Source organism: Mustela erminea, chromosome 4 (genome assembly GCF_009829155.1).
Source record: "Mustela erminea isolate mMusErm1 chromosome 4, mMusErm1.Pri, whole genome shotgun sequence".
Classification (NCBI taxonomy): Eukaryota; Metazoa; Chordata; class Mammalia; order Carnivora; family Mustelidae; genus Mustela; species Mustela erminea.
The window spans coordinates 118,392,676-118,534,111 of record NC_045617.1 but is presented as its reverse complement, the minus strand read 5'-3'; the positions used below and the strand labels follow the sequence as shown (position 1 = coordinate 118,534,111).

At 42.5% G+C, this 141,436-nt stretch overlaps 2 protein-coding genes and 1 non-coding gene across 5 annotated transcripts; all 3 read right to left on the bottom strand.

Annotated features, from left to right (window-relative positions):
- Window positions 1-517: 517 nt before the first annotated feature.
- On the bottom strand, window positions 518-5,288 carry SMIM29 (small integral membrane protein 29). 3 transcript variants are annotated; one of them, XM_032340590.1, is made up of 4 exons: window positions 1,538-1,646; window positions 1,269-1,294; window positions 872-977; window positions 518-697 (listed from the first exon to the last, which is right to left on the bottom strand). In XM_032340590.1, exons 1-4 carry the CDS (start codon window positions 1,586-1,588, stop codon window positions 632-634), a joined length of 249 nt encoding a protein of 82 aa, XP_032196481.1. In that variant the 5' UTR covers window positions 1,589-1,646; the 3' UTR covers window positions 518-631. The 3 variants fall into 3 exon arrangements, with proteins under 3 accessions (XP_032196481.1, XP_032196480.1, XP_032196479.1); XM_032340589.1 differs by having other exon boundaries at window positions 1,478-1,617; XM_032340588.1 differs by lacking the exons at window positions 518-697; window positions 1,269-1,294 and adding exons at window positions 2,444-2,512; window positions 2,714-5,288 and having other exon boundaries at window positions 882-977; window positions 1,538-1,661.
- Window positions 5,289-9,783: 4,495 nt separating this feature from the next.
- On the bottom strand, window positions 9,784-9,890 carry LOC116589543. The gene has a single exon (XR_004285317.1). It is a non-coding gene; the product is annotated as a U6 spliceosomal RNA (small nuclear RNA).
- An 18,644-nt stretch (window positions 9,891-28,534) lies between these two features.
- LOC116588891 (diphosphoinositol polyphosphate phosphohydrolase 1) lies at window positions 28,535-140,898 on the bottom strand. The gene is made up of 5 exons (XM_032340591.1): window positions 140,476-140,898; window positions 79,041-79,151; window positions 38,400-38,444; window positions 33,403-33,487; window positions 28,535-30,420 (listed from the first exon to the last, which is right to left on the bottom strand). The coding sequence occupies exons 1-5, from the start codon at window positions 140,572-140,574 to the stop codon at window positions 30,242-30,244; spliced, it is 519 nt and encodes a 172-aa protein (XP_032196482.1). The 5' UTR covers window positions 140,575-140,898; the 3' UTR covers window positions 28,535-30,241.
- Window positions 140,899-141,436: the final 538 nt, after the last annotated feature.

Below are 141,436 nucleotides of genomic sequence, written 5' to 3'. Positions count from 1 at the left end.
GCCGGGGAGGAGGTGGCCATTATTTGTCCCAGCCTGGGGCCCCCCCCATCTTGGTTTCCTATTTGCAGTTACTTGAATAAAAAAATATCCTTTTCTGGATTGGAATCCTTCTGTGGTGGGCACCTGGGGTAGGTAAGAGTGGAAGCCAAGGACAGAGTTGGTGGGGGTGGATCTCCGGGGAGGGGGCGGGGAAAGCCTTAGTTCCAGGGAAGGTAACAAGCCTCTCTCAAAAAAAAAAAAGGCACCACACCCCTAGCCACAAAACAGTTTATTTACAAAATATATATACTGAATACTATACATTAGGCCCTGTCACCATGGAAACAAATCCAAAGCCAGGTTGGGGAGGGCTCAAGAGAAAGGTGGGGCCTAGGAAGAAAGTCTCCCGACCACCCTTCCAACCAGGCAGGAAAAACTTGGATTAGCCTGGTGGAGGTGGGAGTGGTGGAAAGCTCAGCCCACCAAGGATTGAAGGCCTGGGCAGGGGGGTGGAGGTGCAGCCTGGATGGATGAGAGGAGACCCAGTTCCCAGCAGGGGGAACTGGATGAGTGCAAGTGGGGAAGGACACCGCAGGCCCCCCAGCACTCCCAAGTGCCATGGTTCTGGAGAGCGGTGGGGGTGGGGGTGAGGTCAGGTCTTGACGTCCAGCAGGGGCATCCGCTTGTGCTGGTAGCCACTCTGCCAGCCGTGTACCACCTGTGGGGGCAGAGACGGGGCCACAGGGCTGGGGTCCAGGGCAGAAGCTGTGGCACCCCTGGCAGGAGGGCAGCCCACCAGCCCTGGTCCACATAGGGAGGTCTGAGGACAGAACCTGGCTCTGGGGAAGACGACCGCCAACTGTTCTGCACCCACCCACCCCCCAGCACTTACCTTGGGGTCCCCCACATCCGAGAGCAGCTCCTGCTCAGCCTCATGCAGCTCCTCTGCGGGGTCGTAGCTGTACATGGGGAGCAGGTGATGGCGAAGCCGGTCCACTCTAGGGAGCAGGGGAGGGCACTCAGCCCAGGGGAATCCCACTCCCAACACCTAAGGCCCTGGGGGCCTCTGGGGGCACACTACGGTTCTGAGAATACATGCCCAGTTCTAGAAGGGGCCCCTCTTCAGTGGGTTCCAAGCCCAGTTTGGGCAGGAAACCCTCACAGCGGGGTGTAGGGAATTTTGGGCTGGTATAAGGAAAGCCCAAGGGCATCTGTAGAGAACCAAGCCTATGGGAAGAAACTTGTGAGCCAAATGCAGGGGAAGTAACACTGGGGACAGGGACACTCACCGCTTTTTCTTCTGGACATACATTACCTGTAACAGAGACACAGCGCTGTGCAGGGTGCTGAGCCCAGGACGGCCCATGAGAGACCCACCTCTACCCCTTCACCCATCACAGCAGGACAGCGGAGATGAGCGGTGCAGGTTCACCAGCCCCACCACCCCCACTCCCAGCCGAAGTGTGGGTGTGTATGTGTGTCCGTGGGGGCTCCTTACCACAACCACCACCACCCCGACCAGGGTGATGAGGAAGAAAGGCCCCAACACGTAGCCCACCATGGAGTCGCTGTTGGCCTGGGGGGCATTGGGCACTGTAGTGTTACTCATGACATCGGCAGCCGGAGGGCTGGGTCGTCAGCATGGGCAGTGGGGCCTCGGGAGGGCGCCTCCACAGGGCTCCCTGCGGAGGAGAAAGGGAGGTGATTCGTTTGACCCAGGGTGCCACCCAAGCTCTGGATCCCTTTCCCAGAGCTGGTAATGTATCAAAATTTAGGTCAGGCCCTGGGACGAGGGATCCTCCAGGTCAGTGTGCTGGGCTTAACCCTCCAGTGACTCCAGGGAAATCCTGGGTGTGGAGGGCACCAAGGGGAGGCCGAGTGCTGCCCGGTTCCTGTCCCCAAGCCAGGGTGGGGCCCAGCTCAGGTGCTGGCCAAACACTGGCACCATCTCCTGGGAAAAGCTTAGATCTACGTTTGGAGCTCCTATTCTGACCTCTGGGGACACTGGGCAGCCAGCACCTGTCCAGTGGAGCAAAAGGGGGAGATTTGACAGATATATGAGGGTCCTGCGCTGTAGGGCCTCCGTGTGAGGCAGGAGCATCAGAAGGAGCCTGCCCCAATCCTGGTCCAATACCCCCACTTAGGCTACAGGCCTTCTCTGTGCCCTCCTTGTCCCTGGTGTGAGTGCGGACATACAACCAGGACAGCCTCTCCTCCACTGTGATCGTGCCAGGGCGGACACGAGTGGGCAGGTATCTGCGAGGTGATGTCACCTCCCTCTGGTCCCCAGCCGGGGCTCCGCCCAGGTCCCTCCCCTCTTTAGCGTGGGCTGACAGGCGGAGGTGAGAGGGTCACCTCCCATTGACAGATGCAAGGAGATTGCCGAGGGGCTCCTGTACGCAGACCCCAAGGTCCCCGACCCCGCTTCGCTTGGGTCTCCACTGGGGGACAAGGTATGAACTACCTGTCCCGGTGTCCGTGGGGGCACCGAGCTTGCACGGTCGCATGCACGCCGTCCCACGGTCGAAGGGACCTGCCGAGGTGGGGCGGATGTCGGGCCGCTCCCAGGATGCGGACCAGCATCGGCGAGTGGGAGGTATAGTTCCCACGACGCTGGGCGCCTCAGGCCGGGGAAGGGAGTTTGGGGGGCTGCAGGTAGAGCCCGGACATCCCGGAATCGAGACGTGGACCCGCGCCGGCGCTCTGCAGCCCATCCAACCCGAGCATGCCTTACCTCCCGCCGCTGCAGCCCGGACAGGAACGCCCTCGGTTGGCTCCCAGGCCCCGGAAGAGCCGGCCGGCGCGTGATCAAAGGACCCGGGGAAATGGGCGGGGCCTCAGCCCCGGGGTGCAGCCAATCCAGTGGCGGAAGGCTACTGGCCCGGAGACTTCTGGAGCGGCCAATCCGGAGCTGGGGGGTGCGCGGGGCGAAGGCGGGGAGGGCCGGGGTTGCAGGGCCCACCCCGCGGCAGTAGGGGGCAGGCGAGCGCCGCGCAGCGGGGGGAGAAGAGCGCGGGGAGGGGCGGGGCAGCTTCCCGGCGTTCCCCGGGGCGGACACCGGCCGGGCGCCCGCGCAGGGGAGCTCTGGTTGCAGACTGCGGCCCGGCGTTGCTTCCTCGTCCTCGCGGGTGGAACCAGGTGTAGGGCCAGGCCACACCCTGAAGCTTAGTTCCGGCGTGCGGCGACTAGCCGCTCCCTCCGCCGCTGGGACCCTGCTCGGGGCCTCCACGGACTCCATTAGTGTTTGCCGAGCCTTCCAAGCCTCCTAGTGCCCCCAGGGGCCCACGGGGCTGTGCTCAGAGGGTAGATAGAGTAGGCAGCCTGAGTTAGCTCCTACCAGACCCACTCACCCTCCACCCTTCTCCGCACCTCAGTCTTAACGTCTATGAAACAGGCGCTGGTGAGGATTAAGCGATCACGTGGATGAGGAGTCCAGAAGATACTAGGCCCTGTTAAAATCCCTCGCTAACCTCCGTCCTGTTTGCAGGGGCACTGATGGAGTAGCGGGGTGCAGTACCCCCGGCCACAAGCAACTTAAGTAGGTAAATTTAGTGGTCTAGCATTACAGTGGCACACACCATAGATGGACTGATGGATTGTACCAATGTTCGCATCCTGGTTGTGATACCCCGCTATGTCAGCATTGGGGGAAGCTAGGCAAAGCGCAAAGGGGGTGTCTTATTTCTTACAACTGCATGTGAATCTACAATTACTTCAAGTACGTGTGTGTAGCTTTGTACCCAGACCTTCCCACCTTTCCCCCCAAATCTCACACGGTTATCAAAGCTCCAGACTGGCAGGTGATGGAAGCCACCCAGAAATATAAAAGATGTGGGACCTGAACCAGGCTGAGGCGCTCCAGGGTCCTTGGGTGCTACTGGAGATAGAGGGATAACCTAGATCACCTCATTCTTGCCAGAAATAACCAATGGCTTGGACATGGTTGAGCCACTTGGTCTGGTCTGGTCTGTTTCCTTGGGCCCTTCCAAAAGGAGGTTGGATGCAGAGATGACCCAGCCTAGAACCAGAGGGCTGTTGGGAACTCTGGCCTCTTGCCTTCAGACACCATCATCTGACAGGTAGGAAATCAGAGATAAGGGGAAAGGAATGACAGAAATGCCTGGATCTGGAGGCTACGGGTGGATTCCCTGCTGTTCTCAGACTTTTGAGCCTGAAGATTAAGGAAACCACTCATCCCAGGCTTCCATCAGAACTGAGGCAGAGGGAAGGGGCCACCTTCCCTGGTGGAGCCTACCCTGCAAGGAGGTTAGAATCAAATGATAGGTCCTCTGTCCTCTTCTTTACAATCTCTGACCACATAACTTGAGGGCCTTCTAGGAGGGGTCTTAGCAGTCAGTTGGCTAAGGCAGTGTGTAGAAAGGAGTGGGGTGTCAGTTTCAGAAACTCAGCATGTTTTTACTTCTCTGACTCCTAGGACAATTTCAGTATATGTGCTGCAGAAATGAGCACACCTTACTCCCCGGACAGAACACTCTTCTGAGCTAGGCAGAGCAGGTGGGGTCACCCCGATTTACAAATGAGTAAGCTGAGTTCCTGAGCAGTGTGATGACATCCCAAGGCCCTTGATGTGATTGGCAAGGGTGAAGCAGAGTGGAATGATGGGTGGGACCCTCTTCCTGGACAGCTCTGTGCCAGCAGCTGCTCTGTGTCTATATTTGAAGCCTAGTTTGTTTCTGTGATAAGGTTTCAGATCCCATGAGGGTACCCCCAAGCTTACCCAGGGAATAGTCCAGCCTTTCCTGCTCTCTTCATGCTGCTGCTACTACCTCAGGAAGGGGAGATAGAGGGCAGAGGTGAGGCTGCACTCCGCCACCCTGATCGAGTTTTAACTGTCCCCTTAGCCGTGTTGCTATGGTTTAGTACCTGGGCTTATATATCCACTTTCACTAATGCCATGCTTGTCTTTATGTCCTCCTGCTCTGACTTAGCTAACAAATCATAAAAGCAACACTTAGGAAGATCAAATTGTTGACTGAGTAATGTATGAGTAATGAGTAATGTAAACTCATTACACAACAGAGCTCAAGATTTATAGGAATGCAGCTATCTAGCCCTCAGTAAGATCACATTCATAATGTATGGCACCCATTAAAAAAATGGATCCATAAATACTTAGACATGCAAAGAGGCAGGAAAACAGTCTATAATCAAATGAAACTGACCTAGAACTGAAAGAAGTTGGGCCTAAGGAGGACATTAAAACAGTTATAACTGTATTTCTTATGTTCAAAAAGTTGAGAGAAGGAAGATATAAAAAAAGCCTCAAATTGGGATACCTGGGTAGCTCAGTCGGTTACGTGGCTGCCTTCTACTCAGGTCATGATCTTTGAGTCCTGGGATCAAGTCCTGTGTTGGGTTCCTTGCTAAACAGGGGAGCCTGCTTCTCAGTCTGTCTGCCACTCCATTTGTGTTCTCTCTCTGACAAACAGACGGATAAAATCTTTAAAAAAAAAAAAAGTAGCCTCAAATTGAAATTTCTGATGTGAAATCTGCAATGTCCAAGGATGAAAAATACATGGGATGAGATTTATGGCAGATTAGATATTGCAGAAGAAAAGATATGTGAACATAAAGGCATTAGAATAGAAATTATCCAAAATGAAAGAGACAAAAAAGAATCTAAAACAATTACAAGAACATCAGTCAGTTATGGGACAATTTCAAATGGTCTAATATTTGAGTAATTAGAGACCCAGAAGAAGAGAAAAAAAGGGGACAAAAATGTTTGAAGAAATAATTACTGAAATGTTTCCAAATTTAATGAAGACCATACACCCACCAATCCAGGAAACATAATAAACCCCAAGCACATGAAACATGAAAAAAAGTTATATGAAGTCACATTATAATCAAATTGCTTAAAATGAGTAAAAAGAGAAAATCTTAAGAGATGGAATGTACAGAGAAACAAAGTTAAGGGTGACATCAGGTTTTCACCCAAAACAATCTGTGTAAGAAGATAGTGAAACAATATCTTTAAAGTATTGAAAGAAAACCTCCCAATGCAGAACATTAGGCAAAAATATCTTTCAAAAACATACAATAGCCAAATTATAGAAGCAGCCCAAGGGCCCACTGATAGATGAATGGATAAAGATGTGGTATAGAGGCACCTGGGTGGCTCAGTGGGTTAAGACCTCTGCCTTCGGCTTGGGTCATGATATCGGGGTCCTGGGATAGAGCCCCGAGTCAGGCCCTCTGCTCATCAGGGAGCCTGCTTCCCTTTCTCTCTCTCTCTGCCTGCCTCTCTACCTACTTGTGATCTCTGTCTATCAAATAAATAAATAAAATCTTTTTAAAAAAAAAAAAGATGTGGTATAACATATGATGGAATATTTTTCAGCCATAAAAAAAGATGAAATCTTGCCATTTGCAACAACATGGTTGGAGCTAGAGAGTGTAATTCTAAGCAAAGTAACAAAGAGAAAGACAAATATTTCACTCATGTGGAATTTGAGAAACAATTTGAGAAACAAACAAAAAGGGGGCAAAGGAAAAGAGAAAGGCACACACAAACCAAGAAAGAGAATCTTAATGACAGGGGCTGCCTGGATGGCTCAGTTGCTTAAGCAACTGCCTTTGGCTCAGATTTTGATCCTGGAATCCCAGGATCGAGTCCCACATCGGGCTCCCAGCTCCATGGGGAGTCTGCTTCCCCCTCTGACCTTCTCGTCTTTCATACTCTCTCTCTCAAATAAATAAATAAAATCTTAAAAAAAAAAAAAAAAAGAATCTTAATGACAGAGAACAAACTGATGGTGACCAGAGGGGAGGTGGGTGTGGGTGTAGGGTGGGCGGGGATGGCTAAAACAGGTGATAGGGATTAAGGAGAGCACATGTTGTGATGAGCACAGGGTGGTGTATGAAGTGTTGAATCACTATATTGCACACCTGAAACTAACGTAACACTGTGTGTTAGCTGTACTGAAATTCAAACTTCATAAAAAGTATCTTCCAGAAACAAAGACATCTTTTTTTTTTTTTTAAGATTTTATTTATTTATGTGTGAGAGAGAGAATGAGAGACAGAGAGAGAGCATGAGATGGGAGAAGGCCAGAGGGAGAAGCAGAGTTCCTGCTGAGCAGGGAGTCTGATGTGGGACTCCATCTGGGGACTCCAGGATCAAGACCTGACCCGAAGGGAGTTGCTTAACCAACTGAGCCACCCAGGTGCCCCCAAAGACATCTTCAGATACATATAAATTGAAAGAATTCATCACTAACAGACCTGCACTACAAAAAATGTTAAAGGAAGGTCTTTAGGCAAAAAGAAAATTGTACCAAGTAAAAATAGGGGTCTATCCAAAGGAATGAAGAACTCTGGCCATGGTAACTACCTCAGTAAGTATATGTTGCTTGTTTTCTTATTACATCTTTTAAAAAATAATTGTGTTTAAAAAATAATCATGTAGGGGTGCCTGGGTGGCTCAGTAGGTTAAAGCCTCTGCTTTCAGCTCAGGTCATGATCCTGGGGTCCTGGGATGGAGCTCTCTGCATGGAGCTCTGCATGGGGCTCTCTGTTCGGCAGGGAGCCTGCTCCCCCCCACCCCACACGCCGCCTGCCTCTCTGCCTGCTTGTGATCTCTGCCTGTCAAATAAATAAATAAAAGCTTCAAAAAATAATAATAATGTATGGTGGGGTTTGTGCACTGAGAACATTTACCAAAATAGACTATATCTGGGCCATAAAACAAGTCTCAAACTTAAAAGGATTCAAGTTAACATATGTAAAAGTAAAATGTTTTATGCGCCAGCGTGGCTCAATTGGTTAATGTCTGAATCTTTTTTTTTTTTTTTAAGACTTTATTTATTTATTTGACACACAGAGATCACAAGTAGGCAGAGAGGCAGGCAGAGGGGAGGGGAAAGCAGGCTCCCTGCTGAGCAGAGAGCCCGATATGGGGCTTGATCCCAACACCCTGGGGCTCCATCCCAAGACCCTGGGATCATGACCTGAGCTGAAGGCAGAGACTTTAACCCACTGAGCCACCCAGGTGCCCCAAGCATCTGACTCTTGATTTTGGCTCAGGTTGTGATCTCAGGGTTATGAGATTGAACCCTGTATTGGGCTTGCATGAGTGTAGAACCTGCTTAACATTCTCTCGCTCCCCCTCAGTCAGTCTCACTCTCAAACTCTAAAGAAGGAAAGAAAAAATAAACAAATAACAGAAAGATCCTTGGACCATCCCCAAATGTTTGGAAAATGAGTAACACACCTTTAGATAAAAAAAATAACTACGGAGATGCGAGGCTGGTTCAGTAGGGAGAGCATGTGACTCTTGATCACAGGGTTGTAAGGTCAAGCCCCATGTTGAGTATAGAGATTACTTAAAATAAATTTTTAAAAATAATAATTAGGACATATTTTGAACTGGATGAAAATGAAAACACAACATAGCATTTGTGGGGCACCTCTATTAGGGAAATTTATTGCACTAAATGCTTTTTTTGTTTGTTTGTTTTGTGGGTTTTTTGTTTGTTTGTTTGTTTTGTTTTGTTTTAAAAAAGATCTCATGTAGGGGTGCCTGGGTGGCTCAGTTGCTAAGTGTCTGTCTTTGGCTCAGGTCATGGTCCCTGGGTCCTGGGATAGAACCCCACACTGGGCTCCCTGCTCAGCAGGAAGCCTGCTTCTCCATCTCCCATTCCCCTTGCTTGTGCTCCCTCTCTCACTGTGTCTTTCTCTGTCAAATAAATAAATAAAATCTTTTAAACAAAAAGAAGAAGAAAAAAAGAAGAAGAAAGATCTCATGTCAATGACCTCAGCTTTCACCTGAAACTGAAGTATGCAGAAGAAAATAACAAAGACCAATGCAAAGATCTTTGAAACAGAAAACAGAAAAATAAAGAAAAATCAATGAAGCCAAAAGCTGCTTAAAATCAACAAAATAGATAAACCTCTAGCCACAATGATCAGGGAAAAAAAATACAAATCACCAATTATCAGGAATGAGAGAGGTGACATCACAATAATTTTTACAGATAATAAAAGAATAATAAGGGAATATTAGGAACAAATTTATGCCAATAAATTCAACAACTTAGTTGAAATGGAAAACACATAGAAAGACACAAATTACCTAAGTTCACTTAAGAAGAAATAGATAAATTTATAACAATCTAGGTTGAATTGATACCATCTTGGTTTTAATAGCATACATTAATGCCTTCTGTCCAATTCCATACCCCCTTCATCTTTATACAGTGTGTACATGTGAACATAGATTTATGATTATTGTTTTATGCATATTTTATATCATATAAGAAATGGCAAAAATATGGCAAAAATAAAATAATACTTGTTTTTAAAATATTTACCATGTGTTACCTTTACCAGTGGTCTTTATTTCTTTATGTGGCTTTGAATTATCATCTAGTGCCTTTTTGTTTCACTCTGATGGACTCCCTCTAACATATTTTTTAAAAAGACTTTATTTATTTGACAGGCATAGATCACAAGTAGGGGCAGGTGGAGAGAGAGGAAGGGAAGCAGGCTCCCCGCTGAGCAGAGAGCCCGATGTGGGGCTCAATCCCAGGACCCCGGGATCATGACATAAGCCAAAGGCAGAGGCTTTAACCCACGGAACCACTCAGGCACCCTTCCCTCTAACATTTCTTGTAGGGTAGGTCTACTAGCAACAAATCCCATGAGTTTTTGTTTATCCGGGAATGCCTTAACATCTTCGTTTTTGAAGGACAGTTTTTCTAGATATAGAACTCTTGGTTGACAGTTCTCCCCCTTTTCCTGTTAGTACTTTATTTTAATTTTTTTGGTAAGCATAACTTAAAAAATATGGAATGCCCCATGAATTTGCATGCCATCCTCATGCAGGGGCCATGCTAATCTTCTCTGTATTATTCCAATTTTCATATATATGCTGCTGAAATGAGCACCCTATCCATACTTTAAATATATCATCCTACTTCTTTCTGGCCTTCATGGTGTCTGATGAAAAAATAGCTATTAACCTTAGGATGTTAATTTTACAATTATGGTAACCACTAAGAAAACAAGGAGGAAATATACAGAAAAGAAAATGAAGAAGAAACCAAAATGGTACACTAGGAAAAAAAAAAGTCAAACACGAAAAAAGGCAGTATTGAAAGGATTGAGAAACAAAAAAGATCACATCTAGAAAGGAACACTTGCAAAAATAAATCCTTTAATATCAGTAATCACTTTATTTTGTATTATTATTATTTTTTAAAGTAATCTCTACACCCAACGTGGGGCTTTGAACTCAAGACCTGGAGATGGAGTCCTGTGCTCTACCAACTGAGCCAGACAGGCTCCCCATTAATGACTTTAAATGTAAATGGATTAAGCTCACCAATGAAAAGACAGAGCTTGGTGAAGATGGTACGATATTATGAATGTACTTAATACCACTGAATTGTATACTTAATGGTAACTTTCATGTATATTTTACTATACACAAAAGAAGACAGATTCGCAGAATGGATTTAAAAATGATCTAACTGCTCCCTGATATGAGGAAGTTGAGAGGCAACATGGAGGAGTTCGGGGTAGGACAAGTATAAATGAAACAAGATGGGATCAGGAGGGAGACCAACCATAAGAGACGCTTTCTCACAAAACAAACTGAGGGTTGCTGGGGGGAGGGGGTAAGGAGAGGGTGGTGGGTTATGGACAGTGGGGAGGGTATGTGCTATGGTGAGTGCTGTGAAGTGTATAAGCCTGACGATTCACAGACCTGTACCCCTGGGGCTAATAATACATTATATGTTAATAAAAAATAAAAAAATTATTTAAAAAAATGATCTAACTGAAATAAGTGAATACAAATGATCTCCCTGGAATTGAATGGATGTTTCTCCAAAGAACCTAACAAATGGCCAGTAAGTACATGAAAAGATGCTCAACATCACTAATTAGGGAAATGCAAATCAAAACCACAAGATGCCACTTCACACACAAACATGCCATTCACACACACACAACAAAACATAAAATAAGCGAATGTTGGTGAGGAGGTAGAGAAACTGGAACTCTTGTGCACTGCTGGTGAGAATGTAGAAAGTACAGGTACTATAGAAAAGTGTATGGCAGTTCCTCAAAAAGCTAAAAATAGTATTACTGTATGATCCAGCAACTCTACCCAAGTATTCTACGCAATTCTACGCAAAAGAATTGAAAGGAGGGATTCGGCCAGATATTTGTACATTTGTGTTCTAGCGGTGTTATTCACGGTAGGCAAAACATGGAAGCACCCAAGCACCCATGGACAGATAAATTGATAAAGAAAATATGGTACATATAATACAATGGAATATTATTCCTCCTTAAAAAAGAGTGCAATTTTGACATATCTACAACATTCCGAACCTTGAAGACATTAGGCTATGTGGGGAAAAAAAAAAAAGTTACAAAGGACAGACAGATGCTTATGATTTCACTTCCATGAGATACCTAGTATTTTACATACTCTAGTGATAAATTCAGAGACAGAAAGTAGAATGGTGGTTGCCGGGCGCTGATGGGGCAGGGGAAATGGAGAATTATTATTTAATGGGTAAGGAGTTTCAGTTTGGGGAGATGAAGAAAAGATCTGGAGGGGTGCCTGGGTGGCTCAGTGTGTTAAAGCCTCTGCCTTCGGCTCAGATCATGATCCCATGGTTCTGGGATTGAGCTCCCTGCTCAGTGGGGAGCCGGCTTCTCCCTCTCTTTCTGCCTGCTTCTCTGCCTACTTGTGATCTCGGCCTGTCAAATAAATAAATAAAATCTTTAAAAAAAAAAAAAAAAGGGAAAAGATCTGGAGATGGATTGTGGTGTTGTGTACAACACTTATTGTGTAAGTACAATAATGTACTTACTGCGGGGTGCCTGGGTGGCTCAGTGGGTTAAAGCCTCTGCCTTCGGCTCGGGTCATGATCCCAGGGTCCTGGGATTAGGGCCCAGCATCAGGCTCTCTGATCAGCAGGGAGCCTGCTTCCCCCTCTCTCTCTGCCTGCCTCTCCGCCTACTTGTGATCTCTGTCTGTCAAATAAATAATAAATAAAATCTTTTAAAAAAATGTACTTACTGCCACCGAATGGTACACTTTAAAATGGTCAAAAATATTTTCCAAAAATCCAAGTATCTATTGATTACAAGAGACTCACTTAATTTTTTTTTTTAAGATTTTATTTATTTACTTGACAGACAGAGATCACGAGTAGGCAGAGAAGCAGGCAGAGAGAGAGGAGGAAGCAGGCTCCTCGCGGAGCAGAGAGCCCGATGTGGGGCTTGATCCCAGGACTCTGGGATCATGACCTGAGCCGAAGGCAGAGGCTTTAACCCACTGAGCCACCCAGGTGCCCCAGACTCGCTTAATTTTTAAAAAAATTTTTTGAAGATTTTACTTGTCAGAGAAACAGAGAGAGTGTGCACACAAACAGGGGGAGCAGCAGGCAGATGGAGGACCAGGCTCCCCACTGAGCAAGGAGCCTGACGCAAGACTTGATCCCAGGATCCCAGGATCATGACCTGAGCTGAAGGCAGATGCCCAACAGACTGAGCCAACCAGGCATCCCTATTTATTTATTTTTTTAAAAAACAATTTTATTTATTTATTTGTCAGAGAGAGAGAGTACAAGGGAGGCAGGCAGAGGGAAAGGGAGAAGCAGGCTCCCCGCTGAGGAGGGAGCCCGATGCGGACTTGATCTGGGACCCCGGGATCATGACCTGAACTGAAAGCAGACACATAACCCACTGAGCCACCCAGGTGTCCCAAGAGATTCGGTTTAGGGAGACACAAATAAGCTGAAAGTGAAAGGATGGGAAAACATATTCCATGCAGAGCCAGGGTGGCTCTGCTAATACTATACAAAATTTATTTTATTTTATTTGTTTTGAAGGACTTATTTAAGTCATCTGAACACTCAACATGAGGTTCGAACTCATGACCCCCAGATCAAGAGTCACGTGCTCTGCTGATTGAGCCAGCCAGGCGCCCCTCAACAAAACAGATGTTGAATCAAAAACTGTTACAAGAGACAAAGGAGGACATTATATACTGATAAAAGGGTCAGTTCACAAAAGAGCTGTATGACGCAAACAATGAAAGAACTGAGGGAGAAACAGACACATCTACAAGAAGAGTTAGAGACATCAGGACCCTCTTTTCAATAATGCACAGAATAGCCTTTACAGAAGGAAACAGACGACGTAAAAAACACTAGAAACCAACTGGCCCTAAAAGACAGAGACATACAGAACACTCCTCCAATGACAGAATATACACCCAACATTCTCCAGGACAGACCATATGTTAAATCTTAATAAATTTAAATACCTCTTAACAAACAAAAGTCCCCCGGATGGCTTTACTTGTAAAGTCTACCAAAAATCAAAAAGAGAATTAACACCAACATTTCTCAGACTCTTCCAAAAAAAAAAAAAAAGAGGAGGGGAATACTTTTTAACATGTTCTATGAGGCCAGCATTATCTCGATGCCAAAGCCAGAGAAGGTTCTGTAAGAAAACTCTAGACCAATACTCCTTACGAATATAGATAAGAAATTCTCAACAAAATACTAGTAAATCACATTCAATGGCCCATTAATAATGATTATGCATCGTAACCAAGTGGGATTTATCTTAGGAATGCAAGGGTGAATTCCTAGCAAAATCAACGCCAGCACATTTATAGGGCAAAGGAAAACAACCACATGATCATCTTCATAGATGCAGAAAAGCATCTGACAAAAACTCAGCATCCTTTCATGATAAAAATACTAAGCAAACTAAAAATAGGACAGCCTTTTCAGCAAATGGTGCTGGAACAATTGGATATCTGTATGCAAAAATTATCAACTAGAATCTATACTTTGCAACACATAAAAAATTTATGATGTGTGATTATATTTCTATAAAACTAGAAAATGCAAACTAATTGGGAGTGACAGAAAGCAGATTCATGTTTGCTTGGGGATAGAGGCATGATGGTTACGAGAGAGGGATCATGGAGGCATAAAGAAACTTCTGGGGGTGACGATCAGATCATTGATTTGGTTGTGACTGTTTTATTTGAGCACATATGTTAAGATTTATCCAAGTGTACACCTTGAATATGTATAATTTATTATATGTTAATTATGCCTCAGTAAAGCTTCAAAATATATAAATAAAGAATGCCTTAAAAAATAAGGGAATGCCCAGTGGGTTATCAGTGCATATTTATTTTATAAATGATTTTTTAAAAAGAATTTTTATGGGTGCCTGGGTGGCTCAGTGGGTTAGGCCTCTGCCTTCGGCTCAGGTCCTGATCTCAGGGTCCTGGGATCGAGTCCTGCATCAGGCTCTCTGCTCTGCAGGTAGCCTGCTTCCTCCTCTCTCTCTCTCTCTGCCTGCTTCTCTGCCTATTTGTGATCTCTCTGTCAAATAAATAAATAAAAATCTGTTTTAAAAAAAGAATTTTTATTTATTTATTTGACAGAGAGAGATCACAAGCAGGCAGAGAAGCAGGCAGAGAGAGAGAGAGAGAGGAGGAAGCAGGCTCCCCGCCGAGCAGAGAGCCAGATGCAGGGCTGGAACCCAGGACCCTGAGATCATGACCTGAGTCAAAGGCAAAGGCTTAACCCACTGAGCTACCCAGGTGCCCCTATTTTATAAATGATTTATTGGATGTAATGATGTGACTCAATGAACCGAATCCTGGGGTTTGGGAAGGGCAAGACACAGAGAGAAAGAGGAACGAAGAACTGCAGCAGAATCTTATTGGCCACCATCATGTTGCTCACGTTCAGCCTCCCCAGCCGGGCTCAAAGTCCCTTGACCCCACTGCTCGCTGCCACTTTGTGCCTTTCAGTTAGTCGTTCGACACCATGGGATCTCAGAGTACCTAACTCCAAAATTAACTAATAATATCCACCTCACAAATAGGATTACTGTTTCTTGGGGCACCTGGGTGGCTCAGTGGGTTAAAGCCTCTGCTTTCGGCTCAGACCATGAACCCAGGGTCCTGGGATCGAGCCCCGCATCGGGCTCTCTGCTCGGCGGGGAGCCTGCTTCCTCCTCTCTCTCTCTCTGCCTGCCTCTCTGCCTACTTGTGATCTCCATCTGTCAAATAAATAAGTAAAATCTAAAAGAAAAACAAAAAGATTACTGTTGTTGAGAGAAATAACATAAAAGGACTAAATATTAGGTAAATAATAAAAGCCTCCCTATGTGTAAGGGACTTATTTCCTTTTTTTCTTTTCTTTCCTCTTTTTTTAAAAAAAATAATGATAGTGCATTTCTTTTTTGTTTGTTTGTTTTTTAGATTCATTTATTTATTTTAGAGAAAGAGCAAGTGTATGAGCATAGGGAGGGACAGAGGAAGAGGAAGAGAGAATCCCCAGAGGACTCCACGCTGAGTATGGAGCCCAACACAGGGCTTGATCTCACCACTCTAAGATCATGACCTGAGTTGAAAACTAGAGTCTGACTCTCAGCTGACCGAGCCAGTAAAGCACCTATTTCCTTCCTGATTGAAAAAAAAAAAAAATTAGTATCAACAGTTGGAGAATATATGATGTAAAAAAGAAGGAAATAAAATGACTCATAATCCCAACTTCAGAGGATACTTCCTTCTAGACTTTTGCTCACACTGGCTCACTTGTGTGAAGCTGCTTGGTGTGTGGCCTGCAGGCCTTGTGCTTTCCCACCCCCAGGCCTTGCACCAGCTGGGGTCCACCTCTTTCAGAAGCCCAGGGGTCTCTCTCGGCGGGTGCAGCAGGAGTGAGGAGGAGTGGAGGAAGAGCTTTGGAGAAGACCATGGCCGGGGGTCAGCCTTGGCCCCCAGCCCATTCTGGGATAAAGGCCAGAGGGATTGAGACACAGAGGGTCCCCATAGTCCCTGCTCCTGCCACTGTCCTATCCCTGGTGGTCTGAGGAGCTGAGGCGTGGGGCCTTGGAGCAAGGCCATCTCTTGTTGTTTTGGGGGCTCCCTCCACAGGGGGGTCCCCACAGGTGCTGGGAGAAGTTCCAGCAGGACGGCCTGTCCCAGCCTGGCAACCGGCCTCCGTCCAGTCCTGGGCTTGCCTTGACTGCCCAGGTTCCTCTGTGGCCATTCCACCCCAGGCCCCCAAAATGCAGAAGTCCCCTTCACATGGGTAATTTCTCTTTGGAAATTTCTCTTTGGAAGGAGACTCACCCTCCCTCCAAAGGCCAGTAGGTGGAGGCCCAGCAGGTGGTCCCCACTGGAGCTTCGTATCTTTTTTTTTTTTAAATATTTTATTTATTCATTTGACAGGCAGAGATCACAAGTAGGCTGAGAGGCAGGCAGAGAGAGAGGAGGAAGCAGGCTCCCCACTGAGCAGAGAGCCCCATGTGGGGCTTGATCCCAGGATCCTGGGATCATGACCCGAGCAGAAGGCAGAGGCTTTAATCCACTGAGCCACCCAGGCGCCCCTGGAGCATCATATCTTGAAGGGATAAGGGAGGAGGGACTCAGTGGGTCCTAAGGTGCATCAGAAGGAAGGAGCGGCTGGAGGGAACTTCTGACTGGCCAGCCCCTGACAGCACCAGAGGCCTGACTTGCAAGGTGTTTGCTTCCCTCCAGCTAGCTGTCCTTCACCTTCTGAATCTGACCCACCTCCCTATTTTTCCTTTGTGCTCGGCGGCTCCAGGCTCCAGCTCCCTCAACAACGAGGTGGGGACCAAAGTGCCTGCATCTCAGGGTCTCTGTGAAGGTCAGGGCCCTGCTCGATTATTAGGCAGTGAAGTATTCCAGGAATCGTTTGAACTGATGGGAGAGTACTTTGTGAACTGCTCAAATAATATGAGCTGTTCTAATGCTCAACTTTCTCAGACCAAGTTCCCTAAAGTAATTACTCTTGACTCCACCCCTCCACCTGCACATCCCCGTGACTGTCCTACCCTTCTCGGTCTCAAACCCAGCTTGGCTTCCCTTGCTAGTCTCGGACACAGGTCCCACAGAAGGGACCAGATTTCCATTAGGTCCTGCCCTAGGTCTGGGAAAGTTCACAGAATCCTGGGCTGAGAGAGAAGGGAAATAGCAGGAATTGCAGGTCTCCAACCCCAAAGAAGCACCTTCCCCGATTCCCCCCTCTAACTCACAAACTTCAGGCAGGAAGAGAAAGGTGAGAGACTGCTATGGTGCTCCTCCTCCCCCTGCTCCGAATTTCTCCTTCTAGATCCCTGAGAGCAGGTCCACACTGGCTTCCTTCCCAGTTTGGGGGAAAGTGAAGGGGCGTATGTGCGCACAGCTGGTATGGCTGTCCAAAGCCAAGGTGACATAAAGGATACATTTCCTTGTGCTGGGCACATTCCTCAAATACCATCTGGCCCTTTGCTTCCTCTAACTCACATTTCCTAGGTAGCTGCTTTGACCACCCAGCTGGACAACTAGAACAGAGAGATAAGATAGTCTCCCTGCCTCAGAGAATGCCTTCGGAACAAGGGCATGTACAGGAGTTCCACAACCTGGCCAAGGGGAGAGAATCTCCCAGATCTTTCCCAAAGGAGGGCATGGCCTATGTGAGCTGTGGACTAGCTGATGGTGTGTGATGTATTTAGAGAACTGCAAGAAGCTCGAGGAGATCAGGGGTAAAGGGCAAAGTCGGGGGCAGGAAAAGGGTCTGCAGAGGTGGGCAGGGGCCAAATCACAAAAGATATTGGGATCTCAGCTAAGGATTTGGAACTCTAGTCTGAAAGCTCTGAGGAGGAGGACAATCAGAAGAATGGCCTGGGACAACAATGTGAGAAGGGAGGGGTCAGATGAGAAGTGAGATGAAAAGAAAAGTGGCCTTTGGGGTTTCCAATGTGGCAGTCACTGGCCGTGGATGGGTCGCACTGGGGGCTCAGTGGAGGGGAGGCATGAGCCCATGGTATCTGGTTTTCTCTGGGCAGTTACAGCTCTTGCAAAGTGGTGTACAGGAAGGAATAGACTCACTGGGGGATGGAATTAATTCTGTAGGGAGGCTGCAGGGGAAGAACATGCAGCCCAGAAAGATGGGAGTAAATAATGGTGTGGAAGTGAGTAATGAAGTGATGACAGGTTAGACCTGCCACTGGCTGGATAGCGTTCGGTGGCCAAAGCAGGATAATGATTTATTTTAAAAAAGGTATCTTCAGGGCATCTGGGTGGCTCAGTCAGTAAAGCCTGCAACTCTTGATTTCCGGGAGGTGAGCATGTGACCCTGAGATCAAGACCCAAGTCAAAATCAAGAGTCGGCCCCTTAAGGGACTGTGCCACCCAAGGCGCCCCAAGATTTTATTCTGAAGTCATCTCTACACCCAGTGCAGGCAGGGGTCTAAAGGGACCAGGACAGAGTACTGCCAAGTGGGTTAGAGGCCAAGGTCTGACACCAGACCCCTCAGGTTCAATGACATACTGTTTCTTTACCTATTACCTGTGTGACCTCAGATACATTACTTAACTTCTGTATTTTATTTTTTTAATAAATATTTTTATTTATTTATGTATTTGACAGATCACAAGTAGGCAGAGAGGCAGACACAGAGAGAGAGGAGGAAGCAGGCTCCCTGTTGAGCAGAGAGCCCGATATGGGACTCGATCCCAGGACCCTGAGATCATGACCTGAGCTGAAGGCAGAGGCTTTAACCCGCTGAGCCACCCAGGCGCCCCTTAACTTCTGTATTTTATTCTTAAAGTTTTAGGACTCATTTTACACATTTGTGAACTTAATTTCACATATGTTGTGACGTAAGGGGCTAATTTTGTTTTCCAACACCATTTACCGAGGAACCCAGTCTTTCCCCACTCCAGTGCACATTTCCTCTGGCTCTTAACATTTTCCCACATGCACATGGGTCTGCTCCTTGATCCCCTGTCCCATTTCATTTCTCTATCACTTTGTTTTAATGACTCTTCTTATGAAGTCTTTTATGGCACCTGATTTCTTTTTCTTTCAGGTCAGGTTTGTTTACTTATTGACGTCATCTCTACACCCAGCATGGGGCTCGAACTCATGACTCCGGGGTCAAGATGCATACTCTTCAGATTGAGTCAGCCGGGCATCCCCAATATTAAGTCTTGATGCTGATAGAACACAGGACTTCCCTTGTAGTCCCCCTGTATTTTCCCTTGAAGTGTTTCAAAATTATCTTTAGACATCCTTGGCACTTGACCCTACGATTTTTTTCGAATTAGTGTGTCCAGTTCCTTTCGAAAGTGGTCTGCTTCCTGAAGCCTCCGTTCTCGTTACCAGACATTGGTAGGGATCACAGGTCTTTCCCTGTGCACTGCAGGGAAGCAGAGACTAAATGTAAAGTCGTGAACACATTGCTTGGTACAAAGGCCTGGAACACGGGCTCAGCAGATGGTGGTATCGTCTTCCTCAAATGTCCAACCCAATGCAGTCACTGCTCTGTTTTAAAACCTTTGTTGGCTTCCCAGTCACGCAGAGTAAAGTTCAAACAGCCTGCCAAGGCACCTGACCCCGGCTGATCTTCCTGTGGCCCCTCCTACCTCTCTCTCCTCCCTGTCCACTCTCCGTATTGTGTTCCAGCCCGGGCAAACTTGCTGTCACACGAGCACACTGCTGTGCCCTAGCCTGGCAATGCTGTTCCCTTTGCTGAGAACTCCTACACCCCTCCTGCATCCTCTGGGAAGGAGGCAGTCCCTCCCTCAGCCTTCTTTGGATCACACTTGTCACTCTGCACTGTGATTATTTGTTTCTGTTGTGACTTAGTGAACCCAGAACAGCCCCTGGCCATCTCTGAGCAGGTGTCCGCTCCCAGCTACCACTGAGTGATCACACAGCAATTTGGACGTCTCACACATTCTTCCACTTATTTAATGCTCACAGCAAGCACAAGTGGACTTCTCCACCACTGAACAGGAGGGAATGGGGATGGTACCTTGTCCAAAATCCAAGAGCCTGGCACACAGCTGAGCTGAGACCCGAACTGGGGTCTAATTGTGATGCTCACACCTTCCATTCTGGCAGGCAGCCTCTCAACATAGGACAGTCCTTCCTCCCTCTTCCTGCTCCCTTACTCTTTCCCATGCTCCTATGGTCCTCCTGCTTGAGCTCTCTCCCTTGTCCCCTCTCGCCCCACCCCTGGTGGCTTACATCCCCAGGCTGTCATCTCTCCTATTTCGTGCCATCTGTCACCCAAGCAGGTGCCTCTGTGAGGACTGCGTGTCCTGGGTTTAGCACATTGCTGGTATTCGGGACACAGAACATGGGGCCACACGGTTGCGCCCTCAGAGGCTGAGATGTTAGTCAGGTATCACAAGACCTAGGAGAGAAAATAAACCTTTCACACCCCAAATACTTCTGAAACCAGAAAGCAAACAAGGCCATGGTTTCTAACACCAGTGATTAGGTCTTTAGTGGGGACGGGGGCCAGCCTGAGTGGGGGATGAGCAAGAATTGTGCCTACTTCGTCTGGCTTGGGTGCTCAGAGCTGCCATCCAGGCTAACAAAGGGAGTAGGCATCGCGAGGAGCCTTCCAGCAGTGTCATAGCTGCACGGGGGCCTCTGGGCTCATTTCTTCTCCCCACCCATACTCCAAATTTTGGGAACTCTTTAGACCTCTCTCTCTGTGGCCACAAGCCTGGGCTGCAGCCAAGATAATCCTAGAGCCTGCAGTTACCCTGAGTTCAATGGGGGAACCAGCAACACGTAAAGCTGTGAAGTGATGGGGACGGGACCCCTACACAACGGCCTGTCCTCATTGGACACGGCAAGTGGAGAGTTCCACGAACCCCAGATCCCAGTTACAGATGGCCATCTGGTAGTTTCCGAAGTATAGCCCATCACTTGTGTCAGTATTTATAAGCTCATGGCCTCATTATGCACACTGAATCTGGCAAAAGAAAGAATCCTTTGATGGGGGGGGGATCATCGCAGGATGGACAAAGGAGGCCCGCAGAATCTGAGTTCAGAGGGAAAGGGCGTCCGACCAGCTGGTAGGGCACCCGCCTTGAGGTGGAATGAAGTCATCGGGTTACTATTGTTTAGCAACCCACTTCCTGCCTATTTTTGGCTACTCACACAGATAGCCTGTACACTAGCCCGGTGAACTTGGTCTGACATTTGCCATTGTACAAGAGAGCCAACTGTCATCCAGGCACGTCCATCTGAGTCTCATGAGTTAGATTCGTGGCAGTCTCGTCCTGGTTGTGACCCTCTGGGTACACGGCCACTGGTGATGCCAGCAGAATCCCAGGAAGGCCAGCCTACCTCAGTGGATGGACATGCTTATTTGATTGTGATACAGTGTTTACTCCCCCTTCTCTATTCCTGTCTTCATCCCCGGGTTCATTCACCCCAAGTCCGGATCAGCTCAGGCACAAGGCAATCACGAGCTTCCAATCTGCTCCCCTTCAATCTTTCCTGCTGCCTCCTCCTCAAACACGTTTGCTATTACAGGGCTATCCTTATCTTGTTCAAGAACGTGTCATGAGTATGAAGCTCCACTCCCTGGCCTGGCTTCGGTAGTCTTCCAAAATTTAGCCTCACCATGCTTTATTTTTCACAACAGCTCAACGTGTTCTCCATCTGTCTCTAGGTCACTCAGTGCCACTCTCCCAACGATGGTGGTCCTCCTGTTGTCCTCTGCCCGCAAGTCCTACCACTACATACCTTCAAAACACGGCTCCTGCCCATCAGCAGCCCCGATCAAAGTCACTGGAAAGGATGGGACATAAGACTTCCCAACCTGACCATGCCCAGCTCCTGCTCCCATGCAGGAAAGCAACGTCTGGCTGTGCTTTCATGTTGTCTTCGATGTGGCTCACCTCTCTGTCCCTTTTGTGTCCTCTGGGCTCTGAGGAAGCACTTACTGGCTTAGGGGACAGACCGTCTCAGCCCTGGGCGCTGGCAGTCCACCTGGGTCTCCCTGGGGCCCTGGCAGCCGAGTCTCTCATGGCCTGCTGTGGGGCTTCTCCAATTTACTTCTCACTTGAATTTCCTGAACATCAGACCGTCCATAGGGCCACCTGTGACCTACCTTGAGGGCAACTCTAAAGACCTCAGCAGAGAGTGGCGGAAAAAAATCAAAGCAAGACTGATGTGAAGAATTCACGGAAAATCTCAAGAAAGAAGAGACCAGACACTAAGCAGGGACGTGTGTGAAATACTGGTTTTTATTGGTTGGCACAAGATTACAACCTACAATTCCAATGCCCTTCCCTCCCACACAGCTCCAATGGAAGGAAACTGATTAACACACAGAAAGGAATAGCACGCTCACAGGATTAAGCATTTGTTTTTACAAAAAGGAGTGGGCTATGGGGATGATGGAACTTTAGGGAAAGTACTGAAGCTCTATCCAGACTACAGGGGAGGGGTCTGTCTGTCCTCTGTTGCGGGCACCACAGAAGCAGACACCTTAGTAAAGGAGAATCGTTACGTATGACTGGCCTGCTATTGAAGGGGGGGAAAGTGAGACTCACATCAGCTGGACACCTGTCTCGGACCCAAACCGGACTGGCTGGACCCCGTTTCCTTTTCTTTTCAGCTCTCCCTCCCAACCCGACTGTACCCACAGGAAACAGAGGCATGAAGAAAAACTAAAAACACCCTCCTTAAGAAGAGGTAACAAGAAAATTCCGTTTCTGCTGCTTTATCTGGACCAAGTTCCACTCCCCTGCTCCAAAGGGCACTGCACAGATCTTCCTACGAGTGCTGTAAAGATACTGGGGAAGGGGCCAGGCCTGGCCAGGTGGCCCCAAGTGGGTAGGAAGGAAAACTGGAACTTTCCATGCAATACCAAGCAAGGCTGTTTTGGAAACAAAAAATGGAAAGACCATGCACCCATGGGTTGGGAGCTCCGAAGTCCCAGAGTGCATTTGGGTTGGGGTAAGTGTGATATTATTTCAAAGCCCAGTTTACTGCAGCATCAGGTCCCAAGAGGTAAAAGGACCCAAACCAACTCATCTTTCTGTACAATTGAGGTTCTTCGGTTTCCTGTTTTGTTGCACTCACTGGAGTTATTCCTGACAACCTCTCCAAGGGTGTGAGTACTCAGGCCGCTGGACATTCCACTTTCTACCCTTTCTGCAAGCAGGAGGCACACTACCCATGCAGGTGGTACACACATTCAGTCTGTAGACTGGTCACCGAAGGACTCGGTGACCTAATGACAGGAAGCCCAAGTTGTTTGCTTTCTGGGGAATATGGGGGACCCTGATGGGTGGGGACAGCAGCAGACTTCTGGTGGGATCAGAACAGTCTAGGTTGAGCATGAGATCCCCCAGGGGACTAGTTCCTCGGGGCATGGGCCCCTAGCTTTTGTCTCATTATTGGACTTGATCTTTTAAGTAATGGAGACATTACTGGACTTGATCTTTTAAGACTCGGCTAAAATGTCTGTGCACATGGGAGAAGGGACAAAGACTCTGCCTTCTGGGGGAAAAACTCAAAACATCTTGGCTACTTGCCTCAGTTTAAGGGGTTCCCTGGAAATACTTGTCCAACTTGGCCAAAGGGAGATTGCATCTGGACAATACACTTGCAAAAGGGGAGGCAGCACATCTAGTTCATCCATTTTACAACTGGAATGGTCCCGGGGAATTCACCTTGTCGGATGCTGATGGTAGGTGAGTGATGTGGAGGGAATCATGGTGAGGAAGCACCTTAAAAAAACCTATTGTTTGGAGGCCACATCCTGCAGCTGAGCAAACAGGAGGCAGAGCCTCGCTGCCTCCTTAGGCGTCATCCCTCCCAAGATCACTGGAGAGGACAAGAAGTAAGGTCCTTGCAACGAAGGCGGGGCTGGCCAGAGCCGATTTCCAGAGGCTACTAATAGGCCTCCACGCCCTCTCTCTGATACACTTGGGTATGCCAGAGCCACTTGCTTTAATTTTACAACAGCTCCCAATATCCTCAAATGCTCCTGACTCCTTAAGCACCCAGCAAACCGACAGCAATCTTTCCTAAGACAGAAGTACCAACTGAAGGTTTCTTAGTCTAACCATCTGCCTTTTCTTGGAGGGTAAGGTTGGAGCTTGAAGGTTTTCAGACCACGAAACAATAAAAACAGACCCGACGTGTATGAAACTGCACCACACACTGTTAACAGAGTGGACCGACTTTTTTTCTGACCACTAAACACCACACTGTGCTGCTGGGCCCTGGACTCGCACATCTGTGCCTGGAGCAACAAACACAGTTCTGTCCACCCACAGGTGGGAGAGAAAGGGGGAGGTTGTTGAAGGCTAACCAAAACACCTGAAGCCAGTGAGATTTTGGAGGAGGGTCCCCTTGGATTCTGAGCAAAGCATGCACGAGCCATGTGAGAAGCGGCAAAAGGGATGGTTTGAGTCTGTGCGCTGTGACTTCACTGTCTGCCATAGCCTTTGGAGCTCCTCCATGTTCCTGGGAGGAACAAAAGCCACCCGGCTGCGGAGCAAAGGCCCCTGAAGTCCTCTCTGCATTTCAGCACTTTGGAGGTTCTCCCAAACCTGACTTCAGATCTGTCCCCGGTGGAAGCTCCTTTCTGGTGTGGGGGTGTCCTGGTGCGGAAAGTAGAGTCCATCAGGCTCTACTTTCCCAGCCATAAGTCACATGTTATGCCAGTGTACTTGGGAAATCAAAACTAGAGTCTCCTTTAGATCATCTGTTAGTGACTCATCTCCTCCACAACAAACAGAGGTTAAAGACCAGGGTTTAACCCTGAAAAGCTTTTAACCCCCCAAATATGGGACAATAAAGAGGGGGACAGAGGCTATGGGGTCAGGGCTACTTTAGCTTACCATTTTCAAGTTGGCATAAAAATGCTCAGAAAAACAGGTTTACATGGGTATTCCTCCCCAAGGGACTTACAGGCAATCTCACTGGAAAAATGATTTCCTGCAGGTGCCACCTGACCCCATACTAGGCAGAGGGGAGTATGGTCTCAAGGCCCAGCACTGGGATTTAGGTGACTTGCTTTTTCCCCAAGGAGCCCCAAAGACTTCCAGTTTTGATCTAAATGCCTGTTTGGGCCCGTGAGCCCATAAGAATTTTACTATACCATTGAAATGTTCTCTGAAAGGTACACCCTACAGATAACTTCCACAGGCAGTAAGCAATTTAGCAGGTAATTGTTCCAGAACCAGAACTGAGGTTCCTCAAGTCAATGGATCCAGTCTTCACATCTGAGCTGGCTGCAGAGTGTGAAAGGACGAGCAGCATGTCAAAATGGCGAGGAACCTGGAAAATGACAATGCGGCTGCTTTTGGGTCTTTTAAAGCCAATCTCCAGAGTTTTAGATGCCTTTTTTGGTATGTTCTAGGGACTTCTGTATGGGGTTCAGAACTGAGAATGTAAACCAAAGGAAACCGAGAGTTAATTATTAAACAACTGGTTGCTGGAGGAACAGAAGCAATGTTTGTCCACCTTCTAGATATTAATCTTGCTTTTTTGGCCAAAGGCACTTTCTTCTGTAGCAGAATCCCTCCTGGCGTGAATTCTGAGTTGATGTGGCTTCCCTGTGGAGCTCCCCTTCAAGTGGACCATCTCATTTTTTCAGAGACTAAAGCTCACCAAATCTTCACTATAAATAAAGCTTCCGGGGAGAGACATGCCTTTTTGACTCAGAAAGCTTCATACTGCAGACACAGAATCACGGGACTACCCGCCTCAGCTCAAGCAGTGCATCCACACCCTCACCAAACAGCATCCTTTCTTTTTCTTTTTATTTATTCATTTTTAAGGGGACTAGGAGGGCGAACTATTTCATGAATCTGAGAGTGAGAGGTATCATTTGCTCGGATGTTCTGATCAGGCTTCTCACATCCCCGAAAGGTCATCAGCTACGGCAAAAATGTGGTCAAAGAGTGAAGCTGCCTCTGTCGAGGTGGAAGCAGAAAGGCTGCTGGCCTCCAGATTAGAGTCTGCCTCACATCCCCAGGTTTCCAGGGCCTCTGGTCACCTCAAGTTACCTAATCAACAGACAACAGTGGCTTTCATGGATTGTAGCCAGTGCTTCCCAATTTACTCCCTGAAAATCTCCAATGTCTGCTTTATGAGTGACCGTCTAAAACGACAATGGAACCCAGCTCTTCCAGGACAGTGAAGTCTCTGTTGCAGGGCTCACCCCAGAGAACCTAGGCTGACCATGGGCTGCTTTCTCACCTACTCTGAGTGAGATGGGTGCCCGGATGGAGCAAGGCTGAGGTCACAAACATCGGCAGCTACCCAGCCTGGAAGCCACCCCCCCATGGCCTTGGGAAACAGGTTCCATCCCAGCAGGGCTCAGAAGGAATGGCTGTCACCTCGGCAGGGCAGTACGACCTGTGTCGCTTCGGGTCTGACTTCTTTCAGAGTTTTGAGAACAAGAACCACAAGAGCCCTTGCCTTGTATAATCACCATTAGATAATCTCCTCACCCCAGAGCCTCTTGAGCTAACAGGTTTCCTATTTGTTATAAACATGGGTGTTCTGAAATGCAGAAAGGACCAGGATGAGGCTGGAGTATAAACAAGAGCTAATCCTCATTTCCCTTAAAACCAAAATTGAGCCCATTGTGACAACTTCTCTAGGTATTTCTTCTAATTCCAAATTTCCTCTCAACTAGGCTGGATTCGAGAACACTTCAGAAATACTAAAAATCACACAGTCGTGGCAAAGATCGCACTGTGGTTATTAAATCCTTTTTAAGGAACCAAAAGAAATGCGGCTCAGGCTAAGCTGTTTTAAAAAAAGGTCAGGTGGGGAGACCAACAGAGGCACTCGCCCAGCACTAGGTGGAAACGACAAGCACATACAGTACAATGTGAGATGCATTGCCAGGTCCGGTGAGAGTTGGCTTGCTTCTCTGATTACATATGTTCTCGGGGGAAAGGGAGGCCTCCAACAAGAACTGTGTGTGGGCAAGAGAAAGGGGAAGAAGGAGGAAGAACACTTCTGCGTGGACATTTTATTCCGCTTTTTGCAACAAAAGGTGAATTTTTTTTTCTTCTAAGCAAGTCTAAAAGACCTTACATGGACTGACTCCTAATGTCATAACAGAAATTATGTGTCACGAAGGAACTTGACTGTGTAGCAATGCGTTTACAAAACTGCTGCAGAAGCCTCCCGGGAGCAGTGACCCGCTCTGTTCCCCAGAGGCCCCGAGAGGCAAGGCCTCCCGGCTCTATGGCGCTATACCGCGCCAGGCGGAAGGCGGAAATCCTGCACCTTCGAGGCCTTCCTCGGCCTCACGGGGGGTGCTCCTCCCACACACTTTGATCCCTCCAGATGGCCTCAGCTCAGACTCAGCATCGCAGGAGCCCTCTCCACGCAGGGCAGATGGGGCAGCGGACACTTGTAAAAACAAAACTGTCAATTCGTTAACTTTTCCATCCTGCCAGGTTTGCTACGAGAAAGATCAGGACTCTTGTTTCATGGGCCACGTCATTCTACAAGGCTACAAACAAATCGGATACAGCCGACTCCTGGTAGCCCTTCTCTCTCTCTCTCTCTCTCTCTCTCTCTCTCACACACACACACACACACACACACACCGCCCTAGTCCAAAAAGATGGCATGACCTCACTGATGCTTCCCTAGTGGCTGCAAAACGATAAACTGAAAACGAAGTGAACAAAGTGAAATCCCCAGTGCTTTCTCCATCCGGCGCACGGTGGACTGTGATGGACGCCCTAGTAATAAACCAGCAACCTGAAGGGCAAACTCACTGTGAGACTGCGTCTGCGCCACACACAGCAACCTGTTTGTGTCAAGCTCGAATGAGGTGCGTACCTGCAGAGTTCACGGCAAAGCGGTGTCCAAGAAAGCCTCTGCGAGTGGGATCACTTGTGTGCGTTCTTCTGTTTCTCCTTGCTTTCTCTGGGGAAGAGTAACGGCCACCGCGACCATGGGTCTGAGTCATCTATCACAGAAGGGCTATGACTACACAGCTGTGAAGATAGCCATGCCGTTAACGGTGCCAGGGAGGGAGGAACACCAATCCTCGCTCATCAGGATCCCAGTGTAACAGAAAATAGCACCAGTTTCCACAATTCTGACGTTGGACAAAGCTTCTTTTTGTCCGTTAAGAAAGCATCAGCACAATCTCCCCAGTTAATTGCATTAATAGGACCCATTCATATCACTGAAAAACACATCTGGGCACAGTTCACTCTCCTGACCCAAAGATGCCAACATCAGTCCACACTGGACTTGGTAGGGTCCTGTGTTGTGACACCGGCCCAGTAAAAACATCTTTAGATCATGAAAAAACACACAAATTACTAGCAACGCTGCAGTTCTCTTTTTAGGAGTCCTGCTTGTTTTCCTGCAGAGTACTTTTAGTCCATCTCGTAAAGGCAGAATTTAGTTGGAAGAACGTCTTTTGGATTCCACTTAGTGCTTGGTTGAACCTATTACATTTTCTCCTTTGCTTACATGGGCAGCAGCTCAGACTGCTCTTCATTGGGCAACAAGGGGCAGTCGGTTCGTTTTGGAGCAAGAAATGCGAACAGCGAGTTGGTATTTAAACTCAGATCCCGTGGTGCGGTTTGTCCACTGGGACCGTTTAGGGACAGGATGCCTTTCCCAGAGGTAGGACGGTATTCTAGGGAAACTGTGGGCACCCTTTGGTGGTTCTGTGTCTCAAGACTTGGAAAGAAGATACAAACTGAGAGACACACAGCGAAATTTAAAGTTCTTCGAAAGATGTCCCCTCAAAATGTTGAACACTGAATGACACAGGCCTACATCTTTATATATATATGTATACATACATCTCTTTTAGTGGGAGGGAAGAGCAAAAGCTTTTCAAAGTTTGAGTATTTATTAGAATTTTTAAATAAAGAAAACTACGATTTTCATTTCACATCCTGTCTACATGTTGACAAAGGAAGATGCCACTAACGACATGTCCTAAGCCAGGGACTGACAGTGTCCGCTCTCCTAGACTCACCACTCCATCTCAAGACCCTGTTCTGCTTACTTCCCAACTAAATGACACAACTGGCAAACGAAGCCAGCACAAAGCCTGTATCAAAAACCAACACGAGTCTGCAGCGGGCTTATGCGCGATGTCGTTCTAGTCAACCACCCAGCGTTCTCCCATGCCACTTCTCAGCAGAAGATGGACCTTTCACATCTCAGGAGGAGACACACTGACTATTTCTGAGCATGCTCCATGGTGCAATTCCAAGTGCTGTCACATCGCAAAGATAAGCACACACCTGGATCATCCTCCCGTGTAATTTTCGGGAACTTAAACATGGTCACCCAAGGAGGGGATGGGACCATACGCCTGCACTGGCCCGGGCCAGCGGATGATTCTGCACAAGGACAATGTCCAGTTCAGCACGGTGTAAGGCATGGATGCACGAGGAGAGAAGCCACTGTTGGCGGTTAAGTAGCATAATGGAAAAAATTCCAACCCGCAGGACAGAAACAGTGCTTGATGCTCTAGATTTTTAGATAGTGATCCCAAGAATCCAGTTCAAATCCCTACTGTCAACATGTACAGAGGACTCCAATCTCTATCATTGTTTCTCCAGGTCTGAGCAGAGGCCATTTGCTCCCGGGTTGGTAATAGAAAAGAAAATTGGTTTCTTTCTATGTCTTTCTTGGCAATGGAAACACAACTTTGAGAAGGCCATGAGTTCTGGGAGTGCTACAAAGGTAGCTAAACTCTTTCCGTACCCTATGTAACTACAGTCAGTGACTGGGGAAAAGAGAGGGGACAGGGACACTTACCTAGCCACTAGCATCAAAAAACAAAAAGGGAAATTAACTGCGAGGCTCTCCATTTCAGAAACACCCCGAATTTAAAAAACGAAACAAAACCTTGAAAAATTAAACAGTTAAATTCCTCTTCTAAAAGTCATTTATTTACATATTATATGCCCAGTATATAATGTGTAGATAAATGTACCCTGCCGGGGGAAGTGACCAACCTCCTGGACTGAACAGCTCATTAGAGGACAAATTCTTGAAAGGTTTCATCTCATACTGGTATCTTTTAATTAAAAAAAAATTAAAAATCAAAGAAAAAAAAGTCTGGCCAGGGCTGGGGTGAGACAAACAGGAACACTTCAGAATCCAAGGCTGAGGGAAGGCTGTCTGTCTCTCTAGACAATCGTAGGGGTGTGAAAGGGAGGGACCGATCATGCACAAAAGTACTTACAAATTACACACCCACCCCCCACCCCCTCCATAAAAAGAGAAGAAAAAGCCCATCACTTAACACCAAATAGCAACACCATCAAGAACCCCTTTCTCTGCTGCCCATCATGCCTTATTTGGAGAGGAGGCCTGTGAGGAGAGGTGAAAAGAGCAAGGGAGGGAAGATCTGCGCCCCAGTCTAGTTTCCAATTTCCATTCCTCTTACGCGAAGTCTTCAGTCATCTGACGCCTGGCCTGGAGCTCTGGGAAGAAACCGAGTACGTGGTGGCCAAGACCGGGGTGCCGTTGTTGGCCGAGTAGCCTTGCCTCAACGTCTCAAAATACGACGCCTGCACCGGCTTGTGGTACTGCAGCACTTTGACAGCGTCTTCTATTTTAAACCATTCTCTCTTCCTTCCTGTGGGGGCAGACAGAAGAAGAAATGAGGACAAAAGGGAAGCGACCGCAGGCTTCTGATCTTCAGCTTGGGAGCAAGGGTCGATGAAAAGAGAAAAGCAGTATTATCAAGACTTTAAAACCGGGCATTACGAAGATGTTTTTCCTCCCTTTCTTTCCCTACAAGAGTATATGCTTCAAATACCATACAGATGTCTGATGCAGAAGATAGGGAAGACATCTGAGAAGCAGACTGTGTGAAACCCGCCCTCCTGGTCTCCTCTCACGTTCCGGGGCCTCTGGGCCTTGCCCGGCTCGCAGGTAGACACCTGAAGCCCAGCCAGCACCCCCATCTTCTGTACAAATCAGCACGAACGTCCGCTTCCAGAATTATGGGGCTGCCTGCCTTATAATCAGTTATTTATTTCAGAATTTAAAGAGTTATATATCCATATATCATAAAATATTTTTAAAAGTAACCATCCCTACTAACTTCTCAGTCTGTTTTCTTCCTTTTTTCTCAAATTTGTTTTGAAAATCCTTTATTTTTTTCTCTTATAATAAAAGATCATTGCTTAACATTAGGAAAATGGAAGAAAGTATAAAGAATACAATTACCTACAACACGAGAAACCACAAATGACTACCCTCGGTATCTTCGTGTCTTTGCTTTTCTTTCATTGTATCTGAAAAAGAGGCTGCCCTGAACAACTATAACTGGGATCATGCTTTCAGATGCTTGGAGTCCCAAACAGCTCTAAGAAGAGTGTTGTGGTTAGAACCCCCGACGCTGGAGCTAACATGCTGGGCTCCAATAACATCACTGGCTCTAATGAACGGTCAGTTCGTGGCAAGTTACTGAACTAGGTACTGAGCTCTGCCCCCACCTTCTTCATTTGTAGAGGTAATAACTAGTACCCATCTCATAAGTCTGTTGTGAGGATTTTTTTTTTTTAAAGATTTCATCTATTTGACAGAGAAATAGCGAGAGAGGGAACACAAGCAGGGGGAACCAGAGAGAAGCAGGCTTCCCGCTGAGTAGGGAGCCCGATACGGGACTCCATCCCAGGACCCTGAGATCATGACCTGAGCTGCAGATAGACGCTTAACTGACTGAGCCACCCCGGTGCCCTAGTTGTGAGGATTAATATGTAAGATACCTGGCACACAGTATATATTATAAGAGTTTGCTTATTAGTACTTTTATTGTTATTGCTTCTTTTTTTATTGCACACTCTTTCTTACTTACTTGTCTACGTTATAAAAAAAAATATGTGCAGCGCCTGGATGGCTCAGGCAGTAGAGCGTCTGAATCTTGATTTTGGCTCAGGTCACAATCTCAGGGTTGTGAGATGGAGCCCATGTCCGGGTTCTGTGCTGGGCGTGGATCCTGCTTAGGATTCTCTCTCTTCCCCTCTCCCTCAGCCCCCAGCACTCTTGCTCTTCAAAAATAACAACAAAAAAACCCTTTATCTGTTTTTTTCTTTCTTTTAACCTCCCAGAAGAGGCCTAGAACTGAGATCTTAAGAATAAAACATGTGGACTCTAAAGGCCTCGTGTTCTGTAACGCCAAATTGCTTTCCAGCAGGGCCATCCCACTCCCCAGCCCTGCCTGTGTGTGCCACATGTCATTCTCACCACCGCCCCGCTCAGCAATGCTACCTTTCCCTCTGTCACTGCCTTATTCTTTAGGTGAAAACCAGAACCTCATTTTTGTTTTCATTTCACATTCCTATTTTAATGTAGCTCTAATTAGTGTATATATAAGTTTATACCCTGCTTTTTTCATTCACCAACAATGATTCACAAGCCCTCTGCCATGGTCTCAGAAGCCCGTGTTTAACAGCTGTGCGACATTCCATCAGACGAATGTACCTCAGCTCACTTATCCTTCACTGAGGTGTACATTTAAAAGCCAATTTCCACCCGAAAAAGGCTCATCTGAAGGACAGCTCACAGGCTTATTCTCCATATTTTAGACTATTTCGGTATTTCAATTCTCGCAAGTAGTACAAGGTGAAAGTCCTGTTGGATATTAATAGAGCAATGGTACCTTGACAATTCATATCACTAGTGTGTGACTCCTGCCTGACAGAATGCTCTGAGGACAGGGCCATGCCACACTCATCTCTGTCTCCTTTTTAAGCCCTAGCACTGGCTGTCAAGGAGGCTATTTTTAATAACCCCCTACTGAATTCATTTACTTGAGCATATTGCATTCTTACCAGATACAAAGCCGTTGAAAGCCGAAAGGCCACAAAACACCCACATCAGCAGTGTGAGGGGCACGGTGGCAAAGCCCACACGCACCATAAAGGGAGAGGTTTCAGCAACTGGATTCTATCCGTTTGCTGATTTATAACCGGTTTTTAAATTAATATTACACTTTCCTAGAATATACTTTCCTTCAGAGGCAAAAGATTAAACCATGATCCAACCATTAAATCAACTAAGTTTTTAGTTCCAAAGACACACACCCACTAGTGATCTGAGCGATCAGAGAATGGCTCCTCAGGAGAAAAGGAGGGGCATCCGAAGGCGAATATGGGTAAAACCGGAAACTGCTCCCACTGCTCTGCTTCTACCACACAACTCTGGAGGAAGCGGCTCCCCCCACCAAACCAGCAGCTTTCTCCAACAGTATGAATAAGCATCACAAGGAACAGCCAAGGTCCTGCTCCCAGCTGGGGTTTCTGGCCAGCGGTGGCCCCAGCATTGTGGACGAGGGTCACTATCTGCTATGGGCGGACCAGTTTGGTGTTAGAAACCACATTTCTTATTTTTTAGGCACCATGTTTCTATTGGTTGACCAGGTACCCACCTTCACCTTTCTTTTGAATATTTCAAAACACTACTTTTCATCAAAACGAACATGCTTGTTCCAATAAACATATTCTTCTATGGCTTCTTTCATCAGGCTTGTTTCTAGGTCTGGATCATGACCTGTGGTGTGGCAAGGGCCCGTGGTGGGGAGCATTCTGAAAGCTATCTGGGGACAACTTACCAATGTTAACGGAATCTTCCCAGTCTTCCAGCACTTCTGTGACAATAAGCACATACACATACGTTCTGTGCTTCCTCTCCTGGTTCTGAAGGGCAAAGAGAAAAGGACAGAGGAAGAGCTTTCCCTCAGAGAGCTGACATTACTTAAGTGAAACACACTCTTAGCCATATGTCCAGAGAACTCAGACACAAGCATTCCTTTTACTTTTAATCATCCTACAGTCATAAAGGGAATAGCGCCAGATGGCCTATTTAAAAGATGCCGCACTTGCATTTACGGCTGTGCTCTTTGGCTGGCCTTCTAAAGCCCAAGCTTTAATCTCTTTTTTTTGTTCCCCTTCCCCTAAGTACAACTTCCCAGGAAGGCTGTGAGAAGAAGTTTGTGACCCCTTGAGAAAAGTAACTTGCAAGAACACAAGGAAGAGAAGAGGCTGTGGGTGGGTGGGGCTTCCATGAGCGCAAACAAGCTGACATCTGGCATGTCTCCCCTTCTCCTACTAACTTTACTCATCTTTATTTCCCCACTTCTCACTTCCTTCCACCTTCCTCCAAACCTCTACCCAGCCTCTTAGCTTGTTCCTTCCACCTTTGCTATATAGTTACTTTATCTTCTTTTTCCTTCAGTGTTCTCTATACTTTATGTCCCTTCCTTGTATCTCGGAGAAGAGGAAGAGAGGTAGGGACAGGATAAACCATATTAGGCATACCTTGTTTGTGCGTCACAGACACTGCCTCTGCTATAAATGGAAGGTCTGTGGCAATATGGTGTCAAGCAAGTCTACTGATGTCTTCTTCCTAATGGCATTTACTCACTTTGTGTCTGTCAGTTTGGTAATTCTCACAGTACTTCAGACTTTTTCGTTATTATTTTAAGTGTTATGGCGATCCGTGATCAATAACTGTTGATGTTGCTATTGTAATTGTTTTAGGGTCCCACAAAGGATGCCCCTAGAAGATAGTGAACTCAAGCAATAAATCCCACTGACTGGTCATTCCTGTCTCTCTGTCCTTCTCCCTATTCCCTGAGACACAACAAAATTAAGATTAGGCCAATGAGGAGTGCCTGTGTAGCCCCACTGGTTAAGCATCTGCCTTTGGCTCAGGTCATGATCCCAGGGTCCTGGGATTGAGCCCCGTATTGGACTCCCTGCTCAGCGAGGAGTCTGCTTCTCTCCCCCTCTGCCAGCTGCTCCCCCTGCTTGTGCTCTTCTCTCTCAAATAAATAAATGAACTCTAAAAACAAAACAAAACAAAATAAAACAACAACTTTAAGACAAGATTAACCAATTAATAACCCTACAGTGACTTCTAAATGTTCAAGTGAGAAAAAAAGTTGCATAGCTCTACTCTCCCTTTAAATCAGAAGCTCACAATGATTAAGCTTGGTGAGGAAGGCACGCTGAAAGCCAAGACAGGCTGAAAGCTAGGCCCCTCGCACCAGTTAGCCAAGGTGTGAATGCAAAGGAAAAGTTCTGGAAGGAAATTAAAAGTTCTACTGCAGTGAACGCATGCATGACAAGAAAGCGAAACAGCCTTACCACTGATATGGAGAAGGTTTGAATGTTCTGGATGGAAGATCAACCCAGTCACAACCGTCCCTTAAGACAAAGCCTGACCCAGAGCAAGGCCCTCGCTCTCTTCAGTTCTGTGAAGGCTGAGAGAGGTGGGGAGGCCAAAGGAGAAAAGTCTGAAGCTAGCAGAGGTGGCTTCATGCGGGTTAAACCAGAAAGAAGCTGTCTCCGTAACACAAAAGTGCAAGGTGAAGCAGCAGGTGCTGGTGGAGAAGCTGGAGCGAGTTCTCCAGGAGACCTAGCTCTGATCATCCATGACGGGGCTACACTAGACAACAGCTTTTCAGTGTAGATGAAACGGCCTTCTATCGGAAGAAGATGTCATCTAGGACTTTCATGGTTAGGGAGGTCAATGCCTGGCTGCAAAGCTTCAAAGGACGGAGTGACTCTCTGGTCAGGGGCAGCTGGTAACTTCAAGTTGAAGCCAGGGCTCAAGGATCATTCCAAATATCCTAGGGTCCTCAAAAATTAAGCGAAATCGACTCTGCCGTGCTCTTATAAATGGAACAAAGCCTGGAGGACAACACACCTGTTTCCAACATGGTTTACTGAATACTTAAAGCCCACTGTTGAGAACTCCTGCTCAGAAAAAAAGATTCCTTTCAAAACAAATAATACATTATATGCTACTAAGAATAAATAGCCAAAAAAAAAAAAAAAAAGATTGCTCATTGACAGTGTCCCTGGTCAGCCAAGTGCTGTGATGGAGATGGACAAGATGAATGTTTCCATGCCTGCTAGCACAACATCCATTCCACAGACCATGGATCAAGGAGTCATTTCAACTTGTAAGTCCTTCTATTTAAGAAATACACTTCATAAGGCTAGAGCTGCTAGAGAGTGAGTGATCCCTCTGATGGATCTGGGCAAAGTAAACTGGAAACCTTCTGGAAAGGACTCACCATCTAGATGTCATAAAGAACAATGGTGATTCATGGAAAAAGGTAAAAAATATCAACACAAACAGTTTGGAAGAAGCTGATTGCAATCCTCATGAAGGACTTTGAGAGATTCAAGACTTGAGTGGATGAAGAAACTGCAGATGTGGTAGAAAGAGCAAGAGAACTAGAGTAAGTGGAGTCTGCAGTCAGTTAAGCGTCCAACTCTTTTTTTTTTTTTTTTTAAGATTTTATTTATTTATTTGAGAGAGAGAGAGAGCGCATGAGAGGGGGAGGGCCAAAGGGAGAAGCAGGCTCCCTGCTCAGCAGGGAGCCTGATGCGGGACTCAATCCTGGAACTCCAGGATCATGACCTGAGCCAAAGGCAGTCGCCCAACCACCTGAGCCACCCAGGGACCCAAAGCGTCCAACTCTTGGTTTCAGCTCAGGTCATGATCTCAGAGTCGTGAAATGGAGCCCTGCACTGGGTTCTGTGTTCAGCAGAGAGTCTGCTTAAAACTCTCTCTCTTTCCTTCTCTCCTTCCAACTGCCCTGTGCTTATGCTCTCTATCAAAAAAGATAGGAAGGAAGGAAGGAAGGAAGGAAGGAAGGAAGGAAGGGAGGAAGTGGAACCTGAAAATGGGACTGAATTGCTGCAATCTCATAGTAAAACCTGAAGACACGAGAAGCTGCTGCTTACGGACAAGCACAGAAAGTGGTTTCTTGAGATGGAGTCTACCCCTGGTGAAAATTGTGTGAAGACTGTTGAAGTGACAACAGAAGATTTAGAATATTCCATAAACGTAGTTGATAAAGCAGCAGTAGGTTTGAGAAGACAGACTCCCATTTTGAAAGAAGTTGTACTGTGTATAAACAGCATAGTCTGCTACAGAAAAAATATATACAAAAGGGAGAGTCAACTGGTGCAACAAACTATTTTTTTTTTAAAGATTTTATTTATTTATTTGACAGACAGAGACCCAGTGAGAGAGGGAACACAAGCAGAGGGAGTGGGAAAGGGAAAGCAGTCTTCCCGCTAAGCAGGGAGCCCGAGGAGGGGTTTGATCCCAGGACCCCGGGGCCACGAGCTAAGCTGAAGGCAGATGCCTAATGGCTGAGCCACCCAGGCTCCCTGCAAACTTCGTATTTTAAGAAACTGCCACAGCCAACCCAATTCTTAGCAACCATGACCCTGATCAGTCAGCAGCTATCAACACAGAGGCAATCCCCTCGCCCAGCAAAAAGACTGTAACTTACTGAAAGCTCATGATGATTAGCATTTTTTAGCAATAAAGTATTTTTAAATTAAGGCATACACATTGATATAGACATTGTAAGTGTATATATACACTTCATAGACTATAATATAGTACAAATATAACTTTCATATGCGCTGACAAAAATCAAATATTTGACTTGCTTTATTGCAATAAATGCTCTATTGCAGTGGTCTGGAACTGAACCGACAGTATCTCTGAGGCTACGCCTGTACTTTGAAATAATTCTATTTGTCTGGAGGGGACTATGGGATTTTGAAAAAGAAAGTAAACTATTCTCTTGGTGCTGCTTTGTTTTGAAAACACAGCAAAACAAAGATGGCGTCTACCCTAGACTCGGACCTCAAGGGACTAGATGTTTTTGTCCCCCCCTGATTAGGATGTTGAAATCCTAACTCCCAATGGGTTAATATTAGGAGGTAGTATTAGGAGCTCCCAATCTGGCAGCAGATTGGGTTGAGAAGGGCTGACTCTTGGGATAAAAGATGCCCCAGTGAGCAACCATCCCCCTTTCACTGTGTGAAAACAGAGAAATGGCTACAAGAACCCCCTGCTTTTCAAAAATTCTAGGTAAGCCACTTCAGTTTCACTTTTATGAAAGACCTACATCAGTACCCGCTTTTGCTAACTGAAAGAAATCTGAAGAGGAATTTGCATTTATTTAAAAAAAAAAATGAAAAGCAAAAGAAGCATTCAGCATTTCCATTGTAGCAAGCTATCAGAAGCAGTGGCCACCTGGAGCCGTGAGAGAGGAGAGGGTGGTCAGCCGGGCTCCTTCCCTGGGAACTACACTCAGCACTCCCTTACTGAGCTGCCAGAGCTGTGGACTGGGGCTCTGCACACCTGTGCGTTAGCTTGACTTATTTTATGTAACCGTTAACAACATGGATCCTGAAGTATCAGAAAAGCCTCAGAGAGACTGTTTTTTGGTTTCGGAAGTGCTAAAAAAAAATCACCATATAAATTAATTGCTTCTTCACTTTCTACCATTTTGACTTACAAAAGGCTTCCTATGAACATGATACTTTTTGATAGCAGGAGAAACTAGTAACTATGAACCAGGAAGTGGGTCCTCACCAGACAGTGAGTCCGCTGGGGCCTTGATTTTGGACTTTCTAGCCTCCAGAACTGTGAGAAACCCATTTCTATTGTTTACAGGACATTCAGTTTTGTTATAGCAGCCTGAAAGGACGAAGACAAAGAAATACATATATCCATATTACATGGTTACTAACATGATACCAATTGCACCAAAGATTTTAACAGGCTTACCTCAAAAATTCCAACTAATCTTCCCAATGTCCCTTTTACTCCAGCCTGAAAAGTGAAGAAGAATTAACACATTAATATTGTTTATATTGCTGGTCTCATTCTGAATCAAAACCCAAGGATGACTAGGTCTATGGAGGTCACACCAGTATTTTCTGAGTGTCACAGAAACACTAACAGCACAACAGTAACAGCAGGGTGTGCTCTAGGGAGGGAGGATTCCTCTCATATCCTCCCCACTCCTCTCCCCACTGCCATGCCGGCCAAACACAGCAGGTAATCAAGGCTATGAAGCCACACGGAAGATACTTTGAGGTATTAATTACTTCACTCACTCACTCATTCATTCATTCAACAAATACATTGACTGCCTAATACGTGTCAGAGATACAGTGATGAATAGGCTAGAACACAGGATCCAAGAACACAGGATCCTTATCTGACTCATTCTTGGCTGTCTGCATACAATATGTCTGAAAAACAGGGTTCAGCACCTTGTAGAAGCAGCTCAGGAAGGCGTAAGTTAACAAGTACATAAACCTGGTGATTCTGCTAGTGACAGGAATTGACAGAGATGCACAGAATGATATGATGGACAGAGTGACAGGGAGGTGGCAACTTCATACAGTGGTGAGGCTTTTGTGCATTATCTCCCATTGACCCTTCGGTATTTTTATTTTTTAATTTGTGTCTTTCTGATGCATCACAGGCACATTTTTCAGTTGTTTCAATTGATTAATTTTCTTTTCAGCCTATCAAAACTAGGGCTATCCCATCTCTAGGCATGTTTTTCATTTCTACCTGTTCTTTACATATCTGTTTCCATTATGTAGGCCTTTGTTTCCATGATTTTTTGTTCTTTTAAATTTAAAGCTATTTCTTCATTCACCTTTAAACAGCTTGAACATACTTAAGTTCCTTGTCAGGCCATGCCATAAAATTCATTTCATCTGAAGTGAATTCATGTTCCAGCTGGTGAAGGGCTTACTTGTGAAGCTTCTGCTCCAACGATATCCAGGGAATACTGCAGGCAGAGCCATGGAATCAGGTGTGGTTTGGCTCCATCTTTTACGGTGCATTGCTTCTGTGTCCTCTCCCTACCTAGGTGCACACCTTTCTAAAAGTCTCAGCTCCTGGTATCCTTTCCGTTGGGAACCTGGGCTCTCCTACTCCAAGGGTTCTGAACACTAGCCACCCAAGGCCTGTCAGGCTGCAGTCTTCCCATGACATTCAGGAGTTCTACCCTACTTCTACAGAGATGGTACCCACCTAACTTTTGTGCCAAGCTATGTCTTTTTAGCTTTTGGTTTTTCTATATTATATCTGTCCCTGCTAGAGGTGAGGAGAGCAAGAGAAGGATGAATCCCTGGAAGTGCCTAAGAAATGCTGTAACTTGTTTTTAATTTCCACTGCCCTGTTATTTTATAACTAAATTTGTAATAAACTAAAAATTGAGGCAAAAATACTTTCTAAAGACAAGAGGTACTCATTAAGTCTGTACAAAATGAAGAAAATTTTGAAATAAGTACTCCGGAAGTTCTTCAAAGATATTTAAAATAAAGGCCAATTTATAGGCCTAGACTCCCAGGTAAGCTATATTTTAAAATTAATTTTTGAGAATTATCTGTCAAAGAATTCTCTTCTTTCCTCTTGCCAACATGCCTGTTCATTTCCTATCCATTCTTTCCCCCATGTGGCTTTGAGGTCTACTGAAATGAAATGTTTACCTTTTCTTATTTAAACTGATTCTCTACATGTTTAAAAAATTTTTTGAATTTATTTAAGTAATCTCTACAGCCAATGTGGGGCTTGAACTAATGAAGATCAAGGGCCACACACTCCACTGACCGAGCCAGCCAGGTGCCCTTAAACTGACTCTTTACATTTTTAGAGATAATTGCACTCCACGGCAAGTTAAGACTAAGATTGTACTTTATGAATTAACCAATGTAGTTGCCTGAACAAGTGGGATGAGCTGGCAGGCCAGCCTAGACTAGAAAACCAATTCAGTACCCTCACCCCGGTAGCCTGAACACTCAGATCAACTCCTGAGACGTGACACTCGTGCTCCTGCCTGTGGTCCCCACCGACTGGGCCTAGAGCATCCGTCAGGTTGGTGGGGAGGGAGGGAGGTAAGGAGATTCACAGAGGCTCAGAGAGGGCATCATTCACATTTCTCTTCTGCAAAGTAGAGACATAGTTCTCTTTAGCAGTTTTAACTGTTCAATTAAAATTTTTTTTCCTAAAGAAACCAAAAGTTTAGAAAAGAAAATGACCTCCAATTTTTTTTTTTTTTTGGTCAGAGAGAGAGAGATAGCGCGCGAGCACAGGCAGACAGAATGGCAGGTAGAGGCAGAGGGAGAAGCAGGCTCCCTGCTGAGCAAGGAGCCCAATGTGGGACTCCATCTCAGGACACTGGGATCATGACCTGAGCCAAAGGCAGCCGCTTAACCAACTGAGCCACCCAGGCATCCCTGATCTCCAATTTTTTAAAAAAGATTTTATTTATTTATTTAAAGAGTGTATACTCATGGGGGTAGGGAGTGGAGGAGGAGGAGAGGGACAAGGGACAAGCAGACTCCTCGCTGAGCTCAGAGCCTGACACAGGGCTCAATCTCATGACCCCGAGATCATGACCTGAGCCAAAATCAAGAGTCGGACACTTAACTGCCTGAACCACCCAGGTGCCCCAATCTCCAATTCTTTTTTTTTAAGATTTTATTTGTTTCTTTTGACAGAGAGAGAGAGTTCACAAATAGGCAGAGAGGCAGCAGAGAGAGAGGGGGAAGTAGGCTCCACGCCAAACACATAGCCTGATGCGGGGCTCGATCCCAGGACCCTGAGATCATGACCTGAGCTAAAGGCAGACACTTAACCCACTGAACCATCCAGGTGCCCCCCAATCTCCAATTCTTAAGGGAGCAATTAATTTAATATTATTACAGTTCAATACAACTTATTTAAAACTTTTGTTTAATAATGGTGTTTTCTGCATCAACACATATCTGATTTACTTTAACAAAGGCAGTTGGAAAAAGCATTAAAGCATTTTTCTTTTTCTTTCTTCTTCTTCTTCTTTTTTTTTTTTGCATTTTTCTTTATCACATAGATACATTCTGGGGCACCTGAGTGGCTCAGTCGGTTGAGCATCTGCCTTTGGCTTCGGTCACAACATGGGAGTCCCAGGGCTCCCTGCTCAGTGGGGAGCCTGCTTCCCCTCTGCCCTTCACCCCACTCATGCTCTCTAATAAATAAATAAAATCTGAAAAAAATAAAATAGATGTCTTCTTACGAAGTCTAGTGTAACTTAAATAATGGCATCTGCACAAAGAAATTTTAGTGGCATTTATTTTCACTTCTAATTAAACTTCAAGTTGTGGAAATTAACAATAGCTTTATTTGTTTCAGTGTTTCAAGTTTTATACTAATATTTAGGGGATCTACTTTGGAGAACTCTATCTAAGGTGATCTTGCCAATGAGTCTATGATGAAAAGCAAAGAAATATTCTTTTATTTACCAGTTTTCTTAGGAGGAGGTGCCTCTTTCGTAAGCAAGAGTATTTCAGTTCTTGAAAGTCATAGTGCTGATCAAAAGGAAGATTCCTCAGAGGCAAAGGTCCTCCAAGACAGAGTTCACTGCAACATTTTACGTTTTCATGCTTCTCCACCGTCCAATTAGCTTTGAGCTAGCTCCCTGTCAACTGCTGCCACAAGCACCAGAAGAGAGTTATTTTTGTCGCTCACATGATTCTCGCATGTGGGCTGGGGTAGGTGTCAGGGTCACATCAGACAGAGAGTTGGCTCCAACATTTCGGGATGAGATTTGAGTCTGGGCTTATGGAAGTCTGTTCTAGGCAGGGTGCTGGGATGGACCTGTTCTTCTCCAAATCATATTAAAGCAGTTATAATTTTAATCTATATGTCAAAAACCCCAAAATCCAGAGAAGGAGACTTTATTTAAAAGCTCATTTTAGCTAGCAGTAAGAACTCCCCTTAAAAAAAAGGAAAAAGAAAGAAAAAGAAAGAAAAAGAAAAAAAAATATATTGCCCTTCATTATCCAACTACATGCAGGTAAGTGCTGCCTTGAACTTCTAAGTATAATACTTTAATTCTAGCACTTTCGGACTAGTTAACAAAAATAATTTGGGCAACTGTTTACTTTTTAAAAAGAAAAAACCCTACAAATTTCTTTTTTTTCCCCTTTTGGGATGTTTTGCTGAGACTGAAGTGCCAACTAGTGAGAGTCCCGTGATGCCGTCTTTCCTGCTAGTAAGCTCTCCCACCAAGCGCACGAGACTCAGGCGGAGGCACTGCCAATGGACCAGCCTTGGAGAATGCCCCTCCGACAATCTGCCACCATGAAGAGCCCTGGCTGTGTCGTTGTAGTCTGAGTGGGTACAAAATGGATCATCACCTTCTGAAACCTATTTTTTACTCTAAGGTGGACATTCTGGCAGACACTGACGGGTGTCTAGCGCATGGGCACTCTTCCTTCCACTGTGCTACCAGTAAGACCTGGATTCTGTTCAGGGAAGAGCTATGGCACACCTGGAATGGCGCAGGGAATTCTGCTCCCTTCTGCAGTGACAGGTTCAGGCGTGCCATCACCCAGTTCTGGACCAATGGTTTCTGGGAGGCTGTCTCTTGGGGGCTCATGGAAGGAAAAGATTTCCCACCATGATAAAGAGCTGCATAAAAAGAAACTCTACACCCTGCTTGTCAAGTGGGGACCTGAAAACTTGGAGCTGCTACAGTCACCTTGTGCTCCTAAGGGGAAGGGCAGGAGACTCAATGAGAAGCTGAACTGAAGTTGAGTCCTGAGGTGGCCGAGCTGCTGAAGCAATGACATAATGAATGTCCAACCTCTGGGCTTGCTACGTGAGATACATAATCGGTATGGTTGAAGCCGCTTCTAGGCAGGTACTCTGGTACTGTATCAGAACACTTCCTGCTACTTGCTTTGATTTAGAAGGTAGCTCTCAGAGGAAGACTTGAGTATCCCGAAACAATTATGAACATCCAAGGGAACTGTAGTGTAACAGCTTGCTCTATTAAGCCCAGATCCAAAAGGAGCTCAGGGGAGCCACTCTCATGCAAGTATGTGTATGAGGAAACCCAGGAACAAAAATATATGGTCTTCAATACACACACCTTTCTGGTACCTGGCAAACTTAAGTAACAGCAGGAAAAGAGTCACACTAAAGACAGATGAAAGTAGATGGGACGCCATCATGATTAAGTCCAGTGAAATCCCATCCCAGAAATTTTTTGTTTTTTATTTTTTTATTTTTTATTATTTTTTATTTTTTTTAAAGATTTTATTTATTTGACAGAGAGAGATCACAAGTAGACAGAGAGGCAGGCAGAGAGAGAGGGAGGGAAGCAGGCTCCCCGCTGAGCAGAGAGCCCGATGCGGGCCTCGATCCCAGGACCCTGAGATCATGACCTGAGCCGAAGGCAGCGGCTTAACCCACTGAGCCACCCAGGCGCCCGATTTTTTGTTTTTTAAACATCAGAAAAGTAAAGAAATAACAGACATTCAGGTAGTAGCCAGCTTTGTCAAATAGTGATGTACCATTTTGTGTTTTATTTTTTTTTTTAAGATTTATTTATTTGAGAGTGAGAGTGTGCGTGCACGCAAGAGTGGGGGAGAGAAAGAGCGAGAAGCAGACTCTCTGCTGAGCAGGAAGCCCAATTAGGGGCTCAATCCCATGACCCTGAGATCATGACAGACGCTTAACTGACTGAGTCACACAGGCACCCATGTATTTTTAAATTTTTTGTATAGAAATAAAACCACTGAAACCCCATGTGTACGCCCCAGCCCTCAGAGGTAACTACTCATCTGAATTTGGTGCTTATCACTCTCTTGCATGTCTTTATACTTGTACTACTTAGGTATCTAGCCATTACTCATGGTAGTATTGGTCAGTATTTTCTGTATGTTCCTCTACTCAATTAAAAAAAAGGATTATACTTTCTGCAACTCTGTCCCCTCAATTTCATGGTTCTGAGTTTTAGAGATATTGAAACATGTAGTTCAAATTAATTCATTTTGGTTGCTGAACAGTATTCTACTTTAGGAACTTACCACAATTAATTCATTTGCTTGTTGGTAGACATTTAGTTCTGCGATTATAAAAAACACTGCAAAACCCAAAACCAAAACCCAAAACCTCTCTTGTAGATATAAGCTTGTTACAACCCACCACCTGTATCAGTTTCTTTAAGATCAAATTTCTGAATCACAGGATAAAAGTACCACCAATTTCCCCACATATTATCAAGTTCCTCTATGCAGTACATCAATGGCAGAAATGACCACAATTCTCTACCTCTTCCTATCCCCATGTCCTTTGAAATGTGATTTTACAGTTCTTCCTATCAAGGGATACTCCTTTACGAGGCTGACCTTGTGACTTGGCCAAGAGAATACAGACTGACGCTGTACCAGTTCCAAGACTAGGCCTCAAGAGGTCTTGTAGCTTCCACTCTGTCTCTTGGAACTCTGCCACTGCCATGTGAGCTAGTCTCCTAAAGGATGAAAGACCTGTCTCAGCCGAGGGTAAGAGAAAGCAGCCTACAGCCGGCTGACCTCCAAACGAGAAAGCCTAGCTAAGAGGAGCAGAGCTGCCTACTCTGCCCAGAGCCGGACATAGACATCGGAGCAGTCCACTCAGTTTAGTACTGAGGAGTAGACACTGGAAGCAGACCCATGGACTTGTGAGTAACAACCAATACTTAACTAATTTAAGCCACTGAGTTTGGGGACAGCTTGTTATACAGCAGTAACTATCAGGTATATTCTCTAAGTACACAGGCAACGTACAAGTTCCCATCACTCTCGTTCCTCTTGAATATTTTTTTGTTGTCAGCCTTTTAAATTTTAAGTCAACATGAGGAGTATGAAATTACACTGCATAATTTTTCTAACAGTGTACTTTTTCCTGTTTAATGGACATTCAGATTTCTTTTGGGAATTCATACTATTTTATCTATTTTTCTTATTTGATTATTGACCATTGTAATAATCTTCTGAAATTCTGTCTTAATACTTGGCCTCTGTGATAAACATTTATGTTCTGCTCCCAGCCTGATACCTGTCTTTTATCTTCATTTTTAAAAAAAATTTTATTAAGTTTTTAAATTTTCGTTCCAGTATAGTTAACATACAGTGTTACACTGGTTTCAGGTATACAATACAGTGATTCGACAATTCTTTTTTTTTTTTTTTTAAAGATTTTATTTATTTGACAGAGATCACAAGTAGGCAGAGAGGCAGGCAGACATAGGGGGCGGGGAAGCAGGCTCCCTGCTGAGCAGAGAGCTCTATCCCAGGACCAGGGATCATGACCTGAGCTGAAGGCAGAGGCTTTAACCCACTAAGCCACCCAGGTGCCCCTGATTCGACAATTCTATATGTGGTCTTCCATAAGTGCACTCCTCAATCCCCATCACCTAGTTCACCCATTCCCCCCTGCCACCCCCCGCCAACCTTCCCTCTGGTCACCATCAGTTTTTATAGTTAACATGAGACTGTTTTGTGGTTTGTCTAACTCTCTTTTATTAATTCCATGTATGAGTGAAATGAAATGTATTTGCCTTTCTCTGACTTATGTCTTTATTTTTGATGTCCTATGCTAAACATGTTTTGTAAGATATTGCTGATTTTACTTATCTTTTCCTTTTGTCTTTTGAGTATTCCTTCAATCTCCCACACTTTTTCTAATAATTTGAAGAGTTTTATAATATGATGCATCAAAATTAATTTGGGTATTTATTCCCAAGTACCCAATGGTCCAGAGGCTCCAGAATAGATCCAGTAGGTATCATTCTGTTTTACCAATCTAGTTGTCAAATTGTATACTAATATCGTGTGGTTTGAACTAATACAGCTTTATCCTAATACCTGCAAGGGTAGTCCCCTCTCCTCTGTTCTTTTTCAAAAACTTCAAAGCCATTTTTGTACTTTTATTCTGCCATATAAATATTAAAATATCAAAAATCAGTTTTTCAGATCTCTGAAAAATCCTTTTGGGATGTTTATTTTTATTATTGAATTTTTAGGTTAATTTAAGAAATACATCTTTACAATAGTCTTATCAGGGAATAGACTGTATCTCTCTCCCTTAGGTATTTTTTGATTCCTTCAACAAACTTATTATTTTTATTGTAAACATCCTGCACTAGTCTACAGCAAAGCATTTTAGTTTTAGTTCAGTTTTGTTGCTATGAATGGTTTGTATTTTTAAAAAGTTATATATTTTCTAATCAATTACTGCTTTAAAGAAACATTGCTGGACTCTGCATATTAATCTTATGTTTGCAACCTTTCTAAATGCTCTTACTAGTTGTATCAATTTCCGTTGTGTTCGTTTTCTGAGTTAATAATTATATCATCTAAGTTAATAATTATATCATCTGCAAATAATAACAATTTTGTTTCTTCCTTTTGAATATTTACAATTTCTATTTATTTTTGTCTTACTGCAGTGGCTAGGACCCCAGTTCAGTATTAAATGGTAGCATGAGAGCAAGCGTAACTGACTTTTTCCTGTCTGTTGGGAATACCCAGAAGATTTCAAAACTATGATGTTTGTTGCCGGTTTTATTAAGACCAGCTTTCAGGTTAAGGAATTTTATTTTAGTTTGCTAACAACTTTCAAGATGGAGGGATACTGAATTTTATTTTTTAAAGATTTTTTTATTTTAAGTACAATATACCCCCAACATGGGCTCAAACTCACGACCTATGAGTCATATCAAGATGAAGAGGCACATGCTCTACTGACTGATCCAGCTAGGTGCCCCTGGATACCGAACTTAAAATAATTTTTCCTTATTTACTGAGATGATAATTTAATTTTAATCTCTTAATGAAGTAAATTACATAAACATATTTTCTGAGACTTGTATTCTGGGGATAATTTAGTTGTGTGATATTTTGAGAAAGCTGCAGATCCTATTTGCTCTTCTTTTACTTGGGATTTTTTTTTAAAAGATTTTATTTATTTATTTGATAGAGACAAAGAGTACAAGCAGGGGGAGCAGTAGACTTTCCATTGAGCAGGGAGCCCAACGCAGGGCTCTATCCAGGATCCTGGGATTATGACCTGAGCTGAAGGCAGACACTTAGCCAGCTGAGCCACCCAGGCGCCCATCCTTTCTACCTCTAATTATCAGGATCGGGGTCAGCAAACTATAAATTTGTCCTGTCATTGATTTTTGTAAATAAGCTTGCGCTGGAACATAGCCAGGCTCATTCACTGAAGTATTATGTATGGGCTCATTCATGTTATAACAGCAGAACTGAATATTTGTGACAGATACCATGTGGCTTCCAAAATCTAAGTATTTATTATCTGGCCCTTTACAGAAAAGCTTGCTGATCACTGATCAAGAGTTATACCAGCCTTAAGAGGTATAGTTCTTTTCTGAAACAGTTCTTTAAGATAAAACTATATAGGGGCGAGGGATTCCTGGGTGGCTCAGTTGGTTAAGCAGCTGCCTTTGTCATGATCCCGGGGTCCTGGGATTGAGTCCCACATCAGGCTTCCAGCTCAGCAGGCAGCCTGCTTCTCCCTCTGCCTGCTGTTCTACCTGCTTGTGCTCACTTGCTCTTTCTCTCTGACAAATAAATAAATAAAATCTTATATATATGGGCACCTGAATGGCTCAGTTGGTTCAGCATCTGCCTTTGGCTCAGGTCATGATCCCAGGGTCCTGGGACTGAACCCAGCATCAGGGCCCCTACTCCCCAGGGAGCCTGCATTTTCCTCTCCCTCTGCCAGCCGCATCCCTCTTTGTGTTTCTCTGTCAAATAAATAAATAAAATCTTGAAAAAAAAATGATAAAAACATGTATTTTTGAAATTTTGGTAAAGTTCAATTAATCTTAGTATTTTTTTGTCAGCAGGTGATTAAACACTTAATTTTGACAAACATTAACAATCTGTATACAGAATTTCTAACCTTTTTTTTTTAAAAGATTTTATTTATTTTACAGATAGAGATCACAAGTAGGCAGAGAAGCAGGTAGAGAGAGAGAGGAGGAAGCAGCCTCCCTGCGGGAGCAGAGAGCGTGATGTGGGGCTCGATCCCAGGGCCCTAGGATCATGACCGGAGCTGAGGGCTGAGGCTTTAACCACTGAGCCACCCAGGCACCCCAGGTTTTCTAACTTTTAAGACTTTATTTATTTATGTATTTAGAGTGTGAGTACGAATGAATGGGGGAGGGGAAGAGGGAGAGGGAGAGACTCTCGAGCTCATTCTGTGCTTAGCCCTTAGCCGATGTGGGGCTCAATCTCACAACCCTGAGATCACAACCTGAGCCCAAATCAAGAGTCAGTTGCTTAAGTGACTAAGGCCCCAGGTACCCTCAGGTTTTCTAATTTTTGTGTAGGTTTGGGTAGTTTTTTCTAGAACAAAAAAAAATTTTTTTAAAGATTTTATTTATTTATTTATTTATTTAAGAAAGAGAGAAAAGAGTGCACAAGTAAGAGCAGGGAAAGGGGCAGAGGGAGGGGGAGGAGCAGACTCCCCACTGAGCAGGGAGCTGAGGTGGAGCTTGATCCCAGCACCCTGGGATCATGACCCAAGCAGAAGGCCAGTGTTTAACTGACTGAGTCACCCAAGTGTCCCTTTCTGGAAAATTTTTATCAAAGTTTTCTAATTTTTTGTGTTTATGGCTCTACATAGCAGCATTCTCACAATGTAGAAAATTCTATTATATTCTATGGTTATTTCTTATTTTATTTATTTGTTACCTTTTCTCATTTCCTTTATCAATAGTCCTGCAAGAGGCTTGTCTATTTTATTAGAAAAATAAGAGTAACCCACTTTTGATTTTGTTGATCATTTATATTTTCCTGTATTAATTTTTACCATTTTCCTTGTTATTTCCATCCTTTTACATTCTTTGAGTGTATCCTGTTGTTTTTTCTAGGGTACTGGATGGATTACTTAGTTTAATGTCTATTTTGCTTTTTAATAAAAGCCTCTAAGCCTCAAAGAACTGAATGAGCTATACCCAGTAAGTTATGGTTTGAAGGGCTTTCAATTGTTCAGTTCTATTTGTTTAGTAATTTTTATTGTGATTTGTGCTTTAACTCAAGAATTATTTAGGGGGCACCTGGCTGGCTCAGTGGGTTAAGTCTCTGCCTTCTGCTCAGGTCATGATCTCAGGGTCCTGGGATGGAGCCCTGCATGGGGCTCTCTGCTCAGCAGGGAGCATGCTTCCCCTTCTCTCTCTGCCTTCCTCTCTGCCTACTTGTGATCTCTGTCAAGTAAATAAATAAAATCTTAAAAAAAAAAAAAAAAGAATTATTTAGAACAGTTTTTCTGTTTCCAAATATATATTTCTCTGTCAAGCTAACTTTATTGTTGATTTCTAATTTTACTGCATGTGTCAGAGTATATATACAGACAATCCCTGACTTACAATGGTTTGACATATGATTTTTTAACTTTATGATGGTGCAAAAGTGATACACATTCTGTAGAAACTGTACTTTGAATTTTGATCTTTTCCTGGTCTAGTGCTATGTGGTATGATACTCTCTTGTGATACCAGACAGTGGCAGTGAGCTGCATCCCCAGTCGGCCACGTGGTCACAAGGACAAACAACCAATCACACCATTCTGTACCTGTACACCTTTTTAAAAATAAAAATTAAAAAAAACCTGTAACCATCTATTTTCTTTCACTCCCCCTGCTTGTATTTCCTCTCATACTGTGTCTGTCAAATAAATAAAATCTAAAAAAAAAAAGATTAAAAAAAATTTATTTATTTGACAGAGACAAAGCACAAACAGGGGGTTGCAGCAGGAAGAGGGAGAGGGAGAAGCAGGCTACCCACTGAGCAGAGAGCCTGATGTGGGGCTTGATTCGAGGACCCTGGGATCACGACCTGGGTAAAAGGCAGACACTGAATCTACTAAGCCACCCAGGCGCCCCTATACTATCTCTTTTATTAATATTAAGTGTCCCTCTTGTCCCTCTACATGCTTTTCAACTACATTCTATTTTGCTTAATGTTATTTTTTTTTAAACTTTTTATTTTTTATACACATATATTTTTATCCCCAGGGGTACAGGTCTGTGAATCGCCAGGTTTACACACTTCACAGCACTCAATTTTGCTTAATGTTATAATTACTATCTAAATTTTCCTTTGGTTATTATTTGCCTGATATGCCTTTTTCTACCCTTTCATTCTTAGTCATTCAGTACTACTGTGTTTGAAACATATGACAAGTTATCTTTTCTTTTAAAGAATATTTTATTAATTACTTATTTTATTAATAATTTTATTAGTTAATAATTTTATTAATTTATTTGACACAGAGAGGCACAGCAGAAAGAGGAGAGGGAGAAGCAGGCTCCCCACTGAGCAGAGAGCCTGACATGGGGCTCAATCCCAGGACTGGGATCATGACCTGAGAGGAAGGCAGACACTCAACGACTGAGCCACCCAGGCGCCCCTTGTTTCCTTTTTTTTTTTTTTTAAGGATTTTATTTATTTAACAGACAGAGATCACAGGTAGGCAGAGAGGCAGGCAGAGAGAGAGGAGTAAGCAGGCTCCCTGCGGAGCAGAGAGCCCGATGTGGGGCTCGATCCCAGGACCCTGGGATTACAACCTGAGCCGAAGGCAGAGGCTTTAACCCACTGAGCCACCCAGGCGCCTCTTGTTTTCTTTTTAATACAAGTTTGTGTCTATTAATTATTTAAGTTTAAAGTGTAACCAAGTTACATTTATTGTGATAATTAACCTAGAAACGTAGCTTTTTCTGAGTCACATGGTGTCCCCTCAAGGTGAATTAGACTCAAGAGTCCTTAAATTAACTTCCTGTGCGGGAAGCTCTCTGCTAAGTGGCACCTCAGCTGGGTCCGTTAGATCTCCCCAGGTCTAGTGGTTGTCGGGTGGTTTAAAGATTATGGAGTCTCCAGAAGCAAAAACTGCATTTACTATTTGCTGAAGCCAGGGCGAATTGTATAGGAGTCAATGGAAAGTCCACTGTGGATCTACTTCCTAAGGACTAAAAATCCTTTCCTGCAATGTGGAGGTGGATAGGAAAGCAAGTACAACTGGTTTGGAAGAGTCATCTGGACTCAATTCATTTAGCAGAAGGCCTCTGGCTCCTATCCCAGCAATTCAACTTCTATTCTATTCCAACACAAACCAGCTCAAATACAGTGCTATATTCTCTAACAGAGCAGATTCTAATCTCTACACTAAGCCACTGACTTAGCTATTCATCAGTGGGTAGTATTCAATTATATGTGATAATATAAACAGATAAATTGAGTAAAGAGATTTCTTTTATTCCACTTTGTAAAAACAATGGTTGAAAAATAATTTAGTAGTTATTTGCAGTAAAAGAGAGCTGACCTTTAGGTCCTCCTAGTAAGTTTAAAATAAATAATAATAAAATTTCAATTGTGACTAAAGAATTTTTTTCTTTCTTAAAGATCTTATTTATTTACTTGACAGAGAGAGAGAGAGAGAAAGAGAGAGACAATGAGAGAATGAATACAAGCAGGGGGAGCGGGAGAGGGAGAAGCAGGCTTCCCGCTAAGTAGGGAGCCTGATATGGGGCTCAAAAACTTAGGAAAGAGTAGTTATTATCTTCAAAGAAATCTGAGAGGCTGTGGATCCTTAAAAAGAACAAAATGTACGTAAAAGCGACAAAGAATAAAAATGGTATTATAAAATTTACAAATGTGACTGTTGATATAACACATTCATTATAAGGGCAAAACCCTCAGTGAGACAATGCAAGTATAAAGCAAGAAATAAGACATTACCTATTTGTGGTTTTCCCTAGGGAATTACTTAAGCACTGTTTCTTTTCTTTCGAAGTCTTCCAGTCCTATTTTATTTTTAAACTATGGACCACACACAAAAATATTTTGATACAGTTTTAGAATTCAGGGGGAAAGGTTATCTTAAAAAAGAAACATTCTTAGATGGACAGGTCTATGCCCATGTATTTGACTCAGTGGTCTTAATTTCCTTCCTTAACAACTGACACACGTGGAACTTTGAATCTTGGCAGACAGCTGGCCTGGTAGGAATGGAGTGAATGGAAAAGCATCAAAAACAGGTGAAACCTATGAAGAAAGTAAAGGAATCTTCTACCCCAGCCCCTAACAGTCCCTGTAACCGCTCCTGACATGCACATCAGTGTCCTACTAAACTCTGCCTGTGCCGAGCAGGGAATGAGCGGTCAGCAGAGCTCTAACTCTGCAGTGGACAGGAACTCGGGCCCTGCAAGACTGATGAGTTTATAAGGAGTGAGCTTGGCAGGCTAGTGGAGTAAGGCTGATGGCTGAGGCAGGTGAGATGCAGAAAAGCAAAGACAGGCAGAAGAAAGAGACTATCCCTAAAAAAAGGGGGCCCTGGGGCGCCTGGGTGGCTCAGTAGGTTAAAGCCTCTGCCTTCGGCTCGGGTCATGATCCCGGGGTCCTGGGATTGAGCCCCACATCGGGCACTCTTCTCATCGGGGAGCCTGCTTTCTCCTCTCTCTCTGCCTGCCTCTCTGCCTACTTGTGATCTCTGTCTGTCAAATAAATAAATAAAATCTTAAAAAAAAAAAAAAGGAAACTAGAAAAAGAGAGCAAATTAAATCCAAAGAAAGTAGAAGAAAAAGAAATAATAAAATTATACGAGAAATCAGGGGCACCTGGGTGTCTCAGTCAGTTAAGTGTCCGCCTTCAGGTCCAGGGATGGATCCCTGCATCATCGGGCTCCCTGCTCAGCAGGAGTCTGCTCCTCCCTTATGTCCCCTACACCATGCTCTCTCTCTCAAAAAAAATCTTAAAAAAAGAACAGAAATCAATGAATTTCAAAACAGAAAATCAACAAAACTAAAAGCTGGTTCTTTGAAAGGATCAATAAAATCACTAAGTCACTAATCAGGCTAACTAAGGAAAAATTGAAGACATAAATTACTAATACCTGAAGTGAAAGAGAGACTACCCCTACAGATCTCATAAACATCAAAAGGATAATAAAGGAACACTATGAATCAATGAATACTATGTTCACAAATTCAATAAACTAGATGAAATGGACCAATTCCTTGAAAAACACAACCTGCCCAAACTCACAAGAACATGCAATCTAAATAATCTAAATCCAAAAATACAATTTCTAAAGAAATTGTAATGATAATTAATAATCTTCTGAAACAGAAAGCACCAAGCCCAAATGGGTTAAGTGGTGAAATCTACTAAACGTTTAAAAAGAAACCATACCAATTTTCTATATTCTCTTCCAGAAGACGGAAGCAGAGGCAATATTTCCTAACTTATTCTATGAGGCCAGCATTACCCAATAACAAAACCAGAAAGACATTATAAGAAAACTACAGTCATTCTTTCTTATGAACACTGATGTAAAAGCCTCAACAAAGTATCAGCAAATCAAATCCGACAATAAATTAAAAAAAAAAAAAAAGAATTATAAATTGCAGTGCCTGGGTGGCTCAGTTGGGTATCTGCCTTCAGCTCTGGTCATGATCCAGGGTCCTGGGACTGAGCCCCGCATCAGGCTCCCTGCTCAGCAGAGAGCCTGCTTCTCCCTCTCCCTCTCCCTCTGCTCCTCCCCCCTGCTTGTGCTTTCTCTCTCTCTGATAAATAAAATCTTTAAAAAAATAATTATAGATCAAGATGAAGTGTGATTTTCCTAAGTATGCAAAACTAGTTCATCATTTGAAAATCAATTAGCACATCAAGAGGCCCAAATAAATAAATAAATATCACAGGATCCTATCAATAGAAGCATAAAAAGCATCTGATCAGATCTGACACCTACTGTTCATGATAAAAATGCTCAGTAAACTAGGAATAGAGGGGAACTTCCTCAAACTTGATAAAGAAATCTATAAAAACCTACAGCTAATGGGGCGCCTGGGTGGCTCAGTGGTTTGGGCTGCTGCCTTCGGCTCGGGTCATGATCTCAGGGTCCTGGGATCGAGCCCCGCATCGGGCTCTCTGCTCCGCAGGAAGCCTGCTTCCCTCTTTCTCTCTCTCTCTCTCTGCCTACTTGTGATCTCTGTCTGTCAAATAAATAAATAAAATCTTAAAAAAAAAAAAAACAACCTACAGCTAACTTCATACTTAATGATGAGAAACCAGACATTTTCCCACTAAGGTCAAGTACAAGGAAAGTCCCCTCTTAACCATTCTTTTTAAACATCATACTGGAAGTTCTAGCTAATGCAATAAGACAAGAAAAGGAAATAAAAGGTATACAGATTGAAGGCAGAAATAAAACTCTGTTTGCAGATGACATGACTATAAGAAATTTTGAAAGAATTGGCCAAAAAAAAAAAAAAAAAAGAATACTTGTGGAATTAATAAGTGATTGTAGCAAGGTTGCAGGATATAAGGTTAATATATAAAAGTCAACTGCTTCCCTATATAGCAGCAAGGAAAATGTGGAATTTGATATAAAAAACACAATACTAGGGTACCTGGTTGGCTCAGTGGGTTAAGCCTCTGCCTTTGGCTCAGATCATGATCCCAGGGTCCTAGGATCCAGCCCCGCATCAGGCTCTGCTCGTCAGGGAGCATGCTTCCCCACCCCTCTCTCCGCCTGCCTCTCTGCCTACTTGTGATCTCTCTGTTAAATAAATAAATAAAATCTTAAAACAAAACAAAACAAAAACAAAAACAAAACCCCACAATACCATTTATATTAGCATGCACCCAAATGAAGTACTTATGTATAAATCTAACAAAATATGTATAAAATCTATATGAAGAAAACTATAAAACTCTATGAAAGAACTCAAAGAATTAAATAAATGGAGAGCTATTCCATGTTCATGAATAGAAAGACTCAATACTGTCAAGATGTCAGTTCTTCCCAATTTGATCTGTAAATACAATGCAATCCCGATCAAAATCCCAGCAAGTTTTTGTGGTTGATATCAATAAAGTTTCTAAACTTTAAAGTTCACACTAAGATTCTAAAGTTCACACTAAGAGGTAAAGATCCAGAATAGCCAACCACTATACTGAAGTTATATAATAAAGGACTGTTACTACCTAACTTTAAAACTTACGATAAAGTTACAGTAAACAACACGGTGTGGTTTTGAAAGAAGAGACAAATGTATTTTTTTTTTTTAAAGATTTTATTTATTTATTTGTCAGAGAGAGAGAGAGCGAGCGAGTGCGAGCACAGGCAGACAGAGTGGAAGGCAGAGGCAGAGGGAGAAGCAGGCTCCCTGCGGAGCAAGGAGCCCGATGTGGGACTCGATCCCAGGACGCTGGGATCATGACCTGAGCCGAAGGCAGCTGCTTAACCAACTGAGCCACCCAGGCGTCCCGAGACAAATGTATTAACGGAACAGAAAAGAGAGCCCCGCAACAGATCTCCATAAACATGGTCACTTATCTCTGACAAGGAGCAAAAGCAATACAACATAAAGGAGAATATTTTCAACAAAATGGTGCTGCAACAAGTGAACACCTACATGTAAAACAATGAATCTAGACACAGACCTTTCTTCCTTCACAAAAATTAACTCAAGATGGGTCAGACCTAAACATAAAATGCAAAACTTTTTTTGCAGAAGGAAACATAGCAGAACACCTAGATGCCTTGGGTATGATGATGACTTTTTAAATACCAAAGGCAAAATCCATAAAATAAAGAACTGGTGGGGGCGCCTGGGTGGCTTAGTTGGTTAAGCAGCTGCCTGCAGTTCAGACCATGATGCTGGAATCCTGGGATCGAGCCCCAGGTCGGGCTCCCTGCTCAGTGGGGAGTCTAATTCTTCCTCTCCCTCTTCCCCTCTCCCTGCTCCTTCTCTCTCTTGCTTATCCTCTCTCTCAAATAAACAAAATCTTAAAAAAAAAAAAAAAAACCCACAAACTGGTAAGCTGGACTTCACTAAAATTAAAAACTTCTGCTTTGTGAAAGATAGTGTAAAGAGAATAAGAAGATAAGTCACAAGACTGTGAAAAAATATTTGCAAGCACATATCTGATAAAAGACTGTTATTCAAACAACAAAGAACTCTCAAGACTCAACAATAAGAAAATGAACACCCTGATTTAAAAATGGGTAAAAGAGGGGCACCTGGGTGGCTCAGTGGGTTAAGCCTCTGCCTTCTGCTCAGGTCATGATCTCAGGGTCCTGGGATCAAGCCCTGCATCGGGCTCTCTGCTGGGAAGGGAGCCTGCTTCCCCCACTCTCTCTGCCTACTTGTGATCTCTCTCTGTCAAATAAATAAATAAAATCTTAAGGAAAAAAAAGAGAGTGCAAGACCTAAACACACACCTCTCCAAAGAAGATATACAGAGAGCTAATAAGCATATAAAAAGGTATTCAACCTCATACGTTAGGGAATTTCAAATTAAAAGGAGATACTATTACACCCCTATTAAATGGTCAAAATCCAGAACAGTGACAATACCCAGGGCTGAGGAGGAGGTGGAGCAAGAGGACCTCTCATTCATTGTTGGTGAGAATGTAAAACGATAGATATCTTGGAGGTACAAAGCTAAATATATTCTGCCATACAATCCATCATCATGCACCTTGACATTTACTCAAAGGAATTCAAAACTAATGTCCACACAAAACCTGCACACCAAGGTTTATAGCAGCTTTACTCATAATGACCCAAACTAGAAGCAAGCAAGGTGTCCTACAAGAGATGAATGGATAAACTGTGGTATATCCAGACAATGGATTATTCAATGCTAAAAAGAAATGAGCTATCAAGCCATGAAAAGATATGAGGGAACCTTAAATGCATATTACTAAGTGAAAGAAGCCAATCTGAAAAAGCCACATACTATATGGTTCCAACTATATGATATTCTGGAAAATGTAAAACTATAGAGACAGCAAGACCAGTGGTTGCCAGAAGTTAGGGGAGAAGGATGGATGAATGCAGGGCACAGATTTTTAGCACAGTGGAACCATTCTGTATGCTACCGTAATAGCAGATACATGTCATAGTACATTTGTCGAAACTCACAGAATATACAAGAGTGAATCCTGATATGACCTGTGGATTCTGGATGACAATGATGTGTCAATACAGGACCATCAGTTGGAACAAATGAACAACTCAGGTGGAGGGTGTTGATGGTAGGGGATCTTGCAAGTGTGTGTGGTGATTGGGGGTAAATGGGAACCCTGAACTTCCTGCTCAATTTTGCTATGAACCTAAAACTAGTCTAAAAAAATTAAATCTAGTGGCATGTGGGTGGCTCAGTTGCTCAAGTGTCCAACTCTTGGTTCTGTCTTGGGTTGTAATCTCAGGATCATGAGATGGAGCCCTGTGTTGGGCTCCTGAGTGTACAGTCTTCTTCAGAGTCTCTCTCCCCTTCTTCCTCTGAACTCCCCCAGTTCTCCTTCTCTCAAATAAATAAATAAATGGGGAAAATTAAATCTATTTTTAAAAAAGAAAGTAACCACTGCAATAGAGATAGTATATATAACTTCCATGTCACTAGAGAAGATAAAGGAAGAACAGTCAATTTAGCAAAATGTAGACTCATCGTAAGAAAGGCAGATGAGAATAACACAGTATAAAAGATGACAGGAATATATTTTTTTAAAAGTTATCATAATTAGGATGCCTAGCTGGCTCAGGCAGTGGAGCATGTCACTCTTGATCTCAGGGTTGTAAGTTTGAGCTCCATGTTGGGTGCAGAAACTACTTAAAAATAAAATCTTTAAAAACAGTTATAATTAATGTTAATAAGGCTAGATTTCATTATTCCAAAGTCAAAGACTTTCAAGCTAAGTGAAAAATGATGTACAGTCACAAGAGATATATAACTAAAACAAAATGACATAAAAAGGTAAGAAAATAAAGGGTTAAGGGATATGAGCAAAATGGCCAACTTCATCACCCCTTAAAAAGCGGAAAAGGCTAAAATTCAGAGCAAAAAGAATAAACAGGACAAAGAAACTAATTTTATTTATGGAAATAAAACAACCATTATTCTTTATATGCTGAATTGCATAAACAAAGAAAGAAAAATACAAAGCAAAATATAAGGAGAAACAAACAAAAATCACAATTACAACAAAGGATAACACCTCCAAATTTCAAAGCTTAAACCAATGGAACAACTGTGTTTGTACATATGAACAAAGACTATATAATCTTTAATTGTGTACAAAATGAAATGTTTATAAAACTTAAATATACTTGGCAAAAAAGATTTTCTTAATAAATTCCCAAGAGAATTTTATAGGCCACTTCCCCTCCTTTTCATCATGATTAATTTCTGAATCATATGAGACCGCAGTTTTGATTTTCTTTGGGACTCAAGAGTTATTTCAAGGTGTTTATTGTTTCCCAAATTAAATTTGGAAATCAGCAGAGTAAGATACAATTTCTAGCTCTCAAAGTGGCTAGGGTAAAAAAGAAAAGTACCATGCAAATACATAGGAGAAATTTGCATTTTCATGGAGATGGGCCATAAACAGGTACTCTTCCTAAAGAGCAACTGGACAATTAAACACAAAACTTAAACATTACCAACAACTTTTCCTCAAGAAATTTATCCTAAAGAAACAACTAGGCAAGTACCAAAACAACAAGAACAACAAAAACAACCAAACTGACTAGTATTCTCAATGTTGTCTAGAATAATGAAAAATTAGGCTCAAACTAAATGTTCAGCAACAAATAGTCTAAACTATGGCATATTTATAGATGAACTATTATGAGGTCTTTCAAAATAATCACTCATATATATGCCTATTACCACAAAGGGTTGTCTGTCCACAATATAAGCCAATGAAACGGCTAAATTCCAGTATTATTTTTACACACACACACACACACACACACACACACACACACACACACAAAATTTATGGATGTGCCACATGTATGAGATTACCAAAATGTCAACAAAGGTTATTTTTAGGTGATGGAAAGAGAAATGATTTTTGTTCTCAAGTACTGGTTACTTCTGTTTCAGTAACAGATAAAGATTATGTGATCAAAGCAAGTAAAGTAAAGTGCTAATGGCAGAATGCAGGTGGTGGGCATATGGGCATTTAAAATAAAATTCATTTACTAAGGCAATGGGTTTGAAAATTTTTATAATATTGGGAAAAAATGTCAATCCTAAAAATTTGCAGGAAAAAAATATTTTAGAATCTAAAAATAAGGTACTCTCCTTTCCATCTCAATCTTTCAGACTTCACAAATATGCTACAGAAGACAGCAGCATATTTTTCAATTATGTGAGCATGTTAAAAAAAAAAAAAGCTATAAAAAAATTAAATGAACCCAACACCAAAAATATAAATCCAGTTTCTCTCCTAACTATGTATTCAAAGTAACTTAAAAGGCTCATACAATTCATTAATCTGACTCGCATCCTCCTGATGAGGATAATGGGGTAGATGAGAACTGGGGAGGTAACAACCCAGTGTTTGGAAACATTCTTATATGGTCAGGTCATGTTCCACTGTGTGATTTCAGGGCAAATTACTCCTCTTTTCTAGTAATAATAGCTAACATTTGAGTTCTTACGGTCTACCTATAAAGCAAATATTACCATGGTTCCTATGTTCCAGATAAGAAAACCAATGCTTAGAGATAGATAAATAATTTGCCAATGCCGTGCCGTTAAACAGTAGCACAAGGATATGAACGTAGGAGACCAATTCCAAAGCCTGCACACATTCCAAATGTATGAATGCCCTCCCCCTCTCTGCTGCGGAGAGAATAAATCAGGACACCTTCTGGAGGGCAGGCAAGCTTATATAAATGGAACCTTCGATTGTTTTGTGAATTTACAATTACTAAAAGGGTATTATATAAACCTGCCTTCTAGACTACCTGAGAATCTGGAAAATCAGTTTGGAGGACCAGCTTTAAAAAGGTTTTCTTAACGATAACCTAATCTTTACTTTAAAGGCAGAACTGACAATTTCGGTTTGAAATGACCGCCCCCCCAAAAAAATTCAAGATTGTTAAATATCACCATAGATGATCTTGCTCTTTCATAGCATTTAATATTGCGTATTTTCAATTGGCCCAACAGAGAGGAACAGTTTATTTGAAAGCAGCAAGCTACTACGACTACCTTTCTTGCCCCGAGCCTGCTGCTAAATGGCACCATGCAGTTTTATTTTAGCTATTCTGATTTAGGCAGTGGCTATCTCGTTGTTGGATGGCATTGAAAGTCATTTTTTAAAAACTAGACATTAAAAAAAATTACTCACTTAAATAAAATAAAAGGATCAGTATCTTTTATAAATATACATTCAAAAGAGGAAAACAAAAAGAAACCTCAAGGCTTGAATGGTGAACATGTTTATTTAACTCCACTTCACCAGAAGTGCAGGTTTAAATGAGATAACCTCCTGACGTCCTTCTCAACAATGTGATTCTATGACCCTATAAAAATAATTTCTACTTAACCGCAGAGTCCCCATATAGACAGGCACACTCCCTCAGGTTTCTCAAGCCTGCGGATCTTCTCAGTGACGTCCTCATTCGGTTTTGCACCCAGAACTCTGCTGCTCACACCGCCATAAATAGCTGATCATCTTTCCCTCAGCTCTCATAAATCTCGGTGACAGTATGTCACCAAGAAGCTCTTGGTTGAAAATGATACTCTTCCCTTCTTTAACGGCCTCTCTCTTAGTACTAAATAGCCCTCTGGCACGTTTTGTTGGCGTCCTGTGAAACCAAAACCTCTCTGTTTTAGGGTCTGACTCGGAGCCCTACCAGCTCTCTCAGAACAGGCTGTTCAGATGGCATCCCGGACTGCCCACTCATGCCCTCAAGTCACTCCTCAACCCGAAAGGGGGTAAAGAAGGAAGGCAAGCAAGCCAAACGAACATTTCAGAGGTATTCAAGGGATCTTCTAACAACTGCCACCCCACTTGAAGGACAGGACTGTTGAGTGCGGCAAGATCCGGCTGAGCAAGAAAGGCAGGTAGATGAATGAAAAACAGCATTTCATTTGGCACAGATATAAATGCATGGATCTGCTACTTACAGTATGACTAGACTGTATTTGTTTTTTGAAACTGTTCAGGTCTCATTCTCAATACCATCACATTTCATCACCAATAAAAGGCAACTGCCACACATAAAAGCCATTAGGAAAAACCAGCAGGATGGTCTCTCGCCTCCAGATTCAATATCTAGGGACTGTGTCAATCCCATGATGACTGGGCAGAAGAACAGCAAGTACAAAGGGCCTGAGGGGAGGAGCAGCAAGGCGGCTGCTAGTATATGGCCGAAGCAGCTAGTATATGGCCGAAGCACGGTGAGTGAGAGAGAGGTGAGAGATGAGTCCCAGAGGAAGCCAGATCCTAGGCCATTCTAAGGGCTTCAGCTTAGAAAGTGACGTGATGTTTTGCAACCTGGTTTCTTTTAATAGGATTACTTCGCCTGCTGTGTTGAAAACAGACTGAAGGAGGTAAGAACTGAAGGAGAAGTGACTGTGACTTGGACCAAGGTGGTAGTAACAGAGATGGTGAGAAGTGATTGGCTTCTGGATATAAAAGCATTCGGAAGGTAGAGTCAACAGGATTGGCTGGCAAACTACTGAGTGTGAGAAATGAAAGAAATCAAGGATAACCCCTAGTTTTTGGATTAATCAACTGAGAGAAAGGAGTACATTTACTGAGATGGGGAAGACGGCTGGAGGAGCAAGTTTAGGAGAAGGTACTGGAATCACAGGTTTAGCTTTATATATATTAAGTTTCAGGAGCCTGCGTGGCTCAGCGGGTTGAGCATCTGCCTTCGGCTCAGGTCGTGATCTCAAGCTCCCGGGATCGAGTCCGTATCAAGCTCCCTTCTCAGCGGTGAGTCTGATTCTCCAACTCTATCCTTGCCCACTGCTCGTGATCTCTCTTTCTCAAATAAATAAATTTAAAAAAATCTTAAAACAACAACAACAAAAAAAACAAGTTTCAGCTGCCAGCTGGAGAACCAAATGGAAATACTAAATAGGCAGGTTAAGGAAAGCTATGGTTGGGGAGGAATGTGCATCTACCTACCTACCCACTAACCACCTCTCAGGTTCAAAACCTTGAGACTGGGCCAGATCACCGAGGAGGAAATGGCAGACACACAAGGAAAGAAATGAAAAAGGACACCTCTAGGACATTCAAACTTAAGGGAGGAATCAGCAAAGACACTCAGATGCAGGAGAAAGATCAAGATTTTTTTCCCCCAACAGTATCCTGCTCCTAGCCTTTGATTTTTCCAGCTAAGGCCCCAGTCATCGTGGACAAGCTGTCATGGCTGCACCCTGTCTGAATTAATGTGTCACAGAAACTGTGAGATAACATGATTACTCTAGTCTTGTTTCAGGTTTTGTGCAGCAACAATAAACGACACCGTTCCTAAAGTCATAATTGTCCGCAAAACCAACAAAAGAGTTCCCACAAACATATCTGACAGCAATAGTCTTTAGTTCTCAGGCTGATGAGCCCATGTGATGTGTTTTCATGGATCACTTCTACTCATACTCCTTTCAAGACTAATCTAGACATCTGGAAACAGCAAACTGTCTGAAAGATCTCCATATGAATAAATCCCTTTCTCAACTACCTTATCTTCACTAATCATTTTAACAAATCTAAAAAAAAAAATGTGAAGATAGCAAGATCAGGTTGCAAAGCTGAAAATAAGCTTGCATCCAAGACAAAAACAAAAACCCAACTGAAGCTCTGCTGGCTACCACCGCTGCCACCAGAGATGGCATTTTCTTGCAGGGGAAGACAATATAGAACAGAATTTCAGCAAGTCTAATTTTAACCTTTCTGAGCTGAAATATATCCCTGCAGAGTGCCATGGGGGATTGTGGCTATACTTTAAGCACTTTAAATACTGATGTTTTCACAACTGCTTGATGGCTTCACATTTCTGCCCAGACACTGGAAAGAGTGATGGGGTTGTGAGAAACAAAATCAAGAACATTTAGATAAAGCAAAATTTCCCATAGGCTTCCTAGTCCCACTTCCCTCCCCAGAGGTACTCATATGCACATACAGATATGTTTTAGGACATTTTATTTTACACAAATCAATCATACTTGCCATTTCATGTCACTAAATGTCTCTGAGAGCTCTCTATGTTGGGATATGCAGATTTCCTTTATTATATAAACTGCTGGATGGTAGTATGTAATACAAATGTGCCACAACTGAGGTAATCATCCTACGGATGAGCATTTAGCTGGTTGCCGGTTTTTGCTATTCCACATTAAAGCTGGGATGAACCTCCTGTATGTGTGTCTCTTTGTCCATGAATAAGCATTTCTCCACAGACACTTAGGAGCAAAAATGTCAGGCTCCAATATGAACTGAAAAGGTAGTCACAAGATTTGGTCACGGTTTCCAAGCCAAGAAAAGAGGAGGGAAAACAGAAAATGAGAGTGAAGAGAAAAGTTAGAAAACCCCTGCCTCCTCTTTTTTGTTTTCGATTTCTTCTGAAATAGTTCACTTTTGTCCATGTTCAGGACCTCCTTATGCTATGTAAGGATACCACTAAGTAGCTTATAGTCAAGTTGGAAGGCTGACAAGCAAAAACATTCAGAAGTCCAAATACACCAAAATGTTACCAGTGGAGAGTATGAAAATTTAAATTTGTTCCTTTTACTTTTCTGTTTTGCAGAATGTTCACAGTGAGTAAGGATACCCAGGAAAAACACATTTAAAACTTAGGTTACAATGGGATGGTGGGAAAAGCACCTACGTATCAACCTTGAAAGTCATGAAAGCTTCTATAAAATGAAGGGACTGCACTGAAACCTCAAAGAAGTGTGCCCAGATGGCAAGGGGACAGGGTGAGCTTTCAGGCTGGAGGGAATCACGTGTATTATGTCAGATGTGTGGCGTGTCCTGAAATGGAAAGGACTTGCAATGACTGATACAGTGTCCAAAACAGTACAGACATTTTAATTTAAGTAATCTCTAAACCCTACATGGGGCTGAACTCAAGACCCGGAGATCAGGAGTCTCACGCTCTTCCAACTGAGCCAGCTAGGTGCCCAAAAAACAGTACAGACGTCTTTTTAAAGGATTGTTAGAGAAAGTAGGGATCCCGGGTGGCTCAGTTGGTTAAGCATCTGCCTTTGGCTCAGGTCATGACCTTAGGGTCCAGGGATCAAGCCCCGCATCAGGCTCCCTGTTCAGTGAGGAATCTGCTTATCCCTCTGCCCCTCCCTCACCCCTCCCTCCTGCTCATGCTCTCTCATGCTGTCTCTCTCTCTCAAATAAAAAATCTAATCTTAAAAAAAGAAAGATTTATTTATTAGAGAGAAACAGAGAGAGAGAGGGAAGGGGCTAGCAGTCTCCATGTGGAGCTGATGTGGGGCTCAATCCCAAGACCCTGAGATCGTGACCTGAGTCAAAATCAAGAGTTGGCTAATTAACCGACTGAGCCACCCAGGTGCCCCCAGTACAGACAATTTTAAGGCTCTTAATACATGCTGCCTCCTTCACCATCATGGATAGAATTAGTTTTTTTTAAATCTTGGCTAATTTGATAGAAGCAATACATGAGCTTATTTTAGCTGGCATTTATCTGACTAGTGGGATGAAATCTGTATTTTTTTTCACTTACCATTTCCTCTCAAAGCTCAGGGAAGAATTACTTTTCTTCAATCATTATCTTTCCCTCTCCATTCCATGAGTTTGCCAGTCACTGAGCAGTACTACACATTCATTCAGAGTACCCGGGTCCTAGAACCTTCTTAACTATGAACTTCTCTTGGCAGGATATCAAGGCTCTCCACCACCCTGCTGTACTCGTGACCTATTCTTCCCTTCTACATCATCTGTACTGTATTCATCTAGATGTATTCAGGATGTGAGTCCCAACCCTAACCGAGCCTACAGCAGAAGCCTGACAAACAGTTACCAATTAAGAACGAGTAAGTAAGCAACTGGGATCTGGAGGACAAAAGGAACTCCCAGACCACTCAACATAGAGGTTTTCCACAAGTGCGACTGTCTCCCAGGGCGCTGTGGAAATGTACGAGTGTTTCTGGTTGTCATGATGACTGGAGGGCACCACTGGCACTTAGTAGGAAAGGACCAGAAGTGCTGCACAAGCTGCGATAAGAAGGCTGGTCTCACCCAAGAACTATCCTGTGTGACTTTTCAAACTCCTGCCACACGTTTCTGTGGGTGGAAAAATCTTGTTTTAATGATTGGAGCTTAGAATCCAAAAGACAAGTTTGAAAACCACTCCAATCGAAACAATCATTCACAAATACAAGAGGACAGGTAGAGAATGGCACGAGTGTACTCCCTACACCATGCCTCCAAGCTCATCCACACACACAATGGAGGGCCTCTACAGACCACAAATCTACACAGAAGCAATACAAACCCTCCTACTCAGTTCTTAGGTTATGTTTCCTAACTTATTTGACTATTCCTATGCCTGAGAGTGGCCCCCAAATGGGGTAAAGAAGGGTTATATTAGGTAACTGTCCCTAATGTAAAGCAAACTATAACCCAGGTTTACAAAGAAAAGGTAAGTGATACCTCTCTGCTGGTGCCAATTACCTCCTCTTTAATATCATCTTGTCATTTACTACCAATTCAAACCAACCCAGATCCAATCCCTAAATACAAAGTAGCGCCAGGGGTTAATCCTACCCCTAAGATTAGGTAGCCCTCCCTAAAACTGCCAGGTTCATATTAAGTAGATTAGAACACATTGTCAGGTTCCTAATACTTCTCCTTAAAGTATCAATGATGCACACACATTCATATTATCTTATAATATGAAAAACCAAATAATGTTATTAGAAACCTGTAACAATATGAGAATGTTATTAAAAACCTTTTTAAGGGTGCCTGGGTGGCTCAGTGGGTTAAGCCGCTGCCTTCGGCTCAGGTCATGATCTCAGGGTCCTGGGATCGAGTCCCGCATCGGGCTCTCTGCTCGGCGGGGAGCCTGCTTCCCTCTCTCTCTCTGCCTGCCTCTCTGACTACTTGTGATCTCTCTCTGTCAAATAAATAAATAAAATCTTAAAAAAAAAAAATAAAATAAAAAAAAAAAAAAAAAAGAAAAAAAAGAAAGGACAATTCTTTAAAAAAAAAAAAAAAAAAAAAAAAAAAAAATAAAAACCTTTTTAAGGTTATTAAAAACCTTTAGTCTTATGTTAAGAGAAAATATATAAAAGGGGAAAAACACCTTGTAATGTTAAATTTGAAGTGGAAATACTAACATGAAATCATGATTTTTCTTTTTTAATATGCTTTCTATTACTGTCTACTGAAAGGGCCTGGGAGTTCATGACATCTGAGTTATCAGTAAGCACACCAAGCCCCAATTCTGGTTTCAAAATAACATTCTCCACTCAAAGGAAACTCTCTGGAGAAATAGTTGACAATAGGTCTGGGACAGGAAAATTCAAGCTGAGCTTGGGAATAATTTTACTGCATTTAGAGCAAGGAAGGACTCAAAAGTACATAGGAAGGCTGCCTCAAAGGGTACATAGTGACCAAATATGAGACAATAAAAGCAAAGAGAAGAAAGATTGTAACTGATCATAAAACAATAAAAAAAAAAAAATTAAGGTCCATGAGCCCAGAGGGGTATTTAAAGTAAGAAGAAAAGGGGCACCGGGATGGCTCAGTTGGTTAAGTGTCCAACTCTTGATCTCAGCTCAGGTCTTGATCTCAGAATAAGGAGTTCAAGCTCCAGGCAGTGTGGAGCCCACTTTAAAAATAAAAAATAAAATAAAATAAGACAGGAAATAAAAAAATGGGAAGGTGGGGAGCATGGAAGGGGAATGAGGAAAAAAGCTTTCCTTCAGAGAAGAATTTCAATTAATTAAGAAAAATTAGAATCATTGTACTATTAGTCTCTACTGTAAGGATCTATTTGGTTAGGATCATCAGAAGATTCTAAAACTACTAGCTGAAAGGACAGTCATACAGTGCAGAAGCATTACCCAATAGATTACTTAGCAATTCTGCCTCATTGGCAGACATGCCCTGTTACAATGGAGAAATCTGTCTGAGCAAACATTTTATCACTAATGGCCAGGCAATCTGACATTATGTGTCTCCTGATACGAACTAATAGGAAGCATGCGGCATCACCTGTGCAGCGACCTAACCAAAAAAAAAAAAAAAAAAAAGGCCTATCCTAAATGTAATCAAGCCTCTAGCCCAGTGCTGTTTAATACAATGGCCATTATCCACATGCCACAAAGGAGCACCTGAAATGTGCTAGTATAACTGAGAAAATGAATTTAAAACTTCTGATTTTAGGGCGCCTGGGTGGCTCAGTTGGTTAAATGTCTGCCTTGGGCTGAGGTCATGATCCCAGGGTCTTGGGATCAAGCTCTACATTGGGCTCCCTGCTGAGCAGAGAGCCTGCTTCTCCCTCTCCCTAAGCCCCTTCCCTGCTCCTGCGCTCTTGCTCTCTCCCCCTTGCTCTCTCTAAAATAAATAAATAAAATTTAAAAACTTTTTAATTTGAATTCATTTAAGTAGCCATATATGGCTGGCTAGGGGCTACTACACTGATCAGGGCACATACGTAATTTCAGAAAAGTTCTACTGGACAGCACTGCTCTAAATGAAGTTGCTAGAAATACAGAGGATAAGACAGCAATTTAAAGGGCACCAAGAAGAAAAAATCAAGCAAAACCAGAACATGAGATATTCTATTAGACAACTGCCCTGGACTATTTTTTTTTTAGGGTAGAGGGAGACAGACATTATGGAAATACGAATTTTCTTAGGTGTGACAATGGTATGTGGTAATGTAGGGACCTGGCTTTATTCTAAAAAGAGGTATGCTGAAGCTAAAGAACAGAATTAAGAAGTGATATGTCATAATATGTATGACTTCTTTTCAATGGCAGAACAACAACAAAAAAGTGTGTATAGAGATAAAGCAAAAAGTCAACAGATATATCTAGAAGAAGGTATACAGTGTTTTAGTATTTAAATTTTTTTCTTAAATGTTTGAAAAATCTGAATAAAACATTGAGGAAATATAGCCAGCTATGGAATTATTGTAATATACTGTCTTCTTTGTGCTTTCTGGATTTTCATTCTGCTAGAACAGGAATTGTTTTTATAATCAGAAAAATGGTGAGCTATAGTCATCACCATTTAATCAGACTGGCTATGCTAACAACCTCACTAAATGCTACAAGGAACACACAAAAGCCTTCAGATTAAGAGCACTGTTCAGTAATCCCTGTACCCAATATGGGGCTCGAACTCACCACCTCGAGATCAAGAGCCGCATGCTCTACCGACTAAGTCAGGCAGGTGCCCTATGGCCTGCTCAGGTTATACTGTTTCTATTTTTAAGTTTAAAAATTTTACAGACTACTCTAATGGAAATTCATAGTCTAAAGCACCTATATATTTAAAATGCTCACTAACATGAATATGTAGTACCATTTTGAATACCACTTTTCATAAAGCTGAGAGTATCTATTCAGTGTTTTTTTGTTCTTTTGTTTTTTTTTAAGATTTTTCAAACTTATTTGATAGAGAGAGAGAGGTCACAATTAGGCAGAGCAGCAGGCAGAGAGAAAGAGAGGAAAGCTGGCTTCCTGCTAAGCAGAGAGCCCGATGCAGGGCTCGATTCCAGGACCCTGGGATCATGACTTGAGCTGAAGGCAGAGGCTTTAACCCACTGAGCCACCCAGGCGCCCCTCAGTGTTTTTTCAAAAGCCAAAATGATAATCACTAATAACTGTCAATCATTTTAAGGTTGACTCTAGAAGTAATCAGGGAAGTAACCCAGGAGGAGCCATTTCCCATTTCGTAACAGCGGGGAGGTGCCCTCCTCTGAAAGAAGAGAGAGGCCTCCGGGCTCTAGGGCCAGAGTTGAATTACACTCTCGGCCACGTGAGCGCAAAGCAAAAGCTGAGCGCAAGGATTAGCACAAGGCGCCTCAGCCAGGCCCTTTGCGGGAGGTGGTGTCTATGCCAAGGTCTCCTTTCATCCCTGAACTGTAACTGAGAGGAAAGGCCCTTTCCAAATTCTCAGCTGCCAGAAACAGGAGACTCAATACGGAATTACTTGAAGGCCTTTGCCAGCGATCTACAGGATTCATTCTGTCCTCTAACATGAAACAGCCTCACACAGGTTTCCACACTAAAACATGGCGTGCTTTCTCTGTTCATTTCTTATATTCGAAATTTTTTCTTCTAAGGAAAAGCTCTTCTTTTACTGACTTTTTGTATATATGCTTCCTTTGGAGGTCAGAATAAAGATGCTTCCACACACAAATGTAGGTCCATATTAAGTAAACAAAATTTTCCTGAAATTTTTCACCACTGAACCACATTTCCTATTAAATTCTTCAAAGGGGGCACCTAGGTGGCTCAGCTGGTTGAGCATCCAACTCTTGATTTTGGCTCAGGTCATGATCTCAGGATCAGGCTCTGTGCTGTGTATGAGCCTGCCTAGGATTCCCTCCCTCCCTTTCTCTCTGCCCCCTACCTAAAAAAAAATTCTTTAAAAGGAATTAATTATCAGAATAAGAGTTTTAGAGACATGATGATTCTTGCATTCTATAATGCTGTGACCAAAAGAGCTAAAAATATCTTCTTCCCCAAGTAAAAATAAAGACTCGGTAGTACTTAACAAAAACACAATCTGTCTTAAGGAAAGTGGAATCCAACATATCATTGTACTTCATAGTTTCTTCCTCAAGATCTAAATATAGCTGGCACATAATAAGCTTATGGCTATTTTCTGACGAACTTTTTATTTCAAAAAAGTTCAAACATACAGAAAAATTCTTTGCCTATTTTTATGCTCATTTTTAAGATAAATCTATAGGGGCACATAGCCATAAATGTACACTATTAATAACTCATATTCAGGTAATTTTAAATTTCTTAAAAATTAAATCCTGGAAATTCAGAGAACAGTATTTAAATGAAACCTACTTTTCAACAAATCAGATTGACTTACGGTTTCTCTTGATTTATAGTAATTTACATCTGGATATATTTTTCCATTTTGACATTTCCATTAAAGAGTGAAATACTAAAAAAAAAAAAAAACTAAAAAAAAAAAAAAAGAGTGAAATACTGCCAAAATTAAAAACCTTTATTTGCTTTTACTTATCATTTAGGAGACTGAAACAAAACAAAACAAAACAAAAAAACAACTGTCTTCTTCAAAGAGGCTGGAGCTTATCACTTTACAGTTGAAAATAAAGTAAAAATCTGCAACACAGCTCATTTACTCCATTAAGAACATATGTTTTGTGGGTTTTTTTTTCTTAAACTTTTTTTTTTTTTTTTAAAGATTTATCTTTATTTTAGAGAGAGAAAGACTCTCCACCAGGCTCCATGCTGAGCACAGAGCCTGATGTGGAGATCAGTTCCACGACCCTGAGATCATGATCTGAGCAGAAACCAAGAGTCAGATGCTCAATCGAATGAGCCACCCAGCAACCCTGGCTATTTTTCATTATGGACTTTTCAGTATTACTACTGTTGTTTTAATTCATTTGCATGTATTATTTTGCTTAGGGTTTTGGAAACTTTTTAAAAATTAGCTGCCTAGGCAGTATCTGGGGCTCAGTCAGCTAAGCCTCTAACTCTTGATTTTGGCTCAGGTCATCATCTCAGGGCCAGGGAGATCCAGGCCCTCTTTGGGCTCCTTAAGATTCTCTCTCTCCCCCTCCCTCTCCCCTTCCCACACTTCCCACCTCCTATGCACTTCTCTCTGTCTTAAAAAAAATAATAATAATAATTATGGATGCCTGGGTGGTTTACTCAGTTAAACATTTGCCTTCAGCTCAGGTTGTGTGATCTCAGGGTCCTGGGATAAGCCCTGTACCGGATTGCCTGCTTCTCCCTCTCCCTCTGCCTGCTCCCCGGCCTTGTGCTCTCTCTCTCATTAGCTCTCTGAAATAAATAAATAAAATCTTCAAAAAAAATTAGTTGCCTATATTAAAAGACTAGGAGCTCTCACATGAGAATCTAGCTTTCAAGATTCTCTTGAGGGCACCTGGGTGGCTCAGTGGGTTAAGCCTCGCCTTCAGCTCAGGTCATGATCTCAGGGTCCTGGGATTGAACCCTGCATCGGGCTCTCTGCTTGGCGGGGAGCCTGCTTCCTCCTCTCTCTCTATGCCTGCCTCTGCTTACTTGTGATCTCTCTGTCAAATAAATAAATAAAATCTTAAAAAAAAAAGATTCTCTTGAAACATCGGAACCATACTGGGTCTTGACTGCCACACGACAATTCATGGCTGGGCCTGAGGAGGAAATGCCTCCAACCAGAGCCTTCCCTACCAGCTTATGAGCTGGAGGACCCCTGGTCCATGACATCATTTCCCCACCTTCTACCTATCTTGTTAAACTGACTGAAAATATTCTTAACACATTCTTATACATATTTTGTGATTAAAAGTCTGGCATTTAAAAAGAACCATGTTATTTCCTTAATAAATTCTATGATACCCTATCCCCACCTTCCACTCACAACAGTTCAGGCTGAGGCCAAAATATAAAGATGAAAATACAACACAGTCACACACGACCTTCCTGTATTTCTCCTCTCCAAACAGAGTCAAACACTGATGACCTAAAAAGAAAGGGTGACAAAACAGTATCTTAAATTATTTCCGACTAGTTACAGGCTTTTTGAATGTTCTGCTTGTATATAACAAGAGCCATGAAATACTGCTTCTCTGTTAGAGGCAGTTCTGAGGCTCCATATGGAGCTTTCTAGTCGCCAGGACACATATATATTAGAGCGTACAAACTTTTTTCTTTTTTTTGGTGGAGACAGGGAACACACAGTACAAGAACTAGGATAAGAAGATAGAGATTTTTTAAAAAAGATTTTATTTACTTATGGGCTGCCTGGGTGGCTCAGTGGGTGGGGCCTCTCTGCCTTTGGCTCAGGTCATGATCTCAGGCTCCTAGGGTCAAGCCCTGTGCTGGGCTCTCTGCTCAGCAGGGAGCCTGCTTCTCTTCCCCCCCCCCCCCCCCCCCCGCCTCTCTGCCTACTTGTGATCTCTCTCTCTCTCTCTGTCAAATAAGTAAAATCTTTATCAAAAAAAATAAAGACTTTATTTATTTGAGAGAAAGAGAGAAGGAGCAGGGAAGAGGGACCGGGGGAGAGGGAGAAGCAGACTCCCCACTGAGCAGGCAGCCCAATGCAGGGGTTGATCCCAGGACCCTGAGGTCATAACCTGACCAAAGTCAGATACTTCAGCAACTGAGTCACCCAGGTGCCCCAAGAAGATACGGATTTTTATGGGGCGCTGGGTGGCTCAGGTCACGATCTCAGGGGCAAGACTGAACCCTGAGTCAGGCTCTGTGTTAAATGTGGAGCCTGCTTAAGATTCTCTTTCTCCCTCTGCCCTCCCCAAGCCCTTATTGTGCACCCGTGCCTGCTCTCTTCAAAAAAAGAAGAAGAAGAAGAAGAAGAAGATATAGATTTTAAAAATATAGTTCACGACAGCATCTTCCATGATCTCAAGAAGGCTCACAAGAAATTCTCGATTGGATGGTGTAAGATCAGTAAGGCAAAGCCTTAAGACAAAGCCCCTCTAACCCTTGAGGCAACCATGACCCTTGATATTATATTAAGGCACCTAGCTGTTCAAAACAAACTCTCCTAAATGAAGGTGAAGTAAGTCAAACATTCTGTGACATTTTTACTTTTTCGGACAGTGTACTAAAAACTTGAAACAGGGCAGCAAGAAATACAGGGAAGTATCAGAAGACCTCATTAAAAGGAAGAAATTTCTATGCTGCTGAGTTTATATGGCAAAGCAGCAGGTGGTGAAGAGCCCGAGGAGTAGCAGGAAAGTGTGATATTATGACACAAGTGAGGAAGTCAGAAAACCTACGCTTTTTTTTTTTTAAGCTATGCCTATGCCACAGATTCATGATGAGGCTGCCTATAGCTCCTTTACAGTTGGTGTGCGGGAAATGGCTCTGTGGATACAGGCCTTGTCCGAACATGAAGCAGTAGATAAAAGGAACTGGCATCTGGCCACATATTTTCAAATGTCATCACTGACTACACTTCTCAAAAGGCACCCATATTTGTCATCCTTGAAGACGATGCAGTGGAAGGTATGCACATTATTTTTCCTCTCGATTCTGTTTTCACATGTTCTTTATCTTGGTGATAACACTCTGGGTTCTCCCGAGGTGAGAATGGGGAATAAAACAAATGAACAGAAGACAGAACGATCTCGGATCCAGTTTCTCTCTCTTTCCCTGTCGGCTAACAGTTTTACCTTTCCTATTGAATTAGCAAGAAAGAACAGCTCTGAAAACTACACAAAGAGGTGCTTTTCTTTTTGGTAACAGAGGGTATCACATGGCTTGCTCACACCAGCCTTTGCTGTCCGTGGCTGGAGATGCACTGTCACCAAGGCCCCTGAGGGAGTGTCAGCCCTCTCAATCTCCGAGGGGTCACTATAAGAGGATTCTGACCATAAGCAACTAAAAATTGTGAGGCCAGTTTCCAAAAGGGAATATTTTAGCCCATGAAATGTGACTGCCAATGTTTCAAGTGCTACAGATTTATCTGTTTCTGAAATTCAGCCAATATGCTGAAATTTTTAAGCCGGGTTAAACAAAGCTGCCGAACAGATTGAGTTTAATGGTATCTTGGCCCGACAAGGCCATGACAGACTACTTAATAATTTCACTCCATTCATGTTTACACAGAACATTTTTCTAGTAATAAAATAAATATATGTTCAATGCAGAAAACCTGATCATCTCTGAACTAACCCAAAGATAACCACCCCGAACATTCTGGTAGATGTTCTTTCGAGGAGCACAGCATTTAGAGATGTGTGGGTGCTGAGATGAGATGTTCTGGATTCAAATATTACCTTGAGCACCCTTGGTTGGGCAAGTTTGTCTGAACAAATGACTTAATCTCACAGAATCTGTTTTTTTCTTGCCCAGTAAAATACAGACAGTAACAGTTCCACTATCTCCTAGGGTCTGGAGAGGATTAAATGAGGTGACATCTGCAAAATGCTTAGAACAAAGCCCGGCAAATAGTAGTTGTGCAAGCAGTATTACTTTTTCCTACACAAATAGACACACATATTTCTTTTCTGCTAAATGGTTTTATATTATAAATAGTTTCATAGTATGCTTTGACCACTCAGGAATGCATTAACAAACATCTTCCCGTGTTAATATTTTTTTCCTGCATACACAGGGTCCTTGCAGTAAAGCTGCTGCAGGTGTCTGCAGCGTGAGCTGCCACACTTGTACAACACCTGTGTTCGATGCTCTGAGCACATCAAGAGAAATAAGGAATCAGCAACTGAAGCAAAGTGAAGGCAAACGTCCTCAGAATGGCCAGGAGCTGATGATGTTGCCTGGTAGCTGCAGCCGTAGGTCAGGTCATCTCTGCTGGGAAAGCTGAATGGAGAGGCGCAGACAGGTGAGTGCCACACTCAGAGGGGAAAATGCAGAAAGTGGTGAGCAGAAGCCAAGAGGCTGAGAAGAGATTGGAGAGGCAGCTCATTCACCGTGGAAGACAGGGGCTGGGCCCCAGGCGCAGTGATGAGGCTCCATGAGCCACAATGCATTCCTGCTGCGGTTCTAGCCACTTTGAGCGGGGCCCTGTGCCCCAAGTTTCCAGTCCTGCGTGGCCTGGTCGGACAGATGCTGCAACACTGTCATATTCTTCCTCCTCTAACCAAGAGACCTACAGGTATGTTTACTCCTGCCAACCCAAAAGGGCCTATCTCAGATTTCCGGGGCTGCCCTATTCATCTCGTCGATAACTGAAATATTTATTTTGTTAAGTGCTTGCTACATGTTAAGCAATGGGGATTCAACAGTGAGCAGAAAAGGATGGTATCTGGCTACACAGAATGTAAAGCCTAGCACAGAAGACAGTTAAACAAGCAGTATCATTACAGCATGACAGACAACCACGATGCCAGAAGTACAGACCACGAGGGAGATACCAAGGAAGAGCAGTGAGTGCTCTATCAAAGACTTGATGGAGGAAGGACCTTCAGGTTGAAGGACAAAGTTAGCCAGGTGTGCCAGACACTGAGCAATGTTCGCTAAGTACACATTCCCGTCTATTGTGGACTCTACGACCACCAGCCTTGTGAAGTTACAGAGTCCTGACAGAGCAACAGTGGACTAGATCAGCATTTCCAAACAGGCCATCCAAGAGTCTTGGCCTCACTTAACAGGAAGGGCCTGGTTTCTTTGGTGGGTAAGTATTTTTCAATCCTGGAAATATTTAGAATGAAATATAGAAATGTTTAAGAGAATCAAAATCGTAAGATATTTCTCTGTTAAGAAGGAGACCAGATCTATTTTATGATTTTGTAATGTGTAAAAGAATTTGGCTCCGGGCGCCTGGCTGGCTCAGTCAGGAGAGCATGCGACTCTTGATCTCAAGGTCATGAGTTCTGAGTCCCACGTTGTGCAAGGAAATTACTGAAAAACAAAAACCAAACACCAAAAAACTTGGCCTATTAGATCAGAACCTCAGTTTTGAAAATATAATTGACTAATTTCTTTCTGCCTTGTGTTTTTAAGTTGAAAATCTTAGTAATTTTACATATATTATGAGAATAAAGAATCTAAGACTTACCTCATTTGTGAGTTGGTTTTCTTAAGTATTTATTTACTTAAGTAATCTCTACACCTGGGCGCCTGGGTGGCTCAGTGGGTTAAGCCGCTGCCTTCGGCTCAGGTCATGATCTCAGGGTCCTGGGATCGAGGCCCGCATCGGGCTCTCTGCTCAGCAGGGAGCCTGCTTCCTCCTCTCTCTCTCTGCCTGTCTCTCTGCCTACTTGTAATCTCTCTGTCAAATAAATAAATAAAATCTTTAAAAAAAAAAAAAAAAAAGAATCTCTACACCCAATGTGGGGCTTGAACTCAAAACCCTGAGATGGAGAGTTGCATGCACCACTGACTGAGCCAGCCAGGAGCCCATAAGTTTAATACAGGAGATTCACAGGACATTTTGTTGAAGAGCTTCATCAGGTTTTTATTTTTTAAGTCAGACAACTGAAGTTCTTTAGAAAGCACTTCTTTTTGGTATGAGCTATATGAATCCAATTTGAAACATTTGAAGCTCTTCAACTAACTGTTCTAGTATTACCCAAAAGTGACTAGTAAAATATCCGATGTTTATATACAAAGCAATCAGAGCTGTAAGCATTATGAAGAAAATTAAGTTTCTGAATGTGTACTTTACAGAAGTCATAACATTTTGAAACCTAAATAAACTCCTGACTACTCCTTCTACTTACAAAAGCTATCCTCCAAGGGCAACTAAAAACATATATATATTTGTGTGTGTGTGTGTGTGTGTGTGTGTGTGTATTTTTTATACATATATCATATATGTATTTATCTGTACATCATCCTCTCTGATACCAAGTCTTGTACTCTGCTGATGGATGTGGGATCGGAAAAACCATCACCTCTATTTTATTTTGATAGAAGCCCCTGGAATGTTTGTTTCTGTAATGACATTTCACTAATTTTTATTGTTTGTGCAAACATCTGATTTATTCAGTACCATATTCTGAAGTTGCAAGCAGTTCACAGACATTTATCCTTTCAATAATGCTGGAATAAAGTACAGAGTGTGGTATGACTGTCCTCTGACGTCCTCAGAGTTGAGCAGGGTTTCATTTCAAGACAAGGACCCCATGTGGACAGGAGCGAAGGGGGATCCTGAACATCTGAGGACAGGATCCTCAGACTCCCCTTGGCCCTACTCCCACTGCAGCTTCCCTCTCACCGACTGAAGGGCCGCATGGCATTTCCAGGAACAAAGTGAACAGGGCGCCCTACACCCTTTCCTGCCCCTCGCTGAATTTCTACTCCAGTCACCTAGTTTACACGTTATAAACACTGCTGACTCAACCATAATACTCAGAATCCAACAGTAATGGCAAATGACGGGAGCTCTCCTGAGATTGGCGCCAAATCCCTATGTGCTCCGCAAAGGTAGAGCTGTCAGATCTGCCCCACAACTCCTAAAACCAAGGAGCAAGTTTTGCACAGTCTCTGTAACGTTGCCCTTTCTCTTTGTTCTAGAACCGTCACTCTATTTCAGGTCTTCTGACCACCTTTCTCAATCTACAACTGCGGTGGAAGCTCTTTTAAACATGACTTTAGGAGCCTTAGATCTTATAAGCGTCAACTGGATCTGAACTCAAGTTACGTAGCTTAAGTCCACCAATGGGCCCTGCCACACATAACTGGAATAGTCCAGCCTCTGAGATCCTCCAGAAAGGAGCAGGCAAAGATTCTGGTGCCCTCAGGCCTAGGAAGGCAGAGCACAGAATCACATCAGCCCCTCCAGGGCGCCCCACCCCTGGGCAGCCCCTGTTATCCCAGGTCTGGTGAGAAAGAAGGAAACCAGTTCTGGCTACCGTGAGAATGCCTCGTGCATCCTCTCTGACCATACCTATCGCTCCCTGTGCTCGGGTCATTTCCATCTGGGCTATCTCTTCAGTGCTGTCCCTGTTCCATCCATTGCCCCACCTGTCACAGAAGCATGTACCAATTACTGCTGTCCACCTAGCTGTGTAATGGGAACACACAGGGAGGGTTCCAACTACAACACATACTTTTTGCTCTCAGAGATCATACCCTAGTTATGGATGCCAGATATATGATAAAATGATAGGAGTGCGAGCCAACACAAGTCTGCAGGAGTTCAGAGCAAGGGAAGAATTCCTTAAGTATTCCAAGGGTAAGATTAGTCTCAGGGGAATTCAGCAAGGGCTGAACCCAAAAGAAATGAAGGATTTAGACTTGTTCTTAGGCCTATTTTATATCTCCTTGGAATCAGTTTTAAATTCCCTTTGGAACAAAGAAAAACACTAGCCATGTGGTGAGGGCAAGTCAATGGGGTGAGAACACATACACCACAAGGTTAGGAGTCTTCTGTGAAATAACGTAAGCAGAGCATCACCATAGGGGGTTATGGGGGAACGTTACTCCTTCCTCCTGGTTTTGAACTGCCATCTATTTCTCGGTTTCCCTAATCAAACCATAAGCCCTTGAAGTAAGGGAATGAAGACTTTGCCTCTTCTGAGTACTTCTTCCAGAAGATCTAGTAAGATATACTGGGCATGGCCCAGGAACTCAGTACCTACATGCCGAATATCGTGAGGCTAAATAACAAAGAAGATACTATTCTCTCTCTAATGGCACTATTTATCACAGCTTCTGGCCAACAGAACTCCTGATTCAGCCACTGTTCTGTGCCCTGGACCCAGGAAGCAGAGGGGAACAACGGCCTCTTCCTCCTCCTCATTAATGGGAATGAGCCATTTACATCAATACTGCCTGTCCCTCTCATTTCTTAGGACTGATGAACTATTTGTTCTTGATCTTCCGCCACAGGTAAAAGAGGCAATGCTCAAAGAGCTCCATGGGAAATCACAAAACACTGTCTGATATAATCAGATACAGTCACCACTAGAGCCCTCTCCCTGCACAGAGTGCCTGATAAACATTACCATGTTCCAACCTGATCGGCCCTTTAATCAAGGAAGCACATGGTAACTGTTAAATGCCTTCTTTCTGTGATCGTAAGTATGTTTACTCAGTGAGTGGTGATGAATTAAAGAACTACACAGACATGACAGATTCACGATTACAAGGTCCTGTCATGCCCTTTTATCTCTGTGCATACCTCCTCACAGACTTCACGGACTGCTGCCACGCTTGGCTCCTCCTCGGGCTCCATGCCTCCCCCAGGGACAATCCATCGGTCTGGATGGCGACTACTGCTCACGAGTAGCACCTGAAAGTCATAGAAGTCACGTGGACAGTTAAAGAGAAGAAAGGCATATTTGTACAAACTCTAAACAACATGGAAGAATAAGCACTCGAGACCTATTTTTTGTTTATACCTCTCTGAGTCACTTCTTGTAAGGTGGCTTTCGTTTCTAGTGGAAAGAGGAGACAACTCACCTTGTAAAAAGCAGAAAGGCATCTGAACCAGTGGCCTTTATCTCTACCTTTCCTCAGGCTGCCAGTCACTTGTGCTATCTATCCTCTCCTTTGTCCCTTTCCCTAAAGCCCTTAGAACACAGAGTTGAGAAGGACTGGGGAGGAAAAAAGTCACTGATAAGCCTGGAGCACCGTGAAGGACTGGTCAGAAGGAAAGAAATCCTTAGCCCTGGTTGGCACCGTAGTCCCAACACCTTCCCTCCCAGCTCGTCATCCATGTGTCCCAGCTCCTGATCCACTCGATGGCCACAAGCCAGTACAACGCACCACCCTAAGTTCTAACTGTGCACTCAGAACCCAACTCCCTCATCTACAGCTAAAGTTGGACAATTTCATCATGCTTTCAGCTGAGATAAAACTAGAATTTTTTTTACTACGAACTTTTATTAAGAAATGAGAAGAAAACCAATAAAACACATATGCACGCGCGCACACACACACACACACACACACACCACACAGTCCTGCAGACTATGGTTTACTAATGCAAAATTAACCAGCATTCTAGTTATGGCAGAAAAAAAAAATCCTAGAATGTCCTCAGCAACTTTTCCTTACCCCTCTTTAGCGCAGATGCTAAACAGTTAGCTGGATCCCTCCTTGGAGGCAGAATTAGTTGGCATTACTCCCAAACTGAAAAGATCATCTACATAGCTCCCTACACCATCACTTGCTGACGAGGTCTTTTGAGCTTCCCTCCCTATTCTAAACGTATTCACCCTGTGCACTTCACTTCTACTCTGCTGTCATCCTTGTTGCCTGGAAGAAAATGCTACATTCGGGATGCCTGGGTGGCTCAGTTGGTTAGGCAGCTAGCTGCCTTCGGCTCAGATCATGATCCCGGCGTCCTGGGATCGATTCCCACATCGGGCTCCTTGCTCGGCAGGGCGCCTGCTTCTCCTTCTGACCCTGCCTGCCACTCTGTCTGCCTGCGCTCGCTCTCATTCTCTCTCTCTCTGACAAATAAATAAAATAAATAAAATCTTTAAAAAAAAAAAAAAAAAGAAAGAAAAAGAAAATGCTACATTCTCTGTAGCCCCTACAGATTCCATCACTGACTTCCGGTGACCTACCTTCTGGTCCTCTCCCATCTCTCCTCTGTGTTTTCTCTTTCTTTCTTTCTTTCTTTTTTTTTTTAAAAGATTTTATTTATTTATTTGACAGAGATCACAAGTAGGCAGAGAGGCAGGCAGAGAGAGAGGAGGAAGCAGGTTCCGATGCGGGGCTCGATCCCAGGACCCTGAGATCATGACCTGAGCCGAAGGCAGCGGCTTAACCCACTGAGCCACCCAGGCGCCCCTCTCCTCTGTGTTTTTGCAAGTATATGAGCCCTTGGAAATTCCACCTTTTTTTTCATCCTTAATCCCTTTTCTTCATGTCATGATAGAGTCTCTTGATGCTCCTCTACAAAATCTGTGATCCACTGACTCAGAGGGGACTGTGGAGTTAAGAAGGAAATCCATGAACCCACATACAGTAACCAATATATAGTCCATGGATGGAGAAAATAATATCTTTACATTTACAAGTACTTTTTTTAAGTGCATGTAGTTTCTGTTTTGCACAATTCAGAGTAACTTAAAATAATATGAAACCCAAAGGAGTTCTGGGGTGGTGTGTAAATGTTTACTCTAAGGGATATTAAAAGTACGATGTAGAACGTTCTAGGAAGTTGTTTTTTGTTTTTTAAGATTTATTTATTAGAGAGATCACAAGTAGGCAAGAGGCAGGCAGAGAGGGGGGTGGGAAGCAGGCTCCCTGCTGAGCAGAGAGTCCGATGTGGGGCTCCATCCCAGGACCATGAGATCACGACCTGAGCCGAAGGTAGAGGCTTAACCCACTGAGCCACCCAGGCACCCCTGAAGTTGTTTTTAAAATAAGAATTCTGGGGTGCCTGGGTGGCTCAGTGGGTTAAAGCCTCTGCCTTTGGCTCAGGTCATGATCTTAGGGTCCTGGGATTGAGCCCTACATCGGGCTCTCTGCTCAGCAGGGAGACTGCTTCCTCTTCTCTGCCTGCCTCTCTGCCTACTTGTGATCTCTGTCTGTCAAATAAATAAATAAAATCTTTAAAAAAAAATAATAAAAAATAAAAATAAAATAAGAATCCTCACTGCGCTCCCACCTCATACCATATACAAAAATTAACTCCAAATGGTCCAACGATCTAGATGTAAGAGCTAAAACTATAAAACAGCGATAAATCTGAGGGGCCTGGCTGGCTCAGCCTGTAGAGCATGTGACTCCTGATCATGGGGTCACAAATTTGAGCCTCACTCTGGGGGTAGAGTTTACTTTAAAAAAAAATTTAAAAAACAAAACAAAACAAAACAAAAAAAAAACAGTGGTAAATCATCATGACCTTAAATTTCGTAAAATATGCCAAATTCTTGAACATGACACCAAAAGCATGAACAAAAATAAAGATTAGATAAGCTGGACCTCATAAAAATTACAATCTTATGTGAATTAAAGGACCCGACCCAGAGTGTGAAGAAAAATGACTTACAGAATGGGAGGAAATGTTTGCAAATTATCTGATAAGGGTCTGCTGTCTAAAACATGAATACATAAAAATATAAAAACTCTTATGACAACAACAACAAGACAAGCAGCATTTCCCCAAAGAAGATCTACAAATAGTCAAGGAGCACATTCATGATGCTCAACATCAACAGTCACTAGGAGAGTGCAAAGTAAAATTGGTCTGAGATACCACTTAACACCCACAAGAATGGCTATAATTTTAACCCTTCTGAAGTGTTTTTTGTTTTTTTTAAGATTTTGTTTATTTATTTGTCAGAGAGAGTACAGGCAGGCAGAGTGGCAGGCAAAGGCAGAGGAAGAAGCAGGCTCTCTGTGGAGCAAGGAGCCCAATGTGGGTCTCGATCCCAGGATGCTGGGATCATGACCTGAGCTGAAGGCAGAAGCTTAACGACTGAACCACCCAGGCACCCAAGAATGGCTATAATTATAAAAAAACAAGAACTGGCAAGGATGGAGAAAGATTGGAACCCTCAGACATTGGGTAAAAATGTCAAATAGTTCAGGCGCTGTGGAAAGTTTGTGGTTCCTCAAAAGTTAAATAAAAAACTCTTAAGGGGTGCCTGGGTGGGTCAGTCAGTTAAGCGTCCAACTCTTGATTTTGGTTCGGGTCATGACCTCAGGGTGGTGAGAATGAACCCCACATCCGTCTCTGCACTCAGCAGGGAGTCTGCTTGAGGTTCTCTCTCCCTCTCGCTCTGTACCCCTATCCCTGCTCTCTCTCTTAAAAAGAAAAAAAAAATTACCATATGACTTAACTATCCCACTCGTAGGTATATACCCCAAAGAACCAAAAACAGGTGCTCAAATACTTATACCCAAATGGTCACAAAAGTATTATTCACTGTAGCCAAAGCGCAGAAACAACTTGAAGGTCCAGCAATGAATGAATGGCTAACATGGCGTACACATGCGCAGGAAGAGTCCCATAAAAAGAACGAAGCACTGATCCATGCTACATAGTGGATCAACCATGAAAACATCATGCTAAGTGAAAGCCAGAGCCCATATGTCACATGTTTTAAGATCCCACTGATGTGAAATGGGTAGAACGGGTCAATCCACAGAGATAGAAAGCAAACTGCTGCTTGCCAGGGACTGCGAAAAGAGAAAACTGGAGAGTAACTCCTTCATTAGAGTACAGGATTTTGTCTGGAAGTGATCACAGTGTTTTGAAATTGTAGAAAGGTTGCTAAATGCCACTGAATTGGTACTAAACTCCACTGACTTGCTCACTTCTAAATGGTTATTTCTAAATGGTTCACTTCTAAATGTTCACATGGTAATGTGACATGAACTTAACCTCAATAAAATAAAACTGGTTTTAAGACCACAGTAAATTTTAAAAGCTAAATTCAGGAGTCAGTGCTACTACCTTCTACGTCAGAATCTACACTCCAGGGAAGTGGCCTCCCAGAAAGTCATCCTTAGTTTTATAAACTATTAAGTTATAGAGCTGAAATAAGAGAAAAGGGGGGCTTACTGCCACACTCCTTCCATCTCTGATAATTGTGGCAAATTTTACATTTTTTTTAAAAATTCCCTATTGAGTACATTTGTGATGGGCACAGGGTGTTAATATGTAAGTGACGAATCACTAAATTCTACTCCTGAAACCAATTTTATACTATATGTTAACTAACTAGAATTCAGATAAAAACTTACCAAGAAATTCCTTATCAAAATAAAAATAAACCCAAACACAATCATGTTTGTTAATTTAAGTTAAATGTTTTTCTAAAAAGTCATCTGAAGACTCCACATAATGGCATTTTAGTCAACAATCCAATATGCAAGGAAAACTCAAGAAGAAGGAGTACGAATATGGGTTAATCCTTCACTGATTTGTTATATAAACAACATGCAGTCTTTCTTCCTAGAGTTCTCCCTCTTCTTGGCAAAGTGTTGGGCAGCCATTCCAAACCTAAGCATTTGCTTGAAAGGCTGACTAAGGCCATCCAATTAGGTTATAGACCAAATGAAAGACCTTTACAGGGACAATTCCAAGCCAAAGCAAAGGAAACCTCTAACATAAAGTATAATTTAATTTCTAAATTTCAATCAATGTGAAATATCAATCAGTAAATTTAGGAAGCATTACTACTTTGCACATTCAAAGTATGACTGCGTGAGGTAATACTACATATTACTGGGAAAAACAAGCCTCATTACTTTGTAGTCACACTTCAAAGTAAACACTGTTATGAGTAAACAATTCTCCTGGCTAAGTTTCCTTGACAACCCACTGCAAATTTACTGCAAAAAAACAAAAACATTCTTCACTTTAGCCAGAGGCTTTACTCCTTCTATCTTATAAAATACTAAGTGGTGTTTCTGGTCAGCAAATTCTGATTCTGAAGCTTGATTTTTAAATACAAAATTATCTGAAAAGAAATTAAATGGCAAAGCCCCTAAATCTGAAAATGATATACTAACAGAAAAAAAGCCCCACAGAACTTGTTATTTATTCAACAAACATTCATTAAGCATCATTATAAACCAGGAATGACAGTTGCAGATTAAACCTGTGAAATTTTAAGGCAGATCAGAGTGGGGGACTGGATGACCAGGTATTAGACCTTTCATGAAACTCTTAGCACCAAGACAGGTGTTATCTGTACAGAGATAGATAAATGTACCCATAGAACACATCACACCCAACTCCTGGATTTATAATACAGGTTGTCCTACGGAGCAGGGAGAAATCAACAGGTAGGGCAGGGACAAGTTACCATCCACATGGACACCGAAGAAGATCATTGTATTGAGGGACACATGCATGTAAGAAAAGACTAACAAGATCTGTAGGAATAATAAAGCTAATGGGGGAAGATTTACATAAAGGGTTTAATTAAGCTTGGAACAGTAATATTTTATTCTTAAGCATTATTAAAGCAATTTTAAAAACCTTAATATAAATTTTTAAAAGAAAATAAAAGAGGGGCACCCGGGTGGCTCAGTCTTAAGCCTCTGATTCTTGGTTTGGGCTCAGATGATGATCTCAGGGTCCTGGGATTGAGCCCCACATAGAGCCCCACATCAAGCCCCTGCTGAGCATGAAACCTGTCTCCCTCTCCCTCTGCCGCTCCCCCCGCCCACATTCACGTTCTCTTGCTTGCTCTGTTCTCTCTCAAATAAATAAAATCCTCAAAAAAAAAAAAAAAATAAAAGAATATAAAAGAAAGCCCCCTGACCTAAAAGGAAAGGCGTATCTAGAGGAGAGGGGGAGAAAAAAGAGAAAGAAAAAGAGTAGTAATACACGATGAGGAATGCTTTGGTTGAGGTAGGCATGGGATACCATAAAGACTGAAAAGAGATACCTAACCCAGGCTGGGGGCCAGGGGAGAGGGGGAAAGGCAGTAGAGGGATGATAAGAGAATATTTCTTAGAGGAAGAAGAATTGAGTTAAATCCAAGCTCAAGAAGGACATTTATTCAACAAAAATCAGAAGCCTACTGGGTGCCCTTGTGCTTAGGACACAAAAGCAAAGTAGATATAGCCTCAGCTCTTGAGAAATTTAAAGTCCAGTGGATAAGACAGACAAGAAGTCGGGTAACTACAGTGTCTGTGGCAGAGACCATAATGTTCACCAGATATTTTATGTCCTTGTTTATGATATTCCAAGCCCCCCTGCTATCAGGTGGGGCCATCTGACTAGTTCTGGCTAAGGAAATATGAGCAGAAGGGACACACATCACTTCTGGGCTAAGACAGGGAGAAGCCCACACAGCCAGCCTCTCTTTTCCTCTGTCACAGTGCCCAAGGACACAGTGAGCTTCAGTTGGTATAGCTATGAGTTGGGCATCTGAATGGAAGAGCTCCTGTGTAGAGCACAAGCAATACAATTGTGTTGTGTTACAACAATGAGATTTTGGGGTTAATCTGTCATTGCAGCATAACCTAGTCTATCCTGATTAACAGTGTGAGAGGTCAGTGAAATGTCTAAGGATCTCTTCTGCTGACTGCCTCATACCCAAGCCTTAAGCACAGAGCTTGCCCCATATTAGTGGCCAATAAAAGTTTAGTGAGCAAATGAAAAAACGGTCCAATGATGGAATGAACAAATGAGTGCTTTACAGAAAGAGTGGAGAAAGCAGACAGAAAGGGTTTACTTAGGGAGATTGAACAAAAAGGCAGGGGTCTAATTATCAAGAGTTTGGATTGAAACCTGAAGGCAATGGGTAAGTCAAGGAAGTTGTTTAAGCAAAGAAATAACATAACCCAATTTGTTTCTGTTTTTAGTTTTAAAAGTTTATGTAAACAAAAATTAATTCCTTCCTGGCACTGCCAAACTAGAAGTGGCTAGGAGCATTCCTTCCAATTTGGGTTTTAGAAAGATCACTCTGACTTGAGCTGGACGTGGGCAAGCTTGGTAGCAGAACACGCTTCTGGTTGAGAAGAACTCAGGTTGAGAAAGGATGAGGACAGAAGTGGGAGTGGGAAGGAAGTTACAGGCTCTCAGATAAACAGAAAGAAGCATCCACAGGACTAAGTGATTGGCAGACTGTGGGCCAGGTCAACAGCAGAGCTGCCCTCCACCGCTGAAAATGTGGAAGGTCAGTAGAAGAGGGAACCTGAGGGAGGATATCCTCTGACATATGAATTGAGAGCATAATGAGATGTCTAACGAATATTTCTAGTGGACAAGCACATAAATGTGGGACTGGAGCTTAGAAGAGGAAAAAAGAGATTTGGGGGGGAAATGGTCTTAGAGTCGATGAGACAGCACGAGAATAACACAAGAGAGAATATACATTGGCAAAGTTCTAGCTAAGGGAGCTATCCCTATTCTCCCTATCGGCCACTCTCCCTGGTGTCAGAGAAGTTTCTATTCCCATCACTGAGAGCAAAGTGTGCTATGCTGGGAAACACAATCCACGTAACCCAGGTTAAAGATCTGGAAATATTTTCCTTAAAAAGTGAGATTATCTATACTGTGGGAAATCCTGATTAACAAGTGACAGATTTTAGACATACTGCTAATTTCCAAAAAACTACATTCAGTAAGATACCCAACATGATCTCATTTCCAACAACGCAGTGCCCCTGACATTCGACAGTCCCTCTGCACTGCCATTAAATGACAGAGAGCTCTGCTGGCATCCCAGATGGCATTAGGGCTGTACCCCATCAAATCTGCATATGACATGCCCTACAAACTGCTTCTACAGACAACCCCCTCCTAATCATTTCTGGGTCCCTTCTTCAAAATAAGACCAGGGGTGCCTGGGTGGCTCAGGTGGTTAAGCATTTGCCTTTAGTTCAGGTGTGGAACTGAGCCCCACCTGGGGCTCCCTGCTTAGCCAGGAGCCTGCTTCTCCCTCTGCCCTGCCACTCCCCCTGCTCATACTCTCTCTCTCTCTCACTCAAATAAATAAATAAGGTCTTTAAAAAGAAATAAAATTTTAAAAAATAAGACCAAAACAATTGTGAATACTGCACTTGCTTGGATTCCAGATAAACAAAAGTGTTACTATATTTTATAGGATATATTTAATATACATATACACACCCAGTGTGGAGTCCAATGCATGGCTTGAACTCACAACCCTGAGATGGAGACCTGAGCTGAGATGAAAAGCTGGATGCTTTACTGACAAAGCTACCCAGGTACCCCATACAGAATATTTTACAGAACAGCTGTCACAAGTTCTTATGCACAAGGACCCTATAAAAGTATTTAAAAAATGAATAAAGCTCAGCATGAAGTCAAATAACTTGTCAAGTTAAATCAATAAATTATCACAGCGCCAAGCATTAGTAGGACCAGTGCCTAGAGTTTTGAAGACATTTTGCTCTTTGACTATTTTTTTCCTACACAGGAGCTCAAAATACTGCTAAAGTAAGGAACAAGTAGACATAAACAGTCAGTTTACAAAATGCCTTATAAACATCCCTTCTCTTTATCTAGTGCATCAGGCTGTTTATTTAATAAAAGGAAATTCCCTGTCTAGTACAAAGAAATACCATATTGTGAATAGATATTCTGACAGTTTTGCTTTGGAAACAAGGTATTTTAAGAACAATATGAAAAGGTGGTCAGAGATACAAACTCTCCTGCATGGCATTCTTAAGTGTGAGTTCCAGGATACAGAGTGTAACTTTAGCCTTCTAAGTGAGTGGTCTGTGCGGTCTTCCTCAACTAATGTCCAAATATTTTTTATTTTTTAAAAGATTTTATTTATTTATTTATTTGACAGAGAGAGAGAGAAAGAGAGAGGGAACACAAGCAGAGGGAGTGGGAGAGGGAGAAGCAGGCTCCCTGTTGAGCAGGGAGCCAGATGCAGGGCTTGATCCCAGGACCCTGGGATCATGACCTGAGCAGAAGGCAGATGCTTAACCAACTGAGCCACCCAGGCGCCCTAATGTCCAAATGTTAAGATAACCACACGAAGCATTCATATCACCCGGTAGTCAATGACTTTATCTCTAAAAGGAAGACTGAAGAAACCAATAAACTTGGCTAAATTTGCAGGTTATACAAAAAAAAAAAGAAAAAGAAAAGAAAAGACTGAAAGTTGTTGGATTACACTGTCTCAACATAATTTACTGGAATGTTCCAGGCTATTTCTATAAACCTTAACCCACTCCCACAACCCTGTATACACTGAAAAAAAGCAGATGAACCTTGAGGGGGAATAAATACCAACAAGGGCAGGCAGAGTTTATTCAGTGCCTATCTTGTGCCAGGAGCGGAATTTTATACATTCTACTTTTAATATACTTTTCCTAATTTTCAAACAAGCACATAAGCAGGTACTTTTTAATACTTGCCATTACAGCAACGAGGAAACCAAGCCTTAGGTGATTCATTGATGTGGCAAAGGGCACAGAAAAGGACGGTGCTGAGCCAGGATTCAAAAGCCACTCTACCTGTCTGACTCTGACCACTTGGCCACTGAGAGCCTGTTATACCCATAAGTAGCCAGCCCTATATGAAAAACCCTCCGAAAACCTAACTGCCACTGGATAAAAGGAAAAGATGAAGAAGGCATTCTAATCTAATCTTGAATTCAAATCAAGGATTTGGACCAGTTGTATGAGCAGAAATTGTGTTTTATTACATCTTCTTTGGCCAGAGCGGTCTTCTACAGGGAAGGAGCCTGTGAACTCCCCCATATTATGCAACTTCCGTACACTTTCTTTTCTAAAAATGTTTATTAATAAATATAAAAAATGGCTACTAATACACAATATGATGCTCCGTTATTTTTCACGTGTTTAGACACTACCACAATTCATTTCTTCCCTAACAACTGTTGTCCAGTCATCACTTGCTTTAAAAGAAGTGAGGCATGGAGGAATGGGGGTAAGTGGGAGGGAGAGATGTATAAAAATATATAAAGCCTACCCCTGAATGGCCCACTCTCTCATGCAAGGATTGGCAAACTGTGGCCAATGCGCCAAAAAAAAAAAAAAAAAACCAACAACAACAACAAGTTGGAAAAAGTCAAAAAAGAGTATTTGAGAACATGTGGATTTACATGAAATTCAAATTACAGTGTCCATAAATAAAGTTTGTTGAGGCAGAGCCACTGAATGCCCATTCATTTACCTACAGCGCAGGGCTGCTTTCAAGCTACAAGGGCAAAGCTGAAGAGCCCAGATAAAGATCATGGGCCCGCAAGGCCAAACTTACTTTCTATCTGGTCCTTTACAGAAAAAGTTTGCCAACACTTGACCTACTGAAGGGCCCGAGTAGCTACAACATCACGTGGATAAGGACTATGAGAGGGGAGAAGACTTTGAGAGGGTTCCAGAACACTTGTCAGGAAGGAATATGTGAACTGGGCCGGGAGGTCTTTCCTGAGCCCAGGAAGGAGAGGTACTCCAGACAGGGGTACTGCAACTGCCGAAGCACAGATGTGCAAACCCTGTGTTATATCCAGAGAAGGCGGAGAAATCTGAGTAGTTTGATAATGGCGTAGGGTACATGATGGGAAAAGAAAAAGAGTGGAACAGAGGAAACTGGTAAATTAGATGGGGACCAGTATAAAAAACTCCAATAGCATACATTACCAAAGAATTACAGCAGCTGAAGGCAACTGGGAATCCTCCTTGGTGTTTGAAGAGGAAGATGGCCATTTCATTTGTTTTAGAAGCCTACTGAATCTAGAAGCTGAATGAGTGATGGGCTGGAGTTGGGACAGAGAGGTCTGGTAGAGAGGATAAGGGCTGTAACTGTCATTCCTGGAGATGGGGAGAAACAGTGGCTAAAAGTCGAATTTCAGGGACAGTGATGGCAGGCAGGGACTGGTATAATTAATCAGAAAGGAGGATGCTGTGAAAGGATGTCGAGGCTAAGGCTTTTTACTGGGGTCAACAGGTGGTCAGAAATACCTGTTTTCAAGAGATAAACAGGAGGGGAACAGATGGGAAAAGAAAAGAAGTTTGAAGCACCTCTAGGAGAAGTTAAGCTTCCTGCCCTCTATGACGGGAACATCACCACCTCAATGTCCATTTAGAAGCATTCACCCCAGAAACAATGACTGTCTCTGTACAGTACAATTGGTACCACTAAGGAGAAGGCACTTTCTTTAAAACCTCATGTACAGTGGCACCTGGGTGGCTCAGTGTGTTAAGCCTCTGCCTTCGGCTCGGGTCATGATCTCAGGGTCCTGGGATCAAGCCCCACATTGGGCTCTCTGCTGGGCAGGGAGCCTGCCTCCCCCTCTCTCTCTGCTTGCTTCTCTGCCTACTTGTGATCTCTGTCTGTCAAATAAATAAATAAAATCTTTAAAAACAAAAAAACCCAAAACAAACAAAAAAAACCCAACCTCGTGCACAGCTTGAATATTTTAGAACAAGCATGTAAGATTTTTATAACGGGCCAAGAAGAATGCCAAGCATTATTCCCTAGGAAATTTCTGAAAGCCAAGTTAAGACTGAATGAAATATTTAGAATGTTCAAGCTTCTTGAGGTCATTAAAACAAACGAAGCCACAGCAACATTCCTGACATCCATAAACTGCATTATTTTCCCACATATGATCTTAGAACTGTAGGAATACACTGTAAAAATCACTATTCATCAAGACACGGGTTTTGCTGAGCCATACACAAATGAAGTCTTCCAAAATACAGGGTCACTAAAAAAGATCCTCACTGCAGACTCAAAGGCGGGTATGTATCGTATCCTCAGAGTAGCCTGAACATATCAGTCACGCTTCAATCTAACTTGAGATGGCAAGTTTAAAACCAGTTGTATGCTGTCTACTTTATAGAGGAAGGCAGTCAGAGACCTGGGTTACAAGCTGGCCTCACGTCAATCAACCAGACCACTGCAAAAAAAAAAAAAAAAAAAAAAAAGATAAAATTTTTTTTTTAAATCCAGTTTTAAAATGAGGTTGTTCAAATAATCTCAAAATCCCCACAAGCATTACAAGCATTAACATTCTATTGTTCTCAGTTTACAGAGGTGTGGGTGCTCATTTTCCTCTTTTTTTATGACCTATTTTTTTAATAGTACATACTGCACTTGTTAAAAAGGTAGAGAAGGACAGTCTGTGAAAAGTAAGCCTCTCCTAAGTCTGTCCCCAGAGGCACTTCTTATGAAGGCTTCTTGAAATATCTTAGCATATATGAGTATAAACAGATACACAGTTATTATTTTTCCTCTTTGTTATCTCAAATAATAAGCCACACACTGTCCTTAGTTTTTCATTTAAATCACAGCAATCATCTCATCACTACATATCAAAGAACCTTCTCTTTTCTCTTTTAATGACCATGTAGTAGTTTTAAAAGCTTCTTTATTGGGGCGCCTGGGTGGCTCAGTGGGTTAAGCTGCTGCCTTCGGCTCAGGTCATGATCTCAGGGTCCTGGGATCGAGTCCTGCATCGGGCTCTTTGCTCAGCAGGGAGCCTGCTTCCCTCTCTCTCTCTGCCTACCTCTCTGCCTACTTGTGATCTCTCTCTGTCAAATAAATAATTAAAATCTTAAAAAAAAAAAAGCTTCTTTATTTTAGAAAATTCTAAACATACACAAAAGCAAAGGAAAAATATAATGAATCTCCAAGTATTCATTACCCGGCTTTAGTAATTATTAACATTTCGCCTATCATGGTTTATTTACCTAAACCCCACTCCCAGAGCATTTTATTTTTATTTTTTAAAAGATTTTATTTATTTATTTGACAGAGAGAGGCACAGCCAGAGAGGGAACACAAGCAAGGGGAGTGGGAGAGGGAGAAGCAGGCTTCGGCTGAGCAGGGAGTCAGATGTAGGGCTCAATCCCAGAGTCCTAGGATCATGACCTGAGCCAAAGGCAGCCCCCAGAGTATTTTAAACCAAATCCCAGATATCAATATATTTCATCACTAAATACTTCAGTTACATTATCATTAACAGATAAGGACTTTTAAAAGATATGATCTTAGGGCACCTGGGGCTCAGTCAGTTAAGGGTCCAACTCTGGATTTTGGCTCAAGTCATGATCTCATCCTCAGGAGATCAAGCCCTGCTTCAGATCTCCCCTTCCCAGGCTGGGTCCGCTTGAGATTCTCTCCCTCATCCTCTGCCCTTGCCCCGATTCACATATGACAACACCCTCTTCTCTCCCTAAAATAAATAAATAAATCTTTAAAAAATATATATAACCACAACGTCATTATTATATCAATGATATAAAATGAACAATTCCTTACACTCATCTAATAGGCCATATCCAAATTTCTCCAATCATTTAAACAACGTTATTTTACAACTGGTTTATTTAAATGAAGATCCCTACAAAGGCCACACATTCCATTTGGTTGCTATGACTTGTAAGCCTTAGTCTAAAACAGTTCCCTCTCCTGACCTATTGTTTTCAAGCCACTTATTTGTTGAAGAAAACAGATCATTTCTTTATCTTGCAAGATTTCCCACATTCCTGCATTTGCTAATGCCTTCCCTCAGTGGTGATATTCAACTTGGTCCCCTCTCTCCCATAGTTCCTGTACCCAGGTGGGTAGATCTTGAAGCCTAATCAGATTTGGATTTGCTTTGGCAAGAAAACTTCCCTGCCTGTACCACATACTTGCTACAGCATGGCACTGTCAGATAATAAGATCTGACATCACCTTCAGTGATGAGACGACACTGGTGTCAAGTACTGTCATATGATCTGTTCAAGACAGAGCTTATGATCAGCCTTTCTTTGACTGACTTTAGCATCTATTAATGACACCCATCTACATCCATAACAGCATTAGGGAATGCAAATTATACTTTTCTAATTCCACTGTCCTTTTCATATATGTCAGCTGAAATTTCCACTTCAAAGAAACTTCCCCATTAACTGATTAATATAGGAAAGGTAAGATAAATGCTTTTTCCCCTCCTAGATTACTACTTTTTAAAAAAATGGGACAGTGGGCAAGCAATCTCCTAATATTTTGTTGTTACAGTTGGATCATAGACTAGTAAGTTTTAATACTTCTCATGTTTCAGTTGATGGCAGGCATTAGTCTTCTGATGCTTTCACCTTCATTAGAAAATTCATTAGAGAATTCATTAGAGAAAAATGAATTATGGGTTATACTGATATTTCTATTTCAGATTTAAGGTTACTGAGTTTTAGGGGCACCTGAGTGGCCCAATCCTTAAGCATCTGCCTTCGGCTCAGGTCATGAACTCGGGGTCCTGGGATAAAGCTCCACATCGGCTCTATGCTCGTCAGAGAGCCAGTTTCTCCCTCTGCCTCTGCCCCTCCCCCTCCTCATGCTCTCTCCCTCTCTTGTGCATGCATTCTATCTCAAATACATAAATAAATAAAATCTTAAAAATAATAATAAAAAAGTAAAGTTACTGGGTTTTGGGGACACATCACTGGCTCAGTCGACAGAGCATACAACTCTTGATCTCAGGATTGTGAGTTCGAGCCCCATGCTGGGTGGAGAGATTACTTAAAAATAAAATCTTAAAAACAGTTACTGAGCTTTTAACTTCTTGGATTTCATGCTTATATATTTTTATGCTGAAAATAACATTAATATAATTATCTGAGTCATCCTGTAATATAATTTAATAGTTTCAAGTTAATAGCACTATTAACCATAAAACTACTGACTACAGTTCAAGGTTTCTTTGTAGTTCTTCTCGGCCTAAGGATAGATCCCACTAAAGATGTTCAATCAAAACACTGTTCAGAGTCACATGTAAGATTTCTTTTTCCGTATGATTATGCCACTAGGTTGATACACAAAACCTTTGTTTTTTCATTTTTAGAAAATGTATTTTGTTTTAACTGAATTATAATTCACATTCGCTGGTATTTGCAGATTCTCAAGGTACAATTTAATGAGTCTAATGCATGCACCTGATCCCATGCACAGTCCCATAAGGATACACGTTTCCATCTCTCCAGAAAGTTCCCTGTGACTCTTTAATGTCAATGCCCCAACCCAGAGGCAATTGCTATTTGTGATTTATACCATCACAGATTAGTTTTGCTTGTTCTGGGTCCTCATATAAATGAAATCATACATATCCCCACTGGGGACTATATTACATGGTTGTACCACAATTTACTGAATCAGACCTCGTGATGGATGTTTTGGGTCTTTCTAATTTCTGCTATGAAAACAATGCTACCATAACAGCCCTGTACATAAATCACTTCCTAAATGTGAATATCCTGGTAGAATTCATATTCATTCACTCACTCATTCAACTAATAGTCACTGAATATCTACTCAGTTGCCAATCACTGTTCTAGGCATGGTGGATACAGCAATAAGCAAAACAAAGTTCCTGTTCTTTTGGAATGTATAATCTAATGGAAGAAGACAGACAATACACAAAAATGAAGTCAGGTGGTCAGAAGTATTAACAAGAAAAATAAGACCAAATAAGGAAGCAGAAATTAACAGAGTACTCTTTTAGACAGGGAGGTCAGGGAAGGTCTCTCCTAAGAGGGGATGTCTGAGCACAGATCTGACTGCAGTGAGGAAAACAAGCCTTTGGCTCTCTAAGGAAAGGAACCCTTAGAAACAAGGATCCTGCCCTGAGGCCACGAGGTCAAAGTAAGAAGGCCAGAGTGCATAGAGCAGAATAATAACCAAAGGAAAGAATAGGAGGAGGGGAGAGGTCATAGAGGGCTTCACCAACAAGCTAAGGAGGTAAGGACTTAAGATCTAATCCCAAAGGAAGAATGCCCCGCCCTCGCTTGCCCCGCCCTCGCTTGCCCCGCCCAAGGGGTTGGAAGCAAACATCTGAACAGAGTCACTGGAAGAGATGGAGAACAGACTGCAAGGTTGAATACGGGTGGGATTAAGACCCTTAGGAGGATCCAAGGAGAGAACTGAAGATGGTTTTAGATTAAAGGGGTACCAGGGAGGATAATGAGAAGTGGAAACATTCTGACTCTTCTTCTAAAGGTAGAGCCAACAGAATTCTTGACATGGGCTACGAGAAAAATTAAGAAGTCAAGGATGACTTCAGTTCCTAGACCTGAGTAAATGGACAAAATGGGAAAACAACTGGAGGAGCAGGTTTGGTAGGTAATACCAGGGAGTTGAACTTTGCACATGTTAAGTCTGAGCTGCCTATGCAACACACAGATGGAGCTCTGAGGAGGTAGTTGGACAGATGCGTCTGCTGTTCGGCAAAGAGGTCAGAAGCTGGAGATTAACATCTAGCAGTGTGCAGAACTGGGGCTGGACGAGATCACTTAGAGAGAAAGTCTGGAGCACTCCTGGCTTGAGTCCTGGCGGGGCTGGGGGGCTCTTCAATATTTTGCAGGATCCAAAAAAGGAATCAAAGAAGGAACGAACTGCAAGCACGAAAGAAAACCAAGCAACAGGGCAGGCAAGAAGGAAAGCGAAGTGTCTGAAAGACGAGGGAATGATCAACCGGGTTAAATGCCACTAATCAAGTAAGAGGCAGACTAGTAAGAACTGATGACTGAATTTGACAACACAGAGGTCATTTGTATGATGATAAAGCTATTTTCTTTATAGAACCTAAGAACTGCTATGTCAAAGATAAGATGGATCTGTAATTTTAATAAATGCTGACACTTTACCTTCCATAGAGGTTGTATCGGTTTATATACCTGCCAGTGGCATGAGAGACTGACTGTTGCCAACACATGGTATTATCCAACTTTTTAACACTGGCTGATCTGACAGGTAAAAAAACATGGTATCTCCTTTTAGTTTCAATTTGAATTTCTCTTAGTATAAGAGAGGTGACGCATCTTTTCATGATTTGAGAGTCACTTGCATCTTCTTTTCATACCCTCTGCCAATTTTTCTATTGGATTATTGGTCTTTTTCTCACTGACTTGGAGAAGCTCTTCATGTATTATTAAGTAAATTAGCCTGGTTGTTCTGATTTATGATTGCTGATTTGACTTTATGGTGATTTTGCCATGAAGAAGCTTTCTATATGTAATTAATTGTATAATTTTTTTTTTTGCCAGTCAGATGATTGCTTTTCTCCGCAGCTTTAAGGAGGTAATGTTTATTTACTGTTCACTGACCAGTATGACATAATTGACCAGTGTGACATAATGGGTTGATGCTCATATATATCATAAAATGATATATAAATATCATTAAAAATATCACAATAAAGTTAGTTAATACACCCATCACTTCATGTAACTGCCTTTCTGTCTGTGTGGTGAGAATATTCAATTTCAACTATGCCACACAGCATTACTAACTATAGTCACCATGTTATGCATCAGATCTCCAGAACTCATTTTATAGCTTAAAGTTTGGGTGCCTCTGGGCGCCTGGGTGGCTCAGTGGGTTAAGCCACTGCCTTCGGCTCAGGTCATGATCTCAGGGTCCTAGGATCAAGTCCCGCATCGGGCTCTCTGCTCAGCAGGGAGCCTGCTTCCTCCTCTCTCTCTCTGCCTGCCTCTCTGCCTACTTGTGATCTCTCTCTGTCAAATAAATAAATAAAATCTTTAAAAAAAAAAATGTTTATAAAGTTTGGGTGCCTAGCTGGCTTAAGTCGGTAGCAATGCGACTCAGTCTCTGGGTTGTGAGATCAAGTCCCAAGTTGGGGATAAAGTTTACTTGGGAAAAAAAAAGAAAAAGAAAAAAACCAAAAACCCTTAAAGATTACACTTTAGATCAACATCTCCCCATTTCCCCCACCCCCACACTATGGTAACTGCCATTCCACTCTTTTTCTTGAGTTCAACTCTTTTAGATTTCACATGTGAAATCATATGGTATTTGTCTTCCCCTGTAGGACTTATTTCACTTAGCACAATGCCCTCAAGTTTACCCACCATTGTCACAAATGGCAGGATTTCCTTCTTTTTATAGCTGAATATTATCTGTGTGTGAGTGCATGTGCACCACATTTTCTTTATCCATTCATCCATCAACAGACACTTAGGTTATTTCCATGTCTTGACTACCTCAAATAGTGCCACAATGAACATGGGGGTGGGAGTTATCTCTTTGAGATACTCATTTCATTTCCTTTAGATGCACCCAGAAATAGGACTGTTTGACCACAGGGTAGTTCAATTTTTGGAGGAACCTCCACACTGTTCTCCATAATGGCTGTACCAATTTACATTCTCTTTGGTGAGGGTTTAAGAGTATGTCATCGTGGGGATTTCTGCATTCCTTTGATTACTAATGAGGTTGAGTGCTTTCAAAAATGTTCTCAGGCCATCTGGGTTTCTACTTTTATCACAACTTGATTAATCAATCAAGGTTAGGGTCCATTTATCTATTGTGTTTTTTTCTGATTGGTAGGAATTCTTCATAGGTTTTTGTCATCATAGGTTTTTGTTATATATTCAAATATTTTCTCCCACTCTTGAGGACTTTTTTTTTCATTCATTCTTTTATATCTCTTGATGAACACAAGTTGTTATTTTGGTAAGGATATTTTTCTCCTTTATGGTTAATATTTTCTGTTTCTTGTGTAAGATCTCCCCTTCCTTGAGATCATAAAGTTCTACATCAGGGGTTGGCAAACTTTTTCTACAAACGGCAAGGTAGTAAATATTTTCAGTCTGTGGGCTGCGTGTACACTCTGTCTCAACTATTCAGCTCTACCACGGCAGCATAAGCAGTCAGAGACAACACATAAATGAATGTGGCTGTGATTCAAGGAAACTTTATTTACAGGGGCGCCTGGGTGGCTCAGTTGGTTAAGTATCCAACTCTTGATTTTGGCTCAGGTCATGATCTCACAGTGTGGGATCATGCCCTGTGCTGGGCTCAGGCGCTGGTGGAGCCTACCCAAGATTATCTCCCTCCCTGGCAAAATCAGAAAAGGAGACAAACCATAAGAGGCTCTTAACTAGAGGAAACAAACAGAGGGTTGCTGGAGCAGTGGTGGGGCAGGGGGACGTGGTAACTGGGTGATGGGCATTAAGGAGGGCAGCTGATGTAATGAGCACTGGGTGTTCTATGCAACTGATGAATCACTGAACTCTACCTCTGAAACTAATAATATACTAGATGTAAATTAATTGAAATCAAATTTTAAAAAAGATTCTCTCCCTCCCTTTCCCTATGCCCATCCCCTTCCCCTCCACTCTCTCTAAAAAAAGGAAAAAAAACCTTTACTTATAAAAATGAGTCATCATTTGCCAATCCCTGGCCTGCACTATCTTTTGATGCTCTTTTAAATGGTATTTTAAAAATTTCAATTTCTGTTAATTATTTCTATACACTAACACATTGATTTCGGCATACTGACCTTATTATCCTGGTCAATCTAAAATCACTTAATAGTTCTAGTAACTTTTTGATAGGTTTTTTAGGATTTTATAAATAGATGAACAAGTCATCTGCAAATAGTTTCTTCCTCTCTAATTTATATATCATTCATTCATTCATTCATTCATTCATTCATTTTTGCCTTACTGTACTGGCTAGGACTTCCAGAATAATGATTAATAGAAGTGGTAAGAACAGATATCCTTGTTTGGTTCACCATCTTAGGGGGAAAGTACTTATTTTTTCAATACTAAAATATAGGGCCACCTGAGTGGCTCAGTCAGTTGGACCTCTGACTCCTGACTCAGCTCAAGTCATGATCTTGGGGTCATGAGATTAAGCCCCAAGATGAGCTCTGTGTTCAGCCGAGAGTCTGCTTGGCATTCTCTCTCCCTCTCCCTCTGCCCCTTCCCCTACTTGCACACTCTAAAATAAATAAATAAAATCTTTAAAAAATATATTGAAGGATAATGGTAGCTGTTTTGAGTAGACCCCCATTATCAAGCTGAGGAAGTTCCTATTTATTCCTAGTTTGCTGAGGCTTTTTATCGTAAATGCCAAATGCTTTTTCTAATTCAGCTGATATTACGATATGGTTTTTCTTTTTCAGTCTTTAATGTAGTGGATTACACTGACTGATTTTCAAATGTTAAATCAGCCTTGCATTTCTGGAATAAAAATGGTTTCATAGTCGTGACCTATTACTCTTTTTGTGTACTAGTGGATTTAAGTTGCTAATATTTGGTTAAATAAATATAAATGGGACTCAGGAATTAACCTGAAGAGGCTCCCATAAGTCAAAAATAAGTATGATGAACTCGTGGATTGAAGCATACTTGATGTACATTAACTCATTATTTAGGGGAATAATGGTACAGTGAGGGGAAACCTTGTTTCTCCTACACGAACTTTTATGATTATGATATTGTGGGGAGTTTCTAAAAGAGTGCTCTCTTTCAGAAGTACTCGCTAAAAATTTATGAGTAATATTACATGATGTCTAAGCCTTCATCAGGTAATAGAGGAGGAGAAAGGTGGTTAGGGATACATGTGAAGCAAAACTGGCCATGAGCTGGTAACAGCTGAAACTAAATGAGAGATACATGTGGGCTCATTTTAATATCCAGTCTACTTTGTACAGACTTGAAATTTTTTCTTTTTTGAAGATTTATTTTTGAGAGCGAGCGTGCAAACATGTGTATGCACAAGCGCATGCAAGTGGCGGGGATGGGAAGGGCAAAAGGAGATCTGGTGAAGAAGAGAAGCAGACTCCCCACTGAGCGCAGAGTCCCACCCAGGGCCAGATCTCACCACCCTGAGATCATGACCTGAGCTGAATCATGACCCGAGCTGTAATCAAGAGTCAAGAGTCTGAGGTTTAACCCCGAGCCACCCAGGAACCCCCAGATTTGAAATCTGCAATAACATTTTTTTAAATGTCTTGGTTATTTTTAGCCATGTACTTCCATATATATTTGGGAATTAATTTATTCTTAAAAACCTGCTAAGATTTTTTATTAGTAATGCAAAACTAATAGGTTAATTTGGTAACAATTATAATGTCTTCTAATTCATTAACAAAGTGTAGTTTTCCACTTAATGTAGGCTGACCCTGAAATCTTTTATGACTTGAATTACATGGTATAATTAGAAGGTCCTGCTTCAGCCACAACTGTAACAAAATGACCTCATGTCTTCTTACAGAAATTTATGGTTTTAGTTTTTAAAATGTTTATATTTCCTATCTATAACAGAAATTATTCTGGTATAAACCTAAGAAGGGGTGCCTGGGTGGCTCAGCTGGTTAAGCATCTACCTTCAGCTCAAGTCACGATCCCAGGATCGTGGGATTGAGTCCCACATCAGGCTCCTTGCTCAGCAGTGAGTCTGCTTATGCTTCTGCCTGCTGTCTCCCTGCTTGTTCTTGCCCTTTTGCTCTTTCTCTGATAAAGAAGTAAGATCTTTAAAAAAAATATATATATATATATAAGAAAAGAATCCAATTTTTTTTCCTAAATGACCTGCCAATTTGCTTCTGGATGATCTATCCTACTCTATTGACTCATTTGCCCAACCTGAATTCCAAGCATTCTATATAAAGTACATAGCCGTACAACATGTTTAAGTGGACCACACATCACCACTCCCACCGTCATTCTTCTGTTTCAGAATTTTACTGGTTATTCTTCCATGTTTGTTTATCCGTCTGACCCTCAGAAACTGCTGGAGTGGTTTAAATAAAACACTTATAATTTCTACAATTTAAATGTATACATTGACTCAGCAGGAATTGACATTTTATGATGCTGAAACTTCCCACCTAAGAATATGGTACATTTTTCAATTTATTCAAGTCCTCCCAGTGACATTTTAAAAGTTTTCTTTGGGGTCGCCTGGGTGGCTCCAAGTGTCTGCCTTTGGCTCTGGTCATGATCCCAGGATCCTAACATCGAGCCTCACATCAGGCTCCCTGCTCAGCAGGAAGCCTGCTTCTCCCTCTTCCTCTGCCCCCACTTGTGTTTCTTCTCTTGCCATGTCTCTCTCTGTCAAATAAATACAATCTTTCAAAAAATAAAATAAAGTAAAAATAAAAGTTTTCTTTGCACAGATCTTGCCTCTTTCTTCAGTTTATTATATTTTATCACTATTGGGCTCCTAACTACTCTATTGCTTATTTCAAAGAAGTCACACCAAATTTTTACAGATTACTACTAAAATAATATTAAATCCACATATAAGGGGCACCTGGGTGGCTCAGTGGGTTAAGCCGCTGCCTTCGGCTCAGGTCATGATCTCAGGGTCCTGGGATCGAGTCCCACATCGGGCTCTCTGCTGAGCAGGGAGCCTGCTTCCTTCTCTCACTCTCTATCTGCCTGCCTCTCTGCCTACTTGTGATCTCTGTCTGTCAAATAAATAAAATCTTTAAAAAAAAAATCCACATATAAGCACAATCAAATGATTAAGAGGAAATTATATTTAGTAAAATAGCAATTTTTGGGAGCCTGGGTGGTTCAGTGGGTTAAAGCCTCTGCTTTCGGCTCAGGTCATGATTCCAGGGTCCTGGGATCAAGACCCACATTGGGCTCCCTGCTCAGCGGGGAGCCTGCTTCCTCCTTTCTCTCTGCCTACTTGTGATCTCTGAGTGTCAAATAAATAAATAAAATCTTTAAAAAATTAGCAATTTTTACCTTATTTCAATGTATTGTAAACCATGATGATTTACACCATGGCTAGAGCTGCTCAACTATAGCCATGAGCAGATGTACTGGAAAGCCACACTTTATGGTGGGGTCAGATGAGCAGTAAGCAAGGGCAGGCAGCTCACAAATAACTATTCTTTTGCAATTCTGACCACATATGTGTGAATTCCCGCTTGTCATTCTTACATAAATGAAAACAAGGGGCGCCTGGGTAGCTCAGTCAGTTAAGCATCTGCCTTCAGTTCTGATCATGATACAAAGGTCCTGGAATCGAGCCCCATATCATCCTGATCAGAGGGAAGCCTGTTCTTCCTCTCCCTCTGCCCCTCCCCAGCCCTGCTCGTGCTCTCTCTCTCAAATAAATAAATAAAACCTTAGCAAAAAATGATAACAAAAAAAATGATCAAACATACATGGTGCTCCAGGACTTAAACCAAATATTTAACTAATATGAGAAAATTAAGATAGGAAAATAATTTTTATGTAATTTCAAATACTGTATTTTACAAATTTCTAACATAATCGAGCTGTTGAAATTTTTTTAAATTGTTGTTTATTTATTTATTTGACAGAGAGAGCGAGAGAGAGAGATCACGAGTAGGCAAAGAGAGAGAGGGGGAAGCAGGCTCTCTGTTGAGCAGAGAGCCCAATGTGGGGCTCGATCCCAGGACCCTGAGATCATGGCCTGAGCTGAAGGCAGAGGCCTTACCCCACTGAGCCACCCAGGCGCTCCTTGGCTGAGAGTTCTTTAAGATAACCCATTGCTCTAAGACCAGAATAAATAGGAGTAAAGGCGCAGAGCAAGAGTTCATTACAGACCAAGACACTTTAATTATTTCAACTCTATAGAAAATTAATATAAATAAATCTTATGTAATCAATTATCTATCATAGGAATCATAAGAAACTGGTAACGCTGTCTGTGGGGAAGGAAACTGGGTAACTGGGGTGACACGTATGGAAAGGGAATTTTCACTGTATTCCAGTTGTGCCTTTTGAGTTTTAAACCATGTAAATGTGTTGCCTATTCAAAAATAAATTTAATTTGGGGGCACCTAGCTGCATGCAAATCTTGATCTCAGAGTCATGAGTTCCATCCCCATGTTGGGTGTAGAGATTACTTAAAAACTTTTTTAAAAAATTTTAATTTTGGGGTGTCTGAGTGGCTCGGTTTGGTTGGGCATTCAACTCTCGGTTTCAGCTCAGGACATCATCTTGCGATAGTGGTATCAATCACAGCGCTGGGCTAGGATTCCCTCCCTTTCCCTCTGTCCCTTCCCCCTGTTCACACACACACACACACACACACACACACACTCTCTCTCTCTCTCAATAAATAAATAAATAAATAAATAAATAAATAAATAAAATCTTTAAAAATTTTTCTGATTTTAAGAGCCCATTAAATGCTACAAAATGACCAAACGAAGAACAAGTCTGAATCTTCTAAAAACCACATTTAAAGATATTGCCAATAGGAGAATTTACTCTATAAATGCATCTTAACATTACATTTTAATGGAAAAGTCTATTTCTAGAGTAGCTCAGATTTTTTTCTCTATCAGTCACTAAAAAGCCATTGGTCCTATCATATTTTCCTCTTTCTTTTCAGCTAACCCATAGGAGAGCTAGATTTAGTGGACAAATAAAATGCCCATTCTTGGGCTATCTCTTCTACTGATCATTAAAAAAATTTTAGGGGCACCTGGGTGGCTCAGTTGGTTAAGTGTCTGCCTTCGGCTCAGGGCATGATCCCAGAGTCCTGGGATTGTCCCGCACAGGGATCCCTGCTCAACAGGAAGCTTGCCTCTCCTGAGGCTGTCATTCCCCCTGCTTTTTACTCTCTCTTGCTCTCTCTCTACCAAATAAATAAAAAAGTAAAAAAAAGTAAAAAAAAAAAAAAAAAAGAGAGAGAGAGAGAGTTGGATGCTTAACCAACTGAGCTACCCAGGCATCCCTGTTTCAAATATTTTTAACATTTTATTTTTATTTACTTATTTGATGGAGTGAGAGAGCACAAGCAAGGGGAACAGAGGGGGAGTGAGAATCAGACTCCCTGCTGAGCAGGGATCCTGGAATCATGACCTGAGCCAAAGGCAGATGCTTAACCATCTGAGCCACCCAGGCACCCAATTTCATATATTTTTAATGCAATCCCTCATAAATCTTTTTCTTAAAGGAAACCAAAACTATAAAATATTCTTTACATTCTTTTTTTTTTACCATTAAAAGACCAAAACAAAAATTACTTTGCCCTACCCTGGGAAAAGCATCATTCCTGAACCAATTAATTTGGCCACATATCTGTAGTGCCTCTAAAACTTAATTTTAACAAGTTGATCCTAAATTTGCCTCTCAATTGTACTTCAGAGCATTTGGAGAATGAAATACCCTCACAACACCCACCCAATGAAGTATGCAGAAAACAAAGCCTTCTTATTCATGAATTTATAATGAACTATAAGTTGCCATTTAATAACAGAACACTCTAAAAAACTATTAAGAGAATAGTTTTTAAAAATTATTTTAAGCTTAAAACCACTTTTCTTTTCTTCTTCTTCTTTTTTTTTTTAAAAGATTTTATTTATTCATTTGACACAGAGAGATCACAAGTAGGCAGAGAGGCAGGCAGAGAGAGAGAGAGGAGGAAGCAGGCTCCCCGCGGAGCAGAGAACCTGATGTGGGACTCGATCCCAGGACCCTGAGATCATGACCTGAGCCGAAGGCAGCGGCCCAACCCACCACTGAGCCACCCAGGCGCCCTTTTTTTTTTTTTTTTTTAAGATTTTATTTATTGAGAGAGAGAGAGCACAAATGGGGGAGTGGCAGAGGGAGAGAAAGGGAGAAGCAGACTCCCCTCTGAGCAAGGAGCCCTATGTGGGCTCAATCCCAGAACTCCGAGATCATGGCCTGAGTCCTTGAAGACAGACACTTGACCGACCCACTGAGCCATTCAGGCACCCCCTGAAACTAGCTTTTCTAAAACAAAAACAAAAAGCAAACAAACAAAAAATTGTGGTGAAATACACACAACATAAAAATAACCGTATTTTTGAAGTTTTTATTTATTTACCTAAGTAATCTCTACACCCAACACGGGGTTTGACCTCCCAACCCTTAGATAAGAGTCATGGGCTCTTCCAACTGAGCCAGCCAGGCACCCCTAAGATTAACCATCTTAAAGTGAACAAGTCAGTGGCATTTAGTACATTCACAATGTCTTGAAACTACTATCTCTAATTCCAAAATCTTTATTTCCCCAAAATAAAATCTCATACCCATTAAGCAGTTACTCCTCATCCAGGACCTCAAATCTTGCTTTCTACAACTATAGATTTAACTACTCGCATATTTTATATAAATGGAATCATATGTGACCAAAAAATCTGGTTTCTTTCTCTTAGTATGATTCTGAGGTTCATCCACACTGTATCAGCATGGATCAGTACTTCATTCTTTTTTATGGGGAATATTCGTCCATTGTATATATACATTACAATTTGTTTATCCATTCATTGATAAATATCTGGCTGGTTTTATCTTCGACAATCATGAATAGTGATGAACATTTGTGTACAAATATTTGAGTACCGGTTTTCAATTCTTTCAGGTACATACCTAGGAATGGAATTCCTGAGTCAAATATAATTTTTTTTAAAAGATTTTATTTATTTATTTATTTGAGAGAGAGACAGTGAGAGAGAGCATGAGTGAGGAGAAGGTCAGAGGAAGAAGCAAACTCCCCATGGAGCTGGAGCCCAATGCGGGACTTGATCCCAGGACTCCAGGATCATGACCTGAGCTGAAGGCAGTCATCCAACCAACTGAGCCACCCAGGCGCCCCTCAAATATAATTTTTACTTTTGACTTTTTAAGGAATCATCAAGCTGTTTCCATAGGGACTGACCTATTTTACATTTCCACCAGCAATGCCCAGGTTTCCAATTTCTCCACATCCTAAATTTTTGTTTTCCATTTAAAAAATTATAGCTATCTTATTGGGTATGACATATAAAAACTACTTCTAAGAATGTCTTAATAATTACATAAATTCTGAAGGCAAGTAGAATGCTGATCTATAAGCAGAGAAAATATTAAACTCCTATTTCCTCCTCCTCTTCTTACCCCACAGAAAACTCAAGTTGACTTTTTCTCCCAGAAAGTAAGTAAAAATATACTAAATATCAAGAGAATGAGAGAACAAGTCACAGACTGGGAAAAAACATTTACAAAAGCCGTATCTGATAAAGAACTCATCCAAAAAAACTCTTAAAACTCACAAGAAGAGGGGTGCCAGGGTGGCTCAGTCAGTTAAGCGTCTGCCTTCAGCTCAGGTCATGACCTCAGAGTCATGGGATGGAGCCCGCATCAGGCTCCCTACTCAACGGGAAGCCTGCTTCTCCCTCTCCCACTCTTCCTGCTTGTGTTCCCTCTCTCACTGTCTCTCTGTCAATAAATAAATAAAATCTTAAAAAACACTCTCAAGAAGAAAATGAGTAACCTGATTTTAAAATGAGTAAGAAGAGGGGCTGCCTGACTAGATGAGTCAGTTGAGCATGAGACTCTTGATCTCAGGGTTGTAAATTCAAGCCCCATGATGGGTGTAGAGATTATTTAAAAATCAAATCTTTTTTAAAAAAAATGGGTAAAAGACCTAACAGACACCTCACCAAAGAAGATATACAGATAGTAAATAAAAATGAAAAGATGCTCAACCGTATGTCAACATGGAATTACAAATTAAAACAACAGTGAGATACCAATACACACCTACGAGAAAGGCCAAAATCCATCTGCTGTTAAAATACAGAATACTGACACCAAATGCTGGGAAGGATTTGGAGCAAGAGGAACTCTCTCACTGTCGGTGGGAATGCAAAATGGTATAAGCTACTTTGGAAGACAATTTGGTGATTTCTTAAAAAATTAAACTTCCTCTCACCATACAGTTCAGCAATCACGTTCCTTCATATTCACCCAAAGGAGTTGAAAACCTGACTACACAAAAACCTGCACACAAACATTAACAACAGCTTTATTTACGATTACCAAAATGCAAAAGCAATCACGGTGCCCTTCAGCAGGTGCATGGATGAACAAACCATGTGCATGCGGATAGTGGATATTATTCAGCATGAAAAAGAAATGAGCTATCAAACTGTGAAAAGGCATAACATATTTGTAAGTGAAAGAAGCCAATTTGAAAAGGCTTTATTCTGGAGAAGGCAAAACTATGGCGACAGTAAAAAGATGAACAGGGCAGGAAAGGATGAAAGCACGAGCAAAGAGGACTTTTAGTGCAGGGAAACTATTCTGTATGATACTATGATGGTGATACGTGTCCTTAAATATTTCTCAAAATCCACAGCATGTACAAGAGCAAAAGTGAGAAAGTATGGATTTGGGGTGCTAGTGACGCGTCAATGTAGGATCGCTGACGTTAACACACATACCACTGGGGTGGGGGACGCAGACAATGGGGAAGGTTTTAAGTGCATGCGGGCAGAGGGCATAGAGGCACTTCTTGTGCTTGCCACTCAGTTTTGTTGTGAACCCAAAACTGCTCTAGAAAATAAAGTCTATTTAAAAAGTGTTAAAATATTTTTAAAGGTATTGGATATATTTTAAAAAACAACTGCTGGATTACTTTAAAAAATCAATAAAGGTTCAATCTAAGCTTATGGAATTATTAGTAACAGTTGTAACTAATTTATCTATAGCAATTTAAAATGTCCTAAATGCTGCGCATGTAAATACGGTCTTACTTCATTCTCACAATAACCATAGGAATCAGATGCTGTTAGTGGAGGTATTTCTATTTCACATTTGAAGAACTGTTTTAAGGAGGGTAACTCAGACCAGAAGTGCAGACCTGACTCTACCACCAGGCTCTTTCCACCATCCGACTCTGGCCGAATGCTGCAGCACCACACCGTTAGCTAACACTCATGAGAATCCTGGGAGTCTGTGTCTGGATAAGGAACAAATTACGCTTGTAGCTTTGGTTCTACAGCACACAGTCTCCATTTGCAAAATGTGCTCAGTATATGATCATGACTAATCACAATACTCAAAGAATACCAGCAAGATACCATCTTTCTCTCAATTTTTCTGAGGGACCAAAAGCTGACAGATGTTCACAGCTGGTTTATGAACCACGCGGCTGCATTACATGCTAGCAGCCGACTAACGTTCATTCTGTTCTAAGTCAGCAGAGCCTGGGAGTCCTCTAGAGCCACATACTCACCTTAACAAGGGTCCTTTTGCAAGTTAACAAGTATTAGCATTTCATCACTTCCACAGGAGGAAGGTAGCTATGTAAGACAGAGCAGCAAAAACTGCAAATAACCAAAGAGAAAGAAAAACACAAACAGCAGACTGAACGCCTTACCACCCACAGCACTGAAAAATAACTCAGTTTTCATCCTTGCCCACTAAAAGGAGTGAGGGAAGCAGGCTTGTCATTTAAGGGTAAGAAGCAAACTCAGCAGTCGTGGGAGATTAGGAAGTCTTGGCAGTGGGAAAAGAGGGCCCAAAATAGATGTATTAAACATGGCTAGGTGAGAGTTCTGATCAGCACGTATTTTTAGTAATTGCACATTTACAATGTTCACATGTCCAGTTCAAAATTAGTTTAGCTACCAGTCTTTATTTATTATTCCTGCCCCCATACTCGTCTTCACAATGGAAATAACTACCAGATCAAAGCCCAGCCCTGATTCTGTCATTGCCCCGTGAGCTCGAAAAGCCACCCTGACAGGTACAGTGTTTGCTCCCACCCTTCTTCCTCACTCACCCTGCATCCCCTGCCTCCAGTCAAAAGGAACTTCCTTTATGCTCTACATCTGGTTTGTGGGTGGACGTGGCCATGGGGCAACCTAAGGAAAGCAGGAAGGAAAAGACGAAAAATATGGCCAAGACTCCTAGCTGTCACCCAGTATCTGTTCCTGGCTTCATCCTTGGGAGGCTAAACAAGGAAGCTATTTGGTAACTAACCAGATTGAGATAAGCTCTCAAGTAAGACCAAACTTGACTATACATTATCTTACATCATACATTTCTCTGCTGGCTGTTTTCATCTACCTCTGTTGGACATCAAGAATCAAGAGACATATTTCAGAGGACTTTAAAGTCAGAAAACAAGACTGAGAGAGGACACAGAAATAGGTCTTAAGTTGCCCTTATTGCCAATCACTGCAAATATAACTAAATTTAAATGCTCTCATTTAGGGTTGCCTGGGTGGCTCAGTTGGTTAAGTGACTGCCTTTGGTTCAGGTGATGATCTCAGAGTCCCAGAATCAACTCCTGCATTGGGCTCCCCATTCAGTGGGGAATCTGCTTCTCCCTCTGACCCTCTCCCCCATCATGTTCTCTCTCCCACTCTCTCTCTCCTCTCTCAAATAAATAAAATCTTTTAAAAAATAAAAATTAAATAAATGCTCTCCTTTAAAAGCTCAATTCCTTTGTTTTCTAGCACTGAAAAAGCTCCTGCATTATTTCCTACATTTCCAAAAGCAGTTCAACCTGTGTATCCCTTCTACAGAAGCTTTAAAAAAAAATAAGTACTTGTCGGTATAATGAAGGAAACCATCAGCAAAAAGGCAACATACTAAATAGAAGATATTTACAAATGATATGTCCTGAAGGGGTTAATATCCAAAATACATAAAGAATACACAGAATTCAACACCAAATAGTTCAACTAAAATATGGGCAGAGGGGGCACCTGGGTGGCTCAGTCATTAAGCCTTCGGCTCAGGTGATGATCCCAGGGTCCTGGGATCGATCCCCACATTGGGCTCCCTGCTCAATGAGGACCCTGCTTCTCCCTCTTCCACTCCACCTGCTTGTGTTCCCTCTCTCACTGTCTCTGTCAAATAAATGAATAAAATCTTAAAAAAAAAAAAAAAAAAAAAAGATGGGCAGAGGGCTTGAATAGTCATTTCTCCAAAATACCCAGATGGCCCACAGACACATGAAAAGATGCTCAGCATCACTCATCATCAGAAAAATGCAAATCAAAACCACTATGAGATAGCACCTCACACCTGTCCGAATGGCTAAAATCAACAACACAAAAACAAGTGTTAGGATGTGGAGAAAAAGAAACCCCTATGCATTGCTGGTGGGAATGCAAGCTGGTGTAGCTGCTACGGAAAACAGTATGGAGGTTCCTCAAAAAAATGAAAAACAGAATTATCATATGATCCAGTAATTCCACTACCAAGTATTTACTGAAAGAAAATGAAAACACTAATTCAAAAAGATGTGTGCACTCCTATGTTTAGTGCAGCATTATTTATAATAACTGAGATATGGAAGCAATCCAAGTGTCCACCCACAGATGAATGGATAAAGACAACATGATATGTGTGTGCGTATAATGAATGATAAAATGTTCCTCAGCCCTAAAAATGAATGAAATTTTGCCATTTACAACAACATGGGTGGTTCTAGAGGGTATAATGCTAAGTGGAGTAAGTCAGAGAAAGACAGGAGTTATCAAGCAGCTAGCTGGTGCAGACTCCAAAGTCAGGAGACTCCAATCCTGACCCCTTCCTGGAATGACTTACACATGCACCCGCGCTAAAATACGTAATACTCATAATCCTGGAAACAAATCTGAGCTTTTCCTAGAGGCAGTTTATCGTAAATTTATTACCTGAATAAGGACCTGAAACACAATATTTACAAAGTGTTACTTTTTTTTTCTGGTTTATTTTTAAAAATTGGTGACTCCAATAAAAAAAGTCAAAAAAGAAATAACAAGAAGCAAAGAAACAAAGACCCAATGCCAAATACCATGGCTCATAAGGACCTCTGTGATATGGCCCCACCAACCTCACTTCAGGCTTTTACCTCTGCACCACTGGCCTAACTGCAATTCTTTAAACACTCCATTCCCTTTTGATACAGAGCGTTTGTACATATTATTCCCTCAATCTGAAACACCCTTCCCAATGCCTAGTTAACTCCTACTCATTCTTCCGAGATCACAGCTGCCTTCCATAATACACCCCAGCCTGCCTCGTCCACATCAAGGTTTTCTGTCAAATATATCACTTGACTGACGTTCTTCTCCTAGACAATGTAATTTCAGTTTGTGATCAAAAATTTCTGAGTGTGAAAAAAAAAAAATTTCTGAGTGTGATTAACTCTGAAGTTCAAAGAGCAGAGTCCATATTTTTGCTTATCAGTGAATACCTTGCGTCTAGCACAGGACCTGGCAGACAGCCAGTGCTTTAAAGATAATTGGTGAATGATCTATTTTACCACCTAAGACTATCAAGAGAACTGCTTTCAAACTTCCCTTAACAAAACACATTCTAAAGTTTTAAAAAATTTGCTATTTTGGTCTCAGTTTCCCTCAACTGGCTACAGAGAAGTCATTCTTACTTATTCCCTTTGCAGTCTTTTCCTTTGAGATACTGGAGTCCTTAACATTCCTGTGATGGAAGTATCCTGATTATCCACCAAAAATAACCACATAAATCTACGGCCTGGTCTCTTTTCACTCTTCTTTTATAGTTGCTTCTTCTCCCTCCCCAAAATCGAGATCAAAGGACTGGAGGACATGTGGGGATAAACTCCCTGTCAGACCCCAGGAACTTCCCTCCACAGTCCTGCTCCAGATGGCCGGCAGGCAGATTTCTATTAGGAATGCTTCAGCGGAGGTCCCCAGGACTTCACTCCATTCTGCTTCCCTTGTGATCACCAACATTCCTTCTGCACTGTATTCCAGCCATCATCACAGTGCCATTTAACTTGTACTTTGTGGTAAACTGCCATTAAAAGGGTTTACCTTTTTATTTTATCAAAACTTCTGGGTGACAGTCAGAAAGCAAAAGAAACTAGAAATTAAATCAGACTCAAATCTGATTATTTTACAGGTTAACATTTAGTGTAAAAATTCATGTCTAGGGGCACCTGGGTGGCTCAGTGGGTTAAAGCCTCTGCCTTCGGCTCGGGTCATGATCCCAGGGTCCTGGGATCGAGGCCCGCATCGGGCTCTTTGCTCAGCAGGGAGCCTGCTTCCTCCTCTCTCTCTGCCTGCTTCTCTGCCTACTTGTGATCTCCCTCTGTCAAATAAATAAATAAAATCTTAAAAAAAAAAAAAAATTCATGTCTAGACAGTGGCACCCTGAACATTAATTTCAATACCTCTTAGAACTATAGAGCTATTAAGAGCCTAAGAAATGAACGGCCAGCGAGGAAACTAACTTATCAAAATATCTTTTTTTTTTTTTTAGATTTTATTTTATTTATTTGATAGAGATCACAAGTAGGCAGAGAGTCAGGCAGAGAGAGAGAGAGGAGGAAGCAGGCTCTCCGCCGAGCAGAGAGCCCGATGTGGGGCTCGATCCCAGGACCCTGGGACCATGACCTGAGCCGAAGACAGAGGCTTTAACCCACTGAGCCACCCAGGCGCCCCTCAAAATATCTTTTAAACAAAAACTGCATGAAGCATGTGGAACAGACTTCACCAATTAATTCAGATATCATTAATCCAAATTTATAACTAAGGAGCTGACTACAAATTTAACTTATATTCTATGACCTGCTAAGTAATCAATAGTAGGGTCCAAAAAAATCTAAACACCCTCAAGCACTTGCTCAAAATAATCCATGTTAACACTAATTACTCTTGTCAATTACAGCTAGATAGCAAGGACCTTCATTCACTAGGAAATACTCAAATGCTATGTGTCTATGTATTTATGAATCAAGAAAGCTCCACAACACAAGCGTATCTCCGATATTAAGGATTTGTTTTCTAGACCACCAAAATAATACACACATACACACACACACACACACACACACACTATGGAAATAGTATTTCCATAAAGTGAGTCAAATGAATTTTTTTGGTTTCCCAGTACATGTAGAAGCTATGTTTAGAGGCACCAGGGTAGCTCAGTCAGTTAAGCATCCAACTCTTGATTTTGGCCCACGTCATGATCTCAGGGTTATAAACCACCCAGATGCCCCTAGATCGTATTTTTAGATACAAAACTGGCCCAACACAGAACAAGAGAGTAAGCAAACTTTAAAATTTCTTTTTAAAAGCTTGGGGCAACTGGTCTTCACAAATGTTAAACAACTACTGAATGTACATGAATAAGACTAACTACTCAAAAGCTGAATAAGGGCATTAAAAGATTTTCAGGGGCGCCTGGGTGGCTCAGTGGGTTAAAGCCTCTGTCTTCGGCTCAGGTCATCATCCCTGGGATCAAGTCCCGCACGGGGCTCTCTGCTCAGCGAGGAGCCTGCTTCCCCCTCTCTCTGCCTGCCTCTCTGCCTACTTGTGATCTCAGTCTGTCAAAAAAATAAATAAAATCTTTAAAAAAAAATTTTTTTTTCATTCATACTTAGAAACTTTTTCATGGGGCACCTGAATGGCTCAGTCAGTTAAGCATCTGCCTTTGGCTCAGGTCATGATCCCAGCGTCCTGGGATCAAGCCCAACACTGAGCTCCTTACTCAGTAGGGAGCCTGCTTCTCCCTCTCCCTCTGCCAGCTGCTCTCCCCTGCTTGTGCTCTCTCGCTGTCAAATAAGTAAATGTAATTTTTTTTTAAAAAGAAACTTTTCTTGCTAAATTCAGTAAAACAGTTTAACAGAAATTCTAATCTAATAAGGAAAGCTCTTAAGACTGCTTTATTATTTGCTAATTATAAAACCAAGGCTAAAGGGCAGACCTGAAAACCAGACCATTCTCTACCTGCAGGAAAGGCTGCATTTCAATTTCAGACAGTAGGAGCCTATGGTTAAGGAAAGACCTGACAGCCTATTACACTATTTATTTGCTGATTGTCACTAGGGTCAGATGTTTGCCCTTATATTTCACTAATTCCCCGCCCCCCATTCCCATTTTGGTCTTTACTGGAGGTTAAGTTGGTTACATATACCAGACCACTTCTTGAGTAATCCCTCTTCTGTTTTTCTCTTTAAGAAGTGTGGCTCTTTGGGGCACCTGGGTCACTCAGTCAGTTAAGCGGCTGCCTTTGGCTCAGGTCATGATCCCAGGGTCCTGGAATCAAGCCCCACATCGGGCTCCCTGATCAGCAGGGAGTCTGCATCCCCCTCTCCTCCTGTCTCTCTCTCAAATAAATAAATGATGTACTTTAAAAAGAAAAAAAAAAAGGAGTGTGGCTCTTCACCTGGTGGTTACTAGCATAAGTCTTAAAGTGGTACCCTATACTGTCAATTAATCATATGTACGGTTCCGAGGTGGCACTGACAAATGTTTAAATAAGCTGTTCAATTTGTCTGTGCCAGCCTCCAGGATCAGAGCCCTTAAGAAAGCTGTTCATGGGGGCTCCTGGGTGGCTCAGTGGGTTAAAGCCTCTGCCTTCGGCTCAGGTCATGATCTCAGGGTCCTGGGATCGAGCCCCACATCGGGCTCTCTGCTCAGCGGGGAGCCTGCTTCCCTCTCTCTCTGCCTGCCTCTCTGCCTACTTGTGATCTCTGTCTGTCAAATAAATAAATAAAAATCTTAAAAAAAAAAAAAAAGCTGTTCATGTCTATCGTTCCAAAGAACTAATCTGATGTCACAGGCATTGTACAATTTGTCGGCCAATCTTTTAAAATGTGTATTTTTTTTTAAAGTAGGCTTATAAATAAATTTTTTAAAGGGTGGGGGTGTCTGGGTGGCTCAGTAGGTTAAGTGTCTAACTCTTGATTTCCGCTCAGGTCATGATTTGAGTTGTGAGACCGAGCCCCATGCTGCGCTCTGTAGTCAGTGGGAGTCTGCTTCTCTCCCTCATTCTCACCCTGTCCCTCTGCCCCTCCCCCACCTCTCTCCCTCTCTCCCTAAAACAAATAAATCTTAAAAAAAAAAAAAAAAATTAAAGGAGGCTCTATGCCCAATGTGGGGCTTGAACTCACAACCCTGAGATCAAGAGTTGCACACTTCAACTGAGCCAGCCAGGCACAATATGTAGAGATTTTTTGATCAGTCTACTTCTTTAGCTTTCAGCTTACTGCCTACAGGCAGAGTCAGGTGACAGCTTCAAGTTCTTCTGCACTCTTAGTGAGAAGCTTTGCCTGTACACAAAAGTTTTCCAGGTATGTCTAAGCCATATGCCAAGCAATCCTCAGGATAACTGTCAGTCGAGGATACAGTGCGAACTCTGCAGCGCGGGCTGTCATCTTCCTGCACGCAATCAAGGCAATTACCATTCTCAAAAAACTCCTGCATCATTAATCCAGGATGCAAAAGAAACATGTTAAGGGCACTGAAACCCAACCTACAGCAACGTAAGACTTGTGACATGCAGGGAGAGAAAGGTGACAGCTGATCCGCCTGACCCTTTCTGAAGGGACATGCAAAGAATAAGAGGTGTCCATAAATCCTGGAGCTGGCCACATTGCACATTTCTCCACGTCACAGTGAGAAAACGGCCAGTCACCTATGTGTTGTTTTTTCAAACATACACACAAAATAACACCAGTTTACAGCTGCATTTGCAAATACAAAAACCATGACCATATACTATTACATGCTAAGGATCCCGAGCAAAGAAAGAATTGCAAAAGCATGAATGATGCAGGGCTGGTTTTTGTTTCGTTTTGTTGCTTCTCCTAAAGTTAACTGTTTACAGGCTTTCATTATATACTTTAATAATGAAAATGAATCTGGGTTTCACACAGAAGAGTAACTATTAAGCAATACACTTTCAAATGTGTAATAAATCACTCTGATTAGGCAAAGTCCTTAAACAGTTCAAGGAATGGATGACTTGACAAAAATGTGATCTATGGGATCTGCTTTTCCTTCACTAGAAAGCAACTGGCCACTGATTTTACAGCTCTGTATTGTGTATCAAAGTTCAAAAACACGTTTTATATAACTAATGGCTGTTGTTTTCACTAGTGCTATTAGCATATAAAACAGACTTGATATAATCAACTGTTTTTGCCCTTCCACTTTCCAGTTGATAAAGTTTTCCAACACCTTTGTACATTATTTACAAGAACTGTGAAGTATAATACAACCATTAAAACAAGGATAACTTTAAGATACAACTTGACTGCAAAAGTTAAACCTTTTGAACACAAATAAAATACCACACATTAATCAGCTAGTACGTTTAAAAAAATACTCCTTGGGGAAAAAAAATTCCTTGATAGGAAAGGTAAGATATAAGAGACTTAAATAAACTCAAAGAAATGTAAGTATATCTCATTTAGTGAGAATATGCAGCCAAAATGGAAGCTCTGTCACAGTTAATTCTAGAATTCACTTAAGATAATCAGATGTGAAATTCACACACTGCCTATTTCTTCTTATAGCAGACTGCCCTTCTGTGGCTTCTTTGCCATTCCACATTACCCTTAATTACCTCACCCTCACTCTTTTTTGTTTTGCTGAGAATACTGACTCAATCTAAAAAGAATATCCACATTTTCACGTCTACATCTACTTACTGCCTGCATCGATGCCCATAAACCCTGCCTCTCCTTCCAGTCCTACAGAGGCAGCCTCTGCGGCTCCCAGTGACAATCAATCCCTCCATCTGTCCATCTGTGCACAGGATCTTCTCTCCATCCTTCTTAAAGACATTGCTCCAGCAATTCTCCTCCTCTCTTCTGCATCGTAACATTTTACCTCTTTATCAGATTAGATCATTTCCATCAGCACAAAACATGCTGTACTTCTCCCTTCTTAAGAGATAAAACAAAACCCTCTCTTGACTCCATATCCCCTCCTTTTATCTACTGTTCTTCCATATAGCAAAATTATTCAGTAAAATTGTCTGTAACTACAGATATATATTCTTCTTTTCCCACTCAGTCCTGAACCCACTGCAAACAGAATTTCTCCCCCTTATCAAAGTCACCCATCACCTTCTTGTTGCTGCATCTAATGGTCAACTGAGTCTTCATCCACTTGACCCATCAGTAGCCCCTGTCATGGTACAGTCACTCTGTGTTGAATCAACCTTTCCTTAGCTTCCAGGACACGCATCTTCTGACTTTCTTGCTCCCTTGCTTACTACTCTTTGCTTACCTCCTCCGTCTCTAAATCATGCAGTGTTGCAGAGCTTAGTCCTCAAGGTGTCTTCTCTTCTGTACCTACTCATTCTCTTTGTGATTCTGTCCAGGATTGTGGCTTAAAATACCACTGATAGGCTGACAAGTTCCAAATTTATACCTCCAGCCCATTCCTCTCCCCTGAACACCATTTTCTATACATAGCTGGTCTTTCCCCTGTCCCAAACCTGCTCCTTCAGTACTTTTCTTCATCACAGAGAAACGGCAGCTCTACCCTTCCAGTTACTCTGGTCAAAACCAGTAAGGCCACCCTTGACCTGACTCACATCTTACACTAGACCAATCAACAAAAACATATATTATCTAATTTTGACCTCCTATCACTTCCACTGCCACCATTACAAAGACCTTGTCTAAATGAGGTTGTATCTTATAAAGTTCCTAACACAGTGCCTGGCACAAAAAGCACTTGACTAATAACAATGCCCTTTCTTCATCAGTTTCACGTCAGGCTACAGACAGAATCACTTAGAAACAGCAGTTCTCGGGGTGCCTGGGTAGCTCAGGGTTAAAGCCTCTGCCTTCAGCTCAGGTCATGGTCTCGGGGTCCTGGGATCGGGCCTCACATTGGGCAGGGAGCCTGCTTCCCCAATCTCTCTGCCTGCTTCTCTGCCTACTTGTCATCTCTGTCTGTCAAATAAATAAATAAAATCTAAAAAAAAACAAAAACAAAAAAAAAAAAGAAAAAGAAACAGCAGTTCTCAAAGATTCCTGGGGGACCACAGGCCCCTGAGGAGCCAATACTATTTTCATATTAATATTATGATGTTACCTGCCCTTTATACTCCTATTCTCTCCTGAGTGTACAGTGGAGTTTTCCAGAGGCTACGTGGCAGGCTAACGATGCCATCACTCCGATCGTAATGGAATGTGTGCTTGTATAGTCTTGTTTTATCTAGAATTTTCTAAGATAACAACAGCTTTAGAGTACAAATATATTTTTCAGAGACTAATTCAGTTTGATCTCCATTCTGTGCTCTTACCAGCTATTATCATTTACACCTTCTATAAATTCCTTAACCTGAATATTGCCCTACATATCATTAATTACGAATTCTGAAGCTTTGCTTATGCCTTCACAAAAACACAAGCAGTACATTTTGTGGTCTTGTTTTACAATGTACTTTTCAAATTTTCTTATTTTTCTAAATTTTTAAACTGTCTCTAAAACTGTTACTTTAACAACATTTCATGACTTCAACAACATTTTATTCTCCGATAAAAGAAAATGTGTAACTTTTTAATATTTAAGGATGGATAATTTCTTTAAAAAGGAAAGATCAGAAGATTTGATTTCTCAACCCACAGTTGCACCATCCATGTCTAAAGATGCTGAAAATGATGAAACTGACCACATCAGTGAGTTGTCGGATTCATGAAAGGGAGGAGTCTACTCCAAGGAAACTGGGTAAAACTGTAAATAAGAAACAAAAATATGATGGCAGCCACCTTACCCTTAGCTTTATGGATGTTAATAATTTACTTTATTATGTCTTATGCAACAAGGTATTTGCTCAAACTCACAATCCTGAGTTCAAGAGTCCCATGATCTACTTACTGAGTGAGCCACACAGGTGCCCCAACAAGGTATTTTCTTTCTTGAGCTTCATTTTTTTTTTTAATTTCCTTAAGTAATCTCTACACCCAACATGGGGCTCGAATTCAAGACCCTGAGATCAAGAGTCATGTGCTCTACTGACTAAGCCAGCCAGATGCTCCTCCAGTAAGAAAGCATCTTCTAATATTATTATTGAGGTATCATTCTGAGATAAATCATTCACAGTTTAAAAAAAAAAAAGAATTGAATATTTTATACACCATGATCAAGGGGGATTTATTCTAGAGATGTGAAGAGAGTTCAACATTCACATATCAAGGCAATATACTACACATTAACAAAATAAAAAATAAGAATCATATAATCATCTCAATAGATACAAAAAAAGGAACTTAACAAAATTAAACATCAATTCATAATAAAAACTCTCAACAGAGTGGGTAAAAAGAGAATGTACCTCAACATAATAAAGGCCATATATGACAAGCCCACAGTTAATATCATACTCAAAGGTGAAAAACTGAAAGCTATTCCTCCAAAATTAGGAACAGAACAAAGATGTCCACTCTTGCCACTTTTACTCAACACAGTACTGGAAGTCCTAGCCAAAGCACCGAGGCAAGAAAAAGAAATAAAAGACATCCAAGTTGGAAAGGAAAAAGTAAAACTTGCACTATTTGCAGATAACATGATTTTATATATAAGAAAACCTTAAAGATTCCTCCAAAGTTAGAATTAATAAAGTTGAAGTTGCAGAATACAAACCCCATATACAAAAGTATTACTTGCATTTCTATACTCCAACAATAAACTATCAGAAAAAGAAATTAGGAAAAAAATTCCATGTCCAATTGCATCAAAAAGAATAAAATACCTAGGAATAAATTTAACCAAGGAGGTGAAAAATATGTACACTGAAAATTGTAAGACATGCATGAAAGAAACTGAAGACACAAATAAATGGTTATTCCATGCTCATGGATAGAAGAATTAATATTGTTAAAATGCTCCATACTACACAAAGCAATGTATGAATTCAATGCATTCCCTCCCAATATTCCAAATGATATTTTTCACAAAAATAAACAACACTCCTAAAATCTCCATGGAACCACAAAAGACCCTGAATAGCCAGAGCAATCTTAGGAAGAATAAATCATGCTTCCAATCCCAAACTGTATTACCAAACTATAGTAATCGAAACAGAATGGCAGTGGCATCAAAACAGATACATAGATCAACAGGACAGAACAGAGGGTTCAGAAATGAGCCCATGCATTTATGGTCAGTTAATTTATGACAAAGGAGTCAAAAATCTGTTAACAGGGAAAGGACAGTTTCTTCAATAAATGGTGCTGGAAAGGGGCTCCTGCGTGGCTCAGTGGATTAAAGCCTCTGCCTTCAGCTCAGGTCAGGATCCCAGGGTCCTGGGATTGAGCCCTGTGTCAGGTTTCTTGCTCAGTGGGGAACCTGCTTCTCCCTCTCCTATTGCCCCTGCTTATATGCTTTCTCTCTTTCAAATAAATAAAAAAATCTAAAAAAAAAAAAAAAAAATTGGCAGAAGAACCAAAGAAACATTTTTTCAAAGATGGCATACAAATGACCAACAGGTACATACAAAGATTCTCAACATCATTAATTGTCAGAGAAATACAAATCAAAACCACAATGAGATATCACTTCACAACTGTCAGAATGGCTATCATTAAAATGACAAGAGATCAGTAGTGTTGGATGTGTAAAAAAATGGAACCTTTGTACGCTGCTGCTGAGAATGTAAACTGGTTCAGACTCTACGGAAAACAATATGGAGGTTTCTCAAAAAATTAAAAATAGAACTATCACATGATCTAGCAATCCTACTTCTAGGTATATATCAAACAAAATCACTATCTCAAAGAGGTATCTGCATGCCCATGTTCACTGCAGCATTGTTTAAAACAGCCAATATGTGGGAACAACCTAAATGTCTATCAGATGGATGAATGGATAAAGAAAATGTGACATACACACAGAGGATTATTATTCAGCCAAAGAAAAGGGAAACTCTGCCACTTGCGACAACATGGATGGACCCTGAAGTCACTGTACTTTTTTAAATAAGTCAAAACCAAACACTATAGATCTCGCTTACATGTAGAACCTAAAAAAACCAGGCTGGCAGAAACAGAGAACAGATAGGTGGAGGCTGGCAGAGGGGGGTGTGGGAGGGTGAACAAAGTCAAAAGCTACAAACTTTCAGTTACAAGATAAGTAAGTTCTGGGGTCATAAAATACAGCATGGTGACTATAGTTGACAATACTCTATTGAATAGTTATTTGAAAGTCGCTAAGAAAATAAATCTTCGGGACGCCTGGGTGGCTCAGTTGGTTAAGCGGCTGCCTTCGGCTCAGGTCATGATCCCAGCGTCCTGGGATCGAGTCCCATATCGGGCTCCTTGCTTGGCAGGGAGCCTGCTTCTCCCTCTGCCTTTGCCTACCACTCTGTCTGCCTGTGCTCCTGCTCTCTCTCTCTCTCTAACAAATAAATAAATAAAATCTTTAAAAAAAAAAAAAAAAAAAAAGAAAAAAAATCTTCAAAGTCCTCAACACCAGGAAATAAAAAAAGATTTGTAACTATGTCACAATGGAGAAACCAGACAGATTTCACCATAACCAACCAACCAAGGTTAACATCAACAGTAATAAGATACACTGACATAGATATACCTTTTGATATGATGCACTGATGCATCACTTCTATGACACTATTGCCAAAAATGCATGACCTCAATCTAATCATGCAAAACCATGAGACCCAAATTAAGGAACATTCTACTAAATAATTCACTACACATTCTGTGAGACTCGATTTTCTTTGGATACTTCAAAACAACATATCAAAAGACACAGAATCTGTACTAAATATAAATAGCACATAAGAGCCCAGCTATCAATTATCTAAGGATATTTGGAGATTTGTAAATTTAGGAGATTTGTAAATCTAGGAGATTTGTAAAAAGTGTAAAATACCGCCACTCTTTTCACTAAATCTCATACTTGCTTCTTATTAATGAGCACTGGAGGAAGAGGATGGTTAAGATGGTTAAGATGGTTGGGGGGTCATATTTTTTTAAAAATGTGTACTTCATGAGACCAGAGAAAGATAAAACAATAATTACCGTGGTTCCAGTATTACCTTCTTATGTGATTTAACAACGTCACTTACAACAACAGAAACATTTAAGTAAATGCTTTCACCCACTCAATGGGCACACAGCCATTAAAATGTTCATGCTGAGTTCAGATTAGGAAAAAAAAAGTTTATGTGAAAAACCAGTTTATAAAATTGTATTTAAATCACTCACAATGTTGTAAAAACTAAAAACCATAATGAACAAAGAATTTCCTCCATTTGTTTGGGAAGGAATGATTTGGAGAAATTTATCCTCCCAACTATTGTGAACCTGCTGTGCATGAAGCACCATGCAGGCACCAGGAAAGGTGAACTAAGTAAGCAGGGGAGACACATTAGAACTCTGGTAACTTACAATCCAGTAGGCTCGAAAGAGGGGATGTTTTCCAAATTCACTACAGTGAGCATGAAAGAGCTTTACAATGCAAAGAAGACTAATAAAACTGCCTTCAGAAAAAAGTCTCTGGCATTCAAACTCTGCCCAAAATATCCATGTTTCTGATAAATTCGGCTTTCTTCCCACGACACACATGTGCTGGCTCTAGGATGCGTGATCAGCTGCAGCCAACAGTGACAGTAAGCAAAAGATGCTGCTAAAGTCAGTATAGATTATCCTTCTATAATTATAACATTCCACCTGCTTTGTTTTGTTTTGTTTTCAATGCTGGTGTTGGGAATCAACTGTAGAAATGTATTTTTTATTCAAATTTCTTCATTTCCACTTATTTAACTCCTTCTTGTGGATCTGTCAGGGGAAAGAAAAATTGTGTTCTTTTCTACACAATTATTTTTCTACAAAAAATTATGTTCTTTTCCTGGGTAAGCACTATTTTACCAGAAATAGCACAGGAGACAGATGTGAACACCTTTTTGGTTTCAGTACCCTTATATCACTGAAATGGCTGGATAGATTTTGTCTAAAGTTACTTCCAGGTTTACAAATTTCAAGATTCTATAACCTCAGGTCTTACCTCCCTCCATAAAGCCCTTTCAGAGTATACTCACACTGCCCCACTTACTGCATTTAAATCCTTTTTAAAATTTACTCCATTAAATTCTTTCCCACTTCCTATGTTTTTAGATCCTATCCCATTCTCAAGTCTTTCTTTATGCAGTTGTGGTAGCCATTATGATTAGGACCTGATGTGATTTTTTTTTTTAAAGATTTTTATTTATTTATTTGACAGAAAGATCACAAGTAGGCAGAGAGGCAGGCAGAGAGAGAGAGAGAGAGAGAGGAGGAAACCGGCCCCCTGCTGAGCAGAGAGCCCGATGTGGGGCTCGATCCCACGACCCTGAGATCATGACCCGAGTCGAAGGCAGAGGCTTAACCCGCTGAGCCACCCAGGTGCCCCCCGATGTGATTTTTTAAAAAAAGATTTTATTTATTTATTTGACAGAGAGAGAGTGAGAGAGCGGGAGCAGGAACACAAGCATGGGGAGTGGGAGAGGGAGAAGCAGGCTTCCCACCTAGCAGGGAGCCGGATTCGGGGATCAATCCCAGGACCCTGGGATCATGATCCAAACCTAAGGCAGATGCCTACTGACTGAGCCACCCAGGCACCCCTGATTTTTTTTTAAGGTCTATATAATTTCTACTAAGGTAGTGGCAGCAAACTTCTACTCACCCTTTCAATACCCAGATTTTTTAAAAAAAGATTTTATTTGCCAGAGAGTGAGAGAGAGAGAATGAGCACAGGCAGACAGAGTGGCAGGCAGAGGCAGTGGGAGAAGCAGGCTCCCTGCCAAGCAAGGAGCCCAATGTGGGACTTGATCCCACGACGCTGGGATCATGACCTGACCCAAAGGTCATGGCTCAACCAACTGAGCCACCCAGGCGTCCCTCAATACCCAGATTTACTCCTTTCTCCCTATTTCCAACTTTCCAATTCAGCATTAGTCACTCCGTTTCCTAAGCATTCTGGACGGGGTTCTGTACAACACTTCTCTCACCGCACAGCAATTAACTGTTGACCACTGGGATTCCTTCAGTGGTTCCTGTCTTAGCAACAGTGGCTAACAATTCTTGAGTACTCAATAGGTACCTGAGAAGGACTTTATCTTCCCTCATTCAAGTTTTACAGAATTGCACAAATTAGGTGCCATTTCCTCCCAATTTACAAATGAAAAAAACTGACTCTTGGTCAATTTCCTTCTCCTCTAACCTTACGTAATGCTCCTGAATCAGTCCCCAAACTTGAAACATTTCTGGTTTCCTTTCCTCTCTCCAGCTCCTACATGCAAAGGGACAGGGAAATATAGAAAATGTACAAACTATAAATTCTACCCTCTCATGAAGATGGAGTTTAAGTTTCCAGAGTTCTAAAACAGTCTTTCCTGGGGCACCTGGGTGGCTTAATCATTAAACGTCTGCCTTCAGCTCAGGTCATGTTCCTAGGGTCCTGGGATAGAGCCCCACTCCCCGCAGAGCAGGGAGCCTGCTTCTCCCTCTCACACTCCCTCTCTTGCTGTCTTTCTCTGCCAAATAAGTAAGTAAAATCTTCCAAAAAAAAAAAGAAAATGAGGGGCGGAGCACTAAAGAGCTGGCTCAGTCCATGGAGCATGCAACCCTTGATCTCAGGGTCGTGAGTTCAAGCCCCACGCTGGGCGCAGAGATTACTTAAAATATTTTTTTAAAATTTTTGCCAAATTCATTTTTTATCTGGTCCTTGACATCCACGTGGCTTAAAATATTTAAAAATTCACGCAGTCTCAAATATTCTTTAGGACAATTCTAACGAGAAACTACAAGCATTGAGGGTAGAGAGGGAAGACGATGCTTACCAGCATGTCATAAAAATACCAGCATTCAGGCCAGTGTTAGTTACACTTGCTCTGATTTGACTGGATTATTCTTTGGCCTTTGGATCAATTTTACAAACTCAAGCAAGAAGAAATTTTTACCATAAAAAAAGGAAAAATGGGGACGCCTGGGTGGCTCAGTGGGTTAAGCCGCTGCCTTCGGCTCAGGTCATGATCCCAGAATCCTGGGATCGAGTCCCCCATCGGGCTCCTTGCTCAGCAGGGAGCCTGCCTCTCTCTCTGCCTCTGCCTGCCTCTCTGCCTGCTTGCGTGCTTTCTCTCTCTCTCTCTTTCTGACAAATAAATAAATAAAATCTTAAAAAAAAAAAAATGTTAAAGCCTCCTTCAGGAATAAAATGAAAAAGTTCTCCCAGGGAAAAAAACAGAGATGCCTGTGTGGCTCAGTCAGTTAAGCATCTGCCTTCAGCTCAGGTCATGATCTCAGGGTCCTGGGATCAAGCCCCAACTTAGGGAGCCTCCTTCTCCCTCTTTCTCTGCCCCTCCCCCCAACCCATGCTCATGCTCTCTCTCTCTCGCTGGCTCTCTATCTCAAATAAATAAATAAATAAATAAATAAAATCTTTAATTAAAGAAAAAGAGATTAATAAAAACTTGGACTCGGAACATATACATTTCTTCTGGTACACTGCATTAGTGAGGATGTTATCTTAACAACTACCCAGGGGTGCATCAGACAGCGTTCTTGGGTTGAAAGAAACAGGAACCAAGTCTGGCCATCTGTAGCCAAAGGGAATGTACTGAAAGAAACAGCAAAGGCTCAGAATACTAGAGTGGCAGGGACTAAAATGCCAGGCTTGGAAGATGGGCCCACACCATGGCACACCAGGGCTGGCAGCAAAAGCCTGGATCTAAAGCATAAACATCTGGTAGCACACAGCCACTGGCCTTCCCCCGCTCCCCGCCTTGCCCACCCAGCCTCCTCAGGACGGCAAGCACTGAGCCACGGACTATGGAGCCGGAGTCCTAGAGCCACACAGACACACACAAGAGAAGGGAGTTGGCACACTGGCTCGTTCAGTTCTTGGGATGGCAGAGTGGGCCTGTACTCCTCCCCAAAGGATGATTTCTCCAAAAAAGAAAAGAATGCTCTGAGGAAAGGAGCTGACCAGAGACCCTAGAAATAATAAGCACTTATCCCTCTTCTCAAAGACAGGCACCCTCTTGCAAAGTCACTCACAGGATGACTTTACATTCTATTCTCTGATTTTCTGCCAGAAAAATCAATCGTTTGGTACACTCTACATCCCTGCATCAAGGCCCACAAACTCTTCTCCAAAGGCTCTAATGGGCATGCTACTGCCTCAGCTGCCTTTGGCATCTTTGCCCAGTCTGACCACAGCAGACCCTCCCGCAAGTCCCTTGATCAAGTCCTCTGCCAACTCCTTCCCAGACACACACCTTATTAAACCAAAGAATTCATCTCCCCACTTCTTTCTCCCACAGCACTGTATTTCTAGTTTAAAAACTTAAGTTTTATTATAAAATCAAGCTACGGGGATTATTTTAAAATTCAAGGTGTTAAAATAAATCAGTTTTCTTTTACGCTTTAAAGTATTTACTTAGGCATGCCATAAAGTACAAATTTTTAATTGTACAAAGTATTAATATCATGAAATAAAAAGAAAGTTCAATTTTGAAGGATTTTCCTGGTTCCAGGGTCAGCTCCAAGGTTCCAAACTGGTAGGATTCTCTGTTGAGCATCTTATTTTCAAGTCCTTGGGGATGAGAAGTGTCTTTATTCCTCTCCCAGACACTGGTTGGATTGGACCCTCTTAATTTCTCTTTCTCCAAGTACAGATTTGGGACAGAGAGGGGGGAGGCAGGCTGAGGACAAGAGCTTTCTTTATCCAGAGAAAGGCTTCTCTTTCTCTTTTCTGTGTCAGGCTTGGACATTTGCCTAAATGATGGTAGGTGCTCCACAAATGATGATCTGAGGAAAGGAGAAGGAAAGATGGTGGACCACTTAACAGCGCCATGCTCTTACGAACAGGGCCCACCATCACCAAGTACTCTGCCCTGTCTGGTACCTCTCCTAACATTAAAACGGTCATAAAATATGAAACCACAGTCCCACTGAAGTACTCTGTTTTAAGACCTTCTACTTCAAATACCACATTGTATGGCAACTGCTGGTTTGCCATCTGTCTCCACTGCCAGACTGTAAGCAACGTGAAAGCAGGGGCTGTGTCTGCCTCGTCTACTGGAATGCAGCACAGCACCCACTGCTCAAGAAGCACAAACTGATTTAACCAACAAATGCAAACTAGGGCTCACAGATTCCCATAACCTTCTTCCCACCACAGCTCACTACAAGCCCTGTTGCAATGAAGTCAGAAATTGCCTTTTTCTTAGCTTTCTATTTACAAAGCCGACATCAAATGTTAAGTTGTGCCAGGCACTGGACTAAGCATTCTATACATTCAGTGATTTCATTTAGTCTTCCAGCAATACAATGAAATAGGGGGTCATAATACTTACTTGTATTATTGTTACAAGTAAGAAAATGAGGGGAAGAGATGTAATTTGCTCCGGATCACCAGACTAGTGAATGTAAAAGCCGGGCTCCACCCCAGCTGTGCCTGACTCCAGGACCTAATCTCTTAGACACTATGGATATTGAAACTCAAACACCACTCTAACGGGCCTAGGCAAGGGGCACAAGTGTGAGAAATCAGTCAGAATCTTCTGACACTGACTCGTCATGTGTCCAAAGGGAAGAGGCAGGAATATTTTCATCTCCACAAAGAAATGCACTCTCCCTACTTTTCTTGAAATTTACAAGGGTACAAGAAATACTTGACCTTTCTCTTCACTCTATCTTCAAAAGGCAATAACACCTCAGCCACCAGAATAAATGTTAGCTGTCACTAGGCCTCAATATCAAGGGGACCCCAGGGAGTGGTAAGGACTATGGCCCACTGAAGAGAGGTGGGCAGTCCAAAGAGTGGCCACTACTCAGCTGTGGCCACAATCATAATTTAAGAAAGGCTGGCCCAGATATTCTGATTTTTCAAAAGAAATCTAGAGACCAGCTTCCTTATTTAAAATTTTCAAATTAAAATGTTGGCAACTAATTTTTAAAAACTGTTTAATCATCCTGCATCCCAAACACAGCCATGAACTATCAGCATGTGGTCCTCACAACACTTCAGGGCAAACAGGTTTCCAAAGGCCTCTGGCATTCTGTGAGGTCACCTACCTGGCCCAATGCCCTACACCTGGAATCTTCTCTGTCAGCTACCCAATTCTAACCAAGACATCTAGATGTGGCCCTACACACTTCATAAAACCGTCCCTGACACTCCAGCTCATCTTCACAGACTCCTCCAAATTCCCAGAAACACTCCTCTCCATCACTTCTTTAATTAGCTTACATTTTACATTCTACACACATCCTGCCAACAGCTCACAGCTCCTCAGGAGCTCACATTCTGTTCTACATATCTTAACCTCCTCAGTTTGGAGTGTTCTTTATAAATACGACAACTACTTTTGTAATTAAAAAAAAAAAATTCTTTTTGAAAAAGAAATTAACTCATGGTCTGGCAGGATGACCCCAAGCTACGTCATCTCGAAACAGCTGTTCAATCTTTGAAAATACCATAGGAATATAATTATTACACACAAAAACTCTCTGGATTGCTTTTCTAATTCATTTTACCAATAAAATCTAAAAGTTTCATCTTACTATTATTAAAGCCAGTCTACCCAAACTGCAAAAACAATCAGTGCCGCAGTGAGAAGTGTAAAAGCCCCAAGTCAGGGCTCAGCACAGTTACTAGTAAGGGATGACTGAACAGAGGTCTAACAACCAAGTTATGGTTTCTTCCTGCAAAGAGGAAGAAAATGAAACATTAAATAATTAAAGTTCCAGTCACTCAAAATATATTAATTCAACCTACTCAGACACACGAAGTGTTCTACAAAAGTACCTATCTTCTCTTAAAGAAGTTTTCTAGGATTTTTTTTTTAAGACTTTATTTATTTATTTGACAAAGAGAGAGATCACAAGTAGGCTGAGAGGCAGGCAGAGAGAGAGTGGGAAGCAGGCTCCCTGCTGAGCAGAGAGCCCGATGCGATGCGGGGCTCAATCCCAGGACCCTGAGATCATAACCTGAGCCGAAGGCAGAGGCTTAACCCACTGAGCCACCCAGGCGCCCAGTTTTCTAAATATTGAAAGGGGGAAAAAAAAATCACTATCCTTCCTCCTTTTTTGGGGGGGGGGTAACCTCTATGCCCCTGCACCCAACGTGGGGCTCAAACTCACAACCCCGAGATCAAGAATAGTATGCTCTACTGACAGCCAGCCAGGCGCCCCTCCAGACAGTTCTTAACAAGGACTTTACTGTTCTATGAACAAAGAGATCAACTAAGTGTATACAAAGAAAGTCTATTTAAGGGATCATTTCTTTTTTATGTTAATAATAGTCTTGTCTTCTCTATAAATTTGTTTCTACTTGTTTTAGATTTAAGTTCTTAATGTTTTTGTAATAATTTTCTTTACATGGAGTAGAAATTCACTCTCTTTATCTCCTTTTGGAAATGCCACAAAATACACAGAAATAAACGTGCAAAATCACATTTTATGATAATCAAGCTATTAAGCCCTTTCGAAATAGTTGCTGAATCTTTGAAAATACCATAGGAATATAATCTCGAAAAAGTTAAGAACACTACATCAAAATCTAATGATATTGGCTAACTAAACATATTAAAACATAAATAAGTAAAACATAATAAATAAAACATAATAAAAATATGAAAATTAAAAACTAAAAAACCCTCAAATACTTATTAAAAGAATGATGATGTTTTGGGGGAGGAAAAAAAGAGTTAAAAAGTGTCCTAAACTGAGAATTTTTTAAAGTATATTTGAACAAAGCACACAAAAGGCATGGTCTTACCTGCCTGGGATACATAACCAGATTTGCACACAGTCCACTTCTCATTAACTGTGCTAAGAAAGCAGCAGTAGCACACATGGTATTAACAATAAAATGTCAAAATCAGAAAAAAGAAACCCACTCATGTTTGCTTTGCAAATACTTTTGGTGCTTGCAATTGAATATAGTTTTATCATTCTAGTAATTCTTTTCTATTTCAGAAATAAGGAGGCTGCACTGTGATGATCTTCTTCAGTCAAGTTTCCCATTCCCAGCTCTGTGTTGGCAGTTTGAGGGACTGGTACGAAGAGATAGAAAAGAAGGTTAAGGCACAGTTTGTGAGAAGGAAAAATCCCTGTTTTCTTCCTTCACGAAAAGGGAAAAACCCTGTTCTTCCCTACTCTGTCTCTTTCCTGAGAGTCACCTTCACTAGTCACAAAGCATACTTCACTTTTGATACTTCTGGTCACAAAATGTGTGGAGTTCCCCTACAACAAGCAGGTCTCTGCAACACCAGCTGGGTGTCCACAATTAACTTGATTCAGGCACTGTGTCTGGGTGACATCTCTCTACCCAGAGATAGCATCAGATCCTGCAGGCTAAGAGCTCAGTCCCGTAAGTCTGCCACAACCCTTTCCAATGCCAGTCACAAGCCCCCATTTATCACCAACTGGCTACAGATGAGACGTCCCAACAGCCCCCTCCATGGGTTCAATTAATTTGCCAGAGTGGCTCACAGAACTTAGAGAAACACTTCTTATGTTTACCAGTTTCTTAAAGAATGTGGTAAAGGATACAGATGAACAGCCAGATACACAGGGCAAGGGGCTTCTGGCTCCCACGGAGATGGAATATGGATGTGATTCACACCCTCCTGGTGTGAATATGTTCACCAACCTGGAAATTCTCCGAATCCTGTACTATTGGGGATTTTAGGGAGGCTTCATCACCCACACATGATAGATCACTAACTCCATTCTCAACAGTTCTCCCTTCTCAAGGCAATGGGGGAAGGGCTGAAAATTCCAAGCTTCTAATCATGGCTTGCTTGGTCTTTTTAATGACTGGCCTTCATGCAGGGGCCATCCAGGATCCCACCCAGAGTTGCCTCATTAGAACAAAAGACACTCCTATCACCCAGAAAATTACAAGGGTTTTAGGAGCTGGTTCAGGAATAGAGGACAAAGACCACTATTAGAATAAGAGATGTTCTTATCACTCAGGACATCACAAGAGTATTGGGAACTCTGTGCCAGGAACCAGGGGACAAAGACCAATACATGCCTTCTATTATCTCCCAGTCCCTCAGGAAGAGCTGAAAAGCCACAATTTCACTCAGAACTCTACCTACTCCCCATTCCACCGCTGGGGTCAAAAGCATATGGCTAAAGAAAACAGCTTCCTACCAGTACTAGGAAGGTTCTGCAATTTAAAAAGCTCAACTCTGAGAACTCTAAACAATGCGAGTTTAGAAATCAGCAAGCCCAGTCTGACCCAGACAACTGCTAAGCTGCTTTTCAGGGGCTTGAAGGCCAGTTAGACAAGCAGCTTCCACATCACAGTACTTTCCTGATACACACAGCCCACTGCCAACACTAATTCTATACATGCACGCACGCATGCCCCCCCCCACACACACACCCCTCAACTCCCAGCATTTCCCCCATTCTAAAAGGATCCCTGGCACTTAAGGTAACCAACTGCCAATAAAACTAGTAAGTGCTGAAAAACCACAGGCACTCAAGTGGCCTAGGTTCAAATATATTTCTAGGAAAAACTAGCAAATCTTTATTTTATTAAACAAAAATACCCCCCAATCTTTTATTTTCAATGCACCTCTGTATTATCTTTTATAAGCTAACTATCTGACTCTTTGTACCTTTTGAATTTTGTACTGTGTTCATTTATTACCTATTCAAAGTAGGCTTTCTGACTAAATTACCCTAAGAAAGTGTAAAGAAACTTAAAGGTCTTTGCTTTGGGTCCTTTCAGACTCATCTCTTAAAAAGATTACAAAACAGTACTTTCATCTCCACTTGGACATTTCTTAAATCCAACTTTTTCTAATCAACTGTCACCATCACGTCTACTCCTCACATAGTGGTTTCATGGGATGTTACTGGTTTGTTCGCTGGGTTGCTATAACTGATGGAGGCCGGACAAAGTAAAAGAGAACCAGGAAAACTGGGAAAGTAATGAAGCCCCACAGGAAATGGTGGCCCCCCCACCTCTCCAACATCTTCTACCACTCTCCTCCACTTGGCCTTCAGCCACTCTGGCCAGCTTCCTGCTTTTCCCCCTTGCCAAATTCATTCCCACTCAGGGCCTCCATATTACATGCTCTTCCCTCTGCCTCGCTGTTCAGAGACTACCTGACCCCAATTTACCAACACCCCTACCACCACTTAGTTCCATCACACATCCACTTCCTGCCCAGCACCACCATTGCCCAAAATCATGAACTTCACTAATATTTTTGCTCATTTACTGTCTCTCTGCATCTGTTACCAGAAGCTTCACAGAAGCAAGAGCTTCCATTCTGCTTTGTTCACCACTGCATTCCAAGAACAGCGCCTGGCCCACAAGCAGGCCCCCGATAAAAGTTTGTACAATGAATGTGTAAACGAATGAATGACTTCAAGAATGAACATTCTGATCTGAGCTCAGATCATGATCTCGGGATCATGAGCCCGAGGTAGGGCTCCACACTCACTGTGGAATCTGCCTGGGATTCTCACTCTCCCTCTATATCTCCCTCTACTTGTGCTTGCAAGCATATGTGCTCTCTCTCAAAATACATAAAATCTTAAAAAAAAAAAAAAAAAAAGAACCTTTTTCCCTATTGAAAGGCTTAGTAAGTTAGGCAGTGAGGGTTTCCAGAAGGCTGGGAAAAAGACTGAACATTCTTGAGGAACCTTCAAGTCACTTTAAGACAGAAATTCTCAAACTGGATTCAAGAAAATCTTCCTGGGTATCGAGAGGATGTTACTCAGCAAGCTGACTTTGGGTGCATGTTTTTTACTAAATTTTAAAGTTTGGGGACTTTATTTCTAAATTCAATTCCTTATTCTTCTTTTATCCACGTATTATCTTCTTTGCCTAGGACAGTGCCCTTGTCTGTTTCATACATTAACCACTGTAAATCAAATGCTTCAAGACTCAACACTCAAAATTTTACATCATGTCTCTTTCACTCTGACCTAGATAAAGAACAAAATGATGATGACAAAAAATGTTATGACCACCCTCTCAACCTTCTTTTGCAAAGTGATTACTCTACTACTAACTAATCTTTGGAACTCAGATTTGATATCCATTGTTGGCTATGAACCACTATCGACAAGTAATTAAAAAAGTACCTGCTACTTGATTGTAGTTTGCTGACCTGTTTATTTACTTACTAATAAAAGGTTCCAGGCTATCAGCAAAATGAAAATCCTTTTTCCTCAGGCACTCCATCACTAGGGTTGAGGATCAGTACATTATATCAACAACCCAAAACAAATCTTGCAAGATGGCACAGACTCAAAAGTTAACACGTGAAAGAAAGGCTAAGAGCCCTCTCATGGGAAGATCAACTGAAATTCAGAAAAAAATAACAACCCATTACTCATACACTGCCATGGGGCTGCTATTTAACATTATCAGATACCCTGTTACTAAGACATTGGAAAGAAGAGCTAGAAGACTTCCCTAACACATTTTTATCAAGCCCTTATTGGTAGACACTAGCATTCAGTGTATTTTGGGTATTTTTCAATTCCTCTACTAGACAGTAAGCTTCTTAAAAGCAGGGACAATGTGTGCATTCATTCATTCACACAGTCAACAAATCATATTGAGCATATACTATATTCTAAGCACCAAGGACACAGGAGTACATAAAACAGACAAAAATCTCGAGCCTCATAAACTGGCTGCATTCTAACTGAGAGGAAACAGAAGCAAACAAATGAGTACGTAACGTGTCTTGGTGGTCATGTGCTGCCCAGAAAGAAGCCCAGGAGACCCAGTGACAACGGACTGGTGTTACTTTCTATAGCATTAAAGACCTATCTGATGAGGTGAAAACTAAGCCTTCAAAGACCTAAAGTAAGGGAGCAAGGCATGCAGATAATATGGGGGAGAAAGAGCACAGAGGCCAGGGAGGCTGCAAGAAAGGGAAGAGTAAGAGGAAGAGTGGTAAGAGATGAGGTCAGAGCCACTGCAGGGGACCCAAACACCCAGAGCCTCAGAGGTCATGATTAAGATGTTGGATTCACTGAGACAGAATACCACTGGAGCGGAGAAGAGACATGATCTGACATCTATGTTAAAAGAATCACCCCAGCAGCTGCAGCAGACAAGACTAGAGGAGCGAGGGCAGAAGCAGTTAGGAAAACCAGTAAGAAGATTCATAAGTAGTCCAGGCAATAGGCAATAATGGGTTAGGCTAGAAGAACACAGTAGAGGCTGACGGGAGAAGGTTAGGCAGGATCTGCTGTCAGATTAGATGTGGGTATGAGAAAGAGAGAAGTCAAGAATGGCTCCAAGGTTTCTAACCTGAGTAACTGGTAGCATGGAGATCTCCTTTACTGAAAGAGGCACAACTGGAGAAGCAGGTTTCTGCTGCTGTTTGGTTTTTGGTGGATGGAATCAAGAATTCAGTTTGGGTATTTTAAATCTGAGATCCAAATGGAAACACAGAGTAGACTACAGGATACTCAAATCCTGATTTCAGAAGAAAAATTAGGGCTAAAAATAGTTGAAAGTAATCACTATAAATATGGTATTTGTTTTTTTAAAGATTTTTAAGTATTTATTTATTTGAGAAAGAGTGAGGGAGAGAGAGCCCACGAGCAGGAGCAGAGGGAGAGGGAGAAGCAGACTCCCCACTGAGAGGGCGCCCATGCTGGGCTCCATCCCAAGGTCCTGGGATCATGACTTGGGCCAAAGGCAGACGCTCAACCAACTAAGCCACCCAGGAGCCCCTAAATATGGTATTTAAAGGTGGGACCGGATAAGGTCACCTACCCTATGGTGTGTGCTGGGGTGAAGGAGTAGTTCAAAGATTGTGTCCTTGTGCATTGCAATGAAAGTTTCAGGAAAATGAGGGGGAATACAATACTAAGAAGGAATAACCAGAAAAAAAGAAAGAAAGAACTAAAAAGATGTCCTAGAAGCAAGGTAAAGAAAGGAATGAAAGGAATGATGAGGTAACAAGGACTCAGGACCAGCCACTGGATTTGTTAACTTGTTATCTTAAAGTCTGGCTCCAGCAGAATCATAGAAGAGTGCCTGACGGGAATGAATTCAAGAGAAACTGGAAGAGGGAAAGTGGACACAGTGAGTACAGAAAAATGTTTCTATGAAAGGGAAGAGAGAAATGGGATAGTAGCTGGAGGGAACATGGGGCAAGGGAGCATTTCTTTCTTTCTTTCTTTCTTTTTAAATTTTATTTACTTATTTGACAGAGATCACAAGTAGGCAGAGAGGCAGGCAGAGAGAGAGGAAGGGAAGCAGGCTTCCTGCCGAGCAGAGAGCCCGATGCAGGGCTTGATCCCAGGACCCCAGGATCACATCCCGAGCGGAAGGCAGAGGCTTTAACCCACTGAACCACCCAGGCACCCCGGGAGCATTTATACTTCAGCCTGTTTGCCTTGGGAATGATAAAGTAGAGAAGGAAAGGCAATGAAGTAGGAAAAATAGGACACCTACAGGGAGTGAGGCTGCTGGGGAGGCTGGAGGGACTGGACAGAGATATACCGCAGGTAGACAGCTTGACTTTATGAGGGACCAACAGATTTATTTACCTGTGTATTCCCAGGATCTTATACAGAGACTAGTCCATAATAGGGCTCTCAAAAAAATGAATAAACTAATGTACTCTTGAACAAGGACTCTTCATTTTTGTACTAAGCAATGAAGAAAAACAGAGACTGCTTCACACAAAGTAGATATGCAACACCATCATTTACTGAGAAATGAAAATCACTCAAGAGCAAAAAAAGGTTAGGGTAAAAAATGGAAAAGAAGAATGGAGGCTGCAGTATGATTTCAGACCAGAATTCACATCTCAGGACATAGTCAGAAAAGGAGGTAATGGGAGAAATGCCTAACCGACTAACCAGCATTATTAGGTAGGCACAAGGGAAAGCACACATCCCCAGAAGCCTCTGGGAAAGACTGAGAGAAATGAGCATCAGAAACGTCCAATCAGATGACTGGATCACCATGACCTTACAGCAATGTAATAATACTGGACAATGACCAAGATATGTTACCAAAAAACTCCCCAACCAGCCTGGGATCTACTGGAAGCTCTTCGTCATGGATATCGCCTCTGGGATTGCCACCTGCGCTTTTACTCCCCTCTCTAGAGCCCAGGGGATGGTGTGGTCTGCAGTGACGTGCTGCCACCTGCTCCTCAGGGACATTTTTACTGACAAACACTCAGGCCACCAGAGTCTCTGCCCACTGAGGATCTTCCATGTCAATCATCTCCCCACCCAACCTCATGTGCTAAAGGAGCTGAGAAAAGGAGAAGCAGCAGTCCCTTGCCAAGAGATGGAAAAGCTCAACAAGCCAACCTAAGACCCTTAAGGACAGTTTTGTCCTTTCTTTTTAAAAGAAGTTTTAATACACGGGGAAATCTGAGACGATCCTATCAGTACTCCATTTCTTTCTTTCTTTCTTTTATTTTTTTTTTTAAGATTTTACTTATTTATTTGACAGACAGATCACAAGTAGGCAGAGAGGCAGGCAGGAAGAGAGAGGAGGAAGCAGGCTCCCTGCTGAGCAGAGAGCCCGATGTGGGGCTCGATCCCATGACCCTGGGATCATGACCTGAGCCGAAGGCAGAGGCTTTAACCCACTGAGCCACCCAGGCGCCCCTCAGTACTCCATTTCTACCTTGAATAAAAACAGACCTTTTAGGCGCAGCTTGAACTTTCCCAAGCACTAAGCACTGTGAAATCACTTGGTGTACAGCCGGTGTCACTGGCCTTTCTAAAAGAGTATTTCACACTGCTAGACATTTCAGCCATCTAAAATGCCTGCCGCACTCCCTCATGCCACTCTGGGAGGATACAAGAGTACAAGCAAGCCCGCCTCTAGTATACTTCACTTCCTGTCATCACAAAGGCTCCAAAAAAGAGGGATGAAGGAAAATCTCGAATTGAAGTGCTTTCGGGGAGCCAAAGTTGAATAATACGACAAAGATGAGTGTCATACTACCCAATCTAGAACAGTAAAATCTTACTCAAGAAACCAGTTTCAGCCTTCTACACTGTTTACGATAAAATGTTAACCAGAAGACACGGCAGATTAAAAATATAAGTATATATTTATTTGCTAATCCTTATTTGTTGGTCCAGGACCTTGTCTTGAGCATAGGTCTACTGGTGAACAGCGAGTTGTCTTTCATATACCACACCCATCATGCATGACCTATGTTTTCCAGTTCAGAGGTTGGGTTTTTTTTTTCCTTTTTTAAAGATTTATTCATTTGGGATGCCTGGGTGGCTCAGTGGGTTAAGCCGCTGCCTTCAGCTCAGGTCACAATCCTAGGGTCCTGGGACTGAGCCCTGCATGGGGCTCTCTGCTCAGCGGGGGCCCTTCTTCCCCCTCCCCCTCTGCCTCCCTCTCTGCCTCCTTGTGATCTCTCTCTCTTTCTCGGTCAAATAAATAAATAAAATCTTTAAAAAAAAGATTTATTCATTTATTTGAGAGAGAGAAAGCATATGTGTGCACTTGGGCAAGCAGGGGGAGGCGCACAGAGAGAGGGAGGGAGAGAGACTCTCTAGCAGACTCCCTGCTGGATACACGGGGTTCAAACCCACAAACCCTGGATCATGACCTGAGCCTAAACCAAGAGTCAAAGGCTTAACCAAATGAGCCACCCACGTGCCCCTCCAATTCAGGTTTCTATAAAGAAAAACAAACACCTGAAAACACTCACAAAGAGATCTATGTGCAGAGTCCTTCCAGACTTTTAAGACTCCCTCTTCATCTTTTGTAGTTTATCGATACCATTGAGCAATACTTTCTTTTACTGACTTGAAATTATCGAGTCATTCCAAAGCATTTAGGATACTTCTCACAAAAACGTTCTTTTTCAACTCAAATTTCACAGGCTTACATCATATTTAATTACACCACATAATTACAATAACAAGTATGACGAACATAAAAACAGGAATAAAGACAACTGATTCTTTGTAAGCATGCGATAGATCCAGAGGCCTCATGGTTGGGAGATATATGGAACCCAATGGCTCACAGAGCAACAAGGGCATTCAGACCACGCTGTTTAAGTGGAAGTTGGGTAAGATACTGTCTACTGTATATTAGTAGGTTCAAAGTATTGTAATAAACACCTTAGTTATCATGACTGTCCCAAACTTAAAGGCTTTAATTTATCAAAACGTAAGTAACAATTAGTAAAACTGTGAAGTGGGGGAATTTTCCTTTTGATTCTTGCTTACTAACAGGAAAAGTAGCCTGAGATCTGAAGTAAAGGAAGCGCATTCTCTTCATACTGTTGGGCCTGTTCTTCTCTCTCTCCCTCTAGACTCTAAGCTCCCTATGTACCTGTCCCCTTTGTAACAGTATCTCAGTAAACTAGCTCCATAACCTTGCTGAATATGTTCATACATCCTAACCTCAGTAAGTATTTCAGCTATCACTGCTGGCATCTAAATAAAATCTTCTGGGGCTGAAAAAACAGAATGTTAGGTTTAATTCCAGTCTATTATGTGCTAATGTTTTCCGTCTCTTTCTCTTTACATTGTATGTATGTTTCCTGACACTGATAAATTCAATTTATTAACCAGGGTCCCTTTATACTTACATTACTATTGTATTCAAGCTAATAATATTCTATAAACTATTCTATCTTGATTAAAGCCACTTGTTCCCATTAAAAAATAAAATTGGGTTGAATATCCTATTGAGTTTGAATTTCACATTCCCACAATGTGTGGCAGCTAATACTTCCAGTTTCTGGCACTTCTATTGAGAACATAAAAGTTCTCCCGGAACTAACAAATTACTTCCCTTCTAACACAATTATGTAATCTGAATTGAACGGCACCCTAGAGATTATTTTGTGGTCCAAAATCCCTCCCAATTAAGGGATCCCATCAAAAAGTACCCAACTTTTTTGGACGAGAAGGGATGTTTACCTTTAAATCCCACATTATAGAGGGCTACACCCATAGTAGGCTCTTAACACATACTTGTTAATTGAACTGAACAAGTCTAAAATGGGTGCATTTCATTAATCTTCTTGTTGTTTCTGGGCTTTAGCTATAACATCCACTGAATCTGTAATTAAAAATTTGCATGAATCTTCTGCTCATTAACCAATGTTCAAAAAGAAATTCAGCAGAAGAAACACCACAATCAGTCAAACGTTTTAACATTAAGGCTGTTAATGTCAGTACATGATAAAACTAAAAGAAAATGGAAAATCAAGTCTTAGTTTGCTTATGATCTATGAAAAGTTTCCAATTTATCCCAAATACTCACATGTTCTCAATTCCTAGTCTGATTTTTTTTTTTTAACAAATGAAGTCTTGCATCATTCATACAACTAAATTATACATCTTCTACTTATAATTGGGGTGCTCACAGGATTAACCACAGTACTGTAGTAAGACATGTTATTATGCTAATTAATTTTCCCTCCAGTTAAAACAGACTGTGATCCCATCTGATTTCCCATAATATGATATGATAATGAAGAGAACAAAGCCTATGGAGCAGTAAACAGCACCAACAATTTTATTTTACTCAAGTATGTATTCCAAAACTACATAATTCACAGCATGGCCCTGCTAAGCACCCCAATACAATACATCTGGTTTTGGGGGCTTTTACAATATATGACAGGACACAAAATATACATTTCCAAATTCCCTTTCCTTCTGTTTTGCTGAAAGGAAACAGACACAGACACACACAGAGGTACGCGCGCCCGCGCGCGCGCACGCGCACACACACACACACAGTCCCTCAATAGCACAATTACTGCTTTGCTAATTTTATTCAAGCAATAATTTAAAGTCCCACTTCCTCCTAAATATCTCTGGACAGCAACTCTTGGCAATCCATCTGCCTCTTTCATCACAGCTTCTTTTCATAACTAACGGGTCAAGTTCCTCTCCCCCCATTTCAACACGAGGCACTGTACTTGCAGCCCTGCCACGATAGCCCACTGCTGAATGCCAGAATATAGCATATTGAATTTCACTGTCCTTCATTGTTTCCAGTTTAACTGCCATTTTACCACCATGCACAGGAGAGAAACGCTTTCCCACAGGCATCTTATGAATTTCCAAAGCAGCTATTCTTTGTGGATTTACAAAAACGTTTGCCGTCTCTGAATTCCCTTTATCACCACAGAAACGGCTTTGGGAGGCTGAGATTTTTTTTTTTTTTTTTAAGTACCCCATGCAAAAAGAAACTGATTCTAAGTATTTCTATTTCGCTAGCAAATTTAATCCTAAAGGCCTTACTGTAGGGCAATATCAGGGCAAAGATCTGTTAACATTGCTTTTGGCCTTCCCAATTAAAATGAAATATTTTCAGGTCATAAAGATTATCTTATCAAATGTCCTTTCTTCTCAGCTACACCAGAAGGCTACCCAGAGCACTGTAAAATAAACAATTGGCTTTGGCGTTCGTACAACGCCCTAAATCTGCCTAAACCGCCCCCTCCTTAGGCTCACAGACACATAATCCCTCGGCAACCCCCAAACCTGCCAGTGAAGTGGACTATTTCTCTGGCACAAAGGGCCGGCCTCCGCCTCGTGCACGGCGGCCTCTGCACACATGTGCGGGCTGACAAGTGCCGAGCTGCCCTTCCTGGATCCGAAGCTGGAGGCCTAGCCCAAAGGCCACACACACTTCCCCACCCACCGCCTTCTCTCGGCGGCCACTGTCCCCTATGACAGGCGGTCGGCTCTGAAGCTCCCCCGGCCTGACCCGTGCCGTGCGGCCCCGCTCGGACCCGCTTTCCCTCCGCCCACCGTCCTTTTTCCTTCCTCCTCTTCTTTGCCTCAAGAAATTCCGTCGGAACTTCATTTGGGCTGGGACGAGCGGCCCTGCCCGACCCGGGCACACCCTCCCCCAGCGGCCGCGCCCCCCGCGCCTCGGCCCGAGGCGACCGCCGACTCCCGCGACCCCCAGCCCGCCCGGCCGGAGCCTCACCTCCTCCTCGCTCTCGCTGCGGAAACACAGGCACGCGGCCCGCTTCTTGTACCCGTCGCCGTCATAGGTGCGAGTCTGGTTCGACTTGAGCTTCATCATCCTCCGGGCCCGGGTGGGGGTGCTGTGCGGGTCGCGGGAGTGGAGGGTGGGGAGCCCGCTCCGGACGGCGGCGCGCGCGCGCGTCCCCGGCTCGGCCAAGGGAAGCAGGGAGGGAGAGCCGCTTCTCCGCTACACGGTTCGGCCGCTGGCCCGCCACGGCTGCCTCATTCCCCCCGGCCCAGGCCCCGCGCCGCCGCCGCCGTCACGGCTGCCGTCCCCGCTGCCGCCACGGCCGCCGCCCCCTCTGCCACCGCCACCCCCGACGACGACCGCGCCGCCATCTTGGGCGCGCTGCGTCAGCGGCGTAAAGCCGCGCGGGCCTGCGGGACGGCCGCGCGCTCGTAGCGCAGGCCGCGTCCGGGAATCGCACCCTCCCAGTCCGCGCGGCGTAAACGAGCGTCCGGAATGAAAGGGCCGTGTGAATGGAGGCGGCCGCAACGCCAGGAGCGTAGGGGTGGGGAAGGTGGGGCGCGCGCGGAGGAAGTCGGGGGAGAAAGGGTTGCCGGCGCAGGGTCGCCCCACTGGGCTGAGTCGTGACCCGAGAGGAGACCTGGCTATCCGGCCACGCGGTTTGTCGGAGGGTGGAGCAGGCGTTTGCCCAAGGTCACGCCGCGATTCCGCGGCCGGAGATGACCCAAGGTCAGGCCGCCCCTCCTTGGCCTTGCCGGTCCCCCTGGGTGGGGGTGAAGAAGTGGGATGCGATTGAACGCTCTGGAGCGTGCCACCTGAGATAACTAGAATTAGGCACTGCACGGCAACGGGAGTGAGGGAAACGGGGGAGGGGCGTTGTGCACTTAGCATTGACATCCAGAAGCTCTGGAAGTCTTACTGGCTGGGGCATTGACAGATGTTTCTACTGCAG

Bases quoted from the DNA above. Each gene is read 5' to 3' on its own strand.
- SMIM29 (XM_032340588.1), bottom strand. From the start codon at position 3,217: ATGGAGTCCGTGGAGGCCCCGAGCAGGGTCCCAGCGGCGGAGGGAGCG. The intron at 2,513-2,713 runs GTAAGGCATGCT...CCACCTCGGCAG, and splicing joins CCGGGCTGCAGCGGCGGGAG to GTCCCTTCGACCGTGGGACG. The intron at 1,662-2,443 runs GTAGTTCATACC...TCTCCTCCGCAG, and splicing joins CCCCACGGACACCGGGACAG to GGAGCCCTGTGGAGGCGCCC.
- LOC116588891 (XM_032340591.1), bottom strand. From the start codon at position 140,574: ATGATGAAGCTCAAGTCGAACCAGACTCGCACCTATGACGGCGACGGG. The intron at 33,488-38,399 runs GTAAGCCTGTTA...TTTGCCCTTCAG, and splicing joins GATTAGTTGGAATTTTTGAG to AACCAGGAGAGGAAGCACAG. The intron at 30,421-33,402 runs GTAAGTTGTCCC...CTGCCCCCACAG, and splicing joins GGAAGATTCCGTTAACATTG to GAAGGAAGAGAGAATGGTTT.